Raw genomic sequence first — 144,179 nt, 5'->3', positions numbered from 1 at the left:
TTTTTTGGTTGCAGCTCTAAGCATTATTACACTTCCAGCCCTTTTTTTTGCATTTCATTCAAATCCAAACACTCCAAGATAGCAATTGAGACATCAAAATCTACTCTTCTATGGTGTGAGGCATCTCAGGTCCCCAGGTAGGTACACTATGTGATCACCTGAGTCATATATTACTTGACTGAAATTACTCTTAAGTCAGGCTTTTCTGAGTTTTGGAAACATAAACAAATATTTAGATCTGAAACTAACTGATACATGCTTGTAAGTGTCATTAGTCCAAAACTCACAGTCTGCAGAGAAGAAAATGAGAGCTCAAGCCTGAGCTTTCTGTTCATGCTGAGCTTGAAGCTTCGTGGTGGTTGGTACCATGGATCTGTCTCTCGCCCAATCGTGTGAGCTGGGCCCCCCAGGAGAAGAAACCTGAGTTCCCTGAGATATGTGATCAGTGCTGGGGCCCCGCCAGCAGGCCAGGGGATCCCAAGGCAGGTGCTGGGCATGGAAGCCATGGGGGCATAGGCTACCAAAGAGACAGAACTGAACCTCACATCACCCTGCTTAGCCCCGGAGGATGACTGGTTAGCCAGAGACAGGGAAGGAACAACCTAAAACAGGCACAGTTGCAAAGGGGCCATCAGGAGAGAACTTGGGGATCAAGAGAGGTGGGGCACAGACCCTCACCCCCCCAACCTTGCAAGGGCCTGAACCCTCACCCCGTTTGAGGAAGGTCTCCTGCCCCCATGGCTGCTTTGCTTCCCACGCCCAGCTCAAATCGGGACCCAGGTAACAGACAGTGACTTGGCCCAGCTCAGATTGGGACCCAGGTAACAAGACAGAGACTTGGCCGACAGCAGCTGCCCTATATCTAAACCCAGCCTAGCACTAGGAATGCTCAGGTCCTACTCAAGAATGCAAATAATCCTTTCCACTAATATTTACAGGGTAAACTAAGATTGTTGGTAGAGTATTAAATTTGACAGTAAAATAATAATCAAGTTTTCAGATTAATTTAAATAGGCTAATTGAAATAAGTGAATATTCAAGAAAATTTAATTGTACTGGACAAAAAGCTGTTCCTAAAGTGGTAACTAAAATTTCTATTGGTAGTTCATCTCATGGTAAAATTCCTGAACATGCAATGAAACTAAAGCAGTCATATTTTTGTGCAAAAAATTAAAATTTAAAGTTATCAAGACTGCATTATAAAATTTACAAAAACCTCCATTAATCAAAAAAGGGGGGATAGTAGGGTAATATCATGTAAGGAAAAACATCCTATAAGTAAATTACATCTAGAAAATTTTTACTTTACAAAATTAATTTTCATTTGTAATGCTAACAGCAAGACACCCATGAAAAACACACATGATGTCTAAATAAGACAAAGGAAAATTGTTTGGGCAAAAATAAAAAAGATCCCAAATCAATTATATAGAAAAGATTACTTTATTAACTTTTGGTCGAGAATATGTTTATATATTTTCAGAAAACAACTCCAAGACCATGTGGATTCTTGCAACAGAGAGGAATTGACAGGTCTGCTCCAACCACGAAGATAAGAGGAGAAACAGTCCAGAGATGGAAGACGCTGACGACGCCTTGCCACGCTAGCAGTCAGCAGCTGTGCATCGCAGCAGGTTGCCTAGGACCAAACCAGAGAGGGTTGGACCTGCATTGCCACCATGTGCCCACCATCCAGATATCATTGCTGACATGTACACATAAGGAACGGTTTGACATTGAAACGGGGACTCAGAACTGTTGGACATTGAAATTGGGACTCAAACATTTTTTGTTATTTTTTGTTGTTGTTATTATATGTTTATTTCTAGTCTGCAGAGGCAAGATTTTTTAAAGGAAAGAAATGGGGAAAAAAAGAGATACAGAGGCAAAGAAGCATTGAACAGACTGTCAAACTACAGCGGGAAGGCAGGGGAGGTTGGGGAGCGGGCGGCTGTAAGAGATCAACAGAAGGACTTGTAGGCATGCATATAAGCATAACCAATGGATACAAGACACTGGGGGGGGGGGGGGGGGCCACGGCAGGTAAAGGCATGTACTGGGGGGTAGGGGAGGCCGGGGGGAGGTCAATGGGGAAAAAAAAAGGAGACATATGTACTACTATTTGTAATACTTCAAACAATTTAAAAAAATAAAATTATAAAAAAGAAAGACAAGCACCATAGGATTTCACTTATATGTGGAATTTAAGGAATATGACTTCCTACCATACACTAAGAGATCTTTGACAAGCTCTTATTTGTAAAATGGGAAGTGAAGTCATCTGCCTTTCATATCTCAGGAGTACTGTATCCAATAAAGCAATTACTGGGAAAATTTTTACATCTGTAAAGTAGTCCACAAATAAAAATTGTGAATGATAATTTTTAAAAACCATGGAAAATAGGAGCAGGACTGAAATATTAAATGAATGCTTTAAATTAAAAAAAGAAAAAAGAAAATGAGATCTCAAAAGGTAAGAGGTCTTCCTCAAGTGCAAGGACTGAGATTTCTGGACTTGTCCCGCTATTCAGTTCTCCCTATATATTATGATGCTGCCCAGTTCCAGCCTATTTCACTCTAGGCTGGGCAGGCTATCTTACTCAGCCCTGGCTGTTGGGCTTATCTTGCCTGGGTCCCAGGGACAATCCTAGGGATCCAACTAGAAAATGGTTCATGATGGTTCCTTACATGTCAGTTACTCATTGCCTGGTCCTTACATCCAGAAACATCCAGCTTCCCTCTCATCTAGACTGGATTTACTCTAAAAGCTGGGATAGATCCTTCTCTCTGAAGACCCTTTTGGGTCAGGAGTTTGGAAGCAACCTTCTGTCTTTTCATGTTTTTCTCCAGCTCTCCCCTCAGCGCTTTCATCCTCTGCCTGGATATAGTGTCAAAGAAACTGCAGGTACAGGGATTACCTCAGACTCAGAGCTGTCTTTGAAGAATCTGGGTGGGGGTGGGGGTGGGGGTAGATGAAGGAATGTCTTTCATCACTCTCAATCCAGGAAACCTTTAGATCAATGGATCTTATAATTCTTTTGGCCACAGGCCACCATAGGCAACTGATGAAAGCCATGGACACTCTCTCAAATTCACATTAGCACAAAATTATACCTATGATTTCAGGGCCATCAAAGACCATCTGAATCCCATTCAGGGTCAATAGATAATTGTAGGAGATTTGATCACAGTAGTTACTTCCTGGACTTAAGCAGACATACTTTCTAATAATTATGGGGAGAATTTGAACATTGCAGTTTAATTCCTTCTCTAAAACAAAGCATGAATAATTGTTGTGTCTGGAGTGGGATGTGGAGGATTTTTTTACTTACGGTTTTTTTTTCTAGGCTCACTCACACAGGTGGCCTAGTAAATAATTGTGAAGACATTATCACAGTAGGTGACTACCTAAAGTCTTCCTGCTAACGTACCTCTTGGGCACAGGATACATTATTCTGCACTGTCAAAAATAGTTCCAGACTCCAGGTCAGGCTATAATATTGGGAACAAAAAGCTTCTTATGATGGCTCCTATTTAGCTTTTAAGATTATAGCTGAGTCAAGTCACAGTTATTTTTGCATAGTGTAATAGAGCAAACATGCCAGATAAAGACCTATACTGTAGTCTCTCTCCACTTGCTCTGGTTATGCTCCTGAAAATCATCACGGTGAGAGAATTTACAGTTGATGAACTTAGAACCTTATGGAGAAAGCAGAATCATGAACCAAAGGTCAAATATGAGTCTACACAAGCTCTTAGAAATGTTTCTTGGCCCTGTTGGTGTGGCTCAGTGGCTGAGCATCAACTGATGCACCAGGAGGTCGCCAGATCCATTTCCAGGAGATTTGGCCTCAATCCCCAGCAGGGGGTGGACAAGAGGCAGCTGATTAATGTTGATGTTTCTCTCTCCCTCTCCCTTCCTCTCTCTCTCTTTAAAATCAATAAAAACATATTTTTAAAAAATGTTTCTTGGCTTTCACAAAAATGAAGGTAGGGGAAGGTGGGGGTAAGGGGGAGAGATCAACCAAAGGACTTGTACACATGCATATAAGCCTAACCAATGGACACAGACAACAGGGGGGTGAGGGCATGAATGGGGGGGGGGGGGCAATGGGGCAATAAGGACACATATGTAATACCTTAATCAATAAAGAAAAAACATTATAAAAATAAATAAAATGAAATGTCAAAGATGGCATATCAAAAAAAAGTGTCAATATTTTATATATGTCTTAAATTAGAAATAGTCATAAATAATTCTGTATAATTTCCATCTATCATCCCATAATCATTAGAGCATATTCAGGAACTCTCTCTCTTCTTGTTATCTTGATTGTTTTATTTTTATTTATTTTTTTCAAAGACCCCATTTTTAATACCACCTTGGAAAGAAACCATGGTTTTCAGTTCTCATTGGTTCCATTGCTTTAAGAGGCACAAAGGGAGAATTATCACTGACATTTGAATCACGTTTGCAAAACATAGTAAGATCTTAGTTGGGAAAATGCACAACATAAATACCAAAATTGTCTTGGCTTCCTTTAAGAAATCTTACTATAAAGCCCATAGACTGCTGGTTTTATTGTTGTGTTTTCTTTTCAGGACCCTTGGTGAACATTGTCTTCATTTGGGATAATTACTTTAAAGGGAAACTTAAGTATCGATGGAATGATTTAACCTCGTTTCTGTGCAACCAGAATACTAAATAAATCACTAGCAGCTTCACAACAGCCAGCAGCCTACGACAGAGAAATACAGGAGTCTTAATTTGTTCCACCTTCCTAAATATGCTCCTGCATTAGTCATGATCACATTCGAGAGATCTGTGTACTGTTTAGGTGCTATGTGCTTTAAAGAGTATAGAGAGGAATTAGAATGAGTCCAACAGCACAATTATTATTGGAAGGGAACAGAAATTGGATACTTGCAGGATCTTCAATAAATATCTAATGTGAATTTCTTTAATTCACAATGTTAAAGCTAAAAGATTGCTCACTTACCCCCGATACATCTTCCTGGGGAACAACCCCATAATTTTATAGATGAGGAAAATGAAATCTTATAAAAAAATCTGTGTCCCCAGCCGGTTTTGCTCAGTGGATAGAGCTTCGGGTCCTGGGTTCGATTTCGGTCAAGAGCATGTACCTGGATTGCAGGCTCCTTCCCAGCCTGGGCCCTTGTCAGGGCTCCTACAGGAAGCAACCAATCAATGTGTTTCTCTCACATTGATATTTCTGTCTTTCCCTCTCTCTTCCACTTTCTCTAAATATCAATGGAGAAATATCCTCGGGTGAGGATTAAAAACAAAAAAAAAATCTATGTGTTGTTCAAGGTCACCCTTTAGCCAAAACAGATCTTAAGCTAGATCAGCACACGTTTTCTGGCTCTAAACCCAGATTTTCCAGGCACACCATGTTTGTTAATAAAGTAAGGGAATTGTGGGTATTTTGCCTGAAGGAAACCATAGTAGTCTCAGATTTTAAGTAAATAAATACTTTTTCCATCAACCAAGGTGCAGAACTCTGGGGTCTCAAATGGAACATGCAAAAGGCTTCTGTTTTAGAATAATGGGGCCTCCCCAGTGGTCCCATCTATGGAGAGGTGCGATGAGAATGCAAGTGCAGATCTTCAGATTTTAAGTTAGAATGTTCGTTCTGTCACCTGGGCCTCTATGTGCCAAGTCCAATGGGAAGATTTCATTCTTTCTGACATCTGATGTGGTTGGCTTCTCCCACTTTCAGAAATTTTCCCTGGTTTTCTCCTGCTTTTCTGATTGCTCAAAATTCTCTTTTCAACTCTTCTTTTTCTGCATTTATCCCAAACTCTGGTGCTCCCCTTGGCCCTCACTTCTCCCCATTCTGCATGCTGGTCTTAGAGACTAAGGTTGTGGCTCTCAAATAGTTATCCTCAGCCTAAATTTCTCTTCTTCTTTTTTTTTAATTTCTTTATTGATTACGGTGTTATATAAGTGTCCATATTCCCCCATTACCTCCCATTACCCCCCTCATGCCCTCACCCCACCCCCCCGTGTTGTCTGTGTCCATTGGTTAGGCTTATATGCATGTATACAAGTCCTTTGGTTGATCTCTCTCCCTCACCCCCACCCTCCCCTACCTTCCCTCTGAGGTTTAATGGTCTGATCGATGTTTCTCTGTCTCTGGATCTATTTTTGTTCATCAGTTTAAGTTGTTCATTATATTCCATAAATGAGTGAGATCAAGTGATATTTATCTTTCTCTGCCTGGCTTATTTCATTTAGCATAATGCTCTCCAGTTTCATCCATGCTGTTGCAAATGGTAAGAACTCCTTTTTTACAGCAGCAAAGTATTCCATTGTGTAGATGTACCACAGTTTTCTAATCCACTCGTCTGCTGATGGGCACTTAGGCTGTTTCCAAAACTTAGCTATTATAAATTGTGCTGCTATGAACATAGGGGTACATATGTCCTTTCTAATTGGTGTTTCTAGTTTCTTGGGATATATTCCTAGAAGTGGGATCACTGGGTCAAATGGCAGTTCCATTTTTAGTTTTTTGAGGAAACTCCATACTGTTCCCCACAGTGGCTGCACCAGTCTGCATTCCCACCAGCAGTGCACCAGGGTTCCTTTTTCTCCGCATCCTCACCAGCACTTGTCCTTTGTTGATTTGTTGATGATAGCCATTCTGACAGGTGTGAGATGGTACCTCATTGTCGTTTTGATTTGCATCTCTCGGATGATTAGTGAATTTGAGCATGTTTTCATATGTCTCTTGGCCTTCCTTCTGTCTTCTTTCAAAAAGTATCTATTTAGGTCCGTTGCCCATTTTTTGATGGGGTTGTTTATCTTCCTTTTGTTGAGTTGTATAAGTTCTCTGTAAATGTTGGAGATTAAGCCCTTATCAGTGATAACATTGGCAAATATGTTCTCCCATGCAGTGGGCTTTCATGTTGTGTCGATGGTTTCTTTTGCTGTGCAAAAGCTTTTTATTTTGATGTAGTCTCATTTGTTTATTTTCTCTTTAGTTTCCATTGCCCTAGGAGCAGTATCGGTGAAGAAGTTCCTTCATCATATGTCTGAGATTTTGCTGCCTATGGATTCCTCCAGTATTTTTATGGTTTCCCGTCTTGCATTTAAGTCCTTTATCCATTTTGAATTTATTTTTGTGTATGGTGTAAGTTGGTGGTCTAGTTTCATTTTTTTTGCATGTATCTGTCCAATTTTCCCAACACCATTTATTGAGGATACTGTCTTGACTCTATTGTATGTTCATGCCTCCTTTGTCAAATATTAATTGAGCATAGTGGCTTGGGTCGATTTCTGGGTTCTCTATTCTATTCCATTGATCCATATGTCTGTTCTTGTGCCAGTACCAGGCTGTTTTAAGAACAGTGGCTTTGTAATACAGCTTGATATCTGGTATTGAGATCCCACCTACTTTGTTCTTCTTTCTCAGGATTGCTGCGGCTATTCGGGGTCTTTTTTTATTCCAGATGAATTTTTGGAAAGTTCGTTCTAGGTCTGTGAAATATGCCTTTGGTGTTTTAATGGGGATTGCATTGAATCTATAGATTGCTTTGGGTAGTATGTACATTTTAATGATGTTGATTCTACCAATCCATGAACATGCTATGCTCTTCCATCTATTTATGTCTTCCTCTATCTCTTTTTCCAGTGTCCTATAGTTTTCCGCATATAGGTCTTTTACCTCCTTAGTTAAGTTTATTCGTAGGTATCTTTTTTAAAAATATATATTTTATTAATATTTTACAGAGAGGAAGGGAGAGGGATAGAGAGCTAGAAACATCGATGAGAGAGAAACATCAATCAGCTGCCTCCTGCACACCTCCCACTGGGGATGTGCCTGCAACCAAGGTACATGCCCTTGACCGGAATCGAACCCGGGACCCTTCAGTCCGCAGGCCAACGCTCTATCCACTGAGCCAAACCGGTTTCGGCTATTCGTAGGTATCTTAATTTTTTTTGGTGCGATGGTAAATAGGATTGCTTTTTTAGACTCTCTTTCTGTAAGTTCATTGTTGGTATATAGAAATGCCATAGATTTCTTGGCATTAATTTTGTATCCTGCTACATTGCCCAATTCATTTATTAAGTCTAATAATTTTTTGATGGAGTCTTTAGGGTTTTCTATGTACAGTATCATGTCATCTGCAAATAAGGACAGTTTTACTTCATCTTTTCCGATTTGGATGCCTTTTATTTCTTCTTTTTGTGTAATTGCAATGGCTAATACTTCCAGTACTATGTCGAACAGGAGTGGTGAGAGTGGGCATCCCTGTCTTGTTCCTGTTCTTAGGGGAAATGGTTTTCGTTTTTGCCCATTGAGTATGATGTTGGCTGTGGGTTTGTCATATATGGCTTTTATTATGTTGAGGTATGATCCTTCTTTTTTCACCTTGTTGAGAGTTTTTAACAAGAAAGGGTGTTGGATTTTGTCAAATGCTTTTTCTGCATCAATTGATATGACTATGTGGTTTTTATCTATCAATTTGTTTATGTGATGTATCACGTCTATTGATTTGAGGATATTGTACCATCCTTGCATCCCTGGGATAAATCCTACTCAGTCATGGTGTATGATCTTTCTGATGTACTGCTGGATCCGATTTGCTAGAATTTTGTTGAGGATTTTGGCATCTATTTCATGAGGGATATTGGCCTATAATTCTCTTTCATTGTGTTGTCTTTATCTGGTTTGGTATTGGGGTGATGCTGGCTTCATACAATGAGCTTGGAAGTGTTCCTTCCTCTTGAATTTTTTGGAATAGTCTGAGGAGGATAGGTTTTAGTTCTTCCTTGAATGTTGGGTAAAACTCCCCTGTGAAGCCATCTGGCCCTGGGCTTTTGTTTGCTGGAAGCTTTTTGATGACTGCTTTAATTTCTTCCATAGTTATTGGTCTATTAAGATTTTTAGAATATTCCTGATTGAGATTTGGAAGGTTGTATTTTTCTAGGAATATGTCCATTTCCTCCAGGTTGTCCAGTTTGTTGGAATAGAGTTGTTCATAGTATTTTTTGACAATACTTTGTATTTCTGTGGGGTCTTTTGTTATTTCTCCTCTTTCATTTCTGATTTTGTTTATTTGGGTCCTCTTTGCTTCTTGGTGAGCCTGGCTAGAGGTTCATCAATCTTATTTATCCTTTCAAAGAGCCAGCTGTTGGTTTCATTGATCTTTTGTATAGTTTTTTTTTTGTCTCTATGTCATTTATCTCCACCCTGATCTTTATTATTTCTTCCTTCTGCTCACTGTGGGCTTTTCTTGTTGCTCTCTTTCTAATTCTTTGAGTTGTAGAGTTAGATGATTTATTACCATTTTTTCTTGTTTTTTTTGGGGGGGTAGGCCTGTAGCGCTATAAACGTCCCTCTCAGGACTGCTTTCATTGTGTCCCATAGATTTTGCTTTGTGTGTTTTTTTTATTGTCATTAGTTCCCAGGATGTTTTCTGTTTCTTCTTTGATCTTTTTGGTAACCCAATCACTGTTTAATAGCATGCTATTCAGCTTCCAAGTGTTTGAATTTTTTTATTGTTTTTATTGTAGTTTATTTCTAATATTATGCCATTGTGGCCTGAGAAAATGCTTGATATGATTTCAGTCTTCTTTTTTTTATATTTTTATTGAGTTTATTTATTTCAGACAGGAAGGGAGAGGGAGAGAGAGATAGAAATATCAATGATGAGAGAGAATCATTGATCGGATGCCGCCTGCATACCCCACACTGGGGATCAAGCCTGCAACCCAGGCATATGCCCTGACCAGGAATTGAACCCATGACCTCCAGGTTCATAGGTCAATGCTCAACCACTGAGCCACGCCAGCCAGGCAATTTCAGTCTTCTTGAATTTGGGGAGACTTTGCTTATGACCCAATATGTGGTCTATTTTTGAAAATGTCCCATGTGCACTTGAGAAGAACATATATTCCGTGGCTTTGGGATGCAATGTTCTGAAGATGTCAGTTAAATCCATCTGATCTAGTGAGTCATTTAGGATTGCTGTGTCTTTGCTGATTTTTTGTCTAGAGGATTTATCCAGTGATGTCAGTGGTGTATTAAAGTCCCCTACTATGATTGTCCCTTACTATGATTGTATTGTTGTTGATCTCTTCCTTGATATCTTCCAGGAGTTTTATTTATGTATTTGGGTGCTCCTGCGTTGGGTGCATATATGTTTATCTGGGTTATATCCTCTTGTTGTATTAATCCCTTTAGTGTTATGAAATGGCCATCCGTATGTCTTGTTATGGCCTTCACTTTAAAGTCTATTTTGTCAGATATAAGTATTGCTACCCCAGCTTTTTTTTCATTTCCATTTGCCTGAAAGATATTTTTCCATCCCTTCACTTTTAGTCTGTGTGAGTCCCTTGTTCTAAGGTGGGTCTCTTGTAGACAGCATGTGTATGGGTCATATTTTTTTTATCCATTCACTCACTTGAAGTCTTTTGATTGGAGCGTTTAGTCTGTTTACGTTTAAAGTTATTATTGAAAGGTAATTGTTTGTAGCCATTTTTATTTTTTGTGCCTGTGTTTTCTTACTTTTTTATTTCTTCATTTTACACCAGTCCCTTTAGCATTTCTTGCATTGCTGGCTTGGTAGTGATAAATTCCCTTAGCCTTTTTTTCGGTCAGTGAAGCTCCTTATTTCCCCTTCAATTTTGAATGATAACCTTGCTGGATAGAGTATTCTTGGATTCAGTACCTTGCTTTGCATCACTTTGGAAATTTCCTTCTATTCTGTTCTGGCCTGATGTGTTTCTGTTGAGAAATCATTTGATAATCTAATGGGAGCTCCCTTGTATGTAACTTTCTCTCTCTCTTGCAGCCCTTAGGATTCTCTCTTTGTACTGAACATTTGTCATCATAATTATGATGTGTCTTGGTGTGGGTCTTTTTGGGTTCATCTTGTTTGGGACTCTCTGAGCTTGTGTGACTTTTTTCTTCCCCACATCAGGGAAGTTTTCTGACATTATTTTTTCAAATAGGTTTTCTAACTCTTGTTCCTCTTCCTGTTGTTCTGGAACCCCTATTATTTGAATGTTGCTTTGTTTCATGTTGTCCCATAGCTCCCTTAGGCTCTCCTCCTGTCTTTTAATTTTTTTCTCCAATTGCAGTTCAGTTTGGGTGTGTTTTGCTTCCCTGTCTTCTAATTTGCTAATTCGGTCCTGTGCTTCTCCTAGTCTACCGTTGAAACTTTCCATGGTGTTTTTTATTGCAGCTATATCGCTCTTCATTCCTTCTTGATTCTTACATAAGTTATTGATTTTTTCATCCATTTCTTTTTGATTCTTACATAAGTTGTTGATTTTTTCCTCCATCTGGTTTATGAACTGTATGACCCTTATTCTAAATTCTTTTTCTGACATATTGTTTGCCTCTGTTTCGCTTAGCTGCTTTTCTGGCGCTTCCTCCTTTCCTTTGGGGGTTTCTTTGTCTACCCATTTTTGGTCTCACCGATTGATCTAGATGTAGAGTCTTGCAGGGGTTGCTCCTTGGGTGGCAGTGGCTCCTCAGGTTGCGGTTGCTCCTCAGGCGGTCACTGAAGTGGCTGCTCCTCAGTTGGTGCTGTTCACAGCAGTGGTGTCTTCTCTGGCTGGTGGGGAAGGCTGCTCGCACAGCTGCTGTTCCTTGGATGGGGGGTGGGCTGCTCATGTGGCTGCTGCTCCATGGATCAGGGATGGCTGTATGCTGTTGCTGTTCCTCAGATGGGCGGGCTGCTAGTGAGGCTGCCACTTCTTAGACAGGGGCAGGTTGCTTGCCGGGCTGGTGCTCCTTGTATGGGTGCAAACTCCTCGACAGCTGCTGCTCCTTAAATGGGGGACGGGCTGCTTGCTTGGCTGTTGCTCCTTAGGTGGGAGTGAGCTGCACGTGTGGCTGCTGCTCCTCGGATGGGGGTGGGCCGCTCACCCAGTTGCTGCTCGTCAGTTAGGTGCAGGCTGCATGTGGCTACTGCACCTCAGACCAGTGCAGGCTGTGCAGGACTGCTGCTCCTTGGACGTGGATGGTCTGATTGTTTGGCTGCTGCAACTTGGTCTGGGGTGGGCTGCTCGGGCAGCTTCTGCTCCTCGAATGGGGGTGGGTTGCTCACGGTGCTGCTGTTCCTCATACAGGGCCTGGCTGCTCACACAGCTACTGCTCCTTGGACAGGGGACAGGCTGCTTGTGTGGCTGCTGCTCCTCAGGCAGGAGTGAGCTGCATGTGCGGCTGCTGCTCTTCAGCTGGGGGTGGGCTGCTGCTTGTCAAACCAGTGCAGGCTGTGTGTGGCTGCTGCTCCTCAGACTAGTGCGGGCTGCACAGGGCTGCAGCTCCTATGATGTGGATGGGCTGCTTGGGCTGGTGCTGCTCCTCGAATGGGTGCGGGCTGCTCACACTGCTGCTGTTCCTCAGGCAGGGGCAGGCTGCTTGTGCAGCTGCTGCTTCTCGGACAGGTGTGGGGTGCGGGCTGCGTGCAGCTGCTGCTCCTTGGATGGGGGCGGGCTGCACAGGGCTGCCACTCCTCAAATGTGGGTGGGCTGCTCTTGCAGCTGTTGCTCCTCAGATGTGGTGGGCTGCTCGCGTTGTTGCTGTTCCTCGGAAGGGGAAGTGGACTACTTATACAGCTGCTGCTCCTTGGACAGGGGCAGGCCATGTGAGGCTGCTGCTCTTAAGCCTGTGGCAGCCTGCTCACAGGGCTACTGCTCTTTGGACAGGAGTGGGCTGCTCATGTGTCTGCTGCTCGTGTGGTTGCAGTGTCCTGGGCAACTGAGTCTCCTTCGCCAATTTGGGTTGGATGTTATTCGTTTTAGCTGTTCTTTCTATCTGCTCTAGGACAAGGCTCGGGACACGTCTGTATGTTCTGCCACCATTTTGTCTCCCCTGATTGTGTTATTTTTAAAGTAAGACTCCTGTAACAATTTAGTTTTATAGAAGTACTATCTATACTAATAAAAGGGTAATATGCTAATTAGATCAGGAAACCTTTTGGATGTCCTTCCAGACAAAGCCATGGTGGCCAGGCAAAGGCTAGGCAGTTAGGGGTGATCAGGCTAGGAAGGGAAGGCAGTTGGGGGAGAGCAGGCCAGTGGCGGGGGGGCAGTTGGGGTGAGCAGGGTGGCATAAGGTACAGTTGGGAGCAAGAAAGCTGGCAGTGGGGGGCAGTTGGGGGAGATCGGGCTATCAGGGGGGCAGTTGGGGGTGAGCAGGCCAGCGGGGGAGGGGCAGTTAGGGGCAATCAGGCAGGGGAGCAGTTGGGGGCAAGCAGGCCAGCAGGGGGGCAGTTGGGGGAGAGCAGGCCAGCATGGGGGGGCAGTTGGGGGCTAACAGGCTGGTTGGGGGGCAGTTGGGGGTGATATGGCAAGTGGGGGGGGGCAGTTGGGGGTGATCAGGCTGGCAAGGGGGGCAGTTGGGGGTGAGAAGGCTGGAAGGCAGAGTAGTTAGGGGTGATCAAGCAGGCAGGCAGGTGAGCAGTTAGAGTCCAGCGGTCCTGGATTGTGAGAGGGATGTCCGACTGCTGGTTTAGGCCCGATCCCTGTGGGCCAGCAGTCGGACATCCCCCGAGGGGTCCCAGATTGGAGAGGGTGCAGGCCAGGATGAGGGACACCCCCCCCCATGCATGAATTTTGTGCACCGGGCCACTAGTCTATAATAATAAATGGGTAATATGCTAATTAGACCAGACATCTTCCAGATGTCATTCCGGACATTCTTCCTGACAAAGCCAGGACCAGAGGGAAGCCAGCCTGGGTCCTGGGTGCCTGTGGGTGGCCCAAGGGAAGCCAGCCTAGGACCTGGATGCCTGCTCACAGCTGGAGGAGGGAAGCCTGGGTCCCGGGTGCTGGAGGAAAGCTGGTGCCGGCAACTGGGAGGAGGAAGGCCTACTCTTGCACAAATTTTTGTGCATCAGGCCTCTACTTTCTATATATAAAAGGCTAATATGCTAAGTGTCCAACTGTCCGACTGGTCTCTATGATGTGCACTGACCACCAGGGGGCAGACACTCAATGCAGGAGCTGCCATGATGCACATTGGTCATTTACAAAGAAACAGCACTGCAGACCTGGCTCCCACAAAGCAACACTCAGCTTCCTCCAAGTGGTACACAGGCCCTGCCACCACCCCAGAGCAACAGCCCACCAAATCGCAGCTGATGCTGCAGAAACCCCATGGCACAAAATGCAGCCCACAGCCTAGCCCAGCACGAAAATGGTGGCTGTGGGCACCGTGTAATGATGTCATGTAGCAATGCCCAGCTTCCTCTCTCTAGTGACAGGCCATTTAACAATAAATGATACTGTGGACCTGGCGCTCACAAAGCAACCACCCCAGAGTGACAGCCCACCAAATCACAGCCGAGGCTGTGGAGACCCCATGGCTCAAAATGTAGCCCACAGCCAAGCCCAGCCCGGAAACAGTAGCTGTGGGCACTGGGTAATGATATCACATAGCAGTGCCTGGCTTCCTCTCCCTAGCGACTAGCCTCCTTGGAGTTTCTTCAGCCCAGGAACACAACTTGCTTTTTAGCCAGTTGAAAACATTTCACACTTTAACCCAGGGGTCCTCAAACTTTTTAAACAGGGGGCCAGTTCACTGTCCCTCAGACTGTTGGAGGGCCGGACTATAGTTTTAAAAAAAAAACAACTATGAACAAATTCCTATGCACACTGCGGGCCCGGGATGAGTCGGCTGCTAAGCAGGACAGTCAGCTGCACCTGGCGGGCCGGATAAATGTCCTTGGCGGGCCGCATGTGGCCTGAGGACCATAGTTTGAGGATGCCTGCTTTAACCAAATGTCTGTGAAGTGTTTTCCCATGCCTCATCTCATTTGATCCTCACAGAAGTCCTGGAGTAGGTAGATAGGAGACTCGGTGGAATCCTATTTCCTTTTCATTAGACAGAAAACAGAGATTTAGAAAGTTTAGACACTTGACCCAACTGAAAAGAAGTAAGAAATGGTGTACCTTGAAAATGACTTCAGGTTTTCTCACTACACAGAATAAAATCAAACACTGCTGCAGTTAAATATTAATGCTTTGTTCTCCCTGCATGATCTACAATAATAATTTTCTTCATGTTGATATTTACTGCTGTGTTGCTGACAATTACCTGAAAGAGAAGTTGGGGTGCTTCACTGGGCTGGAAAAAGTTTAGCTAAATCAGAAAGCAGGTCTAATTAAGCAAGTTTATTCTCTCTATATAAAAGGCTAAGTTGAGCCCTAATCAGCTTGGCTCAGTGGATAGAGCATCGGCCTTCAGACTGAAAATATTTCTTCTAATTAATTTCCTTTCAATGTGCACAAATTTGTGCACTGGGCCACTAGTAAAATATAAAAGCAAAAGTCTGGAGAGTGAAGATGGCTGCTGATTGGACGGCAGACTGCAAGGTAGTGTGTGAGTGAGAGAACGAAAGGTGAGTGCGTGGATGTGTGGGGAGTGTCTGTTTTTGTGAGTGAGGGACAGCTAGATTCCAAGGGACTTTTGGGGGCTGGCAGACTGGATCTCCCTGACTGGGCAGCCTCTACTTCTGCTGAAATCTCTCCCAGAGTGGCCAACTCTGCCACGGAGCCCAGGCCATCTTGAAGAGGAGACCTGCGGTGATCGGGAGACCGGCTGTGATCAGAACCCCAGCCTTACCTTTAACTGGGGAGACCTTGGATACTTCCCAGGACCTTACAGCTACAACACCCAGAGACCAGCTACCACAGCTGGGAACCCAAGAATGCGGGACTCCACCCTCCCCAACCGTGGGTGCCTGGGAGGTCTGTTCAGTGGGAGACAAAGAGGCACCAAAAATGCGGACAGACCCTGTGCCTTCTCACAGAGCAGATAGAAAAAATAGCTGAATCTAACAACACCCACCCAGAACTGGCAATTAAAAAAAGTTGGTGAGGCAATCCATGATGGAAAGGTCAGAGATAGATCGCCTAAAGAATGGTGAGATTTGGGATCCAGGCTGGAGGGAGAACCATGTGCAGTGGGAACTGGAGTCTCAGAGGAAGACTGAGCCCCACAAAATCTGCAACAGTTGGGGTCAGTGTAGCCCACGAATGTGGAAGGGGGTCCACAGGGCTGCAGGAAGAAGGGGACTCTAAAAATCAACCCACAGCTGAACTGGGCCCAGAAAAGCAGCCTGAAGTTCTGTACCAGCTTCGCAGAACCAGGGGAAAAATACTCATGCAGAGACTTGCACAGAGCTGGGGGGGGGGGGGGGGGAAGTTGCGTGCAGTGCCAGGGGAAAAAGACTTGAGTCTGTGCACCTCCTCTGGCTTTTTTCCTCTTTTTAAATCCTTACTTTTGCTTGCTAAATCCAGTATATAGTATCTTCCAATTAAAAACACTCACCAAGACTGCAGGGGAAAGTTGTTTTTGTGGACACTGGGGATCAGAGTTGGGAGAAAAGAACAGAAAACCAGCTCTGGAGCAGTCTGTCCCTCCAATCCAGTATTAAATGTGGCAGAAAAACAAAAATCTGAATACTGGATAGAGAGGCCTTTTAGCCCTGGATATTAAGATAGAAACACTGTCAACCAGGGGTTGTATCAGAAATTGACTCATGTGTGTAAATACAACTAAAGGCAGGCTGAGAACCAAAGAGGACAGAGAGATCCCGCCTGCTTGAAAACAGGGTTGTGGCTTATGACACAGAGGAGCAGTGGATTGCAGGGAACTTCAATACTGTGCTGACTGCCTGAAAGAAAACAAATGTGCCAAGCAGAACAGTAGAGGAAATGAATGACCTTCACTACTTCACATTTTTATTTTTTATTTTTTACTTAAGAAACTAATTTTTTTCCTCTCACTTAATTTTACCTTGTTTATTATTATATTTTTTATTTTTAACTATTATTATTACTACTATTAATTTACCCTTTTTAAGTTTTATTTTATTTTATTTTGGAATTAGTGTTCTACATTCTATTTTTATTTTCCCTTTAGCATTATTTCACTCTATCTCAATTTTTCCTTTATGCCAACACTCTCTTCCTCACTTTTCCCCATATACATATATTTTCCCCCTCTTTTTTCTTCTCTTTCTTTTCTCTCTTACGTTTTTTCCTTTTCTCAATATCATCTTTGCACTCTTTCCTATTCCTTAATTATCTTTACTCTGGTGGTCAACTTTATTTGGGAGTATTAGTATCGTGAATACATTTGTGTTTGGTGCCCTGTGCGTTGAGTCTTGTTGTGTTGTATTTTGTGCCTTTAAGTCAACGCAGGAGAGAGAGAGCTACATAAAAATACACCTTGAGAGGAGCGATCATGTGGAGACAAAGAAACAGCCCACATATGTAAGAAAAGGAGGAATCATCAGAAAAGGAAGTAAATGAAATGGAGGCAAGCAATATGACAGAGAAAGAATTCAGAGCAATGGTCCTCAGGTCACTGAAAAGGATGGAAGACAAATTCAACAATATGTGTAAGAACCAAGAGGAAAGGAAGAAGAACCAAGAAGAAATGAAAAATGGCATTGCTGCTATAAAGAATTCAATAGAAAGCATCAACAGTAGACTAGAAGAAGCAGAGGACTGCATCAGTGAGCTAGAAGACAAGGTAAGGAAAAAATACCCAAGCAGAGCAGCATCTAGAAAAAAAACTTAAAAAACAGGAGGAGAGCCTAAGGGAACTTTGGGACAACATGAAACAAAACAACATCTGCATAATAGGGGTGCCAGAAGGAGAGGAAACTGAGCAAGGAATAGAAAACCTGTTTGAAGAAATAATGACAGAAAACTTCCCTGATATTGGCAAGAAAAACCCCACACAAGTCCAAGAAGCTCACATAGTCCCAAATAAGATGAACCCCAAAAGACCAACACCAAGACACATCATAATTAAATTGGCAAACACCAATGACAAAGTAAGAATCTTAAAGGCTGCCAGAGAGAGACAGAAAGTTACCTACAAAGGATCCCCCATCAGACTAGTGACTGACTTCTCAACAGAAACACATCAGGCCAGAAGGGAATGGAATGAAATATACAAAATCATGCAAAGCAAGGGTCTGAATACAAGAATACTGTACCTAGCAAGGCTATCAATCAAAATTGAAGGTGAAATCAGGAGCTTCACAGACAAAAAAAGGACTAACGGAGTTTATTACCACCAAACCAGCAATGCAAGAAATGCTAAAGGGTCTGCTGTAAAAAGAAGACATAGGAAGGGAAGAAGGAACACAGGCATAAAGAATAAAAATGGTGACAAACAAGCACCTATCAATAATAACTTTAAATGTAAATGGATTAAAAGCCCCAATCAAAAGACATAGGGTAGCTGAGTGGATAAGAAAACATGACCCATATATCTGCTGTCTACAGGAAACCCACATTAGAACAAAGGACTCACACAGACTGATGGTGAAGGGATGGAAAAAAGATTTTTCAGGTGAATGGAAATGAAAAAAAAAAAAAAAGCTGGGGTAGCAATACTTATATCTGACAAATTACACCTCAAAGTGAAGGCCATAACAAGAGATAAGGAAGGCTACTTCATAATACTAAATGGAGCAATTCAACAAGAAGATATAACTCTGGTAAACATATACGCACCCAATACAGGAGCACCCAAATACATAAAAACAAACAAACTTCTGGAGGATACCAAGGAAGAGATGGACAGCAATACAGTCATAGTTGGGGACTTTAATACCCCACTAATACCACTGGACAAATCCTCTAAACAAAAAATCAGCAAAGAAACCTCAAGCCTAAATGACTCACTAGATCAGATGGAATTGACATCTTCAGAACACTTCACCCCAATGCCAAAGAATATACATTCTTCTCAAGTACACATGGGTCATTCTCAAAGACAGACCACAAATTGGGACACAGGCAAAGCCTCTTCAAATTCAAGAAGATAGAAATCATATCAAGCATCTTCTCAGATTACAATGGCATAAAACTAGAAATCAACTACAATAAAAACAATTTAAAAATCAAACACCTGGAGGCTAAATAGCATACTTTTAAACAATGATTGGGTTACCAAAGAGATCAAAGAAGAAATAAAAAGCATCATGTCAGCAAATGACAATGAAAACACAACAATCCAAAATCTATGGGACACAGTGAAAGCAGTCCTGAGAGTTTTTCTACAGGTTTTCTACAGGCCTATCTCACAAAACAAGAAAAAATGGTAATAAATTACCTAACCCTACAACTCAAAGAGTCAGAAAGAGAGCAACAAGAAAAGCCCACTGTAAGCAGAAGGAAGGAAATAATAAAGATCAGAGTGGAGATAAACAATATAGAGAACAAAAAGGCAACCCAAAGATCAACAAAACCAAGAGTTGGTTCTTTGAAGGGATAAACAAGATTGATGAACCTCTAGCCAGGCTCACCAAGAAGCAAAGAGAGAGGACCCAAATAAACAAAATCACAAATGAAAGAGGTGAAATAACAACAGACCCCACCGAAATACAAAGGATTGTTAAAAAATACTATGAACAACTCTATTCCAACAAAATGGATAACCTAGATCAGTGGTCAGCAAACTCATTAGTTAACAGAGCGGCAATCCGCGGCTTGCGAGCCACATGTGGCTCGTGAGCCGTAGTTTGCCGGCCACTGACCTAGATGAAATGGACATATTCTTAGAAAAATACAAGCTCCCAAATCTCAATCAAGATGAATCAAAAAACCTGAATAGGCTGATAACTACTGAAGAAATTGAAGCAGCAATCAAAAATCTTCCAGCAAACAAAAGCCCTGGTCCCGATAGCTTTCCAGGGGAGTTCTACCATGAATTCAAAGCACTAAAACCTATCCTCCTCAGACTATTACAAAAAATTCAAGAGAAAGGCACACTTCCAAGCTCTTTCTATGAAACCAGAATTACCTTAATCCCAAATCTAGATAAAGACACCACAAAAAAGAGAACTACAGGCCAATATCCTTGATGAACATAGATGCTAAAATCCTCAACAAAATTCTAGCAAATTGGATTCAGCATTACATTAGAAATATCGTACATCATGACCAAGTGGGATTTATTCTGGGGATGCAAGGATGGTACAATATCCGTAAATCAATAAATGTGATACATCACATTAAAAAACTGAGAGACAAAAATCACATAATCATATCAATCAATGTTGTTGCGAATGGTAAGAGTTCTTTCTTTTTTTACAACAGCATAGTATTCCATTGTGTAGATGTACTACAGTTTTCTAATCCACTCATCTGCTGATGGGCACTTAGGCTGTTCCCAAATCTTAGCTATGGTAAATTGTGCTGCTATGAATATAGGGGTGCATATATCCTTTCTGATTGGTGTTTCTGACTTCTTGGGATATATTCCTAAAAGTGGGATTACTGGGTCAGATGGGAGCTCCATTTTTTTATTTTTTGAGGATACTCCATACTGTCTTCCACAGTGGCTACACCAGTCTGCATTCCTACCAACAGTGCAAGAGGGTTCTTTTTTATCCACATACTCTCCAGCACTTATCATTTTTTGATTGGTTGATGATAGCCATTCTGACAGGTATGAGAAGGTACCTCATTGTTGTTTTGATTTGCATCTCTCAGATGATTAGAGACTTTGAGCATGTTTTCATATGTCTATTGGCCTTCGGTATGTCCTCTTTCGAAAAGTGTCTATTTGGGTCCTTTGCCCATTTTTCGATTGGATTGTTTATCTTCCTTTTGTTAAGGTGTATGAGTTCCCTATAAATTTTTTAGATTAAACCCTTATCAGATATAACATTGGCAAATATGTTCTCCCATGAAGTGGGCTCTCTTGTTGTTTTGTTGATGGTTTCTTTTGCTGTGCAGAAGCTTTTTATTTTTATGTAGTCCCATTTGTTTATTTTCTCCTTAGTTTCCATTGTCCTAGGAGCTGTATCGGTTTATAACACTCAGTTCTTTAACATAAATCATTCATCTCCAGAAAATCATGTCCAAAATATGTCAAGTCATTTAAAAATGTAGGGTGCTCCTCTGCTGCACACTGATATCCAATTTGTGCTGAGAAAAATATAACTTGGTACTAGGCAGAAGGCTTCTCTCCAGCCTCTTTTTTTACTCAGTGGGCTCAGAAGTCCTAAGGCAAAGATAGCATGACTCAGATGTTTACATTTGATAGACCGAAGTCCAGAGGAGGGAAGAAGTTCTGGGATGTGTTTTCTTCCCTCCTCATCTTCATCTGTTGGGAGACTGTTGCATGTCAGATGTGTATGGAACAGTAATTTCCAAACTGTGTGCAGCAGCACACTGGTGTGCTGCAAGAATTTTTAAAACATGCAATACCTATTTAGTCAGGGACATTGACCTCTTTTCCCTTAGATTGGCAAATAAGAAAATTACAACAACCAACACAACAATAGCCATCTGGTATGAATGAATCAAAATTATACCTAATATTTTTGTCAGATCAGCAAAAAAATATAATGTATTTTTTGGAGTGCCAAATAATTTTAGTAATTATGTGTGCCAAGAGATGAAAAAGATTGAAAATCCCTGGTATGGAAAATCCAGTTAAGTAAATAGTGCCAGTTGGCAACAAGGTACCAGGACTTTACAGAGAAATCCACTGCTGCAGTCCTGGGTCAGGACACACCACAGACACCATAAGCCACTACTCCTTGTTTTACCCAGGCCAGTGTGGCCCAAGATAAGGCCTACATTGAGCATTTCCAGCCTCAATGTGAATGGTTCTGAGATCAGAAGCCAAGAAGCTAAGGCTTTTTATTTGAGTTTCACGGTGTATACATTATGTTTTAAAAAATTTTTTAGAAGGAATAGGCGGAAATGTTTGTTATGGGTGGAAGCTGCACTGCCTGAAAGCTTTACCTTCAGCAGAAGCAATAGAGTCCAAATGGTACTCTACCCAAGGAGCAGGAGAAGTGGACAGCAGTCTCCATGTTGCTCATTCCAGTTCTTGCCAGAAATTGGAATCCCAGCCTTGAACTCCAAACAACCTGAGGACCTCCCAATGTCAAATGCCTAACCTCCTAGAATTTTACCCATTAGGTTTTCAGACTCATCAAAAACAGTTTCTAGCAACGACTAGACTGAGGAATGTGTCGGGAACGGGGAGTAGTGGGGCAAATTTTGACCTCAGTTCTGGAGGAACTTGGTATTTCTGCCACTTAGCACTTGTATAATGAGACTGGAAATGGGGTTAAGGTTGTAAATTATATTTAGATGCGGAGACATAAGACAGGGGCCCTGTTATAGGCACCAGGCACAAGGCTGGGGCTTGCCCCAGAAACAAAGCACGAACCTGGCCTCTGGGACCAGAAGAGGATCTGTTACAGGGTGCAGTTGGCAAGACTAAGGTAGAAATACCTAGGCTGAAAGTCAGGCAACCTGGTTACTAACCGTGGCTCTCCCACCACTAGTGGTATGGCTTTGGGCATATAATTATGAGCCTTCCTTAGTTCTTTTGCAAAATAAGGAAGTTCACTTATGTCAACCTCTGGAGCCTCAAGCTACCGCAGAGCTTTGCTTTTTAAACTCTAATGTGCACTTGAATCATTGGGGTATCTTATTAAAATGCAGATTCTGATTCAGTGGGTCTGGGATGGGGGCTTCAGACTAATAAGCTCCCAGGTGATGCTGTTGCTGCTGGTCCCTGGACCATACTTTAAGCAAAAAGAAAGCATAGAGGACTATAGACTAGCTCAAGGGCTCTCTCTGCTGGTGTGGATGGAAGGCCAGAGGCATGATTCTAGTCACCATCCCCTTCCCAGCAATAGCCAGAGCAGTTAGACTTCTATTTGTTTTGCATAGTAAGGTTCCACCTAAGATTTTTTTTTTGAAAAGTGAAAGGAGTCCCTTTGTTTATTTTTTAAAAGAACTTTAGAATCATTGGGTTACAACCCTTTTGAGGAAGGAGATATTTTAACCTATTTTTATTATGGAAATTTTCAAACATACACTGAATTTGAAAGAAAAATATAAAAAAATTCACATACCTATTTCCCAGCATCAACAAGTACCACCATTTTGTCCATCTCACTTCATATACAATTGATAGGTACTTAAAAGACCAGGGCAGGTCTTGAAGATGGCAGCTGGCAGGACGGAGGTGAGGGAGAGGAAGTGAGTGAGGGTATGAAAGGAGAGTGTGTGGATGTGTGTGGTGTGTGAGTGAGTGAGTAAGGGACAGTTAAATCCCCGTAGGAGCAGCAGGGGCTGGCAGACCAGGCTCTCTTAGACATGGAGAGACTACCACCACTGCGGGCACTCCCCGGACTGTGGGACTCCGGCACGGAGCCCACACCATCTTGAAGGGGAGAACGGCCTTTTTTAGGAACTCATCAGCAACACTACCCAGACAGGCTTAAACATAAGATGGGAAACCATAAAAATACTAGAAGAATCCACAGGCAGAGAAATCTCAGACATATGCCAAAGGAATTTCTTCACCGATAAGGCTCCTAAGGCAATGGAAGCTAAAGAGAAAATAAACAAATGGGACTACATCAAAATAAAAAGCTTTTTCACAGCAAAAGAAACCATCAACAAAACAACAAGAAAGCCCACTGTATGGGAGAACATATTTGCAAATGTTATCACTGATAAAGGTTTAATCTCCAACATTTACAGAGAACACATACAACTCAATAAAAGGAAGATAAACAACCCAATCAAAAAATGGGCAACGGACCTAAATAGATACTTTTCAAAAGAAGACAGAAGGAAGGCCAAGAGATATATGAAAACATGCTCAAAGTCACTAATTATCCGAGAGATGCAAATCAAAACGACAATGTGGTACCATTTCACACCTGTCAGAATGACAATCATCAACAAATCAACAAACGACAAGTGCTGGCGAGGATGCAGAGGAAAAGGAACCCTCGTGCACTGCTGGTGGGAATTCAGACTGGTGCAGCCACTGTGGAGAACAGTATGGAGTTTCCTCAAAAAACTAAAAATGGAACTCCCATTTGACCCAGTAATCCCACTCCTAGGAATATATCCTAAGAAACTAGAAACACCAATCAGAAAGGATATATGCACCCCTATATTCATAGCAGCACAATTTACAATAGCTAAGATTTGGAAACAGCCTAGGTGCCCATCAGCAGACGAGTGGATTAGAAAACTGTGGTACATCTACACAATGGAATACTACGCTGCTATAAAAAAGGAGTTCTTACCATTTGCAGCAACATGTATGGACCTGGAGAGCATTATGCTAAGTGAAATAAGCCAGTCAATGAAAGAAAAATACCACATGATATCACTCATTTATGGATAATAAAGAACATTATAACCTGATGAACAAAAAGGTAGGTACAGAGACAGTAAAGCATCAAACAGACTGTCAAAATACAGAGGGAAGGTTGGGGAAGGGTGGGAGAGATAGGAGATCAATCAAAGGACTTGTATGCATGCATATAAGAGTAACCAATGGATGCAAGACACTGGGGAGTGACGGAATGTATGGGAGTGGTGTGGGGTGGGGTGGGGACAATGGGAAGATATGTACACATGTAATACCTTAATCAATAAAAAAATTAAAAGTGAATAAAAAATAAAATAAAACTAAATATACCAAAAAAAGACCAGGGCAGCCCTAGTTCTGGTGTCTGGCCTTAGGGTCTGTTGAATGAAACAACCTCTGTGATGGCTGACGCAATATTCATTTCTGCTTTAATGAGCCTGTGTTTGGACAATATAAACTGAAAATTGTTTTCTTTTTTTCCAGTTTATTTTTGTTTTTTGTCTTTATTTGTCTTTGAACTGCAACTTCTGAAAGTCAGATTCCCAGAATTAAACTGCCATCATATTGAGCAAAAAGGCAAAGGCAAAGACCACCAAGAAGTGCCATAGCACACAATATCCAATGAAAGTGTTTGCCAGGTTTGGCTAGCCACAGATTCAGGAGATAAAAGAGGCCTTCAATATGATTTATCAGAACAGAGATAATTTAGCAGACAAGGAACATTTACATTACATGCTTGCTTTTTCTAGGGAAGTATCCAGCTAATGCATACCTCAATCCCAGGACCCACAAATTTTACCTCTCTCCAGTGTTTGGTGAAAAGTTAAATGACACAGATCAAGAAGATGTCATTAGAAATATTTTTGCTTGCTTTGATGAAGAAGCAACAGGCACCATTTAGGAAGATTATCTGAGCTGCTAACAATGGGATGTTAGTTTTTGATGAGGAAGTAGATAAACTGTATAGAGACTATTGACAAAAAGGGAAATTTCAATACATTGAGCTCATGTACATCCTTAAACATGGATCAAAAGACAATGATCATTGAAAAAACTTTAACTAAAAACTTCCAATTACCATGTCTTACACTATTTTATTTCCCAGACATTTATCCCATCCTCATAGAATGTGTTGAATGTGACTTAATTTTATAGCTTTGACATTTTGGGGGTGCATTTTTCCAGATCTTTCTGACAGTTTGCACTTGTATGAGACTGGAAATGCGGGTGAGATTGTAAATTGTATTGAAAAAGAGATTGTAAATAAAAATCAACAGATGTGAAAGCCAGGAAAATATATCTGTATTTCTTGTTTTGCTGCTTTTTTTACATTTTTATATAATGAAAATAATATTTTGAAATAAAAATTATTTGGACACAAATCGAATATAATGGCAAGTTAAACAGAAGTGGCAACCCTAGCCCATTTGGCTCAGTAGAGCGTTGGTCTGTAGAGTGAAGGGTCCCAGGTTCGATTCCAGTCAAAGGCACATGCCCAGGTTGCAGGCTCAGTCCCCAGTAGGGGGCGTGCAGGAGGCAGCTGATCAATGATTCTCTCTCATCATTGATGTTTCTATCTCTCTCTCCCTCTCCCTTCCTCTCTGGAACTGCTGTGCTGTTTCTATGCAAAGACCAAAATGCCTAAAGAGTCAAGATATTTCCAGTAAATTATAATACAGTTCTGTAGTCATTATTGAAATTTAAAACATTTGGGGTAATTGATTATTTGAGTAGAATTTTAGAAAATTCTAACCCTGGTTAAAAAAAAAATAGGATACTGAAGATTAGAAACAATACTATTGCATGTTTGAAGGCAGTTCATGTAGTATAGACTGTAGAAAGGACTAAAAATCATATTGATAAGGTTGCTACAAGCTTATTTAAAATCCTCAAGGACAAGCAATTTGAGAAATAGGAGATAAACTTTTAAAGAATGAAAAACTCCATTTAAAAGTTTTCCAACATCATTCAACATCGATTACCTCTCCTAATAGTGTTGTATTGGTGTTTTTACCTACTTAAAATCAATGCATTTACATAATATTTAGTATTTGTGCTTTACAGCTTGGTGCAATGGACAAATCTCTATTGTTATCACTTACTTTTTCTGGGCTTTCTTTTCATCATCTTCCCATTCTTGTGATCTAGTACAGTGCTTTGTAGTTCATAAGAGCTTTCACTTTCATTTATTATCTAACTAGAGGCCCAGTGCATGAAATTCGTGCACTGGGGCGGGGTGTCCCTCAGCCCATCCTGCACCCTCTCCAATCTGGGATCCCTCTCACAATCCGGGACTGCTGGCTCCCAACCATTCGCCTGCGTGCCTGCCTGATTGCCCCTAACCGCTTCTGCCTGACAGCCTGATCAACCCCTAACCACTCCCCTGCCAGCCTGATCGACGCCTAACTGCTCCCCTGCTGGCCCGATCACCCCCAACTGCCCTCCCCTACCAACCCAGTCGCCCCTAACTTCCCTCCCCTGCAGGCCTGATCACACACAACTGCCCTTCCCTGCCAGCCATCTTGTGGGGGCCATCTTGTGACCACATGGGGGCGGCCATCTTGTGTGAGGGCATGGTGGTCAATTTGCATATTACATCTTTATTATATAGGATTCTCAGAGCCCATGAGGTAAGTAGGGCTTAAGTAAAGCTGAAGTTTAGAAAAACTGAAGCACTTATCCAAAATTCCTCAAGGACAAGAATCCATACCTGGATCCTTTTTCCATTTCCTAGCTTAAAGCCACTATAAAGTATAAGAAAACCAGGTGGAGAATCACTGTATGTTCAAGAAAAGAGGGAAAAAAATAGTCCAATTATCTTGATAGTTTTAAACCAATGTTTACCAGCTTCCTGCTATGTGCCAGGCACTGTTCTAAGTGTTGGAGATAACTGAGGTGTGTGTGTGGGGGGGGCGGGTAGGGGGGAAGGGGCCGGACAGACAAGGATGCTGCCCTCCTGGGATTCACATTCTCTAATGAGGGACAAATAATCAATAAGCAAGCATGGCAGAGGGTGGTCAGGAATGGCCACTTTGAGATGGCACGTTAAGCTGAGGTCTGAATGACAAGGAGGAGGTCCCATAAGATGATCAGGGTGAGGCTTTCCATTAAAAGGAATGGCATCTCCCAAGGCACATGTGGCAGGATCATTGGAGAGCACAATAGAACAACACAAAGATAGTATTTACTGCATAGTCTATGTGCAGAATCATGGGACTTTAGGCAGGGAAGAAACATGTTTTATGTTTTAAAAAACTCAACCTTGTTGTGTGTGTAGAATGGAGGGGCAAAGATAGAAGCAAGAAGACTTCCAGTTAGGATGCTGTTGCTGTCTTCCAGGCAAGACATGAGGACAGCTTGCACTCATGAAGTGGTTGAGAAGGTGGCTATAAAATGCTCACCCTTGCCCTACCTATTTCTTTCCCTCCAACTATGCCTCATTACCATCTTTGTGGCATACTTTAATTGCATTTATTCTATTGCTCTGCTTAAATCCAGCTTTGAGATTGGGGAGAAAAAAGCTTTCAAATTTACAGCCAAAAAAACTTAGCTCTTTCTTGAATGCCTTATGTTTACCTGATATCAGCCATTCTGCTTAATCTCATTGTCTATAAAAAGCATTGTGGAATCCAGTACTATAAGGTGCCTAGGCCAGGGCCATGTTTCTCTTCAGTGTCCAATAATATTATTAGTGACAACAATGAAACCAAACCAAATCAAACAAAAAGCAACAACAAAAAAACATAGATTATGTTTGGTCCCTAAAATGCTGGGATTCAAAATTCTTTCCACTATAAACAAGCCACACCACAGAGCCTCGCTGGCTGGACTGAACTAACAACTGGGGAATAAGTGTGCCTGCTTAGGAGACTTCTCAGGAAGCAAGGACAGGAAACTGTGCAAAGCATTACAAGGCCTGCTTCAACCTGGCAGGGGGAAACAGTCAACTCACAGGAAGAAACGGTGGGGGCAGGAATGTGGTCTGGCTCTTGTCCTGCATTTGTCCGCCCCAGAGGCACCCTTCTGGAGAAGCTTGCTCTGTGGCTGCGGGAGGCCAAAGGTTCAGGCACACTAAAGACACTGTGTGTTTCCAGCAAAGCTGGGGCCAGCAGAGGAAGGCTGGGAGCTTCGGGGAGGCTCAATGTGAATTTAAGCTGTAGTACAATCATCAAAGTCATGGAGTGACTGTCTTTTCCAAATTGAGAAAAATGTTGATGGGTAGAATGTCCTGTTTTATGTCACTGCGCGCCCCCGCCCCCATATCTGCTACCTGATCGGTGCAACTGAGGGTGAGAGCTTGTGAGAAATAGATTATTAAGGCTCAGAGAAGGTGAAGGCAGAAGGAATGAGTTGTTTCCATGGGGTGGGTGTGGGTGTGCGGTGGGGGAGGGGTAGGTGGGGGTGGGGTGGGAGTGGGGAGCTCGGGCTGTTGGTGTTCCTGTTTGGCAGAGTGCCTCAGCAGCTGCCACCTATGGAGCCCTTCCAAGTGCCAAGCACTTCCACACACACAGAGTGGCATTTGATTGCCATGACATCCCTTGAGGTGGGTGGTGCACATGCTAATTTTACCAGTCAGGAAGCTGGGGCTCAGAGAGGCCAAGGGGTGTTCCCACAGTCCTTGTCAAGTGGTAGAACTGCTGTATCTAACGACGATGTTTGTGCCCTTGACCCTTGACACGGACTCAGTGCTGTCTTTGGATGTCCCTGAGACTGAACAGCTCCGATGATGAATAAGGCTAATCGCTAACAAAGACTAGTCCTCCTTCACTGACAGCTCCCACGTGTCAGGCACCGTGCTCAGTGTTCACTGAGTGATGTGCACTATTCACCGATTCCCCACAGAACCTCTCAAGTACTAATCATTCTGCACGTGAAGAAAGTGAAGCTCAGACAGTCTGTGGGACCTGGCCATAGTCACCCTGTTCATGACCTGGAGAGCCAGAGTTCAACCACAGCTGTTTCCCTCTCCCAAGCCTGCTGAAACCGCATTTTTCCAAGTTGAAAGATGGGACTGCCCATCTCCCAGTATTACTGGTGTTCTGAAAGGACCCTGACTTATAGAGGGGCCCTTCTCCCCGGTTGTATCTGCAAATCACTGCTGTAACGTGCGTAGAAATCAGAAACACATACTCAGGTCAGAGGTTCTTATTTGTTCAAGAGCTTGCACCACTTATAACTTTTGAAAACGTGTATCTCTCCTTCTCTGCTTCGATCAATTACAGGAAGCTGACTGTCTAAGAGGGGTGAAACGCCCCTTCCTGCAGCCCCAGTCTGAACTTCTCTGGTGTAGCGGCGCCATCTGCTGGCTAATCCTTGGAACTATATCAGAAAGCCTAAGTATAGCTCAGAGCCCCAATCACCTGGGCACAACAGGTGTTGGTAAAGGGAAAAGAAGAAAGAGGAAGGTCCTTGGGCTCAGGAAGAGAGTGGGGGAGTGGAGTCAGTGTGTGGTTGTAGAGCCTCTGCTTTAGCAATTTCACTTGATTCTCGGGGTGATATGGTCTGACTTTATTGCTTGACATCAGGGAAATGCTGGCCCAGCACTGCATCCTCGAACTGAGGTATCAAGCAGGTGACATGTTATTATGGTTTTGTCTCTTACATGTAAGTTATGATTTTGAGTTAATTTTTGTATATGATGTGAAATGAGGATCATGTTTTGTTTTCAAAGATATGCTTTTCCATTGTTTCTAATACTATTTGTTGAAAATAATCTTCCTCTATTGGATTGGCTTAAATTCTCTGTCAAAAGTCAATTGTCTATATAGTTGTGAATATATCCTCAACTCTGTGTTGTGTTCCATTGATCTCTATTTTAATGAAACACCACCATGCTCAGATTATTGCTGTTCAACAGCAAATCTTGGCACTAGGTAGTGTAAGTCCTGCAACTTTGTTCTTTTTCAAAAGTATTTTCCCTGTCCTCAGCCTTTTACATTTCTACATAAACTAGGGGCCCAGTGCACGAATTTGTGCACCTTGAAAGGAACTGTGGGCCGTGAGGCTGTGGTGGGCACAGGGGTGAGTTTTGGCCCATCCTCTGCACCCCCGCCCAGCCCCTCCTGCTGCAGCCCCTGTCCCTTGTCTGCCAGCAGCCCCTGCTCCTGCCCCCACTGCTCCCATGTGCTGATGGTTCCAGCCCTGCTCATACCTACTGACAGCGCAGAGTGATTGGGGCCGACATCAGCAGATGGTGAGAACGGGGCTTGCACTGTCACTAGGTGTGAGCAGCAGTTGCTGCCCTGATCGCCCCTCAGGAGCAGGGGGAGGTGGAGAAGCCCTGAGGGGAGATCAGGGCCAGCACCAGACACTGGCAGTGGGTGCGAGTGGGGCTGATGCCAGCAGCAGGTGTGAGGGCTGCGCGGGACTGTGGCACATGGGAGCAAAGAATTTTCAGTAACCACCAGAGGCTCACCCCTATGACAGCGACCGGTGCCCCACCTTGGTCTGGCACTCCTGCTCACCTGCTCCACCATCCTGCCACAGCCAATGCCCACCATGTTCGGTATGCACCCCCTGGTGGTCAGCGCACATCATAGCAACCAGTTGTTCAGTTGTTCAGCAGTTTGGTCTATTTGCATATTAGGGTTTTATAAATATAGATGTTGGAATTACCTGTCAGTTTTTTAAAAGAAGTCCTGCTATGACTTTATTGGTAGGTATTGAATCTATAGATCAGTTTGGTAGAGTTGACAGCAATATTGAGTCTTCAAATCTGTGAGTATAGTATGTATATTTCTCCATTTATTTATGTATGTATATATTCTTTAATTTCTTTTGTAGCTTTCAGTGTACAGTTCTCATATATCTTTTATCAAATTTATCCCTAAGTACTTAATATTTCTACAAAGAAGATATACAAATGGCCAACAAGCAAATGAAAAGATATTCAACATCATTAGTCATTAGGTAAGTGCAAAGTAAAGATACAATGAGACCACTTCACACTCACTAGGATAGCTATAATTTTAAAAAATGAAAATAGCAATTGCTAGAGGGAATGTGTAAAACTGGAACCATCAAATGTTACTAGCAAGAATGAAAAATGGTGCACCCTTTATGTAAAACAATATGATAGTTCCTCAATAAGTTAAACATAGAATTGCCATGTGATACAGTAATTCCACTCCTCAATATGAATCCAAAAATTTGAAATCATGTGTTCATACAAAACTTGTACATGAATAGCAGCACTATTTAAAATGTCCAAAAGGTACAAACAACACAAATGTCCACCAACATATGAATGAATAAACAGATGTGGTATATCCATACAATGGAATATAATTCAACCATAAAAAATGAATGAAAATACTGATATATGCAGCAATGTGGATGAACCTCCAAAACATTATGCTAAGTTAAAGAAGCCAGATATAAAAGGCCAAATATCATATGATTCCATTTTTATGAAATATCCAGAATAAGCATAAACATAAAGACAGAAAGCAAGTTTATGTTTTCCAAGGGCTGGGGTAGGGAACGAATGGAGAGTCACTATTTAATGGGTATGGCATTTATATTTGGGGTGATGAAAATATTCTGGAACTAGATAGTGGTTATGGTTGCACCCTACTTCATGCCACTAAATTGTATACTTAAAAATGGTTAAATGGCAATTTTTATATTATATGTATTTTGCCACAATAAAATTCAAGGATTTTATAGTGTCTTCATCTGTTTCATTGATCTATACACCTATCTCTGCACTAATACCACACTGTGTTAATTACTGTAGCTTTATAGTAATTTTTGAAATAGGTATGGTTAGTTTTCAACTTAATTTTGTTTTTCAAAATATTTTGGCTATTTAAGGTATACATTTTAGGATCAGCTTGTCAATTTCTATAGAAAAGTCAGCTGAGATATTGATAGATGTTGTGACAATATACAGATAAATTTGGGGAAGATTGCCATCTTGATAATATTGAGTTACCCAATCCATGAAATGTCCTTGTTAAGAGCTTCTTTAAATATGACCTAGAAATGTTTTGTACTTTTTAGTATTCAGGTTTTGTGCACAGTTTATAATACTTATGCCTAAGTGTTTTATTCTTTTTTAAAAGAATAGTTTATTGATTTGTAGAGAGAGAGGAAGGGAGAAGAGAGAAACATGGATGTGAGAACGTAACATCAATCTGCTGCCTCCTGCATGCACCCTACCAGGGATGACCCTTCAATCCATGCATGTGCCCTGACCCGGAATTGAACCAGCAACCTTTCATTGCATGGGATGACACCCAACCAACTGAGCCACATAAGTGTTTTATTCTTTATAAGGCTATTGTGAATCAAATTATTTTCTTAATTTCATTTTTGGAATTTTTGTCACCAGTATACAGAAATAAAATCAACATTTTACTATTGATCATGTGCTTTCTTGCCTTGCTAAATTTCTTTATGGATCTAGAAGCTTTTTGTGTATGTGCATTTCTTGGGATTTTCTCCATATAGGATCATCTATGAATAAAGAAAATTTTATTTATTCCTTTTCAATAAGGATGGTTTTATTTTAGTGGATGGGGGCACTTATTCCACTGGCTAGAACCTCCAATATAGTGTTGAATAGAAAGGTGAAAGTGGACATCCTGCATAGTTCCCAATATTAGGGAAAATATTCATTCTTTCACCATTAATTATTATGCACACTGGGAGTTTATGTAGACACTTTTTATTAGGTTGAGGACATTTCCTTCTAGTCTAAATTTGTTTAACATTTTTATCATGAGTGGGTGTTAGATTATGTCAAATATGTTTTCTGTCAAATCTGTTTTATACATTTATTGCAATGGACATCCCCGTTACCCCCTGCCACCCCCAGCATTAATAATGTAGATAAAGGTGTGTTGTTTCCACCATTTGGCCATTTTGAATAGTGACACTGTGAACATTCATGTACAAGTTTTATTTGAAAACCTAATTTCATTTTGGGGGTCCATATCTAGGTAGGAGGGGAATTACTAGATCACATGGTAAGTCTATGTTTAACTTACTGAGAAATCATATTTATTGATTTTCAGATGTTAAACTAACTTTGAACATGGGATAAATTCCACTTGGTCATGGTATGTATCTCTAGGGTGTTTGCACCAGGCCTTCCCTGATCTCCTTATTTTGCATTCTAGAATGCTGTCCATGAGGCAGAAAAAAATGGAATCCTAGTGTTGGTGGTGTTGAGCGACCAGTCTCTTCTAGGGTTGCAGCCCTGCTCAAAAAGTCACACCTCTCATCCTCCCAGAAACCTCACAGAGGAGCCCCTCTATGTCCTGAAGCACACACAGAGCCCAGAACCCAGCCCACTGGCCACCATATTTGTGCCTTTCTCAATGATGGGAGGAGCCAAGACAGCCCTGGCCACTGCCCATTAGTGGCCCAGGAACCCACCCTCCTGCTGCACCCCCATTGGCCAGACCTTGATGGGCACAGACCCTGCAGGAGAGGCACTAAGGGGTAGGGAGTCTGCAGCCTTGGTGGGCCAGCTCCTGGAATGGCAGCAGGTCCCAGTAGGACAGAAGGATGGGGAGCCCTGGAGGCTGAGTAACAAAGTGAAATAAGAGGAGGGGACCCTGAGAGGCCTTTATCACTACAGCAAGTCAAGAGGCAGCCTTGTGCTTTTTCTTCTGTGGTGAGTGCCCAGACCATGGTCAAGCTTCTGACCATGGCTGTGGTCTTCTTCTGCAGCAGGGCAGACTCCATGGAGTGACAGTTCCTGAGGCAGCCAGGGCCCTGCCAGTTACTCTTTGAGTCCCTTCATTTCTCCATATAGTGACCCTCCCCTGAAGGGCTCCCCCCACCCCTGGTCAGGTTGGTGGTGGGTGGGTGGGGAGCCGGTGGGGAGGTGGCTCTAACTCCTGTGTGCATAGGGGAGTCCCCAAGTCCTGGAGTCCTTGTGTCCCCCAAGCTGGGCCTGCATCCACCCAAGCCCCAGACTCTCCTGTCCATCCAAAGTGGCAATGGTGGAGGCAGAGAAGGCCCTTGGGGGTTCTGCCCTTCCCTGCATTTCCTGCAGCAGATTCCTTTCTGTATTTCCAGCACAGTGCACCTCCCTCATTAGAGGGTGCGTTTGGTTTTGTTTCACAAACACGCGTGTATTTGATACCAGGTGGACAGTCATATATCTGTCCTAGAAGGGCAGGGTCTGTGTTTATGCAATTGGGATGATCATAGGGATTTTTCTCTTTGTAATAGTTTTCTCTTGCTGACTTAACAAATTAGCACAAATTTACAACATACATTTAACATCTCCCAGTTCTGTAGGCCAGAATTTTGGTACGGGTCTTCCCAGACCAGAATCATGGTATTGGAAGGCTACATTCCTTTCTGGAGAGTCTATGGGATAATCCCTTTCCTGTTCATTCGGCTGTTGGCAGAATTCAGTTCTTTGTGGTTGCAGGACCCAAGTCCCATTTTCTTGCTCTCTGGGGGCCATTCCCAGCTCCTAAGAGGCCACCATGTTTCTTGGCTCCTGGTCCCTTCCTCCATCCTCAAAGTCAACAGTAGTGGTTTGAGTCTTTCTCACATGGCATTTCTCTAACCCACTCTTCTGTCTCTCTCTTCCGCTGTTAGCAGTTTACGTGATGAGATAATCCAGGACAATCTCTCTATTTTATGGTCAACCGATTAGAAACCATATAGTGTCATCCCCACCTTTAATTCCTTGTAGCAAAGTATTCTCAAATTCTGAGGATTAAGACACAGGCAGTTTGAGGGACCATTATTCTCTCTCCTACACTCTCCTTTTTTGTTAGTATGTATGGCGTGTTGCATAATTGATTTTTAATTGATAAAAAAATCTTGCTTTCCTGAGGTAAAATTCATTTAATTGCAGTGTGTTATATTTCAACTAGAGGCCCAGTGCACGAAATTTGTGCATGGAGGGGGGGTTGTCCCTCAGCCCAGCCTGTACCCTTTCCAATCTGGGACCCCTCGAGGGATGTTTGACTGCCCATTTAGGCCGGATCCTGGTGGGATCAGGCCTAAATGGGCAGTCAGACATCCCTCTCAGAATCCAGGACTGCTGGCTCCCAACCACTCGCCCGCCTGCCTGCCTGATTGCCCCTAACCGCTTCTGCCTGCCAGCCTGATCACCCCCTAACCACTCCCTGACAGCCTGATTGACGCCTAACTGCTCCCCTGCCAGCCTGATTGCCCCTAACTGCCCTCCCCTGCTGGCCTGGTCCTCCCCCAACTGCCCTCCCCTGCTGGCCTGGTCTCTCCCAACTGCCCTTCCCTGCAGGCCTGGTCCCCCACAACTGCCCTCCCCTGCAGGCCTGGTCTCTCCCAACTGACCTTCCCTGCAGGTCTGGTCCCCCACAACTGCCCTCCCATGCTGGCCTGGTTGCTCCCAATCCCCTCCCCTGCCAGCCTGGTCCCCCACAACTGCCCTCCCCTGCAGGCCTGGTCCCTCCCAACTGTTCTCCCCTGTAGGCCTGGGTTTCCCCCAACTGTCCTCCCCTGCAGGCCTGGTCACCCCTAATTGCCCTCCCTTGCAGGCCTGGTCCTTCCCAACTGCCCTCCCCTGCTGGCCTGATTGCCCACAACTGCCCTCCCTTGCTGGCCATCTTGTGGTGGCCATCTTGTGTCCACATGGGGGCAGCCATCTTTGACCACATGGGGGCGGCCATCTTGTGTGTTGGAGTTACAGTCAATTTGCATATTACTCTTTTATTAGATAGGATATGCTGCTAGATTAGGCAAATGAATAAATAATTTGTGCCATATTGATACAATGGAATTCAATGGACTATTGGAAGCCAAGAGGATGAGTCATATATCTGTCACCCCTTGAAGGGCAGGGGACACATTTATCTTGCTCACCTTTGGATTCTAAAAACCTGCTCCAAATATGGCACTGAGTTGATGATTCAGGGGGCAATTTGAAGCTTCATATTTTTTTGTGGGAATCTGGAAAAACATGAGAAGATTTTCTGTGGTCATCACATCTGGGCCTTAAAGGCATTCATAATTTTAATCCTCAAAAAACTCCCATCAGACAAGTTGTGGTATTGTCAAGTTCATTTTACAGCTGTGTCAAGGAGACACAACCAGGGAAGGGAGGGCAGAAGGCTGGTCTCACCCAGTCCATGAGCCCTGCAGCCATTTCTGATCTCTGTACTCTAACCCCTGAGGGGCTTCCTCCCATAGGAGTAAATTCACAGTGTGGCAGTTTGGAAGTGATTCCTCTTTGGCGAGCATTCCTCTCCCAGCAGTGACTTGACCTTCCTGGTGTCAGTCTCCAAGATGCTTCTCTGCCAATGGAGTTTGAACCCCTGCAGAGATGGCTGAGTCTTAGTAGTTTGTTCCTAATTGGTATGTCATTGAGGGTAGGATGGTGGTCTGGTTCCTGCCCCAAAAAGGTGTGAAGGTGGCCTAGTGAAAGCCAGGGCCCGTCAGAGGAGTGAATTAGAGTATAATGAAAAGGCTGCCCAGCAGGGTCAAAGTGTATGCACAAGGACTGTGCAAAAAGGCAAATATATTGAGGATACTGGGAAAATGGGTTCTCCTGCCAGAAGGAGAACTATAGGCATGGAAAGGTGAAAAGTGAAAGAAATCTGGCGTGATCCCTGCGCTGTTGGACTGGCACTGAAGGTGCTGCTGTAACCTCGTAATTTTCGACAGATACAGAAATAAGATCTTGGCTTCTAAACACGATGTTCTCCAATAAGAAAGACCAGGAATCCTTGGAGAAATGGTTGAGTAAATAGCATTTTCATTTTCCAACAAATCAAATAAAAGAATCATGCATTAAGCATGTCCATGAGGGGCTGTTTATACTGATAAAATATACCTATTAGAAAGATATATAGTCAAAATTTTATGCATCCCCCAACCTCAATGAATATGGTGGACAAGGGGAGAGTGAATAGAGACAGACCAGTCAGATTGGTGGGGGACAGGTTAAATAAGCTAGGGAACTAACATTCGAGACTTGTTGAGTGATTGCGAGAATCTTAAAGTTTGTATAGATTCCCTAACTGGTTCAGTCACTCTATCGTCCAGATGTTCTCAACACCTTACTCTCTCAAGGCTCTGTCTTTGAAACAGCTCTGCCTGTGGGAATGGTGGGCAGAATGTACAATCCAAGGACAAGGGTGAGGGTAAAGGGCCTAATTGTCCAGGTCCAGCTCAAGGGTCAACTGGTGGTCACATCCTCCCAATGACCTCCTCCAGCAGATGGCTGTGGAATTATAAAAACTAGAGGCCTGGTGCATGTATTCGTACACCGGTGGGTTCCCTCGGCCTGGCCTGCAGGGATTGGGCCAAAACCAGCTCTCCAAAATCCCCCGAAGGGTCCTGGATTGTGATTGTGAGAGGGCAGTTCTCAGGTGACACACCCTGGAATCTGGCTCCCTCCTCTCTGGTTCCTGGTGGGTCACCCGAGAACTGCAGCTGCCAAGTCACTGCAGCTCGGCAGCTCCTGCATAGAGAGTCTGCCCCCTGGTGGTCATTGCACATCATAGCTACCGGTCGAACAGTCGCACAGTCACTTAGGCTAATATATATATATATATATATATATATATATATATATATATATATATATATATATATAGATGATGGCAGCAAACCACCCATCACAGTGCCAGGAGTTCGGTAGGTCCTCATTATACGCCAGTTCCCTTCATGTTTTTCTCTCCTCATGGTGATAAGGCCTGAGGACAAATGTTGACAGGACAACATCTCCTTGAATGCCTACACAGGAGGAGCTGGGCTCAGAGCACATGTCTTTTTTTAAATATATTTTTATCAATTTCAGAGAGGGAGAGGGAGAGAGAGATAGTAACATCAATGATGAAAGAGAATCATTGATTGGCTGTGTCCTGCACATCCCCCACTGGGGATCGAGCCTGCAACCTGGGCATGTGCCCTGACTGGGAATCGAACTGTGACCTCCTGGTTCATAGGTAGCCATGCCAGCTGGGCCAGGGCACAGGTCTTAACCAGTACAGGGTGTGCCTAGCCGGGAACGGTGATCCTCCCTCTTCAGAGGGCCTTGGAGCTCTGTTCTGATCCTCTCCCATCTTGGTGTGCCAGGCTACATGATCCCTGGAATGGGTGTGACACCATCAGGGACTGAACTGGACCATCTGGACAAAGGGTGGGAAGCTCAGGGCACTTGGGTCCTTCCTTCCTGTGGTGGCAGATGTTGAAAGGGTCTGTGTTGTCAGGATGCTTTGACCCCTGGGGAGATCTTGGCGACAGATGAGGAGTGCACCCAGGGCCCTTCCCCAGGCTGTGCTCCTCCTTGTCACCACAATGCTGCATCCTCAAGATGGCTTCCTTCTGCGGCCTGTGGACTTGCTTTTCTCTCTCCTGGCTGCTGTGTTCCTCCCCAGGGCTCCTGCACTCAGCCCTCTGCCCACCTGCCACCCTCTCCCCTGCAGCAGCCTCAGAAGGCAGCAACCCTGGCCTGGCTTCTCTGGGGAGGCACTGGGAGTGGAGCTCCAATGGGAGTTGGGATCTAAGGTGGGGGGAAGGGAGGCTTCTTTTGCTGTGATTTATCTCTGCCAAAACTCTGCACCCATGTGGCCGGCAGGGAGGCGATGGGGACCTTGCCACCTGCTGCTGCAGAGGGGCTTCTGGTGAAACACAATGATCAGCAGACAGACAATTTCACCTCACTTCCCTCTTCCCACCCTTGGGGATCAATTTAATTAAGCACCTTGTAACACCAGGCTCTAAAATGAAGCTGAGACTTAGGTATTAGTTTCTTCAAACAAGGTTGTGAGCGGGACAATTGCCACCCGCGGGGCCAGGCCTATGCTGCTGCCTTCCCCTCATGGGGGCATTGGTCCAGGGCCAGTGGGGTCTCCAGCGTCTCTTGAGGAGGCCCTACCCACCTGTAGTTCCCTTCCCCGGCTCCTGGGCATCAGTGGTGATCTCACCACTGGCCCCTCTGTCCTCCAAGGCTATTGCACCACACCAGAAACAGGAGCCCTCCAGTATTATTTATTTTATTGAACTTCAGAACTTTTTAATAACTTAGACAACAAGCTTTGACAACACCAGAAACAAGAACATTTCTGACCAGTACAGAGTGAACACACACAGAAAATTGAGTCATCTTATTCAGGTTGGTGTCTCTGATTGCGTAAAATTTCCGCTGCCTGGAAAACAGACGGCTAATAAGTAAAGTGCACTGAGAGCCAGTCAAGCAGCCAGGGCCCAGTGGGGTTGGGGGAGGTGGGAAAGCAGAAGCAGCTCACACTACTCAAGGCCAAAATGGTAAGAAAAGCAGCGCATGAACAGGCTAAGGACTGGTGGCTGGCCCCTTCCCCAGCCATTCCCTTTGAGCAGAGACGGCCACAGCCAGAGCCACAGAGGACTTCCTGTGCCCCCCTGGATGGGGAAGAGCTTCCTGGCAGGGGAGCAGGTCTATGAGGCCAGGGGACCCTGAGGTTCAGAGACATATTTCTCCCTGTGGGACACCAGCACACATTCAGTGAGGAGCCTCCCTCATGCCATTCTCAGGTCTTCTTCCTCCCTGGCCAGCCCAGGAAGAGGCTGGAGCTGAGGATCGAGTCACCCAGAGGTGAGACCTGGGCTTGAAAGGGGCACATCTGTGTATCATCCCCAAGGAGGCCCCTGGTCCTCATCCCATCTTATACAGCCCGTGTTGCTCTCCTTTTTCTGAGGCTGTCCCCAGACATCGACGGGTGGAGTTGGCAGGCAGGCTGGCAGGCTCCCTGAAGTGGTCCTGGTTGGACAGGGTTGGGATGGAGGGGCCACCAGGACCAGGGGCTCCCAGGTGACTTGGCACAAGGAAGGAAGCCATCAGGCCCTGTTAGTGGGAAACTGCAGGTGGCACGTGGGAGCCTTGGTCCCCAGTCCTATGGTGAGGCAGGAGGAGTACTTCACCCAGGCCCCAGGCTCCATCTGGGCAGCTGAGTAGGGCAGATGTGGTGAGACTGGGCCACTCCATCCCTGGGGCTGACCACACTACTGTGGTTTTCAGTCTCAGGAACTCTGAGTACTTGGGCTGACAGCAACCAGTGTCAGAGCAGATGTGGGACCGGGGGTGGGTGGTGAGGGCCAGGGTCTCTCCTGGCTCCCCTCTGGGCTGTTCCTGGCCATGCTGGTACACCAGTCAGCAGCACAGCCCAGGCCTCCAGGACCAATCCAAGCCCATCTGGAGGAGAGTCTCCTGTGTGATCCTGGGTGTGGGGGATCCGAGCCTGGGACAGAGAGATGGGTCATGTATGGTTCCCTGTCTCCACCCACCCCCAGTTCATCCTTTACCTTCTGGTCACATCAGGTCCCCAGGAGCTACCTCCACCTCCCCCACCCAAACTGAGAGGCTTGTGCCCAATTGTTGAGGAGCCCTTGGTTAAGCCTGGGGTGGTGGGGGCGGGGGGAGACCTGGCTCTGTGGGTGAGGGTCTTAGCTGCCCAGGGGATCCTTGGACTCATCTCTCTTGTGCCCATCTCAGCTCAGTCTGTGCTCCTGGTGTTTCCTGTGACCGCCCATACCACTCCAAGGAAAGCTAGTTCCCCCATTCGCCACCCAGAACCTCTCTCTCCCTAGCTCCCCTGGGAGCCTTGTGATCCCCTGCCCCATCCCACTGGGCCAGGTCCACCACTTCTTATCTGTGTGACAAGGGCAAATGTGAGCCCCCTCCCAGAACCCCAGTTTCCCATGTCAGCAGGTAGAGAGAACAGAACACCCTCTTGGTGTGCTAGGAGATTTCAGTGCCCAGGTGACATCGTCCTGTCCTTCCCCATGCCAGAACCAGACCTCTGGGCTGCCCCATACCTCGGGCCTCTGCCTGGCAGGCCCTTCATCTCCTCCTCAGCCAGGCCCTTCACTCAGCTGCTACCAGGAAGCTCTAGGGGTAGGGGGTCCTTGGGCACAGATTTGACTCTTGATGAGGCCAGAGAAGGGGCGAGTCACTGGCTACAAACACTGGTTCCTGAAACAAAGAAATGGAGACTTGAGAGTTGCCTCCCTACCCAGGGAGGGCCCCAGTTCTCCACGTGTTGCCTTCTCTACAAGCCCTTTCTCCATCTGCTCTCCCCACCCCAGCCTGAAACCTGCCTCTGCTCAAGGAAATCCACATTTTCCCAGATGCTTTCGTTTCACAGCGCACTCCTGGACGTTGTCTGGGGCAAAGGATAGCATTCTGTGGCAAGGGGAGGGCTGGAGATGGCAGAAGAGTAAAACTGGGGGACTGCTAGGGAGGAAGGCATCTTTCCACTCTTCCTCAAAGAGGAAGGAGGGGAGCAAAAGGGAGAGCAGGGGCAGGATTCAGGGGGCTGCAGAGAGCCCGGGGGCCTGAGTGCTGAGAAGGGGGCAGACCTGGGGTTCCAGGCTACCTATCCAGGAGGGTGAAGTGTGGTACCATGGGCCACCCCAGCCCATTCCCCTCCATTGCCTCTTGCTCAGGTGACACCTCCTGGGCCTCTGTGGATAGGGGTGGGGGCTGGCTGTGAGCGGGAGGGGACACCCAGGTCTCCATGGGTGGTGGGCTGAACCGCTGAGATGCAAGATGCCTAAGCTACAGCCACCCCTCACCCCCAATTTGGAATCATGGCAAGGGACTCCAAGAGCCTGTAACTCTGTCTGCCTCCGCTCCGCAGCTCTCTGGGCTGGCTTCCTTGGGTCCTTCCATATCACACCCCCCAAAAAACCCCAGGGGCCTAGACGTTTAGGTGCCATGGCAACCGCCTCCCTCCAGCCTGCAGGTGCAACCTCTCTCTGGCAGCCTACCTTTTTGGTTGAGACCAGTCAAAGCAAGTCCCCGCAGCAGCATTTCTTTCTGGTTTCCCACTTTGGCCAATGTGAGGCAACAGGTCGGCCGTACTCAGATAATTTTCTGGAGCCCTACAGAAAGGGTCCGTTTTGTCAGTGTCTGTGCAATGCTGCACTGGCCGCAACGCGTGTGCGCAGGTCACGCCTGGGTCCGGGGTTCGGTGGCCCTGGTGGCTCAGTGACCAGCGTCCTCTCGTGGAGCTCTAGGGTCCAGGGGCCCGGGCCACCCCTCCTCCTTTCCGCGCCGCGTCCCGGCTGTCCTCCATGTGGGCGGGCGGGTGGGAGCGGCACCCTCCTGCGGGGCCGCTGTGGCCACAGACGCTCACTCGATCCGCACCTGCAGGCGGACGTTGAACATCACGGAGGCCACGATGTAGAAGTAGGGGAAGTTCATGCGCAGCCGCCAGGCCAGGTCAAAGAAGGTGAGCAGCGTGCGCGTGAGCCCCTTGCAGAAGGCGCTGTAGGAGCCGCGGGCCGCAGCCAAGCGCGAAAGTCGCACCGCCACACCGGACAGGGCCGCAGCCGCTGCCGCCACCGACAGAGCCGCGGATACCGCCATGGGCCCAGCAGGCTCAGGCCTCGCTGACCAGCAGGAGCACGAGCCAAGGGCAGGTGGACTTGAGGCCCGGGCACCCTCAAGCCCCGCCCTTGCAGCAGCAGCTACTGGTCCTCCTCTGCTGCTCTAGAACTGCTCTGCCATCTTGCCAGCGTAGCTCCGCCTCTACCTAGCCACACCCCTTACTGGGAGTCACAAAGCTGAGGCTGCAGATATAGCCCCGCCCATGGAACCAGCTCCGCAAGCAAGCCTCATAGGAGATGCCACTGGGCCTGCTAACTCAAGCTCCTAAGAGCAGAGTTAGAGGGCCTGAGCTAATTGAAAGGCACTGCTCCCCTGGAGGGGTGTAGAGGGGTAGGGGGTTGGAGTGTATGGACAGCTGTGTTGATTCTGTACAGTAGGCCCATCAGAAGGCCCCTCCTGTCCACGATCCTCCCTAATGTCTTTCATAGAGCTTTTGTAGCTTTAGGAACATCATTTTACTACAGACTGCAACTCATCTACACCAGGGAGTTAAAAAATATCACAGAAATTCCAAGTTACTTGGCAATTTCACCTGCAAATTGTAGCCTGAGAACTGTGGGCACAAAACCAGGAAGGGAGCTAGCTAGGACTGGATCTCAGATCTGGGTCTCAGATCTGCTAAGCAAACCCCTTCTCTTTACAACTAACTATATAACATTAACAGGAGTAAGAAGGAATACTGTTAAGAAAGAGACAAGTGGGAAAGTGAAATATTCTGATTTGGTCTGAGTCATCTTGAAACCAGATCCTCTCCATAGGTTGCCTTGAATTGCCCAGGACGTTACCCTTCTCTCATTCAATACTTCTTCAAGTATTCATTAAACACTGATTATCCTCCAGGCTTTGTTCTATATGCTGGAAGCAAAGTAGAGAAAGGCAACAAAATCCTTGCTCCCAAGGAGCTAATATTTAATTGGGGGGTGATCATGGCGGGGGGGGGGAGACAGACAATACATCTGTAAGTAAATCAATAGATAAGATTTTTCAGCTAGTAACCAGGGACATACAATATAGCAGGAGTGTGTAATAGAGTGTTGCACACTAGAAGAGAACGCTTTCATAGAATTTGGTCAGGGAAAGCAACTCTAAGGAGGTTACATTTTAGCTGAAATCCAAGTGACTATGGGAAGGAAATAGCTTTGAAATAGCTAAAGGAAGAGCGATCCAGGTTAAGAGAACAGCAATTGCTGATGCAGTAAGGTTGATTCTGCTTAGGCACTGTTGATGAAGTCTTTGCCTAAGCTCTTTTTAGAGGTAATATATTTTTTTCTGCAAAGAATGCAGGTCAATAAGATAAGTGGATATACATAATGAAATTGTATGTTATACTTGAAAGTAAGAGACTAGATATACACACAGCAAATCTACAGATGAAGAAAGTAAGAAAGAGGATGAAATGTATATAACAAAGTACCATTTTGGTAAAATGAAAGTGGGTGCATAGGACATAAGAAGTCAGGTTTTCACTGTCCCAAAAATAAGTTACAAATAAGCAAGAAGGAAAGTAAGAATGAACCTGTGGTGCTGGACCACACTTGAAGTAGAAGGCTGAATAGTCTGTATTTTATGAATCATTCATAATTTATGTATCTATGCAGCCCCTTTTCCTAGAGTTATTGGGTGCTTATTATGTGCCAGGGTTATTTGTAGTGTTTGTCTGCCAATGGGCAAGGTTTCCCTATGATATACACTCAGGAGTCATAATGTGATCCAAAATGTGTGCATCTTGAACACTTATTAGCTAATTCCGTTTTCCAAAGTGTCAGCAGCAATCATATGCCTTCCATCAATGGATAAAGTTGCACCATCTGTCCTGTCCTATTCTTGATATAACCCATTAAAATTTTTGCCAGTCTGAGAGATGTGAATTGGCATGTCATTGTGCATTTAATATACATTTATTTGTCCAGTTACTGATGAAGCCAAGTATCTTTTCTTTTCTTTTTTTATTTTTATTTTTTTTAAATATATTTTATTGATTTTTTACAGAGAGGAAGGAAGAGGGATAGAGAGTTAGAAACATCGATGAGAGAGAAACATCGATCAGCTGCCTCTTGCACACCTCCTATTGGGGATGTGCCAGCAACCAAGGTACATGCCCTTGACTGGAATCGAACCTGGGACCTTTCAGTCCGCAGGCTGACGCTCTATCCACTGAGCCAAACCGGTTAGGGCTCTTTTTTAAATATATATTTTCATTGCTTTCTGAGAGGAAGGGAGAGGAAGAGAGAGCTAGAAACATCAATGATGAGAGAGAATCATTGATTGGCTGCCTCCTGCACACTCCCCCACTGGGGATCTAGTGCACAACCCGGACATATGCCCTTACTGGGAATCAAACCATGACCTCCTAGTTCATAGGTCAATGCTCAACCACTGAACCACAATGGCCTGGCATGCCGAGAATCTTTTCAATGTCTATTGGCAATTTGGTTTCCTCCTCTAAGAACTGCTTCTTCCAAATCTTCTGTCTACTTTTCTTTTTTTTTCCTGTCCACTTTTCTATTGGACTGTTTGGTAGAAATAAAAATGATTTTTAGATTGATTTTACATCTAGCATGCTTGCTAAACTCTCTTAATTTGAATGATTAATATGTGATTCTCTCTGAGGGAAGGTGGGAGTGGGGGTGGGTAGGAAGAGATTAACCAAAGAACTTTTAAGCATACATGCATAACCCATGAACACAGACAATAATGTAGTGAAGGCCTGGGGCAGAGGGCAGGGGCTAGCTAGACTTATTATTCATACAACTTGCCACCCTTCCCCAGCACTCCAGAACTTCCTTTCCTGGTATATTTTTCCAAATTTCCAACATACCATATGTTTCAGTTATTTATTGCTTTAGCATCTACCCTTTCCTCAAGAATGTTATTTCTACATGGACCAAACTTTTTGTCGTTCTGTTCGTTGATTTATTCCAAGTGCTCAGGAGAGTATATTAGTCAGCACTCAACAAATATTAATATGAATGAATAAATGAAAATGTATTTGGCAGAGTAACTGGCTAGCATAATGATCCTCAGTTTGGGATGTGCAGGAGGCAGCTGATCAATGATTCCCTCTTATCATTGATGTTTCTCTCTCTCCCTCTCCCTTCCTCTCTGAAATCAATAATATATATACATTTTTTAAATGGTAGTAGTGATTAAGAAAGAATTACATGATAAACTACCACTAGACTTTATAAAAGGTATTGGCCATCCCTAAAATGTTACATACCCACAAGTACACACACACACACACACACACACACACACACACACACACACACACACACCACCCAAGCAACAGGTAATAATTTCTTGGTTTCATTTTCATTTGATCCCATTCTCATGCCCATAACCCCTTGCAGGCACGGTTCCAGACAGAGTCTACTCTGAAAGGCACTTCTGCAAGATACGGAGGGAGGCTAGAAGGATGATTCTTTCTCTGGCACTGGTGGTGGCAGACTAGTGCAGGCTTAAGGGAGTGGGGGTTCCTGCAGCTTTCTTAGACTCCACATTCCCATCAGTCTCCAGTTCTGGGGCATCATGAAAGCTCTGGCTTTGGCACATCTAGCACTGTTCTGTATTGTTTTCTCTTTAACTGACTATTCTGGACTAATCCAAGGGGTTAGAGACAAGTTCCTTTCTTCATTGAATTTCTAATAAGGGGGATATGGCCAAGGGAATAGGCAGTTACCACATAGTGTGAAGGGCCCATCCATCAGTTTGTGAATCAGTCAATAAAAATTGGCAAGGGCTTACACCAGAGTTACAGACACTGTGCTAAGAAATATGAAGAAATGAGGCTTGGTGTCTGGAGAAAAAAAGATGTCAAACAAACGAGGAATGAATAAAAAACTCAAGGCATTGTGTGTTCATAAGAGACTTTCAGAGTGCTGATGTCTCTGAGCACCTAAAGCAGGGGTGGGTAGCCTTTTTTCTACCAAGAGCCATTTGGATATTTATAATCCATTTAATATAAATTTATGTTGCTGTGAAAAAGGCTCCTAGATTTATTGCATTTTGAGTCCCACCTGTGGTTGCCCTGGCAGGGCCAGACCAAATGATTTTGCAGGCCTTATATGGTCCATGGGCTGGATGTTCCCCATCCTGATTTAAAGGATGGCTGGTCACCCTGGCAACTGATCCAGCGTAAAGGGGCCAAGAAAAGGTTACCAATTCGAGGCCCACTAGGGTCTTTAGTCTTATTGTCAGAGCAACTAAAGAGTGTTATTAGGTGAGAACCAACTCAGAAATTGCAGAGTACGTACAAAGAAAGATCTAAAATCAGTAACCTAACCTTCCACCTTAAGAAACTAGAAATAGAAGAGTGACCTAAGCACAAAGCAAGGAGAATGAAAGAAATTATAAAAATTAAAGCAGAAATAAATGAACTAGAGAATAGAAAACAATGGAGAAAATCAATAAAACCAAAAGTTGTTTCTTTGAAATAAAAAACTAACTCTACCTAAAGCTTTAGTTAGAGTGACCAAGAAAAAAGAAGACTCAAATTACTAAAATCAGAAATGAAAGAGAAGACATCTTTAAAAAGAAGTATAAGAGAATGCTATGAACAATTACGTGCCAAAAATTAAACTAGATGAAATCATAATTAACTGAAGAATAAATAGACATTGAATTGCCAATTTTAAATAGGTGATTACTATGGTATGTGAATTGTATCTCAATGAAGCTACTATAAAAATTAAAATTAAACCTTCAAAATAAAGAAATAGAAAATCTGAATAGACAAGTAAAGAGACTGAATTCATAAGTAAAACAATTCACACACACACACACACACACACACACACACAGAGTAGCTGAGGTTTAGAGTAATTCACTGGTGAATTCTACAAATCACTTAAAAAATAATGAGTACCAATCTTTCTCAAACTCTCCCAAAAAAGCAGAAGAGGAAAGAATACTCCCCAACTCATTCTATGAGAGTAGTCTTACCCTGATACAAAAACATCACAAGAAAAAAAATAACCTCAGGCCAGTGCCCCTTATGAATATAGAAACAAAAATCCTCAAATTAATCCAGCAACATATAAAAGGATTGTACACGATTACTGTACTAATTGGCTAAAATGCCATAGCAAAGTATCATGGACTGGATGACTTAAACAACAGAAATTTATTTTCTCACAATTTTGGAGGCTAGATGACTAAGATCAAAATGTCAGCAAGTTGGTTATTTTTCTGAGATCTCTTCTCTTTGGCTTGCAGATGGTCATTTTCCCCCTGTATCTTCACATGGTTTTTCCATTATCTGTATTTGTATCAAAATTTCCTCTTATAAAGCCAGTAGTCATATTGAATCAGGGCCCATCCTAATCACCTCAGTTTAACTTAATTGCCTCTTTACAGATTCTGTCTCCAAACACAGTTACATTCTGAGGCACTTGGGATTAGAACTTCAGCATATAAATTTTAGGGGTACACAATTCAGCCGATAAAAAATGACCAAGTGGAATTTATCCCAGAAATACAAAATTGGTTAAAAATTAAAATCAATCAATGTTGTACACCATATTAATAGGATAAAGGCCCAAATCACATGATCACCTCAATAGAAAAAAAACATTTCATATAAACAAACATCCTTTCTTGTATATTCTATTGAGATCCTCTCCTAAAACCTCCCATAAAATTTCTGCCTTTAGTAAACATATAAGAACCCTCAAAACAAAGACCTAGGGTGGGTTCTCTCTATGCCCATGCCTTTCTTTCCCCTCAGGAGTGCATCTTTACTTTTCTTTCGTAAGCTCTAAGGGTCCCCAGGAGACTTGGTACCAGGGGAGCAACCAGTGGCAGCTCATCCTCGGCTTACCCCCTGAACCTATCTATCTTCAAAGCCCCCTGTTCTCTGAATTTTCAGTGACCTAACAGCAGCTCCACTGTGGCTCACTTCTTTCCTATAAAGTTTCTAGACATCTAAAGCAGAGCACAGCCTAGGCTCTCTCCTGTTGCTTCTTCTAACCTAAGCCCTTCCTTTGTTTCACTGTCCCCAGCTTTAACAAATGTACTCTCAAAATCACAAGGACTCATATTTTGAAATATTTCCTGCATGAAGTGAAGAACTCACGAAGTACAGGTTGGCCTGAGGGATGGGCCCCTGAGTTCTGGGCCTGTCCCTTTCCAGTGAAATTATGACAGCAAATGTGATTTTGTAATTTTGTGAATCATGATTGAGTTATTTCAGGAAAGAGAGACAAATTTGTAAAAGGTTTCTGTGGTTTTGCTGTGTCTAGGGAAAAGAACAGGCAAATGTATATTGCCTTTGTTTGTTTGTTTGTTCATTTGTTTCATTGATTGATTGTCTCACACTGACCTGTGTTCAATTCACTAGAGAAGAGTATTTTCAAAGGAACAGTGTTTTTATGGCAATTTTGCTTTTAGAGAGAAGTTGTAGTCTTGGATTCTGTACTTGATGTCAATAGTACTTTAGTTCTTAGACTTGTTTTTTTTCTTCAGAAGATTTCCTTCTAATTCTAAATATTGAAATGGCTTTTAAAGCCAAGGTTGTGTTTGCCATACTTATCAAGAAAATCAGAATGGATACCATTCTATGCACACAGTTTTTATTTTGCTAGGTGGAACATCTGAACAGGATAGAATATAGACTTAAGGAGAACCCAATAAAGAACCACAAACTGCATAAAAAAGAAAGAAAGAAAAAATGTTTTAGACTTATAAATACCAAGTTAAAACCCTATCAAAGTGGTGCTGTAAAAGATTAGATGTTGTGTCATACAATAAAATTAGTTTTTTACTATGTAATCCAGTGTTTGTTTCTGTAATTACACTGTGCTCAGTCAATCTCTTTGGTAAGTCATCTCACCTGCATGTCTCAATGTTTTTATGCAATTCAAATACTTCTTCCAAGGCTTTAAGGACAGGAAGAGTTTCTACATATCTGAAACACCTTGAACTTCCTTTCTTAGAATACTTCCCACTATCTATCCTATATAATAAAAGGCTAATATGCAAATCCATCAAACAACAGAACAACCAGTCACTATGATGCGCACTGACCACCAGGGGGCAGACGCTCAACACAGGAGCTGCCCCCTGGTGGTCAGTGCGCTCCCACAGGGGGAGCACCGCTCAGCCACAAGCCAAGCTCATGGCTGGAGAACACAGCAGTGGTGGCGGGAGCCTCTCCCACCTTCTTGGCAGCACTAAGGACCCCTTGGGGGGATGTCCTCCTACCAGCTTAGGCCCGCTCCCTGCAGGGACATCCCCCAAGGGGTCCCAGACTGTGAGAGGGTGTAGGCAGGGCTGAGGGACACTGCCCCTCAGTGCACAAATGTTGTGCACCAGGCCTCTAGTAGTCAAATAAACAAGAACAAAGAGAAAAATCCATATGCTCTTCCCTCTTCCGTGTTAGTATAATGAAATCATCATTAGACTAAAGTTTTACAGCCTATTACCTCCACCTTGTTTTCTGAACCTAATTAATTGCTATTTTTAAGGACTAAAACCATCTAATATCAGTACTGCCATATGGTTCAGTGTAAGTATATTATTATATAAAAAGTAGATTATAAAATATGATAGTACACAGAAATATCAATATTATGCTGATCCTTAAGACATTTTCTTCATCTACATCTAGAATCACAAATTCAAATGAGGTGCAACAGATGCACTAAATGTGTGAGGTGGCTAGACATAGGAACTAAAGGTGACATGGAGGCAAAGGTGAACTGAAGAATCCATGTTTATCCAAAATTGATTAAAATCCTTAAAAAATAAAAGCAAAATGGCAGTCATTATAATAAACCCAAGACAATTAACAGTCCAGCACCTGCTGTCACTTTCTCACAAAAATTATATAATTATCTGAGGGTTCTGTTTGAGTGACAGGTAATATTTGACTGTATGCAAATCAGGATCATAATGGCATACTATCTGCTGCAACAAAGATGTAGGGTTTTATATGCAAGAATTAAGTTAAATAAAGCAGTTTCTTCTAACTATGGCTACTTTTACAAATATAAATATTATGTTCTTCAACTTTTATGTCTTAATATAAAAACTTTACTAGTAGCAAGCTTTGCAGTATATATACTGAAAGGTTTTCTAGATTAAAATAACATCAATAAATAATGTAATACTTGTTCTAAAGATGATACTAATAATGTTACTTCTAATTGCCATTTGATGAACCCCTACAAATTATTGGTATTTGCTCCAAGAAACTCTACAAATATTATCTCATGTAATTCCTTTACATTAAACCTATGTGATAATTTTTTCACCAGGTTAGACAAGGAAATGAATATCAGAAGCTATCCTCACACTCCCTAAAAACAAACAACTCCCAAGAAATTCTTAGCATGCAAACCCATTATGTAAATAAACAAAGAATTTTTTTAAACTTGTGTAAAAGCATTGTAATATGGAAAATTCTGCTATTGTACTAGAGATAAAATATATAATGAGAGATAGTTCCTAACTTTGCTTAGATGTTCAGAGAACTTGCCAACACTAGATACCTTTTTTGGTATCAGCAGCAGCCCACTTTATTATTTTTTTTAAGCAAAGACATTTTATTCAAAGCATTTATTGAGTTCTTTGCTATTTTTTAATCTAAAAATATATCTGTGGTCTTCACAACTTTGCTCACCTATTTGCTTATATTTGGTCTGGGGTTGGGGGATATGTGGCTCCTTCTCAGGTATTCTGATCCTTTAATAAGTAGAAGGGTCACAGGTCCTGCAGTTATATGGGCACTAGGTGTGAATTGCATCCCTAGCTAAGCTTTCTAGATCTGTCTCTTCATTGTAAACATATTCGCTCTAGCCTGGATGAAATCTAAGTTGATTTATATTTCTTGGATTCTTTTTTTAAGGTGAAAGATATATGTCTGGGTGGCTGGTCATTGATGTGATCAGTCCAAGTAAGATTCCATTTCACCAGGACACACTGAGCAAGCATCTTCAGATCAGCATCAACAATGAGGCTGACTTCCAAGTATTATCGGTGGGCCCTTGAGGCCTACCTTGGAAATAAGGTACTTCGTTCGGGTGATGGTGTCTTGGGCAAAGATCTCAGAGCACATTAAGAAAAAACTTCTGTTGGCATTTTAAGTAGTCTTATTGGTCACTTGAGTGTTTGACAGAAAACTATAGAGCATTTACCTACCCCTGAGTCACGGTCATTTTTATCTTTGTTTGACTTTTTGTTACATCATTAAAATAGGAACTTTTGTTCTTCTTGGCCCCGTCATAGGCAGTCTGTTGTATTAAGTCTTGTCCCTTCCCCTGTGATGGGTTCCTGGATCACTTGGGCCGTAGTGAACTGCCAGTCACATTCCTGCTTTGTTTAGTTAGCTGTATGCTTATCAGAGGCTGGCATATAGAATTCACTTGGCACAGTTGTGCACAGGGACTGTTGCAATGCTCCCTGGTTTCATTATCATGGTGACTGTTGCTCACATAAAGCTTACATTTAAGAAAATATAGAATTTTTTCAATTTAAAAAAATGCTAAATGGTGATCCTACAAAGTGTAAAGTTGGTTAATATGGTTTAACTTTTCCCTTCAATAGCTTAGTTCCTTTCTCCCCAATTATGACATTGCTCTCCAGATTCTGATTGATCCGAAAAATATTTCAGTGAATCTCTCTCAATAACTATAGCTCCCTGCTCACATTTCCTATGAGTTTGTTTTGTTTTAATATAATTATATGTTTTCATAGTAGTGTAGGTCTTGTAACTTGGGAAATTTCTGGTTAATCTGATGACCATATTTTAATTTTATAGCTTTTTTTTTTCATTTTTGAAAGATATTTTTATTGGATATAAAATTCTGTGTTGACAGTTTTATTCTCCCAATACTTAAAAGATGCTGATCCACTGTCTTCTCACTTGTCTTGTTTCCAGTGAGAAGTCTGTTATCCTTCTTATTCTTTGCTCTTCTGTATATAATGTGCCTTGTTATCTCTGGCTGCTTTAAAATATTTTTTTTTATGATTGGTTTTAAGTAGTATAATTATGATGTTCCTTGGTGTAGTATTCTTCATATGTATTGTTTTGGGGGTTTGTTGAGGTTCTAGGGTTTGTGGGTTTATAGTTTTCATCAAATTTGGAAAATAGATTTTCTTTGAGTTTAGGCAGATTTAATTGAGGGTATTCAAGCACACAGACACAAATAGGTAACTTTGATTTAAAGCACACAAAGAGGTTAATGAACCCTTAAACAAGTAACAGGTAGATATTTTCCATGTGCTTTTTTTGGTCAAGTTTCTTTTCATGCTATAGGCTCACATTGCTTTACTCCAAAAATGAATGGCAGAACAAACAAGCTAGCAGTCAACTGCCAAATTTGGAATATTTTTATCATTATACCTTTAAATAATTTATCTGCCCTCTCCTTTTTTTTAAATAAATCTTTATTCAGATTATTACAATTATTTCTCCTTTTGCCCCCTATAGCTCCCCTCCACCCAGTTCCCACCCCACCTTCTGCCCTTACCTCCCCCCCACTGTTCTCATCCATAGGTGTATGATTTTTGTCCAGTCACTTCATGAACCCCCCCATACCCCTTTCCCCTGAGAATTATCAGTCCACTCTCTTTCCATGCCCCTGATTCTATTATATTCACCAGATTATTCTGTTCCTCAGGTTTTTAATTCACTTGATTTTTAGGTTCACTTGTTGATAGATATGTATTTGTTGTTCATAATTTTTCTCTTTACTTTTTTCTTCTTCCTCTTCTTTAAGAATACCTTTCAGCATTTCATATAATACTGGTTTGGTGGTGATGAACTCCTTCAGCTTTTTCTTATCTGTGAAGCTCTTTATCTGCCCTTCAATTCTGAATGATAGCTTTGCTGGGTAGAGTAATCTTGGTTGTAGGTTCTTGCTATTCATCACATTGAAAATTTCTTGCCACTCCCATCTGGCCTGCATAGTTTCTGTTGAGAAATCAGCTGACAGTCGTATGGGTGCTCCCTTGTAGGTAATTAACTGTTTTTCTCTTGCTGCTTTTAATATTCTCTCTTTGTCTTTTGCTCTTGGCATTTTAATTATGATGTGTCTTGGTGTGGTCCTCTTTGGATTCCTTTTATTTGGGGTTCTGTGCACTTCCTGGACTTGTAAGTCTATTTCTTTCACCAGGTGGGGGAAGTTTTCTGTCATTATTTCTTCAAATAGGTTTTCAGTATCTTGCTCTCTCTCTTCTTCTGGCACCCCCATAATTCTGATGTTGGTACTCTTGAAGTTGTCCCAGAGTCTTCTTACACTATCTTCAACTTTTTGGATTTTTTTTTTTTTGCTTTTTGCTTTTTCGGTTGAGTGTTTTTTGCTTCTTTGTATTTCAATTCTTTGACTTGATTTTTGTGTTCCTCTTGTCTGTTTTTGGGTCTCTGTATAATATTTTTTATTTCAGTCAGTGTATGTTTAATTTCTAGTTGGTCCTTTTTCATATCTTCGAGGGTCTCGTTATATTTATCGGCCTTTTCTAGGATATTCTTGAAAAGCCTTATAACCGTGGTTTTGAATTCTATATCCAGTCGTTTGTTTTCCTCCATTTCTTTCTTTTGTGATCTGATTCTTTGACGCCGCATTTTCACTGCTTCCCTGAGTTGGTAAGGTAGATTTGTGTGCTAGGTTTCCAATATGGCCCAGTGGGTCTGCCTCCCCAGTTAACCTGAGGTGGACACTCTTGGTGCACCCCTTTGTGGACTGTGTGTACAGCCTTGTTGTAATTAAGTCTTGATTGTTGTTGGTATCACTGGGAAGAATTGACCTCCAGGCCAGTTGGCTGTAAGGATCAGCTGTGTCTATGCTGGGAGAAGTTCGGTGCTGGAGACAGCCTTATAGGATTAGACTTGCCAAATTGCAATAGCCTCTGTGCTCAGCTTGGATGGGGTGGAGTCTCAGTCTTGGCTTCCCGTCAGCCTTACCCTTGCACGCACGTGCAAGCCTTCAGACCTCCGCCTTCCCTGGCTCCTGAGTCTCCGCCCAAGAGTCCAGACTCCCCCACAAGAGCGTGGGTCCCCAGGGGCTCGCTTGGAACCGGGGTTCAGTGCAGTCAGAACTGGGGCCCAGTTTAGTCAGGAGCCTCCGACTCCCTTCCACTAGGGAAAGCCTGTGGCAACCTCCGCAGCCTTTGTGCGCACTGGCAGGCCCGCGCTTTCAGTCCTCTGCCTTCCCAGGCTCCCGAGTCTCCGCCCGAGAGTCCAGACTCCCCCCGTAAGAGCGTGGGTCCCCAGGGGCTCGCCCGGAACTGGGGTTCAGTGCAGTCAGAACTGGGGTTCAGTGCGGTCGGGGGCGTCCTTCCCCCTTCCGCCAGAGAAAGTCAGCCAGGCTCTCAGCCACCCTTCCTCTCTGCGCGCACAAAGACCCTTTGCCGTACCTCCAATTCTCTGTGAGCTTTTCTCTTTCCTTCTAGTTGTAGAATTTTCACTCAGCCAGCTTCCCTGTGGTTCTGGATGGTGTCCGTTCTGTCTTTTAGTTGTAGTTTTGAAATTGTTGTGCGAGGCAGCAGTTTAGGTGCTTACCTATGCCGCCATCTTGGTTTCTCTCTATAGCTTTTTAAATATAAGTTTAACTAGTGGTTCTTTTTAGTTTTATAAATTTTCATTCCTGGATTGGCTTTCCATTCCATATTTTTAGAGCAAGCTTTTGGAGGAATAAGCTGCTGATAATGATAATAATGAGTATAGTGTACACATTCATTTTTCATTTTTGCCATATTCAAAGGGCTTTCCCAGGAGCATTTGTGAGCACAGATAGGGGTTCCCACAGCCAGTAACTGTGTTGTGAGTATAGACATCATATAAAGAACCCACCTCCTCAAGGCATGGCTTTGTAATGAATAGTGTGATGTGAAGAAATGCAATACATTCCTAAATGTTAGCATATTAAAATATTTAACTGCGTGGTTTACTATTGGAAATAATATTTTAAAAATATATAAAGAAGTAGAAAACATAGTCAAGATGGTAACAAAATGGAACTTTTCATCTCTTTCATCCTTCCCACAAATGTCATCTTGGACTCTCCTCAAATGCCCTTCATATCTATGTTTACTACAATTCAGTTCATTTTGCCTTCAAAATGTCTTTTTAACCCTTCACTTCTCCTGATTTCCACCACCATTGACTTTGTTAAGTTCTTTGTTAGGTTTTGCTGGGGATACTTGAATAGTATCTTAATCTTTCCAAAACACAACACTGAGTCCTCTATAATTCATTCTAACGTACAAGTCTGGTCACTTTCTTGCTTAAAGTTCTTCAATGACTGTCATGTACACTCAAGATAAAAACCAAACTGCATCACTGCTATGGTCTGAATGTTTGTGTTGCCCTTTTTTGCACCCTAATGTCATTGTGATGATACTAGGAAGTGAGGCTTTTGGGAAGTCATTAGGTCATAAGGGTGGTGTCCTCATGAGTGGAATTAGTACTCTAAGAGTCCTGACCAAGATCCCTCACCCTTTCTACCAGATAAAAACAGAGATAAAGGTGTTATGAACCCAGAACAGAGCCCTCACCCAACCATATTGGCACCATGATCTTGGACTTTTGGTCTCTAGAATTGTGAGAAATAAAGTTGTTTATAAGCCAACCAGTGCATGGTATTTGTTATAGCAGCCCGAAGGAAGTAAGACAATCACCAAGCAAAAGAAAGACTTTTATTATTGACCTCTTGCCCATCAGCCATCACACCAATCATTTTTAGCCATTCCCAGTTCCCCAAATACATCATGGCCTCTTTTCTGTCTTTGACCTGAATCACTTTGCATGGACTGCCCTTCATCTTTCCATAGTAACCATTATGTAGATTATAGGGTAATAACTAAATTAAATATGTGAACTCTAGCAGCAGTATACCAGGATTCAAAACCAACTTCAACCACTAAAGACCTGTGACTTCAGGCAAAGTACTATGTCTATGTCTATGTCTATGTCTATGTCTATGTCTATGTCTATGTCTATGTCTATGTCTATGTTTATCAATCTCTACCTCTGTCTCTATCTATATGAACAGTTTTTTTCTGTTATAATATGGAGCAGGTAACTGAATCTAACTCATAGCTTAAGCTTTAAGGATCAAATGAGGCAATTTATGTAAAGATTTTCATACAATGCTTACCTCATGCATAAGTAATACTCATGAGGTAATATTCTGAGAGCTGAGGATACATTACTCAACAAAACAAGGGGGGATTCCAGTCCACATACAGTGCATATATTCTAGTGCAGACAGACAATAAATAAAATCAAGTATATTATATAGTGTGTTGAAAATGTGAAAACTCCAAAGAAGAAAACTAAAGCAGGGCATGCCAGGGGTAGCATTTAAGTTAGGATGGTCAGGGGAAACCTTATTGGAAAAATGAACTTTGACTAAAATCTTGAAGGAGATGAGAAGGTGAACAATATGGATATTTATGGAAAGAATATTCCAGACAGAGGAAACAGCAGGGTAAAGACCCTGAGGTAGGAATGCGCCTGGTGAGGTTGGTGAAAGTGAGGGAGACTATTGTCTCTGAAACAAAGTTGGTGGACTATCAGAGGGAAAGGTGGTGGTAAAATAAATCATGTAGCAGTTTTGGGGGACATTTTAAGCACTTTGGTTTTTATTCTGAGTGACATAAAAAAGTATACTATTTCTATTGGCTATTATTGTGTAAGAATCTTTCTGAGAAATGCACTGTTGGTGGGGCTACAAACTAGGGCAGCCTCTATGGAAAACAGTATAGAGATTCCTCAAAAATCTAAAAATAGATATACCATAGATCCCAGCAATTCCACCCCTTGGTATTTATTCAAAGAAAAGAAAGATGCAGGAGGCAGTGGATCAATGATACTCTCTCATCATTGATGTTTATGTCTTTCTCTTCCTCCCTTCCTCTCTGAAATCAATAAAAACATACTGAAAAAAAAAGAAACAGACTCACAGACACAGAGAACAGACTGATGGTTGCCAGAGGGAAGAGGGGTTAGAGGGCTGAGTGAAAAAGGTGACGGGATTAAGAAATACAAATTGGTAGTTACAAAATAATCATGGGGATGTAAAGTACAACACAGAGAATATAGTTAATAATATTATAATAAGTATGTATGGTGCCAGGGGGTACTTGAAATATGTGGGGGGTCACTTTATAAAGGATAAGATTGTCTACCCACTATGCTGTACAACTGAAACTAATACAAAATAATATTGAATGTCAACTGTACTTGAAAATTAGTTTTTTTTTTAAATATATTTTTATTGATTTCAGAGAGGAAGGGAGAGGGAGAGAGAGATAGAAACATCAATGAAGAGATAGAATCATTGATTGGCTGCCTCCTGCATGCCCCCTACTGGGAATCGAGCCCACAACCCAGGCATGTGCCCTTGACTGGAATCCAACCCGGGACCCTTCAGTCCACAGGCCGACTCTCTATCCACTGAGCCAAACTAGCTAGGGTGAAAATTAAATTTTTACAAAAGCTCTCCTGTTGCTACAGGAAGAGAAGAAATAAAATGGTAATAATAGTTTGTGAATGTTTAATCACTTATGCTATGTACCTGAAACTAATATAATATTGTATGTCAACTATAAATTAAAAATTTTTAAAGTTAAAAAATAAAATAAATAATAATTAAAAATAAATATTCTTTATAAACAATTGCAATAATGATTAATAATTAAATAAAATAACAAGTTATTAGTTAATAATGAATCCACAAAATAATAGCTTTTCATCTAGGATAATGACTTTACATTCAAAAACAATAAATGTGCCCTAGCTGGTTCGGCTCAGTGGTTAGAGCGTTGGCCTGCAGACCAAAGGGTCCCAGGTTCAATTCCGGTCAGGGGCACATGCCCAGGTTGCAGGCTTGATCCCCAGTAGCGGGTGTGCAGGAGGCAGCTGATCAGTGATTCTCTTTCATCATTAATGTTTCTATCACTCTCTCTCCCGCTGAAATATATATATATCACAATAAATGTAATCCTCAAACCTTACTTCTAATATCCCTCAGAACAATTTTGAAAACAGTATTTTGGAAAGAATTTTGAAGCTTATGAAGAAGCATCTTTGTCCCCTATAATCTCTTAATAAAAAGATTTTTTGAGTGATGAAAAAAGAAAAGAAAGACACTAATTCAAAAAGATATATGTACTTTTATGTTCATTGCAGCATTATTTACAACAGCCAACATATGGTAGCAGACTAGGTGTCCATCAAAGATGAATGCATAAAGAAAATGAAACACACACACACAAACACACACACACACACACAGGAATATTATGCAGCAATAAAAAAGAATGAAATCTTGCCATTAGCAACAACACAGACAGACCTGGAGGGCACTATGCTAAGTGAAATAAGCTTGGCAGGCAAAGACAAATACCTTATGGTTCCACTTACATGTGGAATCTAAAAAACTAAAACAGGCAAAGAAAATAAAACAAAAATAGACTCATAGAAAAACAGACTAAAAGAATGGTAACCAGAAGCGAAGAGGTGTAGGGAAGGGGAGAATGAGGTAGGGGAATATAGTCTATAATATTTTTATTAGTGTACACAGTGAAAGGTGATTACTAGAATTAGTGGGGTGATGACATTGTAAGGTATAAATATGTTGACTCACTTTATTGTACACCTGAAACTAATACAACCAATATAAGATTGTATAGCAGCTATACTTAGAAAAAATAAAATTAAACAAATTTAAAACAGGATATGTTGAAACAGCAGAGGTACTTTTAGAAAGAGGGCCAACTAATCTCCAGGTGATTTAATTTATTGCGAGACAAAATAAACATACCATAAATATCGCTCTCTAAAAATGTAAATTTTTTTTATTTTAGTATATTCATAAAGCTCTGCAACCATGTAACATCACTACCTATTCCAGAAGAAAACAGATACCCATCAGCAATCATCACTATTATCGCCAACACCACGAACCCTGGCAACCACAAATCTCAGTTTTGGCTCTATGGGTTTGCTTATTTCGTACATTTCCTACAGATGGAGTCCTACAATGTATAGTACTTTGTGACTGGCTTCTTTCAGTTAGCACACTGTTTTCAAAATACGTGTGGTAGAAGGCATCACTACTTCATTCTTTATGTGGCTAAATACTCCCCCATTGCACGGATATACCACTTTGTTTATCCAATAATCAATGGATGGACATTCGTGTTGTTTCCTGGTGTGTGTGTGTGTGTGTGTGTGTGTGTGTGTGTGTGTGTGTTAATCTTCACCATTGACTTTTTTTAGAGAGAGAGGAGGGGGGAGTGGGGAAAGACAGAAAGAGAGAAACATTGATATGAGAGAGGCACATGGATTGGTTGCCTGATGCTGGCGACCAGGGATCGAGCCTGCAATAGAGGTACGTGCCCTTGACTGGGATGAAACCAAGGACCCTTCATTCCTCGGGGTGATGCTCTAACTTCTGAGCCAAACCGACTAGGGCTCTGTTTGGCTCTTATTAACAAAGCTGACATGCAGATTTGTGTACGATTGCTTGCATGGACATGTTTTGAGTTGTCTTGGATATACAGTATATGTACTAGGGAGTGAAATTGCTGATTCACGTGGTCACTACATTTTTGAGACATTTAAACATTTTTAATAATTTAGTAATTCTACCTGGTTCATTATTTCTCTCAAGTTTGAGGTCTCTCGTGTTTCATAAACTCCAAAGGGTCAAAACACAAATTTTAGAACAACAACGGGCCAGTCAAATCGCAGGAACACTTACTAAAATGTCCTTAATGCGAGTGTCAGGAGCTCAGGGTTTGGGGGTGCGGGTGAGAAATCTGAGTTGTTGCTTTTTAAATATTTTTATTGATTTCAGAGAGGAAGGGAGAGATAGCAACATCCATGATGAGAGAGAACCACTGATTGGCTGCCTCCTGCACGCCCCCTACTGGGGACCGAGCCTGGAACCCGGCTCGAGAATCCGGGACCCTTCAGTCCTCAGGCCGACGCTCTATCCACTGAGCCAAACCGGCTGGGGCAGACATCTGAGTTTTGAACCAGCTCAGCTCTCCGGGGAATCTCTTGCCACAGAGGGTATAGAATCCTGACTGGGCCTCAGGAAACTCACAAGTGTTCCTACCCGACCTGCTCCTCTGTGAGGAGCGCCTAGCCCGCCAGTCGCAACTCTAAGAAGACCCTGCTGACCCCGCCCCCAGAGCCATTCGGAGGAAAATGCCGGTCTGCCTGCCCGGTGGCACACAGTCGGGTCCTGGCGAAGCCTAGGCTGAATGGACGCCTAGGACCTAGGACGGCCAGCACCAGGACCTGCCCGGAGAGCGCAGCGGTCGGCGTCGGGCAGAAGTGAGTCCCTAGTGTCGGGGGTGGGGGTGGGGGTGGGGGTGGGGGTGGGGGTGGGGGTGGGGATGGGGGGGGAGACTCCAATGGGTGTGCGGAGCGGGCTCCCTGGGACGCTCCTGCTCCGACGGCTCGCCTGGAGCACGGTCCTGGCTAAGGGACTGGGAAGAGGCGCGGGCGAGGGCGCGGGCGCGGGGCCGCTGTTCCTCAAGGTGCGTGGGAAAGTAAGTGGCGGGCGCCCGACCCGTCCCAACACAGGCGCGGGAATGGAAGGAGCGGCAGGCGCCGGGTCCCGTCCCTCCACCGACGGCCAGGAACGGAGGGGTGGGCGGCGAGCAAATGGGCTTTGGTCCCTTTCAAAGTCGGGGGCGTGTGGGGACAGTGGCGGGCACCCCACCCCCAACCAGGAGCAGGACATGAAGGAGGTGCTGGCGGTGAGGCCCGAATTACCATCCCTTCACAGGCGGGGGATGTGGAAAGAGGGACGGGCACACGTCCTGGACCCTGAACGGGAGCTGGAACTGAAGGAGGGCGTCGGGGGACACTGGGCTTCGGTCCGTTCACGGGCGGAGGGGTGTGGGGACACAGTGGCGGGCCCACGCCCACCCCCATCCCCCACCCCCGACCTAAACAGGAGCTGGAAATGACGGGGGGGGGCGCCATCCCTTCACGGGTGGGGGATTTGGACAGAGAGACAGGCACACACCCCAGACCACAACCCGGAGCAGGACGTGAAGGGGGGGCGAGCACCAGACCCCTTCCCGCCTCTAAAAGAGAAAATGGAAGGAGCCGCAGGCCCACGCCCCAGACCCTAAACTGGAGCAGGACGCGAAGGAGCGGGCTGGAGGCACCGGGCTTAGGTCCCTTCACGGGCGCGCGGGGGGTGGGGGGATGTGGAGACAGTGGCGGGCACCCCCTCCCCCCACACACACATACACCTTAACCGGGAGCGGGAAATGGGGGAACTGCGGGCACCAGGCCCCCTTCCTGCTGATCAGAGAGAAAATGGATCCGAGACAAAATGGAAGGAGCGGTGGCTTCCTTCGCACCCAGAAGCCCACGTGGCTCTAGAGCGAGGACTAGAAAAGGCGGCGGGTCCCGAAATCACTTCAACCAGCGAGGCTTCCAGGGCCGGAGGCGCCCTCCCGGAAGCGGGAGCGAGACATCTTCGCTGCGAGAGCGCTGAGCTGGGTGCTCGCCACAGGCGTCGGACTTTATTTACTTCATTTTTGAAATACTTTATTGTTAGAGAGATAGAGATCCATGTGCGAGCTCGCCACCCACCGGCTGCCTCCCGCACGCCCCCTAGTGGGGAATTGAGCCAGCAAAGGGCCAGAATGGAACTGGCAACCATTTGGGGCAAGGGAGGTGTCCAAGCAGCTGAGCCACACCCACCCCCACCAGGGGCTGGCCTCGGATTTTAAACCGGCTTTTAGAATGTTTGGGTCTCGTCCCCCTATCCTTTCCCCTAGGGTCCTCTTTTCAAGACCTCCAGTGCCTCTTTCCGCACACCTCTTTAACCACTGGACTGTGAGCACGAGTTCATTCTGGAGGGTTTGGAGAGAAGCCATCAGGCCTGTGGGGAAGAAGTTTTTATCTGGAAGGGCCAACGAAGGGAAACCCGGAGGGTCAATTCCGTGGGAGAGGTGGGATAAGGTTTTAGTCAGTAAAGAAGAGCTGCCCAGCTGTGAAGCTGGAGTACATGAAAGATGGTTCCTCAGACTAAACATGCAACAGACTAACGTATTTTAGAAGGTGGGGCTAATGGTAGGGCTCCTGAATGCCTTCCAGAGACCCTTAGGTGCCTAGACGGGGGCATAGGATTGGGGGCAGAATAGTACAGAGCTTTTTCTGTGCCAGGCATACTGCTATTCACTAACATGCAATTGGATCCCCCCCAAAGGCCATTTTAAAAGCAGCCGTTACAAAGAGAGGCACTGGGTGTCATTTAAGAAACTAGCCCAAGGATGAGATGAGAACAGAGTGAAGTTTTCTTTTTAAACTTTATTGTTGAAAATATTACAAATATCCCTCCTTTTTTACCCATTAATTACTTCTACTCTGCTCCTGCCCCCTCCCCAGGCTTCCCTGAAATGTTGTTTGTCCATGGGCTATGAATATCTATCTACCTAATAAAAGTGTAACATGCTAATTGACCGTACCTTTGTGACACCCACCAGCCAATCAGGAATGAGTATGCAAATTAACCCAACAAAGATGGTGGGTTAATTTGCATATGCAGACACCGAGCGCAGGGGCAGGGCGGGACACTTGCGTCATCACCATGGCAATGACTCAGGTGTTCCGCACCACCCCAGCCACTCTTGGCTTCTGGGCAGTGTGGGAAGGCGGAAAGGTGGCTCTGGGCTGGAGGGGAAAGGCAGCTCCGGCCAGAGTGAAGGCAGTGCCAGCAGCCAGGGGAAGGAAAGCCCATTCTTGCATGAATCTTCATGCATCAGGCCTCTAATTAATAATAAAAATGTAATATGCTAATTAGACTGGATGTCCTTCCTGACGACCTTTCGGATGAAGCTGGGGCTGTGAGGGCCCAGGTGCCGGCTGGCAGCTGGAGGGAATCCCAGGTCCTGGGTGCCAGAGGGAAGCTGGTGCTGGCAGCCAGGGGAAGGAAGGCCTACTCTTGCATGAATTTCATGCATCAGGTCTCTAGTCTATATAATAAAAGCCTAATCGACCATTAGGGTGGAATGACAAGAACCACCAGTTGCTATGATGTGCACTGACCACCAGGTGGGAGCCTCTCCCACCTTTCCTGCAGCGCTAAAGAGCAGAGAGCCAATCAGTAAGGCGCAGCGAGCAAGCAGGTGGTAAGGAGTGAGGGGTCCCAGACTGTGAGAGGGTGCAGGCCAGGCTGAGGGACCCCCCAGTGCACGAATTTCCTGCACCAGGCCTCTAGTATACATATAAATTCTTTGTTTAATCTCTTCCCATCCCCCCTTCTAAAATACGTTAGTCTGTTGCATGTTTCAATGTCTCTGAAACTGTTTTGTTCATCATTTTATTTTCTTCATTAGATTCCACATATAAGTGAGATCATTTGATACTTGTCTTTCTCTTTTACTTAGCATAATGCTCTCCAGGTCCCTCCATGTTATCTCAAATGTAAGAGTGAACTTTTTAGATGATTGGACAGGAAGAGAGTCCTGAGTACTTTTTTTTTCTTGATCCTGAGCTGAGTGGGCAAATGCAGAGAGAGAGGACCCATAGCACACAGGCATTTACATTTTTAACATACCTTCATTTTCTTTTTTACAGTTTACATTCAAAATAGTTTTGTATTACTTCCCATTGCAGAGCATAGAGATTAGACAATCATATACTTTAGAAAATGTCCCTCCCTCAAATTTCCAGTACCCACTTAGCACCATACATAATTATTACAATATTATTTCTTATGCTGTAGTTCACATCTCCATGATTATTTTGTAACTACCACCTGTACTTCTCAATCCCTTCACATTCTTCACCCAGCCCCACAAACTGCCTCCTGTCTGGAAAACATGAGTTTATTCTCGGTTTCTATAAGTTTGTATTTTGGTGTTTTTTTTATACTGTTCTTTTGATGTCACATATAAGTGAAGTCATATGGTATTTGTCTTTCTCTTACTGACTTATTTCACTTAGCATAATAGCCTCTAGGTCCATCCATGCTGTGGCAAATGGAAACATTTCCTTCTTTTTTATGGCTGAATAATATTCCATTACATATATGTACCACCACTTTATAAAAAAATAATAGTTCATCAATTTTTTTAGAGAGAGAGAGGAAGGGAAAAGATAGGAAGATGGATGTGAGTGTCCAACATTGATTGGCTGCCTCCTTCACTCCCACTAACTAGGATCAAGCCCACAACCCTGGCATGTGCCCTAATGTTGAATTGAACAAGCAACCTTTTGGTACACAGGATGATGCACTACCAACTGAACAACACCAGGCAGGATGAACCACCAATTTTGGTATCTATGATGTGCACTTGGGTGCCTTCCATATCTTGACAATTACAAATAATGTTGCAATGAACATAGGGGTGCATATAGTCTTACAAATGAGTGTTTTGGATTTCTTCAGATATCTATAATAATAAAAGTTAGACCAGATGTCCTTCTGGACAACCTTCCAGACGAAGCCGGGGCTGTGAGGGAAGCCCGGGTCCTGGGTGCCTGCTGGTGGCCGGAGGGAAGCCTGGGTCCCGGGTGCCGGAGGGAAGCCTATGCTAGCAGCTGGGGGAAGGAAGGCCTACTCTTGCACAAATTTCATGCATCAGGACTCTAATTTATATATATAAAAGCCTAAGTGACCGAACTACCCATCGACTGGTCACTATGACATACACTGACCACCAGGGGGCAGAAGCTCAATGCAGGAGCTGCCCCCTGGTGGTTAGTGCACTCCCACGGCCAACCTCTGGTGGCCAGCCAACCTCCTGTGATCCCTCCCCCCAGCCAGCCTGCCCCCATTGGCTCCAGGCCCCGATCAGGGCAGGAGACAGCCCCAATAGACCCCAATCTCAGGTCAGGCTGAGGAATCCCACCCATGCACGAATTCGTGCACTGTGCCTCTAGTATACCCATAAGTGGAACTGCTGTATCATAAGGCAGTTCCATTTTTAATTTTTTGAGAAATCCCCATACTGTTTTCTATAGTGTGTGCACCAATCTATATTTGCACCAACAGTGCACAAGGCTTCCCTTTTTTCCATATCATAACCAACATGTATTGTTTGTTGATTTATTGATGGTAGCCATTCTGACAGGTGTGAGGTGATATCTCATTGAGGTTTTAATTTGTGTTTCTCTGATGATTAGTGACATTGAGCACTTTTTCATGTGTCTGTTTATCATCTGTATGTCCCCTTTGGATAAGTCTGTATTAAGGTCCTCTGTATATTTTTTAATTGGTTTATTTGTTATTTTTTTAGTGTTGAGTTGTATGGGTTTTTTTAAAATAAATTTTGGGGGAGAAACCAAGATGGCAGCATAGGTAAACACCTGAACTTGCTGCCTAGCACAACAACTTCAAAACTACAACTAAAAGACAAAACGGACATCATCCAGAACCACAGGAAGGCTGGCTGAGTGGAAATTCTACAACTAGAAGGGAAGAGAAAAGCACACTGAGATTCAGAGGAGCTGTGGAAGTAAAGCGCAGAGGTACGGAGGCGTGCGCATGCAGAGAGGGCTGGCAACTGAGTACGCGGCTGACTTTTTCAATCCAGAGGGAGACACAAGCTCCCAACTGCTCTGAACTCCAGTTCCGGGTGAGACTCTGGGGACCCAGACTCATACAGGGAGAAACTGGACTGTCTGGCAGCGGGTGGAACTTGAGGGCGGCTTTCTCTCAGAGGTGCTTGCAGCAATTACCAAGGGACACTGAGACCCGGGGGCCTCTTATGGCAGGGCTGACAGTCAGCCATTGCTGTTTGCTCTGCCCTGAGACTCCACCCCATCCAAACTGTGTGCAGAGGCTTTTGCATATGAATGGCCTGGTCCTTTGAAATCTAAACTTACTTAACAAACTGCAGCTGAGTCAGAGAGACCCAGAACATCCAAAAGAAGGCCCAAGGCCCTGCAGCAGCTTGCATTGCTTGACAGCTGGGCCTCATATGGGGACCTCCAAAACCCAAACACAGAAGAGGAATCGGCAGATCTCTCCGTAGCTCCTGCTGGGTGGCCTCAGGCAGAGGTTAAATTAGCACCTCCTTGGAGATCCAAGAGCCAGTGTACCCAGGGGTCAGAGTAGTACCATCCAGATTACAACTCCTCAAATCCATAAGATACACACTCAGGTGGCAGAATCAGTGAGCACCAAAGCCCCACTGAAGCAAGTCTTGCTTCATAAGGGTGTCTCCAGCACAGAAGTTCTCCTAGCGTAGACACCGCTGATCCTCACAGCCAATTGGCCTGGAAGTTAATTCCTCCCAGTGATACCAACAACAATCAAGGCTTAACTACAAGACTGTGCACACAGCCCACAAAGGGTGCACCAAGAGTGTCCACCTCAGGTAACTGGGGAAGCTGAGCCACTGGCCCTATAGGACACCTAGCATACAAAGCCACTCTATCAACTCAGGGAAGCAGCCAAAATGCGGAGACAAAGAAACAGGTCACAAATGAAAGAAATGGAGGAAAGCAAACGACTGGATATAGAGTTCAAAACCATGGTAATAAGGTTTTTCAAGAATTTTCTAGAAAAGGCTGATAAATTTAGTGAGACCTTCGAGGATATGAAAAAGGACCAACTAGAAATTAAGCATACACTGACTGAAATAAAAAATAATATACAGAGATCCAACAGCAGACTAGAGGATCCCAAGAATCAAGTCAAAGATTTGAAATACAAAGAAGCAAAAAACACTCAACTGGAAAAGCAAAAAGAAAAAAGAATTCAAAAATATGAAGATAGTGTAAGGAGCCTCTGGGGCAACTTCAAGCGTATCAACATCTGAATTATGGGGGTGCCAGAAGAAGAGAGAGAGCAAGATACTGAAAACCTATTTGAAGAAATAATGACGGAAAACTTCCCCCACCTGGTGAAAGAGATAGACTTACAAGTCCAGGAAGTGCACAGAACCCCAAACAAAAGGAATCCAAAGAGGACCACACCAAGACACATCATAATTAAAATGCCGAGGGCAAAAGACAAAGAGAGAATATTAAAAGCAGCAAGAAAAAAAACAGTTAGTTACCTACAAGGGAGCATCCATACAGTTGTCAGCTGATTTCTCAACAGAAACTATGCAGGCCAGACGGGAGTGGCAAGAAATATTCAAAATGATGAATAGCAAGAACCTACAACCAAGATTACTCTACCCAGCAAAATTATCATTCAGAATGGAAGGTCACATAAAGAGCTTCACAGATAAGAAAAAGCTAAAGGAGTTCATCACCACCAAACCAGTATTATATGAAATGTTGAAAGGTATTCTTTAAGAAGAGGAAGAAGAAGAAAAAGGTAAAGATAAAAATTATGAATAACAAACACATATCTATCAACAAGTGAATCTAAAAATCAAGTGAATTAAAAATCTAATGAACAGAATAAACTGGTGAATATAATAGAATCAGGGGCATAGAAAGGGAATGGACTGACAATTCTCAAGGGGAAAGGGGTGTAGGGGGTGCGGGAAGAGACTGGACAAAAATCGTACACCTATAGATGAGGACAGTGAGGGGTAAGGGCAGAGGGTGGGGTGGGAACCGGGTGGAGGGGAGCTATGGGGGGGGGAAAGGAGGAACAATTGTAATTATCTGAACAATAAAATTTATTTTAAAAAAATCCACAAAAAACAAAAATAAATAAATGTTGGGTATTAACCCTTTATTGTATATATCACTGGGACATATTTTTCCACATTTAGTACATTGTCTTTTCATTTTGTTCATGGTTTTCATTACTGTGTAAACACTTCTTAGTTTGATGTAGTCCCATTTATTTTTTTGTTTGGGTTTCCTTGTCCTAAGAACTATATCAGAAAATATATTGCTAAGAGAAATGTCCAAGTGTTACTGCCTATGTTTTCTTGTAGTAGTTTTAAGGTTTTGAGTCTTACATTTAAGACTTTAATCCATTTGGAGTTTATTCTTGTATGTGGTGTAATAAGGTGATCTAGTTTTATTTTTATTGCATGTATCTGTCCAATTTTCCTGACACAATTATAGAAAAGACTAGAGGACTGGTGCATGAAATTCGTGCATGGGGGGTCCCTCAGCCCAGCCTGCACCCTCTCCAATCCGGGACCCCTCAGGGGATGTCCTACTGCCTAATTACCAGTCGGACATCCCTCTCACAATCTGGGACCACTGGGTCCTCACCTGCCTGCCTGCCTGGTCACCCAGAACTGCCCCCCCTGAGGGCCTGGTCACCCCCAACTGCGTCCATCCACCGGCCTGGTTGCCCCTAACTCCCCCCCCCCCCCGCCAGCCTGGTCACCCCTCACTGCCCTCCTCTGCCGGCCTGGTTGCCCCACGCAGCCTGCTGCTCAGTCGTCTGGTCACCCCTCACTAACCCCCATGCCGACCTGGTCGCCCCAAGCAGCCTGTTCAGTCATCCATTTCATTTCAACGGTCACTTAGGCTTTTATATAGATAGATTGTTTTTACCTCATTGTATGTTCTTGCTCCTTAGTCAAATATTAACTATGTAGGTATGGGTTTCTTTTTTCTTTTTTTTTAATTTAATTTTATTGTTTAAAGTATCCTACATAATAAAGAAGTAATATGCAAATTGACCCTCACACCCTCACACAAGATGGCCGCCCCCATGTGGTCAAAGATGGCTGCCCCATGTGGTCAAAGATGGCCACCACAAGTTGGCTGGCAGGGGAGGGTAGTTGTAGGCAATCAGGCCAGCAGGGGAGGGCAGTTAGGGGCGACCAGGCCAGCAGGGGAGGACAGTTGGGGGGGACAAGGCCTGCAGGGGGGGCAGTTAGGGATGACCAGATCTGCAGAGGAGGGCAGTTGGGGGGGACCAGGCCTGCAAGGGAGGGCAGTTGGGGGTGGCCAGATCGGCAGGGGAGGGCAGTTAGGGGTGACCAGGCCTGCAAAGGAGGGCAATTGGGGGTGACCAGGCCTGCAGGGAAGGGCAGTTGTGGGGGTTACCAGGCAGTTGGAGGGGGGATGAGGCCTGCAGGGGAGGGCAGTTGGGAGTGACCAGGCCTGCAGGGGAGGGCAGTTGGGGGTGACCAGGCCTGCAGGGGAGGGCAGTTGAGGACAACCAGACCTGTAGGGCAAGGCAGTTAGGGGCTACCAAGCTGGCAGGGGAGGGCAGTTAGGGGTGACCAGGCCTGCAGGGGAGGGCAGTTGGGGGCGACCAGGCTGGCAGGGGAGGGTAGTTAGGGGTAATGAGGCTGGCAGGGGAGGGCAGTTAGGGGTGACCAGGCCTGCAGGAGAGGGCAGTTGGGGGTGACCAGGCTGGCAGGGGAGGGTTGTTAGGAGCAACGAGGCTGGCATGAGAGGGCAGTTAGGGGTGACAAGCCTGCAGGGGAGGGCAGTTTGGGGCAACAGGCTGTCAGGGGAGGGTAGTTAGGGGCAATGAGGCTGGCAGGGGAGGGCAGTTGGGGGTGACTGGGCCTGCAGGGGAGGGCAGTTGGGGGTTACTAGGCCAGCAGGGGAGGGCAGTTGGGGGTGATCGGGCTGGCAGGGAGGGCAATTGGGGCAATTGGGCCAGCAGGGGAGTAGTTAGGCATAGATCAGGCTGGCAGGGGAGTGGTTGGGGGTGATCAGGCTGGCAGGCAGGCAAGCGGTTGGGAGCCAGCAGTCCCGGATTGTGAGAGGGATGTCTGACATACCCCAAGGGGTCCCAAATTGGAGAAGGTACAGGCTGTGCTGAGGGACATTCCCCCACCCCCCGTGCACGAATTTCATGCACAGGGCCTCTAGTTACAAATAGTAGTACATATGTTTCCTTTTTTTCCCCATTGACCTTCCCCCAGCCTCCCCTACCCCCTTACACATGCCCTTACCCCACCCCCCAGTGTCTTGTGTCCATTGGTTATGCTTATATGCATGCATACCAGTCCTTCTGTTGATCTCTTACCCGCCCCCCAACACTCCCCAACCTTTCTGCTGTAATTTGACAGTCTGTCCGATGTTCTCTGCCTCTGTATCTATCTTCTTGTTCATCAGGTTATAATGTTCTTTATTATCCATAAATGAGTGAGATCATGTGGTATTTTTCTTTCACTGCCTGGCTTATTTCACTTAGCATAATGCTCTCCAGTTCCATCCATGCTGCTGCAAATGGTAAGAATTCCTTTTTCTTTATAGCAGCGTAGTATTCCATTGTGCAGATGTACCAAAGTTTTCTAATCCACTCATCTGCTGATGGACATTTAGGCTGTTTCCAAATCTTAGCTATTGTGCTAATATGAACATAGGGGTGCATATATCCTTTCTGATTGGTGTTTCTGTTTTCTTGGTATATATTCCTAGAAGTGGTATTACTGGGTCAAATGGCAGTTCCATTTTTAATTTTTTGAGGAAATGCCATACTGTTTTCCACAGTGGCTGCACCAGTCTGCATTCCCACCAGCAGTGCACAAGGGTTCCTTTTTCTTTGCATCCCCTCCAGCACTTGTCATTTGTTGATTTGTTGATGATAGCCAATCTGACAGGTGTGAGATGGTCCCTCATTGCTGTTGTACCTCATGTGTCTCTTGGCTTTCTGAATGTCCTCTTTTGAAAAGTGTCTATTTAGGTCCTTTGCCCATTTTTTGATTGGATTGTTTATCTTCTTTTTGTTAAGTTGTATGAGTTCCATGTAAATGTTGGAGATTAAACCTTTATCGGAGATAACATTGGCAAATATGTTCTCCCATGCAGTGGGCTTTCTTGTTGTTTTGTTGATGGTTTCTCTTACTGTGCAGAAGCTTTTTATTTTGATGTAGTCCCATTTGTTTATTTTCTCCTTAGTCTCTCTTGCCCTAGGATCTGTGTCTGTAAAGATATTGCTACGACGTATGTCTGCAATTTTGCTTCCTATGGAGTCTTGTAGGATTTTTATGGTTTCCTGTCTTAGATTCAAGTTCTTTAGCCATTTTCAGTTTGTTTTGTGTATGGTGTAAGTTGGTGATCTAGTTTCATTTTTTCGCATGTATCTGACCAAATTTCCCAGCACCATTTATTAAAAAGGCTGTTTTGACTCCATTGTATGCTCTTGCCTCCTTTGTCAAATACTAATTGAGAATACTGGCTTGGGTCAATTTCTGGGTCCTCTATTATGTTCCATTGGTCTATATGTCTGTTCTTGTGCCAGTACCAGGCAGTTTTGAGAACTGTGGCTTGGTAATATAGCTTGATGTCTGGTATTGTGATCACTCCACTTTGTTCTTCTTTCTCAGGATTGCTGTGGCTATTCTGGGTCTTTTTTTATTCCAGATGAATTTTTGGTGAGTTTGTTCTAGATCTTTGAAATATGCCATATATAAGTAGGATGAATTTTTAACGGGGTAAAAAGAAGGAATAGGGAAAATCTAAAGCAGGAATAGCGTAAGAGAAACAGGACAACAAAATGGGAAAAGTGAGGAAGAGAGTGTTGGCATAAAGGTAAAGTTGAGATAGAGTAAAATGATGCTAAAGGAAAAATGAAAATAGAATGTAGAACACTAATCCCAAAATAAAGGTGTTGGTGGTATAGTGGTGAGCATAGCTGCCTTCCAAAATAAAATAAAACAAAGAGAAAATAAAATGACACTTTTAAAAAAGGTAAAATAGTAGTAGTAATAATACTTATTAAAAATAAAAATATAATAATTAAAAAGGTAAAATCAAGTGAGGAAAAAAGAAAAAAAATTAATTTCTTAAGTAAAAGATGAAAAAATAAAAATGTGCAGTAGTGAAGGTCATTCACTTCCTCTACTGTTCTGTTTGGCACGCCTGTTTCCTGTAGTTAGTCAGGATAGTATTGAAGTTCCCTGCATTCCAGTGCTCCTCTGTGTTGTAAGCCACAGTCCTGATTTTCAAGCAGGCAGTATTTCTTTGTTTCTTAGACTCCTTTATTTGTGTTTACACAAGAGTCAATTTGTGATTCAACCCCTGGGTGGCAGTGTTTCTGGATCCACCTCTGGGGCTATAAGTCCTCTCTAGCCAGTATTTAGATTTTGTTTTCCCTGTCGCACTTAATACTGGTTTGGGAGAATGGACTGCCCCAGAGCTGGTTCTCTTATCGTTACTCCCCCCTCTGATCCCCAGGTTCCACAGAAACAACTTTTCCCTGCAGTCTCTTAGAGTGTCCCCAATTGGGTGATCCTATGTACTGGGCTTAGTAATCAAAAGCAAGGATTTAAAGAGAAAAAAAGAGCCAGAGTAAGTGCTCGAACTCTCAACTTTTACCCTCGGGCACTGCACACAACTCTCTGAACATCTTTGTGCAGTCTTTTTTCCCCTGGCACTAAGCAGCCAGCACACTGGTAAAATTTCAAGGTGCCTTTTTGCACCCAGTCCAGCTATGGGTTAATTTTTAGAGTTCCCTTCTGCCAGCAGCCCTGCGGATCCCCTTACACATTCGAGGATCACGCTAGCCCCAAGGGCCTCGGATTCTGTGGGGCACAGACTTCCCCCGAACCTCTAGCTCCCATGGTGTGCGTTTCTCTCTGCTGCCTGGATCGCAGACCTCACCTTTTCCTAGGCGAAATCTGACCTTTCGGTGAGAGGGTGCAGAGCTCACCCAAGTCTGCGTATTCAGGCTGCTTGAGATCCGGTGTTCCTGGGTTCGCAGCTGGTCCCTGGGTGTTGATAACAGCCACTCTCCCCTTCAAGATGGCACGGTGTCTGTGGCAGAGCCGGTCGCTCTGGGAGAGATTTCAGCAGCAGTGGAGGCTTTCTGGTCAGGGGAGCCCGGTCTGGCAGTCCCCAACAGTCCCTTGGAATATAGCTGTCCCTCACCCACAAATATACACTCCCCGTACGTCCACACACTCTCCTTTCATTCTCTCACTCACACACTATCTTGCAGTCTACCTTCCCGTCGGCAGCCATCTTTCTCTTCCTTGGGTTTATTTCTGAGCTCTCTATCTGTTCCACTGATTTTGTTTTCCCTGTCGCACTTAATACTGGTTTGGGATTATGTTTTTATGCCAGTACCATGCTCATTTGATTACTATAGCTTGGTAGTATTTTTGATAGCAGGTAACGTGATAACCTCCAACTTTGTTCTTCTTTCTCGAGATTGCTGTTGTTATTAGGGGTCTTTTCTGGGTTCATAGAAATTTTTGGATTATTTGTTCTAAATCTGTGAAATATGTCATTGATATTTTGATAGGAATTCATTGAATCTATAGAGGCTTTGGGAAGTATGGACATTTTAATGATGTCAATTCTTATCCATGAGAATGCTATATGTTTCCATTTATTTGTATCTTCTCCAATTTCTTTCTTCAGTGTCTTATAATTTTCCAAATACAGGTCTTTTACCTCCCTGGTTAAATTTATTCCTAGGGCCCAGCTGGCATGGTTTAGTGGTTGAGCGTTGACCTATGAACCAGGAGGTCAGGGTTCGATTCCTGGGCATGTGCAGGCTTGATCCCCAGTGTGGGGTGTGCAGGAGGCAGCCAATCAACAATTCTCTCTCATCATTGATATTTCTATCTCTCTCTCCCTCTCCCTTCCTCTTTGAAATCAATAAAAATATATAAATTAAATTTATTCCTAGGTATTTTATTTTGTTTGATGAAATTGCAAGCAGGATTGTTTACTTAGTTTCCCTTTCTGATAGTTCATTATTGGTGTTTAAAATGCAACCAATTTTTGGATCTTTATTTTGTATCCTGCTACATTACTGAATTCATTTATCAGTTCTAGTAAGTTTTTTTGGTGGAATCTTTAGGGTTCTGTATATACAGTATCATGTCATCTTCAAATAATGACAGTTTTACTTCTTTTTAAAAATTCTTTATTGTTTAAAGTATTACATATGTCTCCTTTTCCCCCTATTGACCTATCCCCAACACTCCCAACCCCCAGCACATGCCTTCACCCTGCTAGTGTCTGTGTCCATTAGTTATGCTTATATGCATGCATACAAGTCCTTTGATTGATCACTTATCCCCCCACCCTCTCCTGCCTTCCCTCAGAGGTTTAATGGTCTGTTCGATGCTTCTCTCTCTCTGGAGACAGTTTTACTTCATCCTTTCCATTTTGGATGCCTTTGATTTTTACTTCTTGACTGATTAGGATTGCTGTGGCTAGGACTTCCTGTACTATGTTGAATAAGAGTGGGGAAAGTGGACATCCCTGTCTTGTCCTCATCTTAAGGAAAATGCTTTTAGTTTTTCCCCATTAAGTATGATATTAGCTGTTGGTTTGTCATATATGGCCTTTATTATGTTGAGATATGTTCCCTCTACTAAGATATATTCCCACTTTGATGAGAATTTTTATCATAACTGGGTGTTGGATTATATAAAATGCATTTCTGCATCTATTGATATGATCTTATGATTTTTGTACTTCATTTTTTAGTATATATTTTTATTGATTTCAGAGAGGAAGGGAGAGGTAGAGAGAGATAGAACCATCAACAATGAGAGGGAATCATTGGTTGCCTGCCTCCTGCACACCCCCTACTGGGGATCAAGCCCGCAACCTAAGCATTTGCCCTGACCAGGAACAGAACAGTGACCTCCTGGTCAATGCTCAATCACTGAACCACATCGTCATTTTTTGTATGGTGTATCACGTTAATGGATCTGAGGATATTGTACCATCCTTGTATCCCAGGAATAAATCCTACTTGATCATGGTATATTGATGGGTTTGGTTTGATAATATTTTGTTCAGGATTTTTGCATGTATGTTCAGTAGGGATAGTGTCCCATAATTTTCTTTCTTTATAGTATTTTTTATCTGGTTTTAGAATTAGGATAATGCTTGGGAGTCTTTCCTCTTCAATTTTTTGGGCTAGTTTTAGAAGGATAGTTGTTAGTGCTTCTTTGCATGTTTGGTAAAATTCACCTGTGGAACCACCGATTCAGGACTTTTGTTTGTGGGAAGTTTTTTTTTGTTTGTTTGTTTGTTTGTTTTTTACTACTTCGGTTTCATTAGTTGTAATTGGTTTCATCAGATTTTCTGTTTCTTCTTGATTCAGTTTTGAAAGATTGTATGTTTGTAGGAATTTATCCATTTCTTCCAGATTGTCCAATTTGTTGGCATATAGTTGTTTCCAATATTTTCTTATAATCCTTTGTGTTTCTGTGGTTTCAGTTTTAAATCTGCTCTTTTATTTCTGATTTTATTTATTTGGTTACTTTCTCTTTTTTTCCTGATGAGTGTGGTTAATGGTTTATCAATCTTGTTTATCTTTTCAAAGAACTGTGTCAAGGTTTCATTGATCTTCTGTATTGCTTTTTTAAACTCTACTTCCTTATTTCCCCCCTTTATTTTTTAATTTCTTCTACTCTTCTGGGCTTTGGCTGCTGTTGTTTTTCTATACCTTTAGGTGTAAGATTAGATCGTTTGAGATTTTTCTGTTTTCTTGGGGTAGGTCTATATAGCTAAGAATTTTCATTTTGGGACTCTTTCCCTGTGTCTTATATTTAGAGTTGTTGTGTTCCCATTTTCATTTGTCTCAAGGAATCTTTTTATTTCTTCCTTGATATACTTGGTAACACATTCATTGCTTAGTAACGTGTAATTTAGCCACCATTCGTGTGTGTTTTTCAGTTTTGTTATTATAATTAATTTCTAGTTTCATACCATTGTAGTCAGAGAAGATGCTTGATGTGATTTCAATCTTCTTAAATTTATTGAGATTATTTGTGTTTCCCAACATGTGGTCTGTCCTAGAAAATGTCACATGTGCGGTTGAAAAGGATGTGTATTCTACTGCTTTAGGATTAAATACATCTAGTCTAGTGTGCCACTGTTTCCATGTTGATTTTATGTCTGGAATATCTACCCATCGATGTCAATGGAGTGGTAAAATTTCCTACTATGACTTTATTACTGTCAATCTTTCCCTTTATGTCCATGAAGATTTGCTTTTTATATTTAGGCGCTTTAATATTGGGTGCATATATGTTTACAAGGGTTATATCCTCTTGTTGGATTGATCCCTATATCATTATGTAGTGTCCCTCCTTGTTTCTTTTTATAGCCTTTATTTTAAACTCTATATTGTCAGATATAAGTATTGCTACCCCAGACGTTGCTTTTTTTGTTGTTGTTGTTGTTCTTGTTGTTGCTTTTTCATTTCCATTTGCCGAAAATACCTTTTTCAATCCTTTTACTTTCAGTCTGTGTGTGTCTTTCTTTCTGAGGAGGATCTCTTGTAAACAGCATATCTATATCTATATCTATATCTATATCTATATCTATACCCTATGTCTTCTGGTTGGAACATTGAAGCCATTTACATTTAAAGTGATTATTGATAGGTATGCATTTATTGGTATTTTAATCTTTATAACTGTTTTACACTTTTTCTTTCTTCTTCTTAAAGAACACACTTTAACATTTCTATCAGATTCTAAAAACTCCCCTAAAGATTATCTGCTACATTAGAACTTCACTGAAAAGCAAGTAATTAAGGGAGATTAGGATGCCCTCTGGTAACCACTGCTGTTTCTCTCATTTTCCCTTTCCTCAGCAGTAGGTGTCTACCCCCAGAAAATACACAAAGAAACACATTGGAACCTGAGACTTCAGACACCAGATAAAGTGTACACTGCTGGAAGGGGTCAATGGCTACTACCCTGGGTTCTGCAACCCAGGCCTCCTTGAATCCTAGCTCAGTGTTTCAAGAGTATGATAAAGACACTGAATTCTTCCGTCAGCGCTTCAGGCAGTACCGGTCCAATGAAGCAGCCAGGCCTCGTGATGTTTTCAACAAACTCCTGGAGCTTTGCTCTGAATGGCTGAAGCCAAAGATGCGTTCTAAGGAACAAATGGTGAAGCTTCTAACTTTGGAACAATACCTAACAATTATGCCCCAGGAGCTAGAGACCTGGGTGACAGAACAATGCCCCGAGAGTACAGAAAGAATTCTGTCACTCCTAGAAGAAATACAGATGAAACCTGAGACAACAGAGACAAAGGTGAGAAAAGAGTTTGGGATCTGGGGAACTAGACCAAAAGGGTATCAGAGGCAGGTGGGATTGGATCTGACATTTGTCTCTGTGTCATTCTTCTGCCTCAAATTTCTGCACAGTCTTTTTCATGTCTCTTCTGCTAGAGAAAACATATGGGTCAGTGGATTCCAACCTCAGCCAATTCCCCTCTGTAACAAATATTTTCTAATGTCCCAGTAAATATGCTTAAATAAAATTCATAGATAACATGGCCTACTTACAGTCATTCATCAAAAAACACTGGTATTGTCTGGCCAATGTGACTCAGTGGTTGAGCATTAACATATGAACCAGGAAGTCAAAGTTTGATTCCAGGTCAGGGCACATGCCCTGGTTTCAGGCTTGATCCCCAGTAGGGGGTCAAGCAAGAGGCAGCGGATCAATGATTCCCTTTCATTATTGATGTTTCTATCTCCTTCTCCCTCTCCCTTACTCTCTGAAATCAATAAAAATATATATTTTTAAAAAGCACCTGTATTATGCTTTAGGGTCTGCAGACCAGATCCATCCACGGCTGTTTTGTATACCCCTAAGTTTATAATGGATTTGACCTGTTAAAGCATTGTTCAAAAAAAGAGGAAGAATGAGAATAAGTGACTGACAGAATGTGGCACACCGAGCCTAATATTTACTATATGACATTTTGCAAACAAAGCTGGCCACGTCTGAGTCAAATGGTCTCCAGAAGAAATATAAAGGAATGAGAAGGTAGTTTATTATAAACTAAAAAACTTTTCAGTGTGCACATGTCTGGGCTTGAGTGCACAGAAGATCTCATGAAGTTGTCAGATGCTTGCCTCTCTGCACAAACTCACTGTGAAGGTGACAGGCAGTAATTCAGACTGATAAAAGTTCAAACACAATGAGCAGCATTGCTGCTGATCATGTGATTTTCCAAAGGGGGAAATACTCTTGGTGAATCTGAACAATTGTAGTATAGTCTTGCTTTAAAAAACATTTTCATTTTTTTCTTTTTTTAAATAAAATTTATTCAGTGACACTGGTCAATAGGGTCATATAGGTTTCAAATGTACATTTCTATAATACATGCATAATCTGTATATTGCATTTTTCAAATCTTACATTGAATATTATCTTGTATTAATTTTAGTATATGTGTATAGCCTAGTGGTTAGACAATCATGTACTTTACAAAGTGTTCCCCCTGATATTTCCAGTACCCACATGGCACAGTAAATAGTTATTACAATATTATTGACTATATTTCCTTTGCTGTACTTGACATCGCCATGACTTTGATTTCCAAAGGAGTACTTTCCCAGAAAATTCAAGTCATGCTAACATTTGAAAAATATTTTGTGATTATATGACCAACAGTGTGAGGTTCTTGACAGATTCTTTTTACCTACATGAATATTTGAAGGTAGGTGGGGCACAGGAGCAATTCTGCACTGTGCATTATCTATACTTCCGTCTCTGCCCACTAATTCTGCGAGCCACCACCTACCATCATTTCCAAAACTCCTCCTGGGAACAGTGACCCTGTCCTGTGAACAGAACCACCTACTAAAGCATTTTGGGACATATGATAGCTGAGCACAGGGAAGCATCTTTGGAGATGGGAGGAAGTACTTCTTGTTGGGCATTAGGGGCAATGGGATCTTGGGTATAAATGGGGCTCTGCAGTTAGCCTGTATGAAGGACTCTTCCAAAGTTTCCTGCCTCCAGGATGTAATGCTTTCATGGTTTCCCTTCCTTTCTGTGTCTCATTGTTTGGCTTTCTACAAGAGACTCTTTTCTTCCTGTGGTCTAATCCTGCATTGTCAATGTGGTAGGCACCAGCCAAGGGTGGGTCTTGAGTACTAGAAATGTGGCTAGTCCAAATTGGGATATGCTATAAGTATAAAATGCACACCCCATTCAGAAGACTTAGGGTGGACAATAAAGTAGGTGAAATATCTCATTGATAATTCTTTATACTGATTACATTATGAAATTATGATATTTTAGATATACTGGTTTAAATAATGCATATTATTAAGATTGACTTTATCTACTTATTTTATTTTTCATATGACCACAGGAAAATTTTTAATGACTTGGGTGGCTTGCATTATATTGCTACTGGGCACTGCTGGTCTAGATAGATTTTAGAGTGATGGGTTCTGGCATTTCCTCCAGACTGATAGTCAGGAAAAGCTCTTGGAAGATCCAGCAGTAGTCGGAATAGCAGACATGATACCAAATACCCACCTGGAGGTACCCCCATTCCAAGCAATGGGAACTGTCCCCGAGGCCCCACTGGCAGATGTGTGGATCCCACAGGAGCCATGCTACGGTGCTGCTGGGGAAGACCAGCCCTTTCTGGAACCTCTTGGTAAGGCAATGATTTTATTTCTTTTCCTTGATTTCTCTTTTGAGAGCTCAGGAGCTCTCCAGGGGTGGGGTTGGTTAGAAACACTGAATAATGGATGGAAATTGATAGCTCTTATAAACAGTAGTAGTAGGAAACATCCCTTGGGGAATAGCTACCCACAATGCCCATTGTTAGATTGAACAGGATTCAAAATCTCTTAAGATAATGAGCCCACACAGGAAGGAGTCTTTGACCAAGAATATTATAAAGGAAATTGAGGGGAGTATGTGTGATATGAATAAAGATTAATTTCCCCAGCCAATTTTTATCAGTGGAATCTGTGGTGTTGTGGGTCCCACGGGCCTCAGTTGTAATTATGGCATAAGAGTCCCATTCAAACATGATACTTTATTAATATACTCACTTCAGATCCTTTAAGAGGATTTAATTGCTTGCTGCAGTAAAAGGAATACGTATCTTACCCATAAAAACCTAGACCAGTGTTTCTCCAGGAATGGTAAGCAGATCCTCCATATCAGGATCACCTTCGGTGCATTTTTAACAGGAACTCCAGGTGAGTGCTGTACATACTACCTTTTGAGAACCACTGCTCCAGACAATACAGGAGTTAGTTCAGGGTGAGAAACTGCAGGGGAAGATAGGCTCATAGAAGTTCATTGATGTCTTGAGGGTGGTTGAGGTCTTTCCAGGATTTTACTGAGTGATAAAGCACAAGGTTCTCTGGGCAGACCCTGGGAGATATCAGATTAGAAAACATCATTACATATGAATTCGAAAATCTGTTAAACTTTCGGGTACCTTGCCTGGGTTCCTTGCTTTCCCATGTCCTACATGCATGAGAATGGATATCCTTGACACTTGGACCCATTTGCTCTTGAAGGCAATAGAAATTCTAGCTGTGGTGCTTGCCTATGGTTTTCCTTCTCTCTTGGGATTTCCATTCCAAGTGCCATCTCTCTTCGCTGAGTGTCTGGCAGACAATGGGGAAGGACACATGTGAGACTCTGCCCTGTCCTTGGAAAGGATGGCTTGCTCCATCCCAGGCCTAAGAGTAGGACCACATGTGAAGTGTGCATTGCCACCACCAGCATAGAATTCATTCAACTCATAACGTCACCGTGTGGTTATTTGGTCATGAATTTGTCTCATTTTCTGCACTTATTCAATTTGTCCAGGTACCAAATTTTGTAGCTTGCTCTAGTAAGTGCTGGTGATGTAGAGACATGGACTGTGTCTTGTTTTCCATAGAGGTGACCAGGAGGAAAAAGCCCAAAGGACATCTGCATATCCATTAAGGTCAAAGCCAAACTGTAAAAAGTATTGCCATTTATATTCCAGTCTTTACCTTACCTACATCTCTGATCTGTTAACGAGTTTTTTAAAACATCTGTATTTCTGTGTGTATGCCTGCAACAAGTGGCAGAGCCTAGCAAGTGGTGTTGAATTATACATCTTTCTGCATATGAGTTACCATTACATGTGTGAATTTTCTTCTCTTAGCAACAGTGTCAGATACAGAGATCACATGTGATACGGAGAAGTACTATTGCTCTGTATTTGAATACTTCAGTCTTCAAAGTACAGGAAATTCCAGTACTAATATATCAAACAAGGGAGAAAGAGAATGATATAACAAGTAAAATATATTCATTAGGAGGAAAGGAAAGTACCCCTTTCTCATCACTGTTTAAAGTGATATAACATGCTTTGTCCTGTGGACTGGGAGGTCTCCATTTCTACATCCTGGTCACCAAAGTCTCATCCTCCTTAACACTTGTACAGCGTCCAAGGGATCTGGGGGCTGATCTAGGAAGATGATATGACCAGGAGGTGGCAGTAGCACACACAAGCTTTGTTGGGCAACTCTGTCAGGTGTGCTTGTGGAGGAAGTCAGGGGCCAGAAGGAGAGGAAAACAAGGGAACTTTCCAGGCAGTAAGGACTCAGAGGGCTGGCTTGCCTGTCTTGGTGAGGTCATAGCCCAGAAGCACACTGGGAGTCTATAGGTCAGGGAGTTCCAAAGGGCAGCAGCAGTTGGGGGACCCATAACTATAAGGCTCCCATCTTTGCAGTGGCTAGCAGTTGTGGGGTGATATATTTTTTTAAATTTCTTTATTGATTAAGGTGTTACATATGTGTCCTTCTTCCCCCATGGGGTGATATTTTCTGAGCTATGCATAGGAGGCTGGCTCTAAGTGGCTAAAAATTCTGTTTCTGGGGGCTAATTTTTAAATAATTGGATGTGTGAGAATTTTAGTTTGACACCTGCAGGCTTTTGAGTACCGAGTCCCAGGTGGGAGTGAAGAAATGAACAACCCGGGGCCCAAAGCATAGAGTGCTCATTCATGACCTTAGGCTCATTTCCAGCACAACTTCTGGGGTGGTTACTGTGGCCTTTGAGGGTAGAGAAGAGCCCTGCCAGCAGAAGTAGGCATCAAGGCATGACTTCTGACTGATATTCACTCTTAACCAAAATGCCCTGGGGACAAGGTCTCAAACACACAGCATCTTTCCATGGGCATGTGTCAGCAGAACAAATATCTAGATTAGGTATGATTGATTAGGGGGCATATCCATCTAAAACTTTAATAGATATGGTCGAATGTCCTCCAAAATTGTTGTACCAATTTACCCTCCGACCACAGCATGTGAGTGCTAATGTCTGCTCGCCTTCACTCACAGGCTTGCCTTGTGATGAGCGCCGTGGTTGTTTCCCTATGTTGGCATACGGAAGGAGGACTGATCTGTGAAAGTCTTTTGAATCAGTGTCCAGTTCATTCAGCATTTGTGACAGTATTTTATTGAATGTATGAGTAAAGATGGGAACTGAGGTCGGAAGGGTGTGAGATGCATGAAAGGGGGATGGTTAGTGCCCTTAGCTGGCATGGGCTGTGAGCATAGGTTGGGGAATGTAAACTAGTGATAGTGTCGGGAGCAGGGCTTTGAGAGCCTGGACAGTGCAGGTTGAGGGCACCTGATCCTCAAAGATCTGAATGTTACAGAGGAGGGATGTGGGTGGGGTGAGGTTGGTAGACAGTGACAAAGTGCATGAGGTTAACAACTACCAAGGAGCACAATTTGGGCCAGCCTCTTTGAAAGCTGTCACCAGGGAGTACTATGCTGGGGAGAGGAAGTAAGGTGACAGCTCTCAGTCCTCTTTGGTTGGGTGCTGCACAGAAAGGGGCAGCTGCCTGGTGATGATACTCCTGGCTGTGTTCTCATGGGTGCTAGAGTCTGCCTCCAGGGTTGCTTTCGTCCTTGACTAGTCTCATCTTTGACTGCCTTTCACCTGAGGGGCAGGTGTCTGAGTTGGTTTCATGGTCACCTGTGATGAAGTCTACAGCCTTAAGAGTAACAACTCTATGCTCCATGTACAGGATGGGAACCACCATGTGAACACATCCTGCCATTCTGAACTGGTTTTCAAGTCTCTCTTACTGGGTATATTCTGGGCCTCCAAGTTTCTGGCACCCTAAGGCTGTGCTGCTGTCCACCCGCCACTTTCAGATCGCTCACACTTTCACTTGATGGCAGCTCTCCTCTGATGCACGACCTCCAGTTTTTATTTGACCTGTGCTCCTACCCTCTCATCCTGTGCTTACCTTTGAGATGCAAGCATGAACAAAAGGAAGAGTTGTATTTCAAAATATGAAAGTAGAAATAAGGTATTTTAGTCAATGTCCTATGCTTTGATACAATGTCCTGAAAGTTAAATTTTCCTTCACATTAACATTAGCCAAACTAACTTACTCATGTCATGTTACAAACCCTAATATTGAAATACTAGAGGCCCGGTACACGAAATTTATGCACTCGGTGGGGCGGGGGGGGGGGGGGAGAGGGTCCCTCAGCCAGGCCTGTGCCCACTCATAGTCTGGGAGCTCTTGGGGGATGTCCGACTGTCAGCTTACGCTGGCTCCCCATTGCCTAAGCCAGCAGTCACTAAGGAGGTGGGAGAGGCTCCTGCCACCACACTGCACTCCCCAGCCTTCAGGCCAGCTCAGAGCTTCTGGCTGAGTGATGCCGCCCATGTGGGAGCACACTGACCACCAGGGGGCAGCTCCTGTGTTGAGCATCTGCCGCCTGGTGGTCAGTGTGCGTCATAGTGACCGGTTGTTCCGCCATTTGGTCAATTTGCATGTTAGCCTTTTATTATATAGGACTAGAGGCCTGGTGCATGAAAATTCATGCACTGGAGGGGGGGGGGGTCCCTCAGCCCGGCCTGCCCCCTCTCACAGTCCGGAAGCCCTCACGGGCGGGAGATGACCTGGAGATCAGGGGAAGGCGATGCCCCATCACACCTCTGCTGCTGCCACTGCCAGCAGCGCAAGCCTCGGCCGGCCCTGGTTACCTGAGCCTCGCGCGGCCCTTGGTGGCTGGGCAGCCGCCACTTGAGGCTTGCCTGCGCCTCGGGCCGGCCCTGGGTGGCTGGGGGGCTGAGGTGACTAGGGGACTCCAGACGCAGGTGCGCGGAGCTAAGGGGACTGGGCGCCGCCATCTTGTGGCTGTGGGCACCGCCATCTTTGAGGGCGGGGCAGTAAATTAGCATATTCCCTCCTTACTGGCTGTGGGTGCCACCATATTTGAGGGCGGGGCAGTCAATTAGCATATTCCCTTCTTGTTGGCTGTGGGCACCGCCACCTTTGCAGTGGCATGAGGGTCAATTAGCATATTCCCTCTTTATTAGATAGGATGTCCTTGTATTTCAATCTGAAATGAGCCATTTCCAACCTACACTTTATTGCAGATCAGTAAACTTGAACAGAGCCGAGGAAGGTGTGTGGAAAGAGGCAGGAGCCACAGCAGCTCTCACTGAGGGGGGCAGTGGTAAGACCCAGGAGAAGAGTGAGTGTAGAAACATCTTCTGGTTGTCCTTAGATTGACAGTGAGAAGCACTGTTTTTGATGATTATTTTGGTTAGTTTCCAGAGAATCGACTTCTAGACTTCTGCTGAAGCATACATATACAGATTATTTTTGCTGTTGCTGACCTACTTCAGTTGCCATTTTAATTTGAATTTCTCTTACTAAAACTATTCCAGTTACCATTCCTAACCCCCACACTTTGGCCGGTCTCTCTCTTTGCTTGGCAGTCAATAAGACAGTGTTTGTCAGTTTTAATAGGGTAACACTTTAGAAAGACTGAATTCATGTTCTGGCCCTCACCTACATAATTCCATTCTCAAAACAGATGTGGAACTCATTCAGTGCATTGACTTCACACCAGAATGGATTCACTTCCCTTCCATAGACTGGAGGAAAATATCGTTGAACTGAGCACAATAGAATCCCTCCCCCCACCCCCACCCTGCCATTTGGGTCTTGTTCTTACTGGTATCCTGAAAAACGAAAAAGCACAACAAACACAAAGGACTTGTCAGAGGCTCCTGGTGAAGCAATGCTGAGAAGGTAGTAGGCAGATCATGAGAGGCTATGTGTCCAAGAAGAGACCTGGACTCTGGAGAAACCTGTGTTGACTCAAACTATCCTTCCTCCCATCTCTCCTATGGCTAGAATACCTGTCGCCAAAGCCTGCACTCGAAGAGCCTTGGGGGCAAGAACTACAGGATTGCAAGGAACTAGAAGAACTGGAATTTTTTGACTTCAACCTAGGTAAGTGAGGGTTCATGCAATGCTCGGGAAGAAACTAAAGAAAAATTAATCTTTACTCCCAGGGTAACAAGGTTTGGGATGGCACTTGGAAGTTTGTATCTTCCCAGCAGCGTTGAGTATAACTCTTCTCAGTCACTAGCTCTCCATTCCTCTTGGAACATGGTGACATCTGCAATTTCTGTTCACAGTCTTCATTTTGATATTGGGAGAGAAAATGTGTCAAAGCGGAAATAACTGGAGAGTATGTATCTATTTTCTGTTTCTTCAGACAGAAATGTACTTCTTAATCCCAATTTTCCAGAAGACTTCGAAGAGCTAAACTACCTAATGGGAAATCCCGCAGAGCAGCTACTCAGAGACCACACACAGCCGCTCTATGATCAGAATCCTTCTCCAGCAGAGAGCGCTGAGGGGTCCAACCAGGAAGAGCCTCTCAACCCCAGAGGCTATGCACAAAACAGTGCCCCAAAGAAACTACACCGATGTATTCAGTGTGGGAAAGATTTTCTTTCCAAAAAGGTTTTTAAGGGGCACCTGAAAATTCATTCAGGAAAGCTCCCTCATGGGTGCCCTGAGTGTGGGAAAAGATTCCTTCGTAGGTCAAACCTGCAAAGGCATCTTCGAGTTCACACAAGAGAGGCACCCTATAAATGCAGCGTGTGTGGGAAGCGATTCTCTCAGGTGTCACACCTCACAGAACACCAGAAAACCTCTTCTAGTCAAGGAGTATCCACTTGCCCCGAGTGTAAGTTGCGATTTTGTAATAGAAAACAATTTATACAACACCTAAAAATCCACACAAATGGAAAACCCCATAAATGCCAGAGTTGTGGAAAAACATTTAGACGCCAAAGAGACCTTAATGTGCACTATGCGTCACACACTGCAGAGAGACCATTTACATGTGAGTATTGTGGGAAAAGCTATAGGCAGAGATCCAGCCTTGTTTTTCATTCAAGAAACCATTCTGGGGAGAAGCCATAGAAGTGCACCAATTGTTCCACAAGAGTCCTAAAGAAAGCACACTTTAATATGCACTTTAGAGAAGAATTCTTTGAGAATTTGTTGAGGGAAACAGTTCCTAAGCAAAGTGACACGAATCTACCAAAGCTTTAACTTGCACTAGGCTGTCTTGCAAGAACAGTTTTGTTTGAGTTATGCATTAGAACAGCTTTGTATTTTGCTGTGTTTAAAACCCATCTTCCAAGGCACATAAATTCTAGAGTATTCACTGACTCTTGCCACTGTTCTAGACATGATTGTTTTCTGTCTAGGCAAGTCTTGTTTAATCTTTATGATGACAATGTCTTTGTGCCCAGCCAACCACGATATCGGTTTGAGTAAGGAGCATATAAATGCTGGCATTCCTTTTGGTTCTAGGGTCAGTATTCCAATAGATGGGGATGTGCCCAATTGACCTGTATCTGTGCAATATGTCAGTCATGTGGAAATGGCTATGCTGTTCCTGTTTGATTGCCACTGACTAGTAGTTGGAGCACCACGCAGAAGCTTCCCTAACAGTGCCAACAAGCACTTCCCTTGACTCCCACTTACACTACATGTCAGCATCTCCTGTGCACCCACTGCTATGTTTATGCATCGTATGAGCCTTGAACACAGCCCATGTCTGAAATGTGAGCACTTCCAAAGGATAGGGGCAAGGGAAGATGTCCAACTCATAAAGTACTGGGAAGGGCAGAGAACAGTACCCATCACATGAGTACTAGGAATATTGAGTGGCTTATAGAAGGGTGGAGACCCTACCCCGAACGAACTTCCTGTAAATTCTGTGTTTTCTTTCTTTGCTCTTTGGAATGATGAAAGCATTGAATGCTACAAACTTTAAGCCTAGCTTGGACCACATGCCACAAAACGTATTCAATGTTCTGTTTGTGATTTTATAATTATTTGTTGCTACAGTTTTCATTTTATTTCCTTTCTGCCCCAAGAGTTGAACATTGTCGATAATTTCCTGTGAATTTTTTGTTACAGTGCAAAGTCATTAATAAATTTGGTTCATTCTACTTCTGCTTTAAAGTTTATTTAGATTTTCTCTAAGACTCATGTCCGATGACTGTGGAGGCTAAGGGTTCCATTTGTAGGGTACTCCTTAGGACCCTAGGAATGGTTGTGCCATCGGTTTATACTGGTAGCTATTCACCTTCTCTAAATACTGCCAAAATGTACGACAGATATCTCTTCCCACTCCTTGGCTTCTGGTTTCACTCACTTACTGGTGTCCCTTGATGAAGATAATAGCCCAAGTGTTACATAGTTCAACTTATTACTTCCCCCTTTATTATTAGTGCTGTTTGAATTCTGGTGAAGAAACGTTTTGTCTACCCCAAGATCATGAACCTATTTCTACATTTTCATTTTAAAGTTGTATTTTTTTACCTTACACATTGAGATTGCATTTTACCTGGAGCTGGTTTCTTTTACAAATGATGTGAGGTAAGGTTCAAGATAACTTTAGAATGGAAGGTCCTTGCCACTTGAGATTTTGTCCTCGGCCTTTGGGTCTTAGCAAAAATTGAGACGCTAAGAGAGTGCTTTTACCAGCCTATACATGGATTTGAGCAAGTGTGTTATGGACAGCATCCCAGGTGAAGGGCTGTCTCATACAAAGACCTGATGAGAAGAGCACAGACTGGCTGGAGGGAAAGCTAGAGTGCTAGGCAGAGGCCAGGTAATGGAGGGTCTAATAATCTACCTGATGGAGTTGGAACCTCATCCGGCAGTCCAGAAAAAATCATAGGCTCCAGTTGAGAAGTACTGGTGAGGTGTGCATTTTAGAAAGCTTACTCTGGCTCCTGGATGGGGATTAGGAGAGACAAGATGGGAGACGGGAAGATTAGTGAGAAGGCTACTACAGATGAGAAAGTGGGCTGAGCTAAGGGCAGTGGTGTGCAGATGAAACAGAAGATAAGAATTCGGGAGGAATTAAGAGGCTGAATCCACAGTCTCAGATGATTGACTGTATATGGGGCGGGGAGGTGTGTGACAGCCAGCTCTGTGTCCTGAGCATCTGGAGTTGGGAGACTGGAGGAACAGCTCAGGAAAAGGGAATGAGGGCCCTCTTAGCCTATAAGTCCATGGTCACCCATTTAAACTCATAGACGTTTCAATCCTGTCACCCTGTTTGCTCTCTTGTAGACTGTCTCCCGCCCACAGTGATTCATTCCTTTGATAGTCTTTGCGTGCCCATTATGTTCTAGGTAACATCATAGGTACTGAGGATGGCAGGGTCTTGGGCTTCAGGAAAGTCACAGGTTAGGAAGACAAGACTAAAAGTTAAGCAGAAAATTCTTCATCAAGGTAGTAAGTCCAGTAATAAACTAATATGTATAAGTTAATATTGGAGGAAGGTACAAACGTCCAGTTGTAAGATAAACAAGTACTAGGGAGGTAATGTACCACATGATGGCCATAGTTAACACTGCTGTGTGGTGTATAGGAAAGTTGTTAAAAGAGTATATCCTCAGAGTTGTCATAGTCACACTGTTTAGAATCAGGGTAGAATGGTGGTTACTAAGGGAGGGGGAAATGGGGAGTTGCTACTTTGTGGGATTAAAGTTTCAATTATGCAAGCGGAATAAGTTCTGGAGATCTGCTCTACACACTGGGCCTATCTGAGCAATACTGCACTCTGCACTTAAAATTTTTAGGAGGGTAGATCATGTTCAGTGTTCCAAACATAATATCATAACTTTTTGTTACCCCTCACCTGAGGTTATTTTTTCCATTGATTTTAGGGAGAGTGAAACAGAGAGGTGTGTGTGTGTGTGTGTGTGTGTGTGTGTGTGTGTGTGTGTGTAGAGAGAGAGAGAGGGGAAGAGAGAGAGAGAGAGAGAGAGAGAGAGAGAGAGAGAGATTGGTGTGAGAGAAATACATTGATTGGTTGCCTCTGCACATGCCCATACTGGTGTGGGGGATCAAACCTGCAACACAGGCCTATCCCCTTGACCTGGAATCGAACCTTCTGTGAGCAACACCAGCCAGGACAATCATAGTTTTTAAAAAATGGAAAAGAAAATTACAAAAACTCACATTTACTGAAATAAAATGATATCAAACACACAATTATTCTACAAAATAACATGTCAAACTGTGTTTAAGGAGCGTGGTTGATAGGCTTTATAAATTTTGTCATTCTTAATGTGTAATTTTTAAGAATGTCATTCTTCATGGGTAATCATATCTTCAAATAACCTTAAGGCACCCAAGAAATGTTGCTGTTATTCTGAACACAAGCTACAGTAAAAAGTCTCATGTCAGATCACTAAGCAGAAAGCAGTCTGCTATATGCCAGACACTATGTCAGATGGGTGAAAGAGATGTTACATAGATGAGTGAGAGGTATTCCCTTCCCTCTGGCTGGCTGTAGGGGACATGAAGGGCTGTGGCAAGACTTGAGGGGTGGGATCAGATTTTATCCTTCTGGTCCCTCGAGACATGGATTCTAAGGCCCATCCTGACATCAAGATCGCCACACTGCTGTAACAACTGGCACGGAAGTCTCTGTCTTGCTCTCTACACTTTAAGATAAAACCCTAGCACAGGGCCTGACATATATGGAACCTATATCATGAGGTTAAAACCTACCTAACAATAATAATAGTTTAGAAGAACGTGCCAGTGAACCAGAAATGTTTTTTAAAAACATAAAGGACAAAAAACAAACAAACAAAAAACCCTATAAAGGACTGTGGTTCCTAATCGAGGGAGGAGCCTGACCAGGACCAAACTGCCTCTTACTAAAGGAGGCTCTTGACAAGCCTAGTGACAACTTTTGTGGCGGTGGCCCTCACCGGCGAGGTTCCTTGTAGAAAGGGCAGCCAGCAGCTGGAAAGTGATGTAGGAATAATCTGGACTAGCAACACTTCACTCAAGGCAGGGAGAGATTGAGCCCTGGCCAGTGTTTCTCAGTAGTTAAGAGTGTTGGCCTGTGCACTGGGTCTCGGGTTCATTCCCAGGAAAGAGCATGTACCTGGGTTGCAGGTTGACCTAGGCCCAAACGAGGGCTGCATCTGGGAGGCAACCAATTGATGTCTCTCTCTCCCTCCCGCTACCCCCACCCTCCCTTCCACTCTTTCTATCATCAATGGACTAGTGCAGCCATTATGGAAAACAGTATGGAGTTTCTTCACAAAATTAAATATAGAACTGCCATTTGACCCAGTGATCCCACTTCTAGGAATATATCCTAAGAAACCCGAAACACCAATCAGAAAGAATGTATGTACCCCTATGTTCATAGCAGCACAATTTACAACAGCTAATATCTGGAAACAGCCCAAGTGCCCATCAGTAGATGAGTGGATTAGAAAGCTGTGGTGGTACATTTACACCATGGAATACTACGCTGCTATGAAAAAGAAGGATCTCCTACCCTTTGAGACAGCATGGAGGGACCTGGAGAGTATTATGTTAAGCGAAATAAGCCAGTCAGAGAAATATAAACATCACATGATCTCACTCATATGTGGAATCTAATGAACAAAACAAACTGATGAACAAAACAGATCCAGAGACATAAAACCATGGAACAGACAGTTGAATCTCAGAGGGAAGGCAGGGGGGTGGGGTGGGAAGAGATCAACCAAAGAACTTGTATGCATATATGCATAACCCATGGACACAGACAATAGGGTGGTGGAGGCCTGGGGAGGGGGGCCGTTTCGGGCTAAAAGGGATTAATGGGGGGAGGCACATATGTAATACTTTAAACAATAAAGATTTAAGTTAAAAACAAAGATTTAAAATAAAATGCACTAAAAATGAAAAAATATCCATGGGTGGGGATTGAGAGAGAGAGAGAGAGAGAAGAGGGATTGTGGTGATTGCGGCACCCTTTGTCAGCTGGTCTGGAGACTCAATGGGATTAACTTTTTTTGCATCAGGGGCTGAACGGGAGAAGAAAGGCAATCCTTCTAAGTTGGAGGTTGGAAAGGACCCGAGGGATTGTTCCTAGCAGGCTGGCCTGAGACTGCACAGGTGGAGGAAGGAAGATAGATGGCTGGGCGTGGTTGTCACAAAGCCACCGGAAACGAGTCTTCCTTTTCCGGTTGGGGCCCGGTCCACATACCTCGACCTTAAAATGGCGAGTCGGGGTACAGTCTCGGGGAGATAGAGGGAACGGATGGGAGACTGATCTTCCAAGTTCCCTGCGCTTCTGAGTCTTGGCGCTCCTCTCGCCAGGCGCGTCACAGGCTCCCGACACCGCCTCCGCAGTGGCGCAGGCGCGGAGAGCTTTCTTCCCAGCGTACCCCGGAGGCGTGGCGACTTAAGAGTCTAGTGAGGAAGAGGGAAGTGGCGTCCACGGAGGCCAGAGTTGCGTGAAGGTAATCGAGAAGCCCGATTTTCCCTTTGTATTTGGTGACAGCTCGAGAGATAAGGGCTGCACGTGCCTGTTGCAGCCTGCATGGTGGTGAGGGGTTGGGGGTGGGGAGGTGGGGGATGGGGGATGTAGCCTTTCCCCAGTTCGCCGGTGGCGTCTTTGCCAGGCGGCCGTCAGCCTGAGTTCAGGCAGGACCTTTTCTCTGTGAGGCCGGTATTCAGGTTCCTATTTCCACATCTAACCGCCGGAAGCGATCTCTTTGTACTCTGTGTGCAAATATCATCCCGGGGTGCTGCTGAAGCACACTCGGAGGCTGCCCACGTGCCCGGGGCTTATTGTCACCCTTGTGGTCGACATAGAAGGTGTAGCAAATTAGTGGTGGGGGATGGGGCAGTGATGTCTACCACTGCACCCAGGGAAACTTTCCGGTTTCTGCTGGCTTATGGTCATATCCCTGGAGGAAGGGTCATTACAGCTTCTGCTGCTAAAAAATATAGGAGGTTGCCAGAGGGAGGGGGGATGGGAGGAGAAAGGGGTCCTAATATGAGGTGACAGAAGATTTGACTTTGGGTGGTGGACACATGGTCCTATATACAGATTTTGTAACTTAGTAATTGACACATGAAACCTATATGTTCATGTTGACTAATGTCACCCCAATAAAATTTAATACATAAATAAATAAATACATAAATGTAAAAACAAAACCAAAAAATCCACAAACAAACGAAATATATAGGAGGTGTCCCTGTACCTCCTCAGCCTGTATAAGCAGCAAAGAACCAACCATTTCTTTGAATACCAGTGGTATCCTCGAAATAAATTTGTTGCTCTTTTTGCTGGATCACCTCAGGGAAAATCAGACTTTCCAGACTATCCTCAGCCCTGCTTAAATATCTGTAATGACCCTGAAGAAATGTAAAGTCAGGAGAAGGGGTACCTTTACTAGACCCTTCCTGTCTCAAGAAATTTAACATCACCATTTTTTCCTTTTGTTAAATCTGCCATTTAGATATCTTATAAACAAATGGAAGTTTTTCCAGTAAGTAAACAAGAAATCTAATGCACAGGTACACATTTGCACAGAGTCCTTTATAAATTTACCCCAAAAGTACCAACAAAAAATGTTGTGGACATCTGGTTGCTTCGGGGGATATTTGCTGAGAGGAATAAGGTTACTTTTTTTCCTGAATACTTTACTTCTTTTCTGATCTTCCTGTCTCAGTTCTCCTGCCAGTGTTAATGTAATGGAAAGACTATCAAATGTTCCATGAAGTAAAGGTTTCAGTCTTTTTAAGAGAATGAAGGGGCATAGAAGTTATTTCCCCCCTGACTAAAGACAAAAGATTGGAATGATCTGTTAAAATTTAGAGAAACTCAAATATGCCCTATTTGTGAAGATGGGATAGGAAGCACACAGATTAAGTATTAAATAATCTTAAAGCTCCTTTTAGCAAATGGGTGCCAGTTTTTTTCACCTACCAATTGTTCCTCAGCCTTTGAGCAAAAAGTTTTTCAGTTGACATCTGTATTCTCTGAGCTGTTCTTTGTTTCAAAGTTGAGTAACAGAAAAGGGGAGAAACACGTTACTTTGAAGTAATCTGCCATCAGTTGATTTTGGCAGTTGATTTTAAGGAGGAAGCAGGACAGAACTTTTCTGTTCATTCTTCTCTGATAATTATAAAGAGCAAATAAATATATATCATGTGGCTTGTATCTTGACTTTCACTTTTTTCCTCTCCTCCCTCAGTGCCCTTGGGGAGAAGACCCATTCATTGGTTTTGTACCAAACCTGACAAGGACTCAGTTGTCAAAGGTGGCACCAGGAGAATGTCACAAATAGGAGAAAAACAGTTCCAAGAGCAAATTATGATGAGACATCTGAAGATGAATGCATGTTCATACCCACATGTGGAGTCTTTCTGGGAGACTAAGGAGTCTGTGAAAGAGAGCTCCAGTCAGAGTAAGAAATTCAGCCCACACATGGACAGTCTTGGTCTTGAGAGTGCTCGCCAGCAATTCCGGAGTTTCTGTTACCATGAAGCACCTGGACCCCTCGAGGCTGTCAACCAACTTCAGGAATTATGCCATCAGTGGCTAAAGCCAGAGATCCACTCAAAAGAACAGATCTTGGAACTGCTGGTGCTAGAGCAGTTCCTAAACATTCTGCCCAGGGATATTCAGAACTGGGTACAGAAGTATCATCCACAGAGCATCAAAGAGGTTGTGGCCCTAGTGGAACGCTTTCAGAGAGAACCTGGTGGAATAAGTAATGAGGTGAGAAAAAAGATTCCTCACACATACAATGAAATAGGATAAGGCTGGGTATGTTTATGGATTGGGAGATTAATGGGGGAATGATTTTTGTTAGGTCACTCTTCCGTTGTTCCTTTAGGACAGTTAGGTGAGATCTGAAATCACATATATGCAGCAATAGTCTACAGGTTTCAGAGCTCCTGGCAGTCTTTCCTGGCCTTAGCAAAAAGAAATGCATTTTTCCCTATTTAGGGCCAGTGCAAATTGAGTGTGGTGAGCTAGTCTGGCATGGCCAAGGAGATAGGACTTGATTTCCTAGAAACAGAAATAAAAGGCAAGAACAAATTGGGAAAGGGGAGAAAATCGGGGGTGGCGGGGGGTGGGCGGGGTGGGCAGACAGCACTTAGAGATAAAAGGAGAGCAAGGGTAGCAAACAGAAGTATAAATCAAACAACTCTGGGGAGACTGCATAGGAGGAGAAGAAATAGAATAAATGGGAAGCAAGGACATGGAAAGAAGAAAAATGCCGAAAGAGAAGTGGAGAGAATCAAGATGCTGAGGGGTAGTGCCCTCTGTAGTGGGAATACACATCTCTGGGCTAGGAAAAGAGCCTCCATTACCCTCCCTTAGTGATCTATCCTTGGCTTTGCTGGTGAGTGGGGGACCAAGGTATGCCCTGGGAAGATGGCAGCACACTCCCTTTCTTCAGGAGCTCACCTTGAAGAACACAGGGCAGGATATATTTTTGTGTCTTACTACAACTGAATCCTGAGGGAGGTTAGAGCTGAACTTTCCCCAGTTTTTCCCCCATTGCATCCCCTTTCTCCATGAAATCCTTTCCTAACCATGAAGGGATTAGAAAATCTGACAAAGAGGAAAAACCTTTTTCATTTAATGCCTTAGATAAGACTAAAATATAGAAATCCACTCAGGCAAGGGTCTAAGTCAAGGAAACAAGCCAGTGAAGGCAGCATAACAGGCATCCTGCACCCAGTCTGCTAGTAGCCTGAGCTGTGGCTGTACTAGTATGTGGAGGGGTGGAGGCTAGCAGCAGTCACAGCTTTTTTTATTTTATCCTAATTTTCCCAGGTGATGTATATAGTTCTTTGTGAGAAAAGGGTAGCACAATACCTTTACAGTTTTTTAATACTTCCTTTAATGTCACACACTCCCTAAATCTGGGCTGTATTCTTGTTCGTCCCTCCACCACAGCCTAAAACTGCAAGTAAGTTCTGTGCTAATGAGGATGGGGATTATTTCTAGGTCACAGTCCATGACCTGGGAAAGGAGGCAGTGCTCTTGGGAGGAACAGCAGAGGTCCCAGGCTTTAAGTGGAAGCCAGCAGAGCCCCAAGCAATGGGTGTGTTCCAGAAAGAATGTTGGAATGCATACCAGGTACTACAAGAACAGCTGGGCTTGAAAACTCACACAGAAACCCAGCTTGTATATGAAAGAGGTGAGGAGCTTCATAATAATTCTCTTCTGGGAGCTGTGATAGTAATCGATTCAGCTAGAATATCATGGGAATTTTCCAGGTGCCCAGCCATGCTAGCAGTTAGGATGTCTCTCATATGGGACTACAATAGGTCAATGGTGGGTGAAGGTGAGGAGCAGTGTGGTGTACAGAAATATCCAAACCATGGAACCCTGGTATTCATATCATGGACCTTGTTCCTTAGAAATTTGAGAGAAAATGGAATAGGGACTGGTGGGGTCATCTGATCCTTGTAAGTTAGAGGAGAAATTAGATCAGAAATGAGCTGTCATTGACAAAAGAGGAAGAGAATTATGCACCAGGAAAAAATAATAATAGACAAAAGCATTTCACATTTCCTACCATACACTGGAGGACTTGAGTCCTTCATTTTCAAACATCTCTAATTCTTGCCCAGCCCAATGAACAAACTATTTTATGATAGGAAAAAATAGTGAATTTCCTTTAATAATTTATCTCATGAAATCGGGGGGACTGGTTCTACGGAGTGGTGGATATTTGGTTCTTATTTACCATGAAAAGGCCACTTTTGGCATTACACACACATTCATACACATGAAGGTGAACTATCTTTACTGAAGGTGTCCTGATAGTCTATATTTTACAAATCAGCTCAGGATATTCATAAACAGAAAAGAGAAATTTTCTGGCTCCTTTCCACCCACAGCTGTGCCTGCTCAACAGATTCTAGCCTTTTCTGAGCAGAAAAGCACCCCAAACTGGAAGATGGCAACTGAGCTCGTCTTGCCTGAATCCCAGGTGAGCTGTACATTCCAGATTTTTCAGGCAGCCTGAATGTGACTTTGTCTATGCTTTTCTCTGCTGCCCAAGACCCACAGTGCCCAGCAGGTATTCTGAGCCGAGTTAGCCTCAGATGTCCTTTACACAGATAGGCTTGGGACAGTGGGAATTGGGCACCTACCAAGCTTGTTTACTGATCTCTTTCTTTTCTGCCACTCACTTTCCTCCCTAAATTTCATACACTTAATTTCAGTGACTGACCTACCATGTAATTCAGAAATGAGTGACAGTACGACTTCAGTGGTGGCAAATACTGAACTAAAACCCATTCTCTTCTTTAGAGTTTGTTGACATTTGAAGATGTGGCTGTGCATTTTTCCGAAGAAGAATGGAAATTACTGGCCCCTACTCAGAAGATCCTCTACAATGAAGTAATGCAGGAAAACTATGAGACTGTCATCTCTCTAGGTAAAAATTCTTCCTTTCCTTTGTGTAGAAGTTGAATAATCTGTTATGTCCTTAGTTTATGGAAAATGCATTCCTGTAAGAGAGTCCCTATGTTCCAGTAGCTGGTTGGTTCTCAACTTGGTGATGTGGGGAAAAAGAAAGGCATATCCAAATCACCCAGAGCAGCGATTTTCAACCTTTTTCATCTCCTGGCACACATAAACTAATTAATTACTAAAATTCTTCGGTACACCAAAAATATTATATTTTTTGCCAATCTGACAAAAAAAATAGGTTTAAGTTTGATTCACTCACACCGGATGGCTATTGTTATGTTGGCTGTTAGGTGTTTTTTTTAATTTAACAACCTAAGGGAAACGGTCAGTGCTTCTGACTAAATAGTCAAGTACTGAATGTTTTAAATTTTTTTGTGGCACACTAGTATGCCACCTGTGGCACACCTGTTGAATATCGCTGATCTAGAGAACTTTTTACAAATACACATCCCACTTCTTTATTCTAAATAGAAATCTTAATCCATCATATCATACTTCTGCCCCACTCTGCAAATCTGCTACTCTCATATCTTTTCCATGTCAGGAAAGGGCATCATATATTTGGCCCCCTTTAACCTTTTACTACCCACCCCATCCTCTTTCCTCTGGTAACCTGTTGTCTGTGTCTGTGAGTTTCAGTTTTATATCCCACATATGAGTGAAATCATATGGTTCTTAGCTTTCTCTGACTTAAATATTTCACTTAGCATGATATTCTCAACCCTCTTCCACTCTTAATCATCCTAGTGTAAGCCACCATCATCTCTAACCAAGTCTACTTCAATAGCACTGAGTTCTCATTCCCCATATTGTTTTGATCGATCCTCCTTAGGTTTAGTTCTTATCTTCCTCATTGCATATTCATCCACAACCACAGTAGAGTATAAAGAAGATATTGAATCTAAGATTCTGCCCATTTAAACATTTGGAGTACATGAAAGTATAAAAGAATCCTTCACTCTTCCTGACAGTAATCTAGAATTAAGATGGTAGTTCGTGACCTCAAGGTTTTATTTTCAGAACATTATTGCATTCTAAATTTAAAGTGATCTGTTAGAACAAGTGGAAGAACCATAGATCTAAGGTCCCCATAGTTCAAGGACAGTTTTCTACAGGTAACTATATACATAGGAAGAGGAGAAATGTTTCTTGATAGGAGCCTTTACAGGGATTTTTAAGATTCTGCTCCTGTGTTTTTTATTGAACTTTTTACTGAGATTATTACAGATTCACATGCAGATTTAAAATATAATACAAAGGATATCCATGTACACTTTTCCCAGTTTCCCTCAATGATACTTTTTGCAAAAGTATCATATCACAACTAGAATATTGATGCTGATATAATTCACTGACCTTATTCATATTTCCTATTTTACTTATATTTGTTTATGTGTGTGTATATTTAGTTCTTCAAAGGTTTATTATATGTATAGGTTTGAGTATTTACTACCACAATCAAGATACTAAACAGTTGTATTACCACAAGGATTCCTCCTGTTACCCCTTTATAACCACACACACTTCCCTCCCACATCCTACCCCATCACCAGCCCATGCCAACCTCTAACGTGTTCTACATTTCTTAAATTTTGCAATTTCAGTAATGTTATATGAATGGAATGTAAACTATGTAAACTTTTGGGATTCACTTTTTCTTTCAGAATTATTCTATTCTGAATAATTTCAGAATTATTCATTCCCTGGAAATTCATCAAGTTGTTGCATGTTTTAGCAGTTTACTACTTTTTACTGCTGAGTTATATCCCATAGTATTGATATACTAGGTGAATGCTTTGTTTAACCATTCACCTGCTGAAAGATATCTTTGCTATCTTCAGTTTTTGGCTATTGGAAATAGAGCTGCTATGAACATTTATGTATGGGATTTTTATGTAGAGATAAATTTTCATTTATCTGGGATAAATGCCTTAAGAGTGCATTTGCTGGTTCATTTGGTAATTGCATGTTTAGTTTTATAAGAACTTACCAAATTGTTTTTCATAATGGCCGTAAAATTTTACCTTCTCACCAGCAATGGGTGAGTGATTCAGCTTTCTCACATCCTTGCCCATGTTTAGTATTGACATCTTTTTTATTTTATTTTTTGCCATTCTGTTAGTCATGTAGTGTTATCTCCTTGTGGTTTGGATTTGCATTTCCCTAATGGCTAATGATGTTTTATCTTTTTCATGTGCTGATTTGCCATCTCTCTATTTTCTTTAGTGAAATGTCTTTTGCCCATATTCTATTTTTTTTTATTTTTTATTTTTTAAAATATATATTTTATTGATTTTTTATAGAGAGGAAGGGAGAGGGATAGAGAGTTAGAAACATCGATGAGAGAGAAACATCGATCAGCCGCCTCCTGCACACCCCCTACTGGGGATGTGCCTGCAACCAAGGTACATGCCCTTGACCGGAATCGAACCTGGGACCCTTCAATCCGCAGGCTGACACTCTATCCACTGAGCCAAACCGGTTTCGGCGTTGCCCTTATTTTAATTTAATTGTTTTCAACTGTTGAGTTTTGAGAGTTCTTTATATGTTGTAGATTCTAGTGCTTTGTCAGATAATATGGTTGGCAAATGGTTTCTTCAAGTCTGTATATTGTCTTCATCCTCTTCCCATGGGCTTCCACAGAGTGAAACTTTTTAATTTTGATGAGAACCAATTTTTTTTAAATTTATTTAAGGTAGCCACAGTCTTTAATAGAATACAGGTAAAGGGAAAGAGATGCTGGGGTCACGCAGGGGGCCATATGCGATTCAGACTTGTACTGCTGGTGGCTAGCGTGGGAAGTTCTTGTGGGGTACAGCTGGAAGAGCTTGTCCTCCTGCGTGGACTTGAAGCTGTGCTTCTTCAGGCACTCGGGATCATCTCTAAAGTCTTTCTTGATGGCGGCCACCACCTCACAAAAAAGCTGCTCTGCCAGCCATCAGGGGCCTGTCGGTGCCCGGTGACCACCGGGGCGTGGTAGTTTCACATAGGGCTTGAGCTTGAAGCTGGCCAGCTTGGGCACTTTTTCCTTGACCAGCCAGTGCTCTTCGCACCGTGGCTCTTGTAGAAGGTGAGCAGGGCCCCACTTGCTGGTCCACTTGCTCATCGGGTTGGCACTGTGGAACACGCAGCACACCCCGCACCTAGGAGCCCCATGTTGCTGCCACCAGACCTCATGCAGGGCCCCGACCCATCCATGGCCTGCTCCCATTTTTCCTTTAATGGATTGTGTTTTTGGTATCAAGGCTAGAACTCTGAATAACTCTAAATTCCTAAAATTTTCTATTATGTTTTTTCTTAAAAGTTTTATAATTTTACACTCAAGACCGTGATCCATTTTCAGTTACTATCTAAAGTGTGACTTTTAGGTCAAGGCTCATTTTTTTTCCTATGCTGGTCTAATTGACTGAGCCCCATTTGTTGAAAAGGATATCCTTTTACCATTGAATTGATTTTGTACTTTTGTCAAAGATCAGTTGGGCATAATTTTATGCATCTTTTCTGTTCCATTGAACTATATGTCTATCCCTCTGCCAATATCACACTATCTTGATTACTGTCATACCTAATAATAGACAAACATGTAAATTGACCATACCTCCGCTATGCCCACAGCCAATCAGAGTGAGTTTGCAAATTAACCCAACAAAGATGGAGGTTAATTTACATACGTAGGCGCCCAGCAGCCTGGGTCCCGGGAACTTTCTCAGCACCCAGGTCACTCTGAGGTAGGCCCTCGGGTCCTGAGCAACCTGGGAAGGGCCTGAGCCAGGGGGCTCATGGGCAGGGGCGGAGCCAGGTGATCGGGCGATCCGAGGGAGCTGGGGGTCCCCTGTCCAGGCCCCAAGCCCCAGCCAAAGGCTTGGGGCCTGGGCACGGGCAGAGCCAGGCAGTCGGAGGGAGCTGGGGGTCCCCTGTCCAGGCCCCAAGCCTGGGCCAGAGGCTTGGGACCTGGGCAGGGGTGGAGCCGGGCGATAGGGCGATTGGAGGGAGCTGGGGGTCCCCTGTCCAGGCCAGAGGCTTGGGGCCTGGGGAAGGGCGGAGCCAGGCAATCAGAGGGAGCTGGGGGGCCCCTGCCTAGGCCCCAAGGCTATAGGCCTGGCAGGGGTGTAGCTGGCAATTGGAGGGAGCTGGGAGTCCCCTGTCCGGGCCAGAGGCTTGGGGCATGGGCAGGGCAGAGCCGGGCGATTGGGCTATCGGAGGGAGCTGGGGGTCCCCTGCCAAGGCCCTAAGCCCCGGCCAGAGGCTTGGGGCCTGGGCAGGGGCAGAGCTCGGCGATCAGAGGGAGCTGGGGGTCCCCTGTCCAGGCCCCAAGCCCCGGCCAGAGGCTTGGGGCCTGGGTAGGGGCAGAGCCAGGCGATTGGGATATCAGAGGGAGCTGGGGGGCCCCTGCCCAGGCCCCGAGGCTTTAGGCCTTGGCAGGGGTGGAGTTGGTGATGGGAGGGAGCTGGGGGGCCCTTGCCCAGGCCGGGAGGCTTTAGGCCTTGGCAGGGGCGGAGCCAGAGATCAGAGGTGATTGGTGTGAACTACAGAGGAAATACCTTTTCTGACCGCTCATTGGCTAAGCTCCCTGTTTGCCACTGGTAATCTTAGTAACTTGGGTATAAGAATCCAAAAAGGTGATCTAGGGTTTTTCCACCACACTCCTGGAGAAAAAAGGAAGGTCCGCTGCTGGAGGGCTAAGAAATGTCATATCCTGCCCTGCCTAGCCAGTTTGGCTCAGTGGATAATGCCTAGGCTTGCTGACTGCAGGGTCCGGTTCGATTCTGATCAAGGGCAGGCTCCTCCCTGGCTGGGGCCCAGGTCAGGGCTCATGCAGGAGGCAACCAATCAAAGTGTTCCTCTCGCCGAAACCGGTTTGGCTCAGTGGATAGAGCGTCGGCCTGCGGACTGAGAGGTCCCAGGATCGATTCCGGTCAAGGGCACGTACCTTGGTTGCGGGCACATCCCCAGTAGGGGGTGTGCAGGAGGCAGCTGATCGATGTTTCTCTCTCATCGATGTTTCTAGCTTTCTATCCCTCTCCTCTCTCTTCCTCTCTGTAAAAAATTAATAAAATATATTTTAAAAAAAAAACAAAGTGTTCCTCTCACTTTGATGTTTCTCTGTCTTTCCTTTCTCTTCCACACTCTCTAAAAATCAGTGGAAACATATCCTCAGGTGAGGATAAAAAAAAAATAAAGAAAGAAAGGTCATATCCTATGAAAGACACATCTTGAAAATGCCTAAAGAAAGTTGTCATTTTTTCATGGTGAAGGGACTGGAGTCCGTGTTGATGAAAACACCTTGGTGGCTATGGTGACTGGCAGTGGCTGCAGCAGCAGGGTGATAGGGCTGGTGCCTTCCCCTGATCAGCCTTGTCGCCTCAGTAGGACTTCCCCTGAGGGCTCCCAGTATATGAGAGGGGGCAGGCTGGGCTGAGGGACGCCCCCCCACCCGCCCCAGTGCACGAATTTCGTGCACCGGGCCCCTAGTCCTATATAATAAAAGGCCAGCCACCATAAGTGGAATGACCAGAGACCAGAACCACCACAGCCCCTCGCCGGGCTGGCCCCACCACCAAGTAAGTGGTTAGGGGCAATCAGGCAGGCAGGCAGAGTGGTTAGGGGTGATCAGGTAGTCAGGCCAATGGTTAGGGACAATCAGGTAGGCAGACGGCCCCTCGCTGGGCTGGCCCCACCCCCAAGCAAGTGGTTAGGGGTGATCAGGTAGGCAGACCAGCGGTTAGGGACAATCAGGTAGGCAGACACCCCCTCGCCGGACTGGCCCCTCCCCCAAGGAAGCAGTTAGGGGTGATCAGGCAGGCAGGAAGAGTGGTTAGGGGTGATCAGGTAGGCAGAGCCACGGTTAGGGGTGATCAGATAGGCAGGCAAATGGTTAGGGGTGACCAGGTAGACAGCCCCTTGCAGGGCTGGCCATGCCCCCCAACAAGCAGTTAGGGGTGATCAGGGAGGCAGGCAAGTGGTTAGGGGTGATCAGGTAGGCAGGCGAGCAGGTAGGGGTGATCAGGTAGGCAGACAGCCTCCCCTTGCTGGGTTGGCCCTGCCCCCAAGCAAGTGGTTAGGGGCGATCAGGCAGGCAGGCAGAGTGGTTAGGGGTTATCAGGCAGGCAGACCAGCAGTTAGGGGTGATCAGATAGGCAAGCAAGTGGTTAGGGGCGATCAGGTAGGCAGGCCAACAGTTAGGGGCGATCAGGTAGGCAGATGGCCCCTTGTCCCCCAGCAAAGAAAGAGAGAGGCCCAGGCCACCAGCGGTGACTCTGTGGCAGGTGTGCGGCCAGCCAGTGATCACCCTGCAGAGGGAGGCCCAGGCCAGCCAAGCCATCGCACCCCACGCCTGTCACCTGCAGAGGGAGGCCACCAGTGGCAGGGATGGGGGGCAGTGCTGCCCAGATGGCAAGCAGTAGCAGCAGCGGGAATGGGGCCAGCTGCCTACAGCCGGGGGAAGGAAAGCCCCGATAGGCCCTGGTCTCAGGCCAGGCCTAGGGAACTTACCCGAGGGGTCCTGGATTGTGAGAGGGTGCAGGTGCACCGGGCCTCTAGTCTATACTAATAAAAGCCTAGGTGGTCCTCATACCCTCGCGCAACGCCCTCACGTCATCACAACATGGCCGGCAGGGGAGGGTAGTTGTGGGTGATCAGGCCTGCAGGGGAGGGCATGTGGGGGCGAACAGACCAGCAGGGGGAGGGCAGTTGTGGGCGATCAGGCTGGCAGGGGAGGGCAGTTGGGGGTGAACAGGCCAGCAGAGGAGGGCAGTTAGAGGCGATCAGACCGGCAGGGGAGTTGTGGGTGATCAAGCCGGCAGGGGAGGGCAGTTGGGGGTGATTGGGCTGTCAGGGGAGCAGTTAGGCATCAATCAGGCCGGCAGGGGAGCGGTTAGGGGGAGATCAGGCTGGCAGGCAGAAGCGGTTAGGAGCCAGCAGTCCCAGATTGTGAGAGGGATGTCCAACTGCTGGTTTAGGCCCAATTGGACATCCCCCGAGGGGTCCCAGATTGGGAAGGGTGCAGGCCGGGCTGAGGGACACCCCCCCTCGTGCATGAATTTTGTGCACCAGGCCTCTACTAGCTATATAATATATAAGCCTTAATATCTATCAAATATAAGTGATTCTTCCCACTTTATACTTTTTTTGTCAAGATAAAATTTTATTTTAGATATTCTAGGACCTGGGCTTTTCCACATAAATGTTAGAGTAGGCTTATCTATATATATAAAAGGATAATATGCAAATTGTCCCCTTTGGAGTTTGATCGCTCGCTATGACATACGCTGATCACCAGGAGGGTGCCACAGAATAAAAGGAGGCCCTGGCGGGCAGCCGACAACCTGGGAAGGAAGGTTCTGGCCAGGCCTGGGGACCCTACCCATGCATGAGTTTTGTGCACCGGGCCTCTATGTCTATAAGAAGCTATGTTGAGATTTTGCTAGAAATCACATTAAACTTATATATTAGTTTGAAGAGGATAGATATCTTTACTATGTTGATTTTTCCAGTCAGTGAACAAAGTATGTCTTTCTATATAGGTCTTCTGTGATTTCTTTCAACTTTTTGTAATTTTCAGTATAAATGTCTTCTACATGTTTTGTTAAGTATATGTGAAAGCATTTCATTTTCATTGGAGCAATTATAAACGGTAATATTTTTACTTTTGGCTTCAACATGGTCAGTGTTTTTATATAATAACTAGAGGCCTGGTGCACAAAATTTGTACACTCAGGGGTGGGGTCCTCAGCCTGGCCTGTGCCCTCTTGCAGTCCAGGAGCCCTTGGTGGATGTCCGACTGATGGCTTAGGCCCGCCCCCGACGGGAGAGGCTCCTGCCACCAGCACTGCACTTGCCTGCAGTGAGCCTGGCTCAGGGCTTCTGGCTGAGCGGCACTCCCCCTGTGGGAGCACACTGACCACCAGGGGAAGCTCCTGCATTGAGCATCTGCCCCCTGGTGGTCAGTGCATGTCATAGCGACCAGTCTTTCTTCTGCTTGGTCAATTTGTGTATTAGCCTTTTATTATATAGGATTACATATTACTTTAATGTCTCATTTCCCAATATATGAGTCACTTTTTAACGTATGTTTAGGCTGCCTGGCTGGTGTTTCTCAGTGGTTGAGCATCAGCCTATGAACCAGGAAGTCACAGTTTGATTCCTGGTCAGGGCACATGCCCGAGTTGCAGGCTAGATCCCCAGTGTGGGGTATGCAGGAGGAAGCCCATCAATGATTCTCATCATTGATGTTTCTATCTTTCTCTCCCTCTCCCTTCCTCTCTAAAATTAACAATAAAAATATATTAAAGTATGTTTAGGCTAAAAATTTAGTCTTTTGGTATTACCCAAACAATTTAAATATTTGTAGAAAAAGTAAACACCTACTTTTTCAATAGTTTATCAGTATTACTACTGAGTCCACAAACTGAGAATAACAAAAGACCTACTCTTTTACTTGCTCTTAAATTCCAATTATTGAATCATAAATGGTACTCCATTTGAGATGATATTTTATGCAGAATATTTGGTGAATTATATTGAACTGTTAGTATGATTTCTTCAGAGTTCTTAATCAGGATAAATCCTCTTTCATTTTTCAGGGTTACTGAGCTGTAGAATTAGACCTTGATGACACTATTTATCTTCAGATGGTAATATGACATAATGGAGATTAGCATGGACTCTGAAAGTTGAGGAACCAAAGTTCAAATAATAAGCGACTTTCACTGCTAGAAAACACTTATATTTAACTCCACCTGTGCGTGAAACGTAAATGTAGAGATCAAACTTGTTTACATGTAACACCCAATATAAGATGTAGAATCTTTTTCAAGATTTTAGAAATTTCTTTCATCCCCCTTTCTGACTACTACCCTCAGAATTTCTTAATTTTCTGACCTTTATAATCATTGATAGTACCATCAGTTCATGAAATTCATATCAGTGGATTTATATGATGTATTCTCATTTGTGTCTCACTTCTTTTGCTCAACATAATATCTATGAAATTAACCCATATTATTTTTCATATCAGGATTTTATTCTTTTTTCTGTAGGTGTGTAGTATTCTATTATTTGAATTTACTACCATTCTTCCATTTTCCTGTAGGCAGATTTGTAAGTTGCTTCTAATTTAAAAATATTATGAATAAAGGTATGTTAAACATCCTTTCACATATGATTTTGAGGACCTATATGCCCATGTCTTTTATATATATGTAAAGCAGTAAATTTAATGACTCACACTGTAGGCATATGTTTAGTTTTAGTAGATACAGTTTTGCATCCTTTTATCCGAGTTATACAACCACCTGCAGTGAATGAGAGTTCCAGATCCTGCAGATGCTTGCCAATAATTAATATTATAAACCTATTTAATTTTAGCTATCCTGGTAAGTAAGTAGTGGAGGAATAAATTTGAGTTTATCTGGATAGATGATATTGAATATATTTCATATATATTTTGAGATTTGGATATTATTCTTTATCATTTCTTGTTTACATTTGTGTTTTCTCTTTCCTGAGGTGCCCTGATTTTCCCCATATTGCTGAAGGATATTTTCTTTGGAAATAGGACTCTGTTGACAGTTTTTATTTTTAGACTTTACGGTTTCTAATGGAAAACCTATTATCATGAGAATTACTTTTTCCTTATAGATAAAGTGTTATTTGTCATTCAGAAATTTCAAGATTTTTTCTTTCTTTTTTTTTTTTTTCAGAAGTTTGACTATGATGTCTCATTTTGTATTTGCTCACCTTCTTAAAATTGAGGATTTCTCTCTTTTGACCAATTGGAAGAGTTTTCAGCCATTATTTCTTCAAGTACTCTTTCAGCTCCACCTCCTTTAATTTCTTCCTGGACTCCAAATGTTACAGTTTTATTTATTTATTTATTGATTGATTGATTGATTGATTGTTATGACTCCACTGGTTCCTGTGGTTCTGATCTTTTTCTGTTGTTGTTTTCAAGCCCATGTTCTCCCTATTCTCATTGGATATTTCTATTGTTATATTTTCTAGTTCCCTGAGTGTTTCCTCTGTTCCATCCATTCTGCTTTGAGCCTATTCACTGAGTTATTTATTTCAGTTATTACATTCTTCTGTACTATAATTTTCATTTGGTTCTTCTTTATAGCTTCATTTTCTTTGCTGAGATTTTCTATTTACTTGCCATAACTTTCTTTTTTTCCCATTTAAGGATGTTCAAAATCACTCATGTAAAGATTGTTTTGATGGCTGCTTTAAACTTATTATCAAACAACTGTCATCTCTACTATCTCAGTGTTAGTATCTATTATCTTTTTTATTCAGTTTTAGATCCTTCTGCTTCTTTGTATGAATAATTTGATAATTGAAACCTAGAAATTTTGAGAACTTGTTTGGAGCTTCTAGCAGGGGAGCGCAGCTACTTGTATACCCTTGACCGAAGACTGGTCCTCTCTGGGGGTAAAGTCATCCTCTTCAACCCAGCGCGCAGCTTCAGGAGGGACGCACATGGATCGGTGAGGGAGGAGGGGGATACCCAACTAGCCAGCCAGATCAACCGAATCAACCCTGGCGATCAATGGGGTGACAGATGTTGCAGCCAGATCGCCTTCACATCCAAAACCTAGAAATTTTGAGCATTATGAAACTCTGGATCTTTTTCAATCCTGTTTTATCTGCCTTTGCTTTGATACTGCTCTGGTAAGGGAAGAGTGAGATGCCACCTATTTATTTCAAGAAGAGAGTAGAAGTCCAGGTTCCCCACTTGGCCCAAGGTTTGTAGGTGTGTGTGTCGGGGGAGGGAGTATTCATTATTGTTATGAGATGGTGGGAGTTCTGGCTCCCTGCTATTCTTCTGCCTATATCTCCCCATGTGGAGGGATAAGTCTGCCTTGTTTCTATTTCTTACGGTTTCCACTTACATGACCCAGGACTGACTCCCGCCAGTGCAGCCGGGACCTGGGACTGACTCCCGCCCGGGACTGGCTCCCGCCTGGGACTGGCTCCCACCCTGGACTGACTCGCCGCCGGGACCAGGACTGACTCCCGCCCCGGACTGGCTCCTGCCCGGGACTGACTCCCGCCTGGCACGGCCGACCCGCAGCCATGGCAACCCAGCACTGACTTCCAGTCTGGTCGAGCCTTTGGTCGTAACAGTCATTATGACCCTGGCTCTTTATTATATAAATGCCATTGATTTTGTTTTGGTCTTGTATCCTGTGACCCTACTGAAATCACTTATTAGTTCTAAGAGGGTTTTTTTTGGATTCCTTGAGATTTTTCCCTATAGACAATCACATAATATGTAATTCCTTTTATTACTTTCTTGTCTTTTCCATTTTTTGATCATTTTTATTTTTCAATTACAGTTGACATACATTGTTATATTAGTTTCAGGTATACACCTCAGTGATTAGACATTATATAACTTACTAAGTGATCATCCCAATAAATCTAGTACCAATCTGTTACCATACATATTTTATTAAAATATTATTGACTATATTCCCTGTGCTGTACTTTACAGCTCCATGACTATTCCATAACAACCAATTTGTACTTCTTTTTAAAAAATATATATTTTTATTGATTTCAGAGAGGAAGGGAGAGAGAGAGAGAGATAGAAACATCAGTGATGAGAGAGAATCATTGATCGGTTGCCTCCTGCATGCCCCCCACTGGGGATCGAGCCTGGAACACAGGCATGTGCCCTTGACCGTAATCGAACCTGGGACCTTTCAGTCTGCAGGCTGATGCTTTATCCACTAAGCCAAACTGGTTAGGACCCAGTTTGTACTTCTTAATCCCTTCACCTTTTTTACCCATCTCCCAACCCCCCTCTCATCTGACAACCGTCAAAATGTTCTCTATATCTATGAGCCTGTTTCTATTCTTATTCATTTATTTTGTTTTTTAGATTCAATTGGTCATAGACACATATATATTGCCATTTTATTGTTCATATTTTTTATATTTTATTCTTATTATTCTTAAAGAAGATCCTTTACCATACACACACACACACACACACACACACACACACACACACACATATATATATATATATATGTATATATATATATATATATAAAAGGCTAATATGCAAAGTGTCCCCTCAGAAGTTCAGCCGTGAGACTGGGAGTTCGATCTTTTGCTATGACGTGCACTGACCACCAGGGGGCGGCAGCAGGGTGCTGAGGGAGTGAAGGAAGGAGGAGGTGGGGGGAGCTGCCCGGTGGCGGCGCACGGGTGGCGAGGGAAGAAGGAGGCAGGGAGGTGAAGGAACTGTGTGGTGGCGGTATGTGGGTGGTGAGGGAAGGAGGAGGCGGGGTACCTGATCAGCCCTGATCGCCGGCCAGGCCTACGGACCCTACCCGTGCACGAATTTCATGCACTGGGCCTCTAGTTTCATATAAGGCTGGTTTGGTGGTGATGAAGGATGGTTGTTCTGTAGTTTAGTTGTATCTTTTATTGTTTGTGCGATGAGGCGAGTACTGCATTTACCTAAAGGCCATCTTGCCCAGAAGTTACCTTTTATTTTTATTGCAGTAGTCCCAATTTCCAGTACTATGCTGAATAAGAGTGATGAGAGTACACATCCTTGCCTTGTTTCCAATCTGTATGAAAACATTGTCTTTCACCATTACCTTTGATGTATAGGGATTTTTGTTGATAGTCTTTAGCAAATCTATATAATTTCTATGTTCCTTAGTGTTTTATAATAAATGGATGTGGAATTTCTCAAATACTTTTCTGTGTACGTTGATAGGGTTGTGATCTTACGAAGTTTATTGATATGGTGGGTTGTGTTGATCAATTTCATATGTTGAACCAGCTTAGCATACCTGCAATAAATTTGACTTGATTATGGTATATAATGCTTAAATATTGTTACATTCAGTTTACCAATATTTTGGTGAGGATCTTTGCATTTACGTTCATGGGAGATGTTAGTCTGTAGTCTTCTTTTTTAGTGTACTTTCCTTGTATGATTTTGCTATCAGGGTAATCCCCCTTATTTTTAATTTATTTATTTACTTATTATATGTGTTTTATTTTTACATGCAATAAACATTAATATTTAAAGAAAAACAATTTTAAATATAATATTACATGCAATAAAAATTAATATTTCAAGAAAAACAGATTTTAACTGTAATAATATTACCAAAACTGTACTAACATAGTATAATATCACAAAAGCTGTAGAAAATATTAAAAATCTGCAAATAACAGGATTACTTCTATTATATTCTAAAATATTTTATTTTCTCTGGCTCTATTTTGGTTCATCATTTTATGTTGTTCATTATATTACACAAATGAATGATATCATGTGATATTTATCTTTCTCCAACTGGCTTATTTCGCTTAGCATAATGCTCTCCAGGTCCATCCATGCTGTTGGAAATGGTAAGAATTCCTTCTTTTTTATAGCAGTGTAGTAGTCCATTGTATAGATGTACCACAGTTTTTTAATCCACTCATCTGCTGCTGGGCACTTAGGCTGTTTCCAAATCTTAGCTGTGGTAAATTGTGCTGCTATGAACATAGGGGTGCCTATATGCTTTCTGATTGGTGTTTCTAGTTTCTTGAGATATATTCCTAGAAGTAGGATTACTGTGTCAAATAGGAGCTCCATTTTTAATTTTTTGAGGAAACTCCATACTGTTTTTCACAGTGACTGCACCAGTCTGCATTCCTATCAGCAGTGCAAGAGAGTTCCTTTTTCTCCGCATCCTTGCCAGCACTTGTCGTTTGTTGATTTGTTGATGACAGCTATTCTGACAGGTGTGAGATGGTACCTCACTGTCATTTTGATTTGCATCCCTCAGCTGATTAGTGACTTTGAGCATCTATATATATATAAAAGGCTAATATGCTAAGTGTGCGACCATCCAACCGGTCACTATGACACGCACTGACCACCAGGAGGCAGACGCTCAATGCAGGACCTGCCATGTTGCGCACAGAGAAATGGCACCACGGACCTGGCGCCCACAAAGCAACACGTGGCATCCCCCAAACGGGACACAGGTCCCACCATCACCCTGGAGCAACAGCCCACCAAATCGCAGTTGACGATGCCGAGACCCCATGGGGAAAAATGCGGCCCACAGCCCAGAAACGGTTGCTGTGGGCACTAGGTAATGACATCACATAGCAACACCTGGCTTCCTCTCCCCTAGCGACAGCTAGCCTCCTTGGAATTTCTTCAGCCCAGGAACACGACTTGCTTTATAACCAGGTGCAAACATTTCACACTTTAACCAAATGTCTGTGAAGTGTTTTCTTATGCCTCATCTCATATGATCCACACAAAAGTCCTGGAGTAGGTAGATAGACACTTCACCTGACTGAAAAGAAGTAAGAAATGGTGGACTTTGAAAATGACTTCAGGTTTTTCACTGCACAGAATATAGTCAAACACTGCTGCAGTTAAATATTTTACCCTTTGTTCCCCCTGCATGATCGAGAGTAATAATCTGCTTCATGTTGATATTTACTGCTGTGTTGCTGACAATTACCTGAAAGAGAACTTGGGGTGCTTCACTGGGCTGGAACAAGTTTAGCTAAATCAGAAAGCAAATCTAATTAATCAACTTTATTAACGACACTAATAAAAGAGAAACATGCAAATTGACCATCACTCCGCTACACCCACCAGCCAATCAGGAGCGAGTATGCAAATTAACCCAACAAAGATGGCAGCGGCCACGGAGCTGGAGCGAGCAGGAGGCTTGGGTTGCCCCCGGCAATGGAGGAAGCCAAGCTTTGTGGCCGGCCCTGGCCTCCGCTCAAGGCTACAAAGTTTCAATTATAGATAAATAAATCCCAGATACCTGCTTCCAGCCAGCCCTGGCTTCCACTCAAGGAGGCACTGAAAAAAAAAGAAAGAAAGAATTAAAGGAGGGGCTTGGAACCTGGATCGCCGTGGGACGTGGCCAGCCTGAAAACAGCCCTCAGCTCCTCACCCAGGCTGGCCACATTCCCATGGGGTGTGGGTCCCTGCTGGGGGGCTTGGCCAGCCTGCAAACAGCCATCAGCCCCTCACCCAGCCTGGCCAGGCACCCCAGCGGGACCCCCACCCTGAGGGGGTGTGGCCAGCCTGAAAACAGCCATCAGCCCTTCACCCAGGCTAGCCAGGCACCCCAGGGGGGACACCCACCATGAAAGGGGTGTGGCCAGCCTGAAATCGGCCCTCAGCTGCTCACCCAGACTGGCCAGGCACCCCAGTGGGACCCCTACCCTGAAGGGGCTGTGGCCAGCTTGAAAACAGCCCTCAGCCCCTCACCCAGGCTGGCAACGCCCCCCCCAGCAGGGACCCTCACCCCATGGGGGTATGGCCAGCCTGAAAACCACCACAGGCCCCTCGCCCAGGCTGTCCCATGCCCCAAGGGAACCCCCACCCTGATCCGGTACACCCTTCAGGGCAAACCAGCCGGCCCCCACCCATGCACCAGGCCTCTATACTAATAAAAGGGTAATATGCTAATTAGACTGGGAGACCTTCCAGACGTTCTTCTGGACAAAGCCATGTTGGCGGGCCAAGGTAGAGGCGGTTAGAGGCCAAGAGGGGAGGGCAGTTGTGGGTGATCAGGCTGGTGGGGGGCAGGGCCGTTGGTGGTAAGTAGACCAGCAGGGGGACCAGTTGGGAGCGAGCAGGCTGTCAGTGGGGGCGGGGCCAGTTTGGAGTGAGCAGGCCAGCAGGGGGGCAGTTGGGGGTGAGCAGACCAGTGGGGAGGAAAAGTGGGGGTAAGCAGGCCAGCAGGGGGGCGCAGTTGGGGGTGCACAGCCTGGCAGAGGAGGCAGTTGGGGGCGAGCACACTGGCACGGGGGGCAGTTGGGGGTGATCAGGCTGGCGGGGGGTGCATTTGGGGGCGAGCAGGCCGGCGGCAGGGGGCAGTTGGGGGAGAGCAGGCCAGCAGGCATAATGGTTAGGGGCAATCAGGCAGGCAGGCAGGCAGGCAGGCAGGCAGGTGAGCGGTTAGGAGCCAGTGGTCCCGGATTGTAAGAGGGATGTCCAACTGCCAGTTTAGGCCTGATCCCTGTAACCTGACAGTAGGTCATCCTTCGAGGGGTCCCAGGTTGGAGAGGGTGCAGGCTGGGCTGAGGAACACCCCCCGCCCCCCGTGCACGAATTTTGTGCACCGGGCCTCTAGTCTATATATAAAAGCCTAAGTTGAGTCGCGCATGCGCGGTACATATAAAGCTCTTGCTGGCGCCAATTGCACACGTGTGTTTCAATCTGTTATTGTCGATTGTGAATTTGGTTGACACTTCTATTATAAAGAGCGAATAGTGATACTAAAATAGTTCTTCTAATTAATTTCCTTTCAATGGGCATGAATTCTTACCACTAGTGTTTTCATATGTCTCTTGTCCTTCTGTAGGTCCTCTTTCAAAAAGTGTCTATTGAATTCCTGTGCCCATTTTTTGATTGGATTGTTTATCTTCCTTTTGTTAAGTTGTATGAGTTCCCTGTAAACGTTGGAGATTAAACCCTTATCGGATATAACATTGGCAAATATGTTCTCCCATGCAGTGGGCTTTCTTGTTGTTTTGTTGATGGTTTCTTTTGCTGTGAAGAAGCTTTTTATTTTAATGTAGACCCATTTGTTTATTTTCTCCTTCGTTTCCATTGCCTTAGGTGTTGCATCACTAAAGATATTTCTAGGACATATGTCTGCTATATTGCTGCCTATAGCTTCTTCTAAGATTTTTATGGTTTCCTGTCTAACGTTTAACTCCTTTATCCATATTGAGTTTATTTTTGTGTATGGTGTAAGTTGGTGGTCTAGTTTCATTTTTTTGCATATATCTGTACAATTTTCCAACACCATTTATTGAAGAGACTGTCTTGACTCCATTGTATGCTCTTGCCTCCTTTGTCAAATATTAATTGAGCATATTGGCTTGGGTCAATTTCTGGGTTCTCTGTTCTGTTCCATTGGTCTATATGTCTGTTCTTATGCCAGTACCAGGCAGTTTTGAGGATAGTGACTTTGTAATATAGCTTGATATCTGGTATTGTAATCCCTCCAACTTTGTTCTTCTTTTTCAAGATTGCTGCAGCTATTCGGGGTCTTTTTTTTTTATTCCAAATGAATGTTTGGAGAGTTTGTTCTAGGTCTGTGAAATATTCCATTGGTACCTTAATGGGGATTGCATTGAATCTATAGATTGCTTTGGGTAGTATGGACATATTAATGATGAAAGAGCTTTGTTTGATTGTGATTTCTGCTCTGATATTTATTATTTTCTTTCTTTAACTTTATTTGGGTTTATTTTGCTTTTTTTTCTAGTTTCTTGGGGTAGAAACTTAGATTATTGATTTGAGACCTTTCCCCTTTGCTATTGTAAGCATTTTGGCTATATATTTTTCTCCAAGCACTTCTTTATTTAAAATTTTATTTTAATGTTTAAAGTATTACAAAGAGTAGTACATATGTCTCCTTCTTCCCCCCATTGACCTTCCCCCTGTCTCCCCTACACCCCCAGTATCTTCCATCCATTGGTTATGCTTATATGCATACATACCAGTCCTTTGGTTTATCTCTTACCTCCACCCCCACCCCCAACCCTCCCCAGCCTTCTTGCTGTATTTTGACAGTCTGTTCAATGCTGCTCTGCCTCTGTATCTATTTTTGTTCATCAGTTTATAAATGTTCTTTATTATCCATCAATGAGAGATCATGTGGTGTTTTTCTTTCATTGACTGACTTATTTCACTTAGCATAATGCTCTCCAGTTTCATCCATGCTGTTGCAAATGGTAAGAATTCCTTCTTTTTTATAGCAGCATATTATTCTATTGTGTAGATGTACCACAGTTTTCTAATCCATTCATCTGCTGATGGGCATTTAGGCTGTTTCCAAATCTTAGCTATGGTAAATTGTGCTGCTATGAACATAGGGGTGCATATATCCTTTCTGATTGGTGCTCCCTTGTAGGTAACTAACTGTTTTTCTCTTGCTGCTTTTAATATTCTCTCTTTGTCTTTTGCTCTTGGCATTTTAATTATGATGTGTCTTGGTGTGGTCCTCTTTGGATTCCTTTTGTTTGGGGTTCTCTGCGCTTCCTGGATTTGTAAGTCTTATTTCTTTCACCAGGTGGGGGGAGTTTTCTGTCATTATTTCTTCAAATAGGTTTTCAGTATCTTGCTCTCTCTCTTCTTCTGGCACCCCCATAATTCGGATGTTGGTACACTTGAAGTTGTCCCAGAGGCTCCTTACACTATCTTCATATTTTTGGATTCTTTTTTTCTTTTTGCTTTTCTAGTTGAGTGTTTTTTGCTTCTTTGTATTTCAAATCTTTGACTTGATTCTTGCGATCCTCTAGTCTGTTGTTGGATCTCTGTATATTATTTTTTATTTCAGTCAGTGTATGCTTAATTTCTGACTGGTCCTTTTTCATATCCTCACAGGTCTCGCTAAATTTATCGGTCTTTTCTAGAAAATTCTTGAAAAACCTTATAACTGTGGTTTTGAACTCTATATCCAGTCGTTTGCTTTCCTCCATTTCTTTCATTTGTGATCTGTTTCTTTGTCTGCATTTTGGCTGCTTCCCTGAGTTGATAGAGTGGCTTTGTGTGCTAGGTGTCCTATAGGGCCCAGTGGCTCAGCCTCCCCACTTACCTGAGGTGGACACTCTTGGTGCACCCCTTTGTGGGCTGTGTGCACAGTCTTGTTGTAGTTAAGCCTTGATTGTTGTTTGTATCACTGGGAGGAATTGACTTCCAGGCCATTTGGCTGTGAGGATCAGCGGTGTCTACGCTGGGAGAACTTCTGTGCTGGAGACACCCTTATGAGACAAGACTTGCAAAATCTTCTGTGCTCAGCTTGGATGGGGCAGAGTCTCAGGGTGTAACAGACAGCCTTGGCTTCCCATCAGCCCTGCCCTAATAGGCCCCCGGGTCTCAGTGTCCCTTGGTAATCGATGCAAGCATCTCTGAGAGAAAGCTGCCCTCGAGTTCCCACCCGCTGCCGAACAGTCCAGTTTCTCCCCAAATGAGTCTGGGTCCCCAGAGTCTCGCCAGGAAGTGGAGTTCAGTGCAGTCATGAGCTTTTTGTCTCCCTCCCAGTTGAGAAAGCCAGCCGTGTACTCAGTTGCCCGCCCTCTCTGCGCGCGCCTCGGTACCTCTGCCTTCCGCAGTTCCTCTGAGTCTCAGTGTGCTTTTCTCTTTCCTGACAGTCCAGTTTCACCCCGTATGAGTCTGGGTCCCCAGAGTCTCGCCTGGAACTGGAGTTCAGTGCAGTTGGGAGCTTTTGTCTCCCTCCCACTTGAGAAAGCCAGCCGCGCACTCAGTTGCCAGTCCTCTCTGCGCGTGCCTGTGTCTCAGTACCTCTGCCTCCTGCAGCTCCTCTGAGTCTCAATGTGCCTCTCTCTTTCCTTCTAGTTGTAGAATTTCCACTCAGCCAGCCTTCCTGTGGTTCTGGATGATGTCCGTTTTGTCTTTTAGTTGTAGTTTTGAAATTATTGTGCGAGGCAGCAGTTTAGGTGTTTACCTATGCCACCATCTTGGTTTCTCTCCTCTATTTTTACATTTCTTTTGAGACTTTCTCTTTAAACCATGGACTATTTAGAAATATTGTTTAATTTCATGTATTTTTATATTTTCTGGTCTTAGATTTTTTTGTTTTTTGAATTCTAGTCTGATTTCATTTTTATCAGATTGCCTTTTCTCACTTAAGTTGTGAATTTTTTTGTTTGTTCTCAGTCTGATGGGTGAATTTTTATTGTGTCCTGCTCATTTTGTTTATGATGTTAGGAGAGTCTGGGTCCTATTTAAATAATTTCATGGGCAGTCACCATGTTTTAGTTTATTACATATGTTCTTTCCTACTTTTATGGGATATGCTCCAGTGACAATTTTAATTTTCAGAGACTTTTTGTTATTTCCTTGGTTTATGTGGCACTGATAGGGCTCCCATGTGTCTCTCCTAGTGCTCCCTGAGGGTAAGGAAGGTATTTACTTAGGCCAGAGTATCTCTCAGTGGGAATTGGGAGTCTTAGACCCACAGGGATGAAAGGCTTCCTGGGGCAGGCCACTTGTGCCTAGGCATCTTGCTAGTTCTGCCTGCCCATTTGGTGTCTTGTAATGGATTCTTATGTTGTCCGAAGGTTTCCCATGAAAACTGTGGAAGGAAGAAGCCTATTCAGGAAGGCTTCTGTTGCTAGGTTGTGAGTTAGAAAACATTAGATCTGGGTTGCCTTCTTCTGTTGGATGTGGATATGTAAGAATCCTTGCTATGTTATTCTCCTAGTCCTGGGGTCCAAAACTATTTTCCCTTCTTTTTACCACTTTTTAAAATTCTCTGTTGGTCCCTGGCTGGCGTGGCTCAGTTGTTTGGGTGTCGTCCCATGCACTAAAGGTTGCCAGTTTGATTCCTGGTCAGGGCACATGCCCTGGTTACTCGCTCAATCCTAGTAGGGGATGTGCAGGAGGCAGCCACTTGATGTTCAGCTCTCACATCGATGTTTCTCCCTTTCCCTTCTTGTCTCTAAAAATCAATTTTTAAAAGTCTTTTAAAATGTTATTAAAATTCTGTTGGTTGTGTCTTACATTCTTTAATTGGTTTGTTGTTGGGCCTAGTAGGGAGGATCAGGGAGAAATAGGTCTATGCAATTTTGTGTGGATTGGTCTAGAAACCACTTGTTCCTGTATTTTTTTTTTTAAATCAATGATTTTTTAAACTCCATTCCTAGTTTTGTTGTATTGGGACACAGATGGCTGATTCTTCTGTTTATTCCAACAGGGTTAAAGCTCAAAAATGACACTGGAAATGACCCACCTATGTCTACTTCTACATTAGAAATACAAACAACAGGATGCAAAGTATTAAGAAAGGCCAGAATGAAAGTTGCCCAGAAAACAACAGGCAAAGAAAATCATGGTGGTACACATAAGATACGGAAACGGCCTCGAGCTTTTCTGGGGAGGAAGAGAAAGAAACTTTCAACTTGTAAACAAGAGCTTCCAAAACATATGGATCTTCATGGGAAAGGCCATGCAGGAGAGAAACCTTTTAAATGTCAGGAATGTGGGAAAGGCTTCAGAGTCAGCTCTGACCTAATTAAGCACCAGAGAATTCACACTGAAGAGAAACCCTATAAATGTCAACAGTGTGATAAGAGGTTTAGGTGGAGTTCAGATTTAAATAAGCACTTAATGGCACACCAAGGAATAAAACCATATAGATGCTCATGGTGTGGGAAAAGCTTTAGTCATAACACAAATCTACACACACACCTAAGAATTCACACAGGAGAGAAGCCCTTTAAATGTCATGAATGTGGAAAAAGATTCATTCAGAACTCGCACCTTATTAAACACCAAAGAACCCACACAGGTGAGCAGCCTTATTCCTGTAGCATATGTAGGAGAAACTTCAGCAGGCGGTCAAGCCTTCTTAGACACCAGAAGCTCCATGGGAGAAAGGAATCATGTCCAGAATCTCCAGTCTGAAGAAAGTCACCATATGGAGCTTGACCCTAGAGGCAATAAAAGAATACAAAATCATGAGGAACCTAGGATTATGTCATCAACAGAAAATTTGGGAGGGGTACATGTCATGCTTCACATAAAGGAATCTAAGTTGTCTCTCTTATTCAGCATTGTATCTTCATTGCCTAGCATAAGACTGATAACATAATGGTTACTTTATAAATAAAAGAATGAAAATATAGCAATCATATGTCTATAGTTTATCTATCTATCTATCTATCTATCTATCTATCTATCTATCTATATTATTACCTTCCCAACCCTATGTGATTTAAATTCTTCAGGTAGTTATCAGGCCCTCAGCTAATGTATGATGGCCATTAGTCCTACTCTCATTCTCAGGAGAGGTAGAAAGTAAGAATATTCAGGTTCTCTGAAGGGAGCTCAGAGAGTATTACTAAGTTAACTTTCTAGGGCTATTATTATTTGTGGATGAACAACCAAGCCCATGGCTCAGGGAACTTTATTCTGGAACAGTAAGAGAGGACTCACTGTTTGCCCTGGAAGAAGTACACCCATTCTAGTTGCTCCTCCCATGAACACTACTGCAATGTTTTCTGTCAAGGAATTCCAATCCACATGTGAAGGCCTAATATCAACACAGACCCTGGGCCTTTGTAAGCACTTGATATATCTCCTCCTGCTTATCCTTTCAACACTGAGGTATATAGAGTGTAATGGTGAAGGAGGCAGTCTGGGCCCTCATTCCGTTATCTTCAAAAGCACAGAGGAGTGGTTATTGGTCTTTTTTTTACTTTAACTTTGTGGACTGGAGGCTTTCAAATTGGTGCCACACTGCTCCAGGGCCTAAAGGAAGGCCCATTATTATAGCTGTTCAACACAACCCCATACACCTGGATGCTCTGCAGAAGATCTTGAGATTTTGTAAACTACTTAACTGTGAAATGCAAGGAGAGCCCTCTGACCTAACCTCAATGCACATCGGGAGGAAACATCCAGAAGTGTCAGAGCAAAGTAAGGCCTGTGGCTTAGAATGATGGCCTCAATGAGAGCTTGGTCAGATGGAAACTGGTTTTTGACATTGGTGGTTTCTGTTCCTTCCCCATTGGCCTCAGTGATTATCTTCTGAAAAGCAATTTGATGTCAAGGGAAGCTGGAAGACAAGGATTTATATCTTCGTCCAATCCTAGTTTATGATGTTGACCAAGGCTTCTATATATTGATTCATAAAATTGTACCTTTTTATGAAAGTGGCATGTTGTTTCATATTAAATTTGAACATTAAACAAAATGTTGTTACCAAATTACATAGAGATGGCCAATGTTCACTTTTTTAAAATATATACAGCTATATTTTTTTCATCAAGAGACTTCTTTAAGCCTGTTTTCAGTTTTGTAAAATGGAGATAATTCCTTCTCAGGGCTGCTGTGAGGATTAAATGAGACATGTGAGCATGCCTAACACTGATGGGCCATATAACTATTCCATAAACATTTGGAGCATTCTTCATCTTTCACCTAGTTTTTTTTTTTTTTTAATTTTTAAACATTTTATTTATGATTTTTTTTTTTCAATTTCAGTTTACATTCAATATTATTTTGTATCCGTTTTGGGTGTTTTATTCCTCACCTGAGTATATGGTTTTTTTAATTGATTTTTTTTCTAGAGAGGAAGGGAGTGAAAGAAAGAGAAAGAAACATCCATGCAGGGATCAAACCCGAAGTCTAGGTATGTGCCTGACTAGGAATAGAACATGCAACTTCTTGGTATATGAGACAGTGTTCCAACCAACTGAGCCACCTGGCCAGGGCACTAGTTATTTTTTTTTAAATCAACTTTATCTAGTTGTCCAGATTTTAAGCATCCCTAATTGGATTTTTAAGCCTGTTCGTGATGGTCTGAATGGTAGCCTTCTGGTATAACATTATTTTCTGAGGTGCTTCTCTCTAGGCTGTTAAACAATTAGCTAATGCCCCTAGTCAGCTAGTTACACTTTTAATGAGTGACAGAACCAAAATATACTAGATGCCTGGAAAAGGAAGGGGGAGGTGATGGCTGGATTGGAATTTTAATGGATAGTATTTACACTGTTAGGTACATCCTCAAACTAATGAAAGAAGGAAAAGGTGAGTGTACAATGGTAACTAAAAAGAATGAAAGTGCTAAGCCTGGAGGAAGAAGTTGCCTGGAAGGAAAAGATCCCACTATATTCCTAAAACTTGGGAGACTGACTGCCCCACCATCCTTTCCAGAATTTAATGAGATTGTGTCCTTGGAACTAAGGGGACATTAAACTTCTTGCAGAGGGTTCTCTCTTTGCATGAATCCATGTTTAGTAGCACCCTGGATAGCTGCTATCACTATTCGTGTAACATTTAGAACAGTGACTCAAAAATGGAAGGAAGTACTGCATCAATGGAGCTAGCAGTTACTGTCCACTCGGGAGATTCAGCAAAGTTCCTAACAACAGGTCAGCAAAAGGGCACTCCATTTTCACATAACTGCCAGTCCCTGTTACAACACCTGTTAGCTTGAAAGCTCATTTTGCAGATTCTCATCTAGCATTCCCAGGAGAGGTAAAACAGGGGTGGGCAAACTTTTTGACTCGAGGGCCACAATGGGTTCTTAAACTGGACCGGAGGGCCGGAACAAAAGCATGGATGGAGTGTTTGTGTGAACTAATATAAATTCAAAGTAAAGGAGCGGAGGGGAGAGCAAGAGAACCCTCCGCTCTTTCGGCTCCGCGGGCCGGATAGAACAGCCGAATGGGCCGGATCCGGCCCACGGGCCGTAGTTTGCCCACGGCTGGGTAAAAACATGCCTTGATTTGGTTGTTGTGCCCAGATCATGACCCCCTTTGGGAGTTTTTCTCAGGAACACTGACGATTCTCTGGTCCCAGAAATGGGCTGAGCTGTTTGTAACATCATAGAAGATTAGCCACCTTGTTATTGAACTTTGAGCTCCTGAAGGCCGGACTGCAGACTCTACCCTCCCCATTCCATTTTACACTTGCAGCTCACAGCTGCACATAGCTATCTTCTCCCTCGTGTGTATATAATCAGCCAACTGGCGGCAGGTGGGGGTGGGGGTGGTGGTCAGAGCAGAATTTGAAGAAGTGTCTATTCAGGTCCTCTGTATATTTTTAAATTGTAATATTTGCTTTTTGTTGTTCAGTTATATGAGGGTGTTTTTTTTAATAGATTTTGGATATTAACGCTTATCAGATATAACATTGGGGAATATCTTCTTCCATTCAGTAGGTTGTCTTTTTGTTTTGTTGATGGTTTTCTTTTAAAAAAAAATTCAATTTGATGATGTAGAAAGGCTTTTCTTAAACTCAAGTTTGGTGTAGCCATGCTCTGTGCTAAAGAGCCTTGAGCATTTCACTTTAATTACCAGGGATTCCAGTAACTAGATTGGCTCCAGATTTCATCCTAACCGGATGCCGCAGCTGCAGTCAGAGTGCATTACAGACTTTTCACTCAGGGCTAGTTCATGGTGCGTAGCTGAAGAGCCCTAGGTCCTCTAGCATACCTCACCTAACTGCCTCCACAGGCTCAATTTCCCCCCACAAACCACCCAACCAGCATGCGACAAGAATATCTTACACATCTTGTTGAAACTTGCATGAGTGCTTATGCCAGGCACTGTTTGCATGGTGTATGTTATCTTCCTAACACTTCTGTGGTTCCATTGCAAGGAAAAGGTTATCATCCCCATATTGCAGTCAGACACCTGAGTTTAGAAAAATTGAGTCACTTGTGCAGAGCCAGAATTCAAACCCAGGTCAATCACATTCCTGCGCCATTTTTCTGTTCACAAGTAAACCATATTTTCTCCCTGGAAGAGTAACATAGTCAAAAATGACTATGGATGTCATTTTTTTCTGCTGATATATGAATCTCAAAATGGGCCATGCTGAGTATTTAATTACCATGGATTCTTACTGGTCAGTTACAAAGTTCTGATGCCTGGATGGACACAAAGCCCTGTGTGTGACTGGGCAGGAATCAAGGTTTTCCATGAGTTCTAGTTGGTTGAATTATCTACTGTTAACATAGAACAGCTGTTTAATATTTCACTGAGGACACGATCTTTTTGTGTTTTTGTCAATAACTTCAATACCGAGTTCCTTGGATTGTGTTAATACAATAACACCCAAGCTCGGTATATTCCCTCAAAATGGATCAACCCCTAAGCGTATTGATAGCACAAATTCCAGATATGTGAAATTTTCAGGTTGAATCAGAAATGGCTTACTGGGCTCTCAGTAGACCAGCAGGCACTGTAAGGATCCTGAAGGCAGCTGCCTCACAGCCAACCTCTGGTGCCTGAGGCAAATGAAAATATGGAGCAAAGGACCATGTGATGAAAGTTACACACAGAAAACTGGACTCTTCAAGCTGCTGACTTCCTAATAACAGGCCAGGGAAGTCTTCTGAGCAGAATCTAAAGCACCTATAAATTAATCTGAGATGATCAGGAGGAAAGTGGAATTTTCCAGTCAAAGCAGGATATATTGGCAATTGCATCAAAAAGAGTAAATTACTCAGAGATAAACTTAACCAAGGAGATGAAAGACCTGTATTCTAAAAACTATAGACATTGAAGAAAGAAATTTAAGAGGACACAAGTAAATAGAAGGATACCCTGTGCTCATGGATTGGAAGGATTAATATTGTTGTAATGACCATATTACACAAAGTAATTTACAGGTTCAAGGCAATTCCTATAAAAATACAAATGTTATTCTTCTCATACCTAGAAAAAAATAATCCTAAAATTTATATGGAACCAAAAAAGAACCCAAATACCCAAAGCAATCTTGACAAAGAAGAACAAAGTTGGAAGTATCACACTCCCTGATCTCAAACTTTACTATAAGGCTATAATAATCAAAACACATAGATAAATGGAACAGAATAGAGAGCCCAGAAATAAACCAACACCTATATGGTCAACTAATCTATGACAAAGGAGGTAAAAATATACACTGGATTAACAGTCTCTCCCATAAGTGGTGTTGGGAAAACTGGATAGATATATACCAAAAAAAGAAGAAACTGGCCCAAGTTATTATACTATATACCAAATCAAACTCAAAATGGCTTAAAGACAAATGTAAGGCCCGAAACCATAATACTCCTAGAGGAAAACATAGAAAGTAAACTCTTTGACATCACTCTGAGTAATAAATTTTTTGGTAAGTTCCCTCAAGTAAGGGAAACAAAAGCAAAAATAAACAAATGGGACTGCGAAAGAAACTTTCAACAAAAGAAAAAGACAACATACTGAATATATTCACAAACATTATATCCAAAAAAGGGTTGAAATGCATAATATATAAGGAGATAATATAAATCAATAATAAAAATAATCCAATAAAAAAATGGTCAGAAGGCGCAAAAAGACATATCCCCAAAGAAGACATACAGATGGCCAACAGCCATATGAAAAGTTGCTCAGCATAACTAATCATCAAGAAAATGAAAATAAAACCACAATGAGATACCACCTCACATCAGTCAGAATGGCTATTATATAAAAAAGTCAACAAATGACATGTTCTGTCGAAGATATTAAGAAAAGGAAACCCTTATGTGCTGTTGGTATGACTGTAAACTGATACAGCCTTTATGGAAAACGGTATGGAGATTCCTCAAAAATCTAAATATATATATATATACCATACAACCCAGCAATTCCTCCACTTGGTATTTATCCAAAGAAAACAAAGACACTAATTCAAAAAGATATGTGTATTTCTATGTTCATTGCAGCATTATTTACAATAGCCAAGGTATGGAAGCAGCCTAGGTGTCCATCAATAGATGTATGGATGAAGAAAATCTCCCCCCTCCTCTCTCTCTCTCTCTCTCTCTCTCTCTCTCTCTCTCTCTCTCTCTCTCTCTCTCAAACACACACACACACACACACACACACACACACACACACACACACACACACACTGGAATATTGGGCAGCAATAAACAGAATGAAATATTGCCATTTGCCACACATGGATGGACCTAGAGGGTATTATGCTAAGTGAAATAAGTCAGGAAACAAAACAAAGAAAACAAAACAAAAGCATACTCATAGAAACAAAGATGAAAAGAATGGTAACCAGAAGGAAGGAGGTGTAGGGATGGGGGAAATGGGTAGCAGAATATAGTAAATAATATTTTGATAAGTTCACACAGTGATAGATGATTACTAGAAACGGGGTGATCACATTTTAAAGTATAAATATGTTGAATCACTATATTGTGCACCTGAAACTAATATCCTATCTAATAAAAGAGTAATATGCAAATTAACTGTCACTTCACAATAAAGATGGAAGTGCCCACAGCCAATAAGGAGGGAATATGCAAATTGATGTGACAAAGATGGGAGCACCGGCCGGAGCCAGCCAGAGCAGGCGGGAAGCTTGGCTTCCTTGGTTGCCCCAGCAGGCTCCATGGTCGCTGTCCAGACAAAGCCATAGTGGCAGGGCTGAGGCAGAGGCGGTTAGGGGAAATCAGGCCAGGAGTGGAGGGCAGTTGGGGGTGATCAGGCCAGCGGTGGGGGAAGTTGGGGATGAGCAGGCCAGCAGGGGGTACCAGTTGGGGCCAAGCAGGCCGGCAGGGGGGGGCAGTAGAGGGTGAGCAGGTCAGCAGGGGCGAGCAGTTGGGGGCAAGCAGGCCAGCAGGGGGGCAGTTGGGGGCAAGCATGCCAACAGGGGGGGGCAGTAGGCAGCAAGCAGGCCGGCAGGGGGTGCAGTTGGGGGTGATCAGGATGGCGGGGGCACAGTTGGGGGCAATCAGGCCAGCAAGGGGGCAGTTGGGGGTGAGAAGGATGGTGGGGGGCCAGTTGGGGGTGAGCAGGCTGGCAGGCAGAGTGGTTGGGGCAATCAGGCAGGCAGGCAGGTGAGCGGTTAGGAGCCAGTGGTCCCAGGTTGCAAGAGGGATGTCTGACTGCCGGTTTAGGCCCAATCCCTGTGGGCCTAAACTGGCAGTCAGACATCCCCCAAGGGGTCCCAGATTGGAAAGGGTGCAGGCCAGGCTGAGGGACGCCCCCCCCCCCCGTGCACAAATTTCGTGCACAGAACCAATAGTAAGAATATAAGATTGGAGGACCCAAGATGGTGACCAGCAAGAAGGTAGGGAGGGAGAGTGTGTGAGAGAGTGAGGGAGCAATAGAGTAGTGTGTGGACGTGTGTGGTGTGTGTGTGAGTGAGAGCTAGGGACAGTTAGATCCTGCAGGTCTTCCAAGGGGCTGCCAAACCGGGCAGTCTTAGATGGCAAAACCCCTCTGCCACTGCAAACATGCCAGGGGCAGCCAGCACAGGCAGAGAGACCATGCCATCTTGAAGAACAGAACTGCTTGAGACTAGGATCCTAGCCTCGCCACCACCCAATCTGGTCTCAGATGCAAACCGGGACCCTATAGCCACTCAGGTAAAAGACCTACGACCACAGCTGCAGACCCAGAGACACCAAGACCCCAGGCACCCCAGCCGCAGATTTCTGTGAGTCACAAAGCCAATCCCCCTCCCTGCTGCCCCCTCGGCAGTGGCATAGGAACTGCCAGACCCTTTCCGCTCAAACAGGCCTCCTGCCCACACACAGCAGCAGCGGCTCTACCTGAATTTGAGCCTGGGTGTGCGGACACGGGAAGTTTGTTTCCTGCGGCCAGAGCCCAGGCCCACGCAGGGAGGCTGTGCTGAATTTGATCCTGAGAGTGCAAACTCGGGGAGTTTGTTTTCCATGACCAGACCCCGCGCCCATGCAGGGAGGCTGCGCTGAATTTGAGCCTGAGAGCACAAACTCAGGGAGTTTGTTTTCTGCAACCAGACCTCACACCCACGCCCACGCAGGGAGGCTGTACTGAATTTAAGCCTGAGAGTGTGAACTCGGGAAGTTTGTTTCCTGCAGCCAGACCCCGGACCCACACAGGGAGGCTGCGCTGAATTTGAGCCTGGGTGTGTGAACTCGGGGAGTTTGTTTCCCACGGCCAGACCCCAGGCCCATGCAGGGAGGCTGAATTTGAGCCTGGGTATACAGACACGGGGAGTTTGTTTCCCACAGAGCACACCCGTGGGACCAGACTCCACACCCACACAGGACGGCAGAGTCACCTGACCTTGATTCAGGGCAAGCGCACACAGAAGGCTGTTTTTTGCAGGGCAGGAGTGGACCTCCTGCTGACACAGTGCAACTGTGCAACCTGGTCCCCCAAGCAGACCAGAGACCCTGATTCCCCATGTGAGAGGCAGCACTGAGTACCAGTGACTTGAATCTGTTTCTCACCGAGTGTGCCTGGGATCCCTGATTTCCAGTGGATTCACACTAAGAGCCAGTGACTCCAATTCTTGGGGCATGCACACGCAGGGACCCTGTTTCTCAGTGTGAGGCAGCCCCAAGAAACAGAGACTCTGATATTTGATTCTTGGTGCAGGCACAGGGGGTCTCTGACTCCTGACACACGCTAGGAGACTCTGATTTTCAGCACATGCCATCAGGATCTCTGTTTGAGCACAGCACAGGCGGGGTCCCTGATTCTAGGTATGCATACGAGGCCACACAAGTGCCTGTGACTCTGATCCTGGGCGAGTGTGGCTCCCACCAACTCATGGCAACCACACGTCTTGGAGTTGGAGCTCTTCAGTGACACTTGGAGGGCACGAAGCTCCCACTGCACACAGCCCAGGCCCCCACAACTCGACATTTGAACCTTCTGGTAATAGTTAGAATGGGGCTACAATGAAACAATCCCCAGAGGAGAGAAAATGAGGAATTGCCAAGAAAGGAAATAAATGAAAAGGAAGCATGCAACATGACAGAAAAAGAAACCAGAGTAATGGTCGTACAGTTCATACATCAGATGGATGAGAAAATCAAAAACAGATGCAAAAAACAGGAAGAAATCAAAAGTGATATAGGTACAATCAAAAACACAATGGAAGGTTTCAACAGTAGACTAGAAGAAGCACAGGACCGAATTAGTGAGTTAGAAGATAAGGTACAGAAACAAGCCCAATCTGAACAGCAACTGGAGAAAAAAATTAAGAAGCAGGAGGAGAGCCTAAGGGAGCTTTGGGACAACACAAAACAAAGTAACATATGCATAATAGGGCTGCCAGAAGAACAAGAAGAGCAGCAAGGATTAGAAAATCTATTTGAAGAAATAATGACAGAAAAGTTCCCAGATATGGGGAAGAAAAAAGTTACACAAATACAGAGAGTCCCAAGCAAGATGAATCCCAAAAGACCCACACCAAGACACATCATAATTACAATGGCAAATGTTAACGACAAAGAGAGAATCTTAAAGGCTGCAAGAGAGAGACAGAGAGTTACCTACAAAGGATCCCCATCAGATTATCAAATGATTTCTCAACAGAAAAACATCAAGCTAGAAGGGAATGGAAGGAGGTATACAAAGTGATGCAAAACAAAGGACTGAATCCAAGAATACTCTATCCAGCAAGACTATCAATCAAAATTGAAGGGGAAATGAGGAACTTTGCAGACAAAAAAAGCCTATGGGAGTTTATCACTATCAAACCAGCAATGCAAGAAATGCAAAAGGGAATGCTGTAAAAAGAAGAAATAGAAAGGGAGGAAGGAACACAGGCATAAAATACAGAAATGACTACAAACAAGTACCTATCGATAATAACATTAAATGTAAATTGATTAAATACTCCAATCAAAAGACATAGAGTGAATGAATGGATAAGAAAACATGACCCATATACTGTATATGCTGTCTATAGGAGACCCACCTCAGAATAAGGGACTCATTCAGACTGAAAGTGAAGGGATGGAAAAATATCTATCAGGCAAATGGACATGAAAAAAAAAGCTGGGGTAGCAATACTTATATCTGACAAAATGGACCTCAAATTGAAGACCATAATAAGAGACAAGAAAGGCCACTTCACAATACTAAAGGGATCAGTACAAGAAGAGGATATAACCCTGGTAAACATTTATGCACCCAATGCAGGAGCACCCAAATACATTAAAAAAACTTCTGGAAGATATCAGGGGTGATATTAACAGCAACCCAATTATAGTAGGAGAATTTACTACCCCATTAACATCATTGGATAAATCTCTAGACAAAAAAAAAAAATAGCAAAGCAACTTCAATCCTAAACGACTCACTAAATCAGATGGACTTAATCAACATCTTTAGAACATTCCACCCCAAAACTACAGAATATACATTCTTCTCAAGTGCACATGGGACATTTTCAAAGATAGACCACATATTGGGACACAGGCAAAGTCTCTCCAAATTCAAGAGGATTGAAATCATATCAAGCGTCTTCTCAGATCACAATGGCATGAAATTAGAAATCAACTACAGTAAAAACAATACAAAACTTCAAACACTTGGAGGCTGAGTAGCATACTATTAAACAATGAGTGGGTTACCAAAAAGATCAAAGAAGAAATAAAACACATCCTGGAAACAAATGACAATGAAAGTACAACAATCCAAAATCTTTGGGACACAGTGAAAGCAGTACTGAGAGGGAAGTTCATAGGATTACAGGCCTAACTAAAAACAAAAACAAACAAACAAAAAAAACCCACCAAAAACAAAAACAAAAAAACAAACAAGAAAAACTGATAATAAACCATCAACCTCTGCAACTTGAAGAATTAGAAAGAGAGCAACAAGAAAAGCCCAGAGTGATTAAGGAAGGAAATAATAAAGATCAGAGTGGAAATAAATGACATAGAGACCAAAAAAACAACAACAAACAAACAATAGAAAAGATCAATGAAACCAAGAGCTGGTTCTTTGAAAGGATAAACAAGATTGATGAACCTCTAGCCAGGCTCACCAAGAAGCAAAGAGAGAGGGCCCAAATAAACAAAATCAGAAACGAAAGAAGTGAAATAACAACAGACCCCACAGAAATATGAAGAATCATAAAAAAAATACTATGAGCAACTCTACTCCAACAAACTGGTCAACCTAGAAGAATCTGACATATTCCTGAAAAACAGTACAACCTTCCAAGACTCAGCCAGGAGGAATCAACAAATCTGAATAGGCCGATAACTATGGAGGAAATTGAAGCAGTAATAAAAAATCTTCCAACAAACAAAATCCCTGGACCAGACGGCTTCACAGGGGAGTTTTATCAAACATTCAAAGAAGAAATAAAACCTATCTTCCTCAGACTATTCAAAAAAATTCAAAAGGAAGGAGCACTTCCAAGCTCTTTCTACGAAACCAGCATTACCCTAATCCCAAAACCAGATAAAGACAATACAAAGAAAGAGAATTACATGCCAATATCCCTCATGAACATAAATGCCAAAATCCTCAACAAAATTTTAGCAAATCGAATCCAGCAATACATTAGAAAGATCATACACCATAACCAAGTAGGATTTATTCCGGGGATGCAAGGATGGTACAATATCCGCAAATCAATAAATGTGATACACCATATAAAAAAACTGTGAGATAAAAACCATATAATCATATCCATTGATGTAGAAAAAGCATTTGACAAAATGCAACACCCTTTCTTGATAAAAACCCTCAGCAAGGTGGGAATAGAAGGATCATACCTCAACATAATAAAAGCCATATATGACAAACCCACAGCCAACATTATACACAATGGGCAAAAACTAAAACCATTTCTACTAAGAACAGGAACAAGACAGGGATGCCCACTCTCACCACTCCTGTTCGACATAGTACTGGAAGCACTAGCCATTGCGATCAGACAAGAAGAAATAAAAGGCATCTAAATTGGAAAAGAAGAAGTAAAACTGTCCTTATTTGCAGATGACATGATATTGTACATAGAAAACCCCAAAAACTCCATCAAAAAACCACGAGACTTAATAAATGAATTCGGCAATGTAGCAGGATACAAAATTAACACCCAGAAGTCTATGGCTTTTCTATACACCAATAATAAACTCACAGAAAGAGAAATTAAAAAAATCAATCCCATTTACTATTGCAACAAAAAAAAATTAAGATACCTAGGAATAAACTTAACCAAGGAGATAAAGGACCTATACTCAGAAAATTTCAGAACGCTGAAATAAGAGATAGAGGAAGACATGAACAAATGGAAGAATATACCATGTCCATAGATTGGTAGAATCAACATCATTAAAATGTCCATACTATCCAAAGCAATCTATAAATTCAATGCAATCCCCATTAAAATACCAACGGCATACTTCAAAGACCTAGAACAAATTCTCCAAATATTCATCTGGAATAAAAAAAGACCCCGAATAGCTGCAGCAATCTTGAGAAAGAAGAACCATGTTGGAGGGATCACAATACCAGATATCAAGCTATACTACAAAGCCATTGTTCTCAAAACTGCCTGATACTGGCACAAGAACAGACATATAGACCAATGGAACAGAACAGAGAACCCAGAAATCAACCCAAGCCATTATGCGCAATTAATATTTGACAAAGGAGGCAAGACCATACAATGGAATCAAGACAGTCTCTTCAATAAATGGTGTTGCAAAAACTGGACAGACACTTGCAAAAAATGAAACTAGACCACCAACTTTCACCATACACAAAAACAAACTCAAAATGGATGAAAGACTTAAACGTAAGATGGGAAACCATAAAAATCTTAGAAGAAGCAATAGGCAGCAAAATAGCAGACATTTGTCGTAGCAATATATTTACCGATACAGCTCCTAGGGCAATGGAAACTAAAGAGAAAATAAACAAATGGGACTACATCAAAATAAAAAGCTTCTGCACAGCAAAAGAAACCATCAATAAAACAACAAGAAAGCCCACTGCATGGGAGAACATATTTGCCAACGATATCTTTGATAAGGGTTTAATCTCCAACATTTACAGGGAACTCATACAACTTAACAAAAGGAAGATAAACAACCCAATAAAAAAAATGGTACTGGAGTTCAAGGCAAAAGAGCAGACTTATCCAGGGAAGATTCTCTACCCTGTTTGTGTCTTTGACAGATTCTCATTTGGGAGGCAAAGAAGAGGTGAAGACACCCATCCTCCAGTCTCTGAGACTCCCTGGGCCTCCCTGTTTTACCAGGAATACAGTAATGAGAGTCACAACACCAGCAATACCAGACCTCTGCTCAGGGTGTCTGCCTGCCAGGCACTTCTCCAAGGGCTGTACATACAGTAGCTCATTTAACCTCGAACAGCTTTGGTGGGCAGGCACAGGAAAGGTATGTAACAGGCCCCAAGTCACATAACTGCATGTGGCAGAACCAGGATGTGAACCCCCTTGTCTGGCTTCAGAGCCCCAGGCTTCCACCCCTTCAGAATGCCTCCTCTTGATCCTTGTGGGAGGCCAGGAAACCATTCTCCACCTTCTATTTGTTTTGCTTTTACATGTTTCTATATGGGATGGAAAGAAACCTGGAGGACTGAGCCCTCCCTGCCACTCAAGAAAAGGTAATGTGTGGTCTGGGTCCCTCTTACAGGCATCTGTGCCTCAACTTCCTCAGTTATGTGAGACTGAGTGGGGCAGCAAGTCACATCTCATAATCTGTTTTAGTTCCTCAGAGAACAACACTAAAAAAGCCACAAAGCCCTGTCCTCGACATTAGTCCTCTCACATCGTATAAAAATCCATGTCCTACCCCTACACAGTACCTACATAGGTCACATTCTGATGTTAAGCATATGGTTGCTCTGTATCAGAGACTTGCTAGGTAATATGGCATGAGAAGTGTGACTATTCACAGGCATATTTTCTACAACTAAACACCCCATTTATTTGAATTGGCATTTTAAAAAAGCAGTAATTTAAGAGTCATGGCCGAGGTTGAATCCAGACTGCGAAAGAGTAGAGTCCTAACTGGTTTGGCTCAGTGGATAGAGCATTGGCCTGTGGACTGAAAGGTCCCAGGTTCGATTCCGGTCAAGGGCATGTACCTTGGTTGCAGGCACATCCACAGTAGGAGGTGTGCAGGAGGCAGCTGATCGATGTTTCTCTCTCATCGATGTTTATAACTCTCTATCCCTCTCCCTTCCTTTCTGTAAAAAATCAATAAAATATATTTTTTTAAAAAAGAAAGAGTAGAAAATCCTACCTAAGACTGAGTTCTTCTGTAATTTTCTGTTTGTAGTTGGATCTTGAAGCCAGTGTTGCTGACCACTGCCCAGTGGACCTTTTGAAACACAATGAACACTGTTAGGACATTTTGGTAACTCCTCCCACAGGAGTTTTAAGTGGAGAGATTTTGCTCAAGCCAAGGAAGAGCTCTGAGACCACGATAACCAATGTCCAGGGAACAGATAAGTAAGCAGATGGTACCCAAACCAAGGTAGTATCTTCTCTCGCCTCCAGCACCGCTCACTCACCATATTCAGCCATGATCACGCAGTAACCCAAGTAGTGGTGGTCAGTGCTTGGACCTTGTAAAAGGTTGTGGTTACTATGTCCTAAAGATCATTGTGAGTTGTAATGACACCTCTTGGTGTCTAACCAATCAGATCCTGGGACTCAGGGAAAGAGTGGGGGGAGGGGAGAGGGAACTGCTTTCTTTCCCTTCCTGGTCAGTTGCTGCTCTAGTAGGAAATGTGGCTGTTCAATGTTGTGGGAGTTTAAGCATCCAGATACACCAAAATAATGTGGCACCTGTCTCTGTCATCAACAAACTAATTGAACTGATCAACTATAACTTTGATGTGTAATGACAGGGTGAGGACTGTCATTTCTCCAATTTAGTAAAAATACATTATATACAGAAGTGGTTAGGAATACAGGCTCAAGAGAAAGGTGGTCTGATTTCCAGCCCCAGTTCTGAGTGTCCCTGGGCAAATCCCTTAAATTCTCATTCTCAGGTTCTTCCTTGGTAAAGTAGAGATGACAATAGTAACTCCACTTGTAGGAGTTTGTGAGGATTAAATGAGATGGTACTGTAGTACCTTTTTTTTGGTAAACCCTCACCCAAGGATATTTTTCCATTGGTTTTTAGAGAGAGTGGAAGAGAGAGGGAAAGACAGAGAGAGAAATATCAATGTGAGAGAAACACATCAATTGGTTGTCTCCTGCAGGAGCCCTGACCAGGGCCCGGGCCGGGGAGGAGCCTGCAATCAAGGTACGTACCCTTGACTGGAATCGAACCCGAGACCCTTTGGTCCACAAGCCGACACTCTATCCACTGAGCCACACCAGCTAGGGCTGTAGTATCTTTTTATCTGCAGTTTCACTCTCAGTAGTTTCAATTATCCTCTTATACAGTAACTAAAATGTTAAATGGGAAATTTCAGAAATGAACAATTCATGAATTTTTAGTTGTGTGTTTTAGTAATGTGATGAAATCTTGCACCATCCTGCTCCATCACACCTGAAATATGACTCATCCTTTTGTCCAGGGTCTCCACACTTTAGACTCTCCCTGCCCATTAGTTAAGAGCAGACTTGCTTATCACATTGACTGTCACAGTATCACAGTGTTTCTGTTCAAGGGACCATTATTTTACTAGTACTTATTAATGGCCTCAAAGCATAAGAGTGTGGACGAAAGAGGCCACATGCTAACCTGACAGGCTCAGGGAAGGCCTGCATAGCAGTCTTGCAGACTCAGAGACCTAAAGTAACCACAAAGGAAGGTCTGAAATTAAACTTTAACTAAAAGCAGTTATGGTGAGTAGTCACCTCCTGGTCTGGTATCTTCCCTGACAAGGTCAACATTTACCTTAACTGAGCCAATCTGTCTTTTTGCATCTATAATAACATACCTTTGAAATGTCTAGGTAACTTGTAACTTCCCTTTTTCCAGACCCCTTGGGGCACAACCTAATGTGCTGGGTGCCAGGACAGATACCACAAATTCATTCATTATCATGTTAATTGTTCCTGCACCCACCTAAGTTATGTGTCCATCATTTTACTTTTTATCCAATCCCAGGGGTTTCCCAGCTTTGATTTCTCCTGCCTCTCTAGTCTATCACCAATGGATTTCATGTAACCCACTTACGTCCCTTTCCTTTGATTGCAATGTATAAATACAAATGTAACCCGCCAATCTTTGGAAAATTATCTCAGTTCGTTGAGGTTCTGCTTCCCGGCATATGTCAACAGTTTGGCTCAAATAAACTCACAAAAATTCTTTACAGGTGTCAATGGTTTTATGTTAACAAGAGTGATGATGCTGGCAATTTAGATAGACAAGACAAGCCATCAATTGCTTCTAAGTGATAAGGTAAACGCTCTTGACTTAATAAGGAAAGAAAAAAAATTGCATGCTGAGGTTGCTAAGATTTATGGTAAGAATGAATCTTCTATCTGAAATTGTGATGGAGGTAAAAGAAATCCTTGCTAATTTTGCTGTGGCAACTCAAACTGCAGAAGTTATAGACACAGTGTCTGATAAGTGCTTAGTTTAGACGGAAATCAAATTTGTGGGTGGATGACATGAAGAGAATACGTGTTTCAATTGATGGCAACGTGTTGTGCCAGAAAACATTGAGCCTATACAAAGACTTCAGCAAGGGACCCTCTGAAATGAGTGACACTAAGCCATTTACTGCAAGTAAGGGATTATAGAGGTGTTCTCTCTTTTCCGAGTCCAGCATGGAAAAGGAACAGGTCCGGTTCCTGAGTGGAGGAGCTGGGGATTAAGAAATAAAAGAAAGAAAGAGACCAGATAGAAAGATAGAAACAAAACTGGGAGCCAGGTGGGACGCCATCCTCTCTGATGGAGAGGCAGCGACCCCGGAGCCCACGCAGCATATTTATTTTATACCCCCAAATACCAGGAAGTATCACCAAAACTTAGGATCAAAGGAGCTTGGATGGGCCCAGGTCCTATTCATTCCCTAAATTCCCGGTGCTAGGTGCAAGACTGGATTTACACCTCAAAGCCCACTTCCCGGCACTTGGACAAAGGTAAAAGTCAGTACTGATAACACCCCCCACCTCTTTGGGGAGGGCGTAACCGAGACGCGGCTCTGCCAGTCGCCTCGGGCTCAGCTGACAACAATTTAAAGAAATGCCCATGTGCCTTCCCAGGCAGCTCTCTACAAGGGATGGTTACACAAATTCAGGATTAGGTTTAGACTGAAAATTGTTAAAATTACTGGACAGGATGCTCTGCCAATGAAGATGTTGCTGCCATATTTCCAGAATGCTGAAGGAATTTATCAGGGTTAAGTACTATCCACAGTTTCAGGCATCCACTGGGCTTCTTGGAATGTATCCCCTGCAGATAAGGGGGACTACTGTAGTGCCGGGGTTGTTCTCAGCATCTAGAAGGAAGGGTTCAGGAATCTGGAGAAGGGGCTGCGAGTAAATTACATAAACTAGACATGAAATATAAATTTGAAAGGCATTTTGGGGGAGCCAGAGGAAGCTTAGTTCTAGTGACTAAGTTCTCCCTAAATCTCCAGACCCAGGGCTTTTTATTCACACATTTTTGCCCTAAAGCAAAGCAAACACACATATCAAAGGTAAAGTTTGGCCCTAACCGGTTTAGCTCAGTGGATAGAGTGTTGGCCTGTGGACTGAAGGGTCCCAGGTTTGATTCCGGTCAAGGGCATGTATCTTGGTTGCGGGCACATACCCAGTAGGGAGTATGCAGGAGGCAGCTGATCAATGTTTCTCTCTCATCGATGTTTCTAACTCTATCCCTCTCCCTTCTTTTCTGTAAAAAATCAATAAAATATATATTTTTTAAAAAGGTAAAGTTTGGTAAGCAGTAAAGTAGCAGGTTGGGGGAACTGCCTTTGGCTGTTCAGCTGTTTGGCCAGCAGCAGGTAATAACATGTAGATTTTCAGGTTTGGGGAAATACTCTCAGCTGTCTGGCAGCAGGCAATAATATGTATCTTCAGCCCTGCTGAAGCTTCAAGGTTCACCAACCCTTTGATGAACTTCTTGCATTTATGACTTGCTGAAATTAGCCCCCAGCAGTGTAGTGACTTTATTAAGGAGCTAAAAAGACCCAAGTTCTCTTCTTCTGCCATGTGAGGACATAGCAAGAAGACCTCTGTGTATGAATCAAGAAGCGGGCATTCACCAGACACCAAACCTGCAGGCACCTTGAGCTTAGACTTCCCAGCCTCCAGAACTATGAGCATCAAATTTCTGATGTGTATAAGCCACTGGTATATGATATCCTGTTGGAATAGCCTGCAGGTACAAAATCTATTGGTAAGTGCCTCTCAAAGTGGGCCAAGTGAACCTGTTTTTGCTGGTTTTCATTCACAGAGTCTTTCTCCTCTCTGTTGCCGTGACCTATGCAGTGGGTTCAGGATGACTTGCAGGAGGGCCAATGACACAATGAATACACTATACAAGAAATATGAATTTTGAAGTCATTGGGGGGCCAGGTGGAAACCTCTTTTGTGAAGAGGCTCACTGAGTCCAAGTCCGGGTCCTACCTGCTTTTATTCACTTTGAATACACATTTGCCCTTTAGCAATGCATACAGGCAGATCAAAGGTAAAGTTTGGTAAACAATGTAAGGATTATCATGTCATGAAATTGCCTCGAGCCATCTCAATCACAGCAGGAGCAAAACTTGTGCTGATATTCAGCCCTGCTGAATATCAAAGTCCATTGGTCTTCCAATGTCTCTTTTGCATTTTCGTGCAAATGCTTGTTATGCTTTGGCCTCTGGCACTCTGTCTTGTCCATTTTGTTTAAAAATATATTTATAAGAATAATTGAGTCCTAAATGCAAGCATCTTATTCCAGGGAAGATTTTCATTTGTTTCTGCCAAATGCCTGGGGCCATTACTAGATAGGGTCCAAGAAAACCAAGTGCAAAACTTGAGGTCCCCTACACAACACAAAGTACATACTTGAAATTAAGCTATAATTGCACCTCATAATAAGTTTACTTCCTGCTCTTAAAACCATTAGGTTGTCACAACGTTGGGACCCAGACTATTACTGGCAGGGTTAGAATCCCCATGTGTGGTTCTGGTTTCTTTCCTGATAGGTAACTTCTTTCACCTTGTCAAATAAGGATGCCAAATTTCACAGGTTGATAATTTCCCTTAGAAAAGTATTAATTTCCATGCTATTTACCTGATCAGATTTCTATTTTTGTTTCCATTTTTAAATTTAAAATTACCTAGAAATTTAAATATACAGAGAAATGGAAAGAATAGTACCATGAACACCCAAATATTCATCATCTAGACTCAACAAACAATAACATATTGCCCTGAACATTGTATTGAATCTTTCCATAGACACTTTCCAACCTCATGACATTTTATTACTAAAATTTTCAGCATATATGACCTAAAATCAGAACACTATCCTACATAAAAATATAACCAGATTTCCTGCCCATCAGGTAAAGAGCTTGGAATTCATTATTCTTACCCTCACAATAAGAAAAAAAATTAAACTGAAAATTAACAACTCTTTTAAAATATATCAGAGAATTGATGCCACAGGGCAAATGACTGCCCCAAAAGTAGAAATAAAGGGCAAACACAGAGAATCACAGCTTACAAAGAGCAGAAGCCCAGGAAAAGAAGCTAGCTCTTTAAACCACACACACAACCCAGACCTCCTCCCGATCTGTCAAACAACCCACCTTTCAGGGGTCTTTACCTCTCCTTTGGGAAGTGTTTCTGGAATGAAAGGAGAAATAGAAGGTTGGGTGTTTCCACTTGGCTGGTCACCAGGTTCTGGCAACTGAGCATGCTTATATAAAGGAGAGCTGACTTATATAGAGAGAAGTCCCCTGATCCCTGATTGGTCTGTCTCAAATGTGGACTCCAAACCCTCACATTTTATTAATCCAGAAAACACTGTTCTGATTGTTCACAATGAAGCCACTCTGATTGGTTGGTGAAGATGCTAATGTACTATAGCTGTACAGCTCCTATTGTACAGGGAAAGTCTTATTCCTATTGGTTGAAATATGATTCCAAGAACTCCTTTGGAAGGGCTGGCTCAGATGGCAGGAACATACTGCAGGCAGGTCATTCAGTGCAGGAGGCAGGCAGCTTAGTGCAGGCGTCTCCCTGAAGCACAGCTTGTGTGAGAGGCCCTGGGTTAGAAATGGCTGCTATGATCTGCTTTTAAATTTAAGCCCATTTAGCAGCAGGAGCCCTTCCTGATAGGTATCTTCTTTCTCTGGGTCAACAAAGGGAAGGGTTGGGGGACAGCACCATCTTCACTGGGTACCTAAGAGCTGGGCCTGCATTGACTAACTTCTGAACTCTCTTGTCCAAAGTAGTGATGGTATAAACAGAAAAAGCCCATGGGAGGCCATACAATCACTCCTGAATTTCCCCAGATGCCTTTGGAACTTACCTCATGCAGTTGTCATGTGAATATGCAACACATTCCTTTTAATATTCCCCATACTAGTAGTTCTCCCTGACTTGAAGGTCAGTTCGATTTTGTTTCTGAAATGGGTAGGTCTTTTAAAGCCGGGTGGACAAGTCATATATCTGTCACCTGGCAACAGTCTGCAGTCAAATTTAATTTCCTCATCTTTGAATTCTGAAAACCTGACCCAGAGTCTGGCACTCAGTGGATACTTTTGAAAACACGCATTTAGTTGGTGGGAGTCCATCAAAACTTCATAATATTTTTTAGGTGGATCATATCCCTCCTATGAATAGCACTAATGTCTAAGGGGTGTTTGTATGTGGCAAACTCCAGACTAAGGTTCTTATGAACATTAATCTTCACACACACACACACACACACACACACACACACACACACACACACACACACTCACCAATGAGGAAGGTAGTAATATTATCATTCCATTGTAAAGCCAAGTCATGGAGACATAGAAAGGAGAATGAGGACACTTAGCAACTCTATGTCCCAGCAGAATTCACATCCAGGCAGTCAGGTCCAGCATTCATGTTTTTAATCTCTGCTCTTCAGGCTCTAGAAGCAGTTCCTTCTACTAGAGTATTACAATGAAGTGAAAACAGTACTTTGGCCCAAGTGCCCATCAGTAGATGAATGGATAAAAAAACTATGAGACACTTACACTCTGGAATACTATGCAGCTGTAAAAAAAGAGGGATCTCTTACCCTTTGTGACAGCATGGATTGACCTGGAAAATATTATCTAAGTGAAATAAGCCAATCTGAGAAAGACAAATATCACATGATCTCACTTATTTGTGTAATCTAATGAACAAAATGAATTGACCAACAAAATAAGACTCGAAGCATGGAGGCATGGAACAGACTGACATACCCCAATGTGGGGTTGGGAGGATGAGAAGAGATAAGCTAAAGAACTTATATGCTTACTAGAGGCCCAATGCACGAAATTCATGCAAGGGCCTTGGCCCTGGCCCCCACCCGCCACTGCTGCCGTGGCCGGGGGCCTCTGCCGCAGCCCCTGCCCATTGCAGCTTTGTCCAGAAGGAAGGACGTCTGGTCTAATTAGCATATTATGCTTTTATTATTATAGATATGCATATCCCAGGGGCATAGGCAATAGGGTAGTGAAGACCTGGGGAGGGAGGGAAGGGGCTAGGAGAATGGGTAAATATGGGGTGGGGGAATGGGAGATATCTGTAATACTATCAACAATAATGGATGCTTAAAACTCTGCTGATGCAGATATGATGTTAACAATGACCAGGAACATTTACACTCTGTGAGAGGCCTCACAGTTCTAAGCAATTTAACTGTGTCAGTTAATACAGCAAACTTATTAAGACGTTGTTTTGTTCTTCGTTTTACAGATTAAAATAGGCTTAGAAGATTAAGTAATATACCCATGGTTATACAGATGATAAAAGGAAGAACTGTGATTCAAAGCCAGTCAGTCTGACTCCAGACTAAGTGCTCTTCACCATGGCACTGCACAGCCTTGGGTATAGTCAAACCAGCATTTGAACCTGAACATTCTGCCTCCATAATCCTGTGCATTTAAATACCAAGCTCTACTGTCAGTGTCATCTGTATCTCAAATCCAGACCATTGTGTTTCTAGGTTCACATCCTTGTCTAGCATAGCGTCTACTTTTAGAGTTTTTATTTTTAGTGTGTGTTTGCTTTTGAGATTACTTAATATAAATTTTTGTTTAGCCATCTCATGGGTGACACTAAGTTGAAAATTGCAGGAACATGTGACAGGGTGCTGTAATAATTATGGCTTAATTAATGAGTTGATCTATCAAGCAGTGATGTTTTATCTGGCAATGTGCTTCTGAAAGTTGGACAAAAAGACACCATGGTTGTAGAAGAAGATAAAACATCTCATAAATTAATATCAATCAAAGTGAGAGTTGCATGAATTTGGGGACAGTTTCTATTCTTTGTGGGCTCGCATTTATTGTCTTCATTCTGTTTGTTGTGGCTTGTTGTTTTTATAATGTGATCTAGTGTAGTGAACATAGAGTGGTATTTGAAGTCCTACTTGCCTGATAGTATGGGCGCTTCTGTCCTTATCTTTGTAGTCTTTTCCATTAATAAAACTATAAATTGTGAATCTGTTCTTCTGTCATTTAAAAAATACGGCTAACAGTGATAGTTACTGTATTATATTATCCTGCAAAGTCCTTTTCTCACATAAGAAATTAAATTCTATAGCATGTATTCCTAGAAGTGGAATTGCTAGATCAAAGCACGTGCCTTTTAAACACTTTTTAAAACAACTTTATTGAGGTATATGGACATGCAACAAAATCCTCCCATTTTAAGAGTACAATTCAATGACTTTTTAAATAAGTCTACAGAGTCCTGTAACCATCACCACAGCCCAGAGGGATACCGTTTTAATGGGTATCATCAAATTATTCTTTAGTTATATTGTAGTAGTTGACTCTCTGAGCAGCAGACTGTGGATTGACTGTTCACCAATATTTGCAAGGACTGAATTACGATCAATCTGAAATCTTTGCCAGCCTGAGAAGTGAAAAGCAGTCTCATAACTTTACTTTGCATTTCATTTTTTTGTACTAAAGACACCTTTTGTTTTGTTTTTATTGTTTTGTTTTTACACTCCCTAAACATCCTTACATTATTTTGTATTTCTTTAAATGTTACTGAAAATAAAGCAACTTTTCTTTTCTTAGAACTACTTCTATATAAGGGACATTATAACTAATTGGTAGATTAACTAGAGTTTTATTTGGAAAATTATAATATAAAGGTTTTGTAAACATTTCCTCCAAGGCAGTTGTTTTATGGAGTGTGATTTTTATATAACTTTAAATTTGTTCACCTTGTCTATATGGTCTTTGGTTTTAGTAAGATTCCTTAGAAAGGATTCTTTTCCTTTATAATTTTCACAAGTATTCACATATATTTTCCTCAGAAAGATATTTATTTTGTCTGATCATTCGGCCTGCATGGAAGTAATTTAGGTGAAAAGACTGAGAGAAGGATCCAGATCTTATTTTGCTAATGGCCATCTAGTAGTTTCCATACCATTAAATGCGTAATCAAGTTTTTCCCTAATGAGTTAAAATGGTATCACCATGAGCATTTGAATCAAATGGGACTTCCTATTGTGTCCTATTGAGTGTATAGTTTTACCTTGGTGAGATGATCAAATGTTTGAATTACTGAAGCATGATAGTTCATTTCAGTGTTTGGTAGCTTAGTTTTACTGTCAAAATTATTTATTTATTTATTTAGTTAGTTAGTTATTGAATTTATTTTTGGAATACAAGCATGTTGCTTTTTTTCTGGATTGATTTTAGAGTCACCATTAAGTTCTCTCCACCTTCTCAAAAACAGCAACAACAACAAAAACTGTTTCTATTGGGATGATGTTAGATTTATAGATTTCCTTTAGGGAAAATTGATATGCTGATGGTAGTCTTTACCCGAAGCATGTCTCTCCTTTTATGTGCTTCTGAACAGTTTCATAGTGTACTTACAATAGGTCCTGTGCACATTTTGCTAAGTTTGTATAAGAATTTTCCAGAATTTTATACTGTATTTTCAAACAAATTTTTCTTCCTGTACAATAAAACTTCATTTTTGTTTTATTAATTTGGTAGATAGCAAATTTACTGAACTCTACTTGCTGGTTTTCTTAAATGGTTCAGATGTGCTTACTTAATATTATTTAGATATTAATTAACTGAAAATGAAATCATTAAGATCAACTTTCTTTACATTTAAAGAATTTATATATATGTACATAAAATTATATGTAAATAATTCAAATTCTACAAGGATATAAAATAAAAAGTAAAATCTCCCTCATACCGTCCATACCAATTTATATTCCTCAGTCATGTTTCTTTTCATGTTTTCTATTTCTTTTTTTTTTTTTTTTTTTTTTTTTTTTTTTTTTTTTTTTTTTTTTTTTTTTTTTTTCAAATTTTTATTAAGGTATTATATGTGTACATATCTTACCATTGCCCCCCACCCCCACCCCACTCCCATACATGCCCTCACCCCCCAATGTTTTGTATCCGTTGCTTACTCTTATATACATGCATATAAGTCCTTCAGTTGATCTCTTATTTCCCCCACCTCTCCCTAACCTTACCACTGTAATTTGACAGTCTGTTTGATGCTTTACTGCCTCTGTAACTATTTTTTTGTTCATCAGTTTATAATGTTTTTCATTATCCCCAAATGAGTGGGATCATGTGGTATTTTTCTTTCATTGACTGGCTTATTTCACTTAGCATAATGTTCTCTAATTCCATCCAAGTGCCTACAAATGGTAGTAATTCCTTCTTTTTTACGGCAGCATAGTATTCCATTGTGTAGATGTACCATAGTTTTCTGATCCAGTCATCTGCTGATGGGCACCTAGGCTGTTTCCAAATCTTAGCTATTGTAAATTGTGCTGCTATGAACATAGGGGTGCATATATCCTTTCTGATTGGTGTTTCTGGTTTCTTAGGATATATTCCTAGGAGTGGGATTACTGGGTCAAATGGGAGTTCCATTTTCAGTTTTTTGAGGAAACTCCATACTGTTCTCCACAGTGGCTGCACCAGTCTGCATTCCCACCAGCAGTGCACGAGGGTTCCTTTTTCTCCGCATCCTCGCCAACACTTGTCGTTTGTTGATTTGTTGATGATAGCCATTCTGACAGGTGTGAGATGGTATCGCATTGTTGTTTTGATTTGCATCTCTCGGATAATTAGTGACTTTGAGCATGTTTTCATGTGTCTCTTGGCCTTCCTTCTGTCTTCTTTCGAAAAGATTCTATTTAGGTCCGTTGCCCATTTTTTTATTGGATCCTTTATCTTCCTTTTATTAAGTTGTATAAGCTGCCTGTAGATGTTGGAAATTAAACCTTTATCAGTGATACCATTTGCAAATATGTTCTCCCATACAGTGGGGTTTCTTGTTGTTTTGTTGATGGTTTCTTTTGCTGTGCAAAAGCTTTTTATTTTGATGTAGTCCCATTTGTTTATTTTCTGTTTGGCTTCCATTGCCCTAGGGGCAGTATCACTGAAAAAGTTCTTTTGGCATATGTCTGAGATTTTGCTGCCTGTGGATTCCTCTAGTATTTTTATGGTTTCCCGTCTTATATTTAAGTCCTGTACCCATTTTGAGTTTATTTTTGTGTATGGTGTAAGTTGGTGATCTAGTTTCATTTTTTTGCATGTATCTGTCCAATTTTCCCAACACCATTTATTAAAGAGACTGTCTTGACTCCATTGTATGCTCATGCCTCCTTTGTCAAATATTAAATGCGCATATTGGTTTGGGTCGATATCTGGATTCTCTATTCTGTTCCATTGATCTATATGTCTGTTCTTGTGCCAGTACCAGGCTGTTTTGAGGACAGTGGCTTTGTAATACAGCTTGAAATCTGGTATTGAGATCCCTCCTACTTTATTCTTCTTTCTCAGGATTGCTGTGGCTATTCGGGGTCTTTTTTTATTCCAGATGAATTTTTGGAGAGTTCTTTCTAGGTCTGTGAAATACGCCGTTGGTATTTTAATGGGGAGTGCATTGAATCTATAGATTGCTTTGGGTAGTATGGACATTTTAATGATGTTGATTCTACCAATCCATGAACATGGTATGTTCTTCCATCTGTTTACATCTTCCTCTATCTCTTTTTTCAGGGTCCTGTAGTTTTCCGCATATAGGTCTTTTACCTCCTTGGTTAGGTTTATCCCTAAGTATCTTAATTTTTTTGGTGCAATGGAAAATGGGATTGCTTTTTTAGTCTCTCTTTCTGTAAGTTC

General features: G+C 43.1%; 3 protein-coding genes across 4 annotated transcripts; 2 read left to right on the top strand and 1 right to left on the bottom strand.

Annotated features, from left to right (window-relative positions):
- Positions 1-39,083: 39,083 nt before the first annotated feature.
- On the bottom strand, positions 39,084-42,624 carry LOC308239302 (small integral membrane protein 10-like protein 2A). Its single transcript, XM_080652107.1, has 3 exons — positions 41,856-42,624; positions 40,902-41,058; positions 39,084-40,324 (listed from the first exon to the last, which is right to left on the bottom strand). Exon 1 carries the CDS (start codon positions 42,454-42,456, stop codon positions 42,220-42,222), a length of 237 nt encoding a protein of 78 aa, XP_080508233.1. The 5' UTR covers positions 42,457-42,624; the 3' UTR covers positions 39,084-40,324; positions 40,902-41,058; positions 41,856-42,219.
- Positions 42,625-76,956: 34,332 nt separating this feature from the next.
- Positions 76,957-86,275, top strand: LOC308239333 (zinc finger protein 449-like; the record flags this gene model as incomplete). The annotated part of the gene is made up of 4 exons (XM_080652135.1): positions 76,957-77,310; positions 79,486-79,681; positions 85,193-85,291; positions 85,560-86,275. 4 exons carry the CDS (start codon positions 76,957-76,959, stop codon positions 86,273-86,275), a joined length of 1,365 nt encoding a protein of 454 aa, XP_080508261.1.
- Positions 86,276-91,354: 5,079 nt separating this feature from the next.
- ZNF75D (zinc finger protein 75D) lies at positions 91,355-119,426 on the top strand. 2 transcript variants are annotated; one of them, XM_080653322.1, is made up of 6 exons: positions 91,362-91,635; positions 93,382-93,908; positions 95,151-95,343; positions 96,050-96,141; positions 96,465-96,591; positions 117,353-119,364. In XM_080653322.1, the coding sequence occupies exons 2-6, from the start codon at positions 93,462-93,464 to the stop codon at positions 118,060-118,062; spliced, it is 1,569 nt and encodes a 522-aa protein (XP_080509448.1). In that variant the 5' UTR covers positions 91,362-91,635; positions 93,382-93,461; the 3' UTR covers positions 118,063-119,364. The 2 variants fall into 2 exon arrangements, with proteins under 2 accessions (XP_080509449.1, XP_080509448.1); XM_080653323.1 differs by lacking the exons at positions 95,151-95,343; positions 96,050-96,141 and having other exon boundaries at positions 91,355-91,635; positions 117,353-119,426.
- The last annotated feature ends 24,753 nt before the right edge of the window (positions 119,427-144,179 follow it).

This window comes from Plecotus auritus (genome assembly GCF_963455305.1).
Source record: "Plecotus auritus genome assembly, chromosome: X".
NCBI classification, from domain to species: Eukaryota; Metazoa; Chordata; class Mammalia; order Chiroptera; family Vespertilionidae; genus Plecotus; species Plecotus auritus.
The sequence above is the reverse complement of the archived record's forward strand: the minus strand, read 5'-3'. Positions and strand labels throughout refer to the sequence as shown.

Coding starts and splice junctions, on each gene's coding strand:
- LOC308239302 (XM_080652107.1), bottom strand. CDS start 42,456: ATGGCGGTATCCGCGGCTCTGTCGGTGGCGGCAGCGGCTGCGGCCCTG.
- ZNF75D (XM_080653322.1), top strand. CDS start 93,462: ATGTCACAAATAGGAGAAAAACAGTTCCAAGAGCAAATTATGATGAGA. Junction 93,909..95,150: donor CTGGTGGAATAAGTAATGAG/GTGAGAAAAAAG, acceptor GATTATTTCTAG/GTCACAGTCCATGACCTGGG. Junction 96,592..117,352: donor TGAGACTGTCATCTCTCTAG/GTAAAAATTCTT, acceptor TTATTCCAACAG/GGTTAAAGCTCAAAAATGAC.